The sequence below is a fragment of the Notamacropus eugenii genome, chromosome 2, assembly GCF_028372415.1.
Source record: "Notamacropus eugenii isolate mMacEug1 chromosome 2, mMacEug1.pri_v2, whole genome shotgun sequence".
In the NCBI taxonomy this organism is placed as follows: domain Eukaryota; kingdom Metazoa; phylum Chordata; class Mammalia; order Diprotodontia; family Macropodidae; genus Notamacropus; species Notamacropus eugenii.
The window spans coordinates 31208057-31352235 of record NC_092873.1 but is presented as its reverse complement, the minus strand read 5'-3'; the positions used below and the strand labels follow the sequence as shown (position 1 = coordinate 31352235).

The following is a 144179-nucleotide window of genomic DNA, read 5'->3' as shown; positions in this document are numbered from 1 at the left end:
CAATATGTGGTTCCAAGGTATTTTTTGTCTTTGTGGGGATCTAGCTCTTACCCTGGGTAAACTTGTAGACTCTGAAGTTGCATAAATCTCCACCTTCTTGTAATTGGATGGCTTTCTATGGGTCTGTTATCATGTGTGGTCCTGTCACACCAGGATTCCTTAACACAACTCCATCATGGGCTGAAGACCTCAACAATGATCTCTGTTGTTCCCCACAAGTTGCCCTTTAGGTGGGATCCCTACCCATATGTCCTCTTCCAATTCATGGTATGTGTCTGCAAGAGAATATGCCCTGGTTTTATAAGGCGCAGCGGTTTGGTTCTATCAGAGGTTTTCTCAGCTGAAGCCACAATTACACAGTATACTTTCTTTTAGTCTTCTTTTTTTTTTTTGAAATGCCATTGACAGCTCTATATCTGTCACACAGCTGAAATCTCAGTTCCCCTAAATCGGCACATCTATCAACCTTTGGCAAAATCAGATCCTAATCCTTCCAGGTCACTAGGAAGAAAGACAAAAGTCAATCTTGCTCCAAGTAAATGATAGGTGGTTTGAGTCCTGATCTCTGGATCCCCGGCAGAGCAGTTCTGCAGAGATGCCTCTGTGTTTCATAACTTAAGAGTTATTTGTTTAGGGTACTGACTCCATGGTGAGCCCCCAGGCAGGATAGTAACTGTGAATGTGCTATCTAAGGGCAGAAGTGAGCTTAAGTCAAGACTCTTTTCACCAGCCAGTGCCTGCACAGCCTCCCCTGGGGATGACGTAGCCCAGTTCACTCCAGACTCCACCTCCTGTCTTTACAGCACAGGGTGACCCATCTGAAAATCAAAGCACTAAGCACTCAGGAGTCACCAATGGCACCGCTGTCTCTTTGGTCTGTAAGGAGAAAACTGGTGACTAACTTCAAGGGAACTCAGAGGATACTGAAAGAGGGCAGGGTGGGGATAAAGGTGTAGAGAGAGAAGTTGCAGGGAGGAAGGGCAGAGGAAGGAGGAGCAAAGGGAAATGGAATCCTGTGTTTGGTAGTGCAGGACTGCAATGTTCAGGTTGTGGGACTTCCCTGAAGACATGAGTATTTCAAGGGAAAGTTATTAAATTAAATCACATGGAAAGACAAATCATAACACTCCCCCCAATAAAACCAGGGCATATACTCTTATATATAGACACAGCATGAATGCGCATAGGAGGGATGTGTAAGGATCCCACCTAAAGGGCAAACTTGTAGGGAAAGTATGGTCTGCGTTCCATGTGGAGGGGCAGCTCACACTTGTGATGTTCCAGAATAACTGATTTCTTGTCATTCGGCATGTTTTCTGCTTGGTATGGGAATACATTGGATACACTGTTGGATACATGGCTGCACAGGTTCTGCATTGGTCTTGTAATGGCTAATATGTTCTCACTTGGGTTTTGATCTGATGGCTATATACATATACATGTGTACATACGTACATATGTGTATGTGTATATACATATGGACATATACACACACACCACACATACACATACATACAGATATGTGTATGTACATATATACAATATCATACAATTTTCCCTCCAACTATCCTAATACTGAGAAAACTCTCAAGGGTTACAAATAACTTTCCATGTAGGAATATAAACACTTCAACTTTCATAAGTCCCTTATAATTTCTCTTTCCTCTCTACCTTTTCATTCTTTAGATTTTGGTACTTGAAAATCAAGTTTTCTATTCCGCCCTGGTCTTTTCATAAAGAAGGCTTGAAAGGCTTCTGTTCTACTGAATGTACATTTTCCCCCCAGGAATTACTTGGTTTGACGTCTAGAGTTCCTCTGACCTCTGGAATATACTATTCCAGTACTGTGGAAATAAAATCAGGACAAGACAAATCTGGCAGCTTGGACATTATAGCATGTCTGCTAGATCTTGTGTTATCCTGCTTGTATTTCCACAATACTCCAATTGTTTCTTTATGACTGCTTGCAACATTTTTTCCTTGACCTGGGAATGCTGGAAATTGACTACAATATTCCTAGAAGTTTTTCTTATGAAATCTCTTTAAGAAGGTGATGTGAAGATTTTTTTCAATGTCTGTTTTACCCTGCGATTCTAGAATATCAGGGCAGTCTCCCTTGATAATTTCTTGAAAGATGATGCCTAGTTTGTTCTTTTTTTTTCTGATCATGGCTTTTAGGTAGTCCAAAAAATTTTAAATTGTCTCTCTTGGAACTATTTTACAGGTTCTTTGTTATTCCAGTGAGATATTTAACATTGTTTTCTATTTTTTCATTCTTTTAGTTTTGTTTTATAGTTTCTTGATGTTTCATAAAGTCGTTAGCTTCGATCTGCTCCATTCTAATTTTTAAGCAATTATTTTCATCAGAGAGCTTTTGGACCTCCTTTCCCATTTTCTCAATTCTGATTTTTAAGGCAGTCCTGTCTTCATTTGCTTTTTGGATCTCTTTTGCCATTTGGGTATTTTAAGGTGTAATTTTCTTCATTATTTTTTGGTGGTGGGTATAGCAAGCTGTTGACCCATTTTATATGATTTTCTTCCATCATTCTCATTTCTCTTCCCAATTTTTCCTCTTCTTCTGTTACTTGATTTTCAAAATCCTGTTTCACGACTTCCAGGGCCTGTGACCAATTCATATTTTTCTTACAACCTTTGGATGTAGGAGTTTTGACTTTGTTGTCTTCTTCTTCTTGTATGTTTCGATCTTCCTTGTGACCAAAGTAAGATTCTATGCTTTTTGGTTTTATTACTACTTTACTAAATTAATAAGATTGACGTTATTGCTTGCTTTATGGGTATATTTCTTTTACATGCATATCCCCTTTATTATTACTACTGCTGCTACTACTACTACTACTACCACTACTACTACAACTACTATTACTATTACTACTACTGCTACTACATATAGCATATATGTAGAGAATTAATATTTGCACACACTTTATACATATAAAAACTTTTGATCCTTTGAAAATCTATGGAAGGTGGGAGGCATTGTTATGGTTTTTCAGATGAGGAAACTGAGACTATGGAAATTTAAGTGACTCGATCATGGTCACATCACTAATCATTTCCAGGAGCAGAATTTGTACTCAGTTCATACTGACTCCCAATCTAGTACCTTATCCATGGCATCACCACATAGCACCTTTTATAAGTTTACTTTCCTTAGAGATTTACTCCTTTCACAACTCTTCCCTCCATGTTCTCTATTTCCTTTATAGTTGATTCACTTTACTTTTTAACCACGTAAAAACTAGACAGTCATATCCAATTATTTCTTTGAGTTCTCTAAGCAGCATATAGGCAGACGCATCCAATTGTAACATTCCTTCTATCTTTATCGGTGTGTTTCACTTTCATTTTCTTATTTTATATATCTTCTGCATTTCTTTGAAATTTCTTCCTCCTTTTGAGATGGTTTTCGGGATTCTTCTCCATCTGGAATTCTGATTAGATGGAGTCTACCGCTTGTTCCATCAGCTCAAGTTCATATTCAATTGTTCCTAAACTTTTCCTAAATTTTTCCTCCCGATATTTAGTCTCTGAAATTCTTCACGCATCCAAAATCTTCTCTGTCTTCTTTTCATTCAATTTATCTGATTCATTTTCTATTCCCTTCTATCCTATTCCCTTGGAAGCTGGGTTCCTGGGGGTGTTACGGTCACCATATTACAGACTATAGGGTGGAAAAGTTGTTTGACATCACCACTTGCTGTACATAGAGTAACTCTTTGAGTCATGCCCTCTAAAGAATGCTGCTGATCCTGAATCAAGAACTGTCAAGGTGATGCTTATTCAATTAACAGACCTCTCTTGTGATTTGGGATATTTTCTTCTCTCAGAAGGATGTCATTGTATTTTCTTGCCATGTTCTGATTGTAGTAAAGGGTTGCATAATTCCCTAGCATTTTCATTAGTAGCAATTATTGTAGGTGATGAAATGCGTACCTAGCGAAACATTTAATAAAGTTTAACTAATACTCTTTTTATTTACTCCTATGTCCCATCTTGCATTTGACATTCTCCTCAAAATGTCTACAGCATGACTTGCTCAACCATATCTTCCTCTTGGTGCCTGCACACCTGCTACACAAACCAGCTGTTCGGCCCAAGCACTGGGCCTTGTTACGGAGCCCAGGATCTCCAGAGCACAGGGATGCAAATGTTTAAACGAAATGAACAATATTATATGAGCAATTTGCATGTTGACACACAGCACAGCACCTGGTATAATCAGAAAAAATATGAGTGTGGAAAAAGTATTCAGAACGTTTTGATTATGGGCGAGAGCTTTCCACACACGACTATCAATGAAAAAATAAAATCCCAGAGACAAAAGCACACCAGGAAGTGACCCCTTAGCAGCTCACAAGCTTTTAAGCTTGCTTGAGGGTTCACATCTCCTGAAACTTATTCTAATGAATACCCAAGTCCTTTGAATTTCTTCCTCTAAAGATTAAGCCATATTTATTATTTAATAATATGTGTAAAGGATTTTGAAAATTTCCAAGTTACATAAAAATGTAAATTCATTCAACCCAAGTGGGGTAAGGGAGGGACAGTATGTGAGTTACTTTTTATAATTAATTCTGTAAAATTACACTGTAAAGGTGAAAATGGTTAATTTATTTAAAATAGAAAAACAGGGTGTAACAAAATAACACTGAAGCAGGTTTCAATGCCCATGAGCCAACCAAGTTAGGGCACCAGAACTTCCCTCACATCCCCCTCACAATCTACCCTATCCCTTTTCACTTTCCCCCTACACTCATTATCAACCCAGCCTCCTATAGCTCCACCCCTCCCACTCCCCCACCCCAGGGACTGAAAGTTGTTTTTGAGTCTAGTTGAGATCTAGGCCCCAGCTCTAGGGGAGGTCATGGTGGGATCAATAACTCACCCATCTGATGACCACCAAGGGTGTCTCATGTTGATGTCTGGCGCACCTCAGATACACTGAGAGGGTAGAGGCGACTGTCACTACCACTCCCAACTGGGATGACTAAGGTCTTCCTGGACTAAAGGAAGGCTGTCCCAAGCCAGGTTGGGAAACCTCCAGAAACCAAATCAATCCTGCTTCTTGAGTGGTAAACTCCCAACAGGAGGGGAGGGGGACCCTCAAAGGCCACAAAACCCCTCCCCTTGCTAGGAGCTGCCTGGTCATACCTTCTTCTTTCCTTGCAGATGGTGTGGTTGTCCTCCTCCTCCTCTTCCTTCTCATCCTCTCTTCCTGCTTTTACTCCTCGTAGTCCTCCCCCTCATCTGTGTCTCATCACCATATTCCTTTTCCTCTGCTCCCTTTTCTCCAACACTTTTGCATCCTTGCCTCCTCTCTCTCCAGTTCCTACTATCTCCTTCCTTTTCATTATCTTTTGCCTTCTTTTCCTTATCTTTTTCTTCTTTCTTGACCTTTTTGTGCCTCTTCCTCTCTTCTTTTCTGTTTTCTCCTCCTCATCAGTATTTCTTGATAGCACGGATCCTCGCAGAGGTGAACAAGAACTTAGTAAGTGTTTCATCCATCTCTCTATTGAGATGTTTCTATGCCCCATCAATGAAACTCAAGTGCCCCCACCTAGCCACATGGATAAAAAATGCTTCTCTGAATAGGCCTGTGCTGCTGAATGAATCATAATGGCTATGAACAAAGTTTGGAGTAAGTGATATATACCCCCAATCCCCAGTGTAAGAGATTAGCTTCTAACCAACAGCCTCTGGTCACTTGTGAACCTCTTCACAAAATGTCATAACACAATTGGACGAAGGGAGGCAGAGTAATCCATACTGGAACACTCAGGGCTCTATATTAAGAAACTCACCTGCAGAGGACATTGGGCAGCAGGACCCCTATTTATATACTCTGAGGTTAATTAGCAAACAACTTATTCTTTTTTCTCTACTTTCTTCCAAGGCTATGAAACCTAGAGATAGGACTCAGGATAAGCCAGGTGATTCAGCCTGATGAAAGGCACACAACACGGACCCATTCTTCCTTCACCTGCCTAGTCCACAATTGGCTGCATCTGAGATCAGTTTTGATTTAGTAGGGATGGCCTTCGGGTACCAGTCTCTGTTGACAGCAGCAAAGGACTGGACAGCAGGGTGACTCAATGTTCACTCACCATTTTCCTATCAAAGACCACCGAAAGATTCCTGTAAACTCTAAAGGAAACTAGGACTTATCAAACCAGTCATTGAGTGGGAATTTCATCCTTTCTAAAGGAACCAGTGCAGGGTTTCTTTGGACTGGTGGCTTCCCCAGTACACCAGCGATTGCTCTCAAAAATGGTAATTAAGAATTCTTCACGAACAGGAAGCAAGGACAAAGTCTTTCCTAATAATATTAACAAGACAAGTAAGAAAAGAGGATTTTCTTTATGAAAATTCATTTTTTTTTGTACAGAAAATAAGAAGTTGCCATTAATAAAGGACTTAAAGGATTGTAGAGGTTATCTCATTTGATGTTCATAAGAGCCCCGGGAGGTAGGTGCAATTATTGTCCCAGTTTTGCATACAAGGAAACTGAAGAAAAGTGATTTGTGCATGGTAAACCAGCTAGCAAATGTCTGTGATAGGATCTGAACTCAGGTCTTCCTGACTTCAGATTCAGCATCCTTGCTGCCTGGGCCACCTAGCCACCACATCTTCATTTCCAAAAGAGCAGCTCTGGATTTTCACAATATCCTCAAATGTTACTAATTCTCTTTTCACCCTTTTTCTTCCCCTTTTCCCTGCCTCTGACTTAGCCTTATGACATCAAAAAATTTAACAGGTCTATGTCGCTTTCACAGTCCTACCTACTCCCCTAAGGGACAATCAGAAACCAGAGAAATTCAACTAAGCTCCAAGTGTTAATGTATTCACCCCATCCCCAGGAATGCTTGCATATGAACAGTGTCTTCCAGAAACAAAATCCACTTACCTTAGGTAATAAATTGTAGTTTTCAGCTCTACACAAAGAAAACACTTTCTAATAAGGAGGGCTGTCGAAAATGCCATGGGATTCCTCAGGTCTTCATGGGTGATCTTCACCATAGTGGTGATCTTCAAACCTTTGAGATTACTATTGATTGGGGTATTGTTTTTTTTTTTTTTCTCATAAGTACCAGGTCACTTTATTGGGATGTATATGGTGGTAGTTTTTTGATACAGATTATGGTCAGATAACCAAAATATGCGTGCCCTGAAATACAGGAGTAGTCATGCCCGCAGTTTCCAGGTGTTGGGGAGCCAGATGTGACTTAGCTCTCATTGTCACTGTCTCCAAGGGTGTGCTTGTCAAAAAGATATTCCGTCCTGACGGAATGGGGAGAGGGGCTGTGGGGGGAGGGCATTTTGTGCACGTTGGTTAAGTGATCACTCAGTTGTTTGATGGACTTTACCTTTTGGTCCAGGTAGTGGGTTTTGAGGAAAACATATACATGGGGGACATTCTTGTCATTTGTCATCTTGTGCAATTCCAGTAACGACTGACTGACTTTTTTTCCAAGTACACAGCACACTCCATTGCATTCAGTCCACTCTCCCAGTCTTCTTGGTCGGGTTACTTGATGTCCTGCAGGAAGATGCAGCCACTGTGCTGGTTCCGAAGTTTTATCAGCTTCTCAGCGTGCTCCTTCTCCTAGTGGGACTGGTGGAGGAAGTAAATGGCAAAATTCTTCAACGCTGCATAATATGGGTCAAAGTAGTAAGACATGGACAGGTAGACACAGGAGGCATAGAGCTCCAGCTTGATCTGGCAGTTGATGGTGGCGTCTGAGTCCTGGTGGTGGGTCTGCCACACATGAGAGGAGGATGATGTGGTCATGGGGGCAGTGAAGGCTGTGCAGCCACTGGGGCTGAGGCTGGTTTGGCGGTGGAGGGAAATGAGGCCGGGGGACTAGGTAGCTGAGCAGGAGACTGGTGCGGGAACGAGAGGACAGATGAAGTGGGGGTTATTGGAGGTGAAAGGTGGACAGGTGGCTAAGGGCGGCTGTGGCCTGGAATCAAGGGGCAGGTTCAGTTCAAATACTGATGAAGTAGGAAACCACAGAGATTCCTCTTCATTGTGCTTCTGACCATTTGGGGAAGTTCTTGAAAACTCTCTTTGTTGATGAGTTGTATGAATTCATTGGGAGAAACTTTGGGTTTTCCTTCCAATATTGATTCTGTGACTCTTGAAAAATAATAGATTGAAATCGTTTAGCTGGCAGACAGGAGCATGGATTTTGAGTGCAATGATCTTTCAGTATCTCTTAAAAGTCACAGGATACTGGTAGCCATATATTTTGTCATAAGTCAGTGTTGTTTTCAACGCTTTGGAAAAGCCTTATTTTGTTCTTTCTATGATTAAATGTCTGTCGTAGGAAAAGCTTCCTACTTAGGAAAATAAATCAAATTTCACTTGTTAGGCTGTTAGCACAATAGCTAACCCTGCACAACGTCATTGTTGGAGTCAATATGAAAGGAAAAATTGCATGAATAGGTATATTTAGTTGCAAAGAACCTCTGCAGAATCTCTTTCCATTTGGAGCAAGAGAACGCACTTGGAAGAGGGAGTCTTTTTTTACAAGACTTTCTTGGAAGTGGGAATTTTAACAAAGATGGTCTTGGAAGAACAGGGGTTTACTTTTTGTTTTTTGTTTTTTTGTGTGCCTATTTTGGGAATCCTAAAGTCCTCAACTGAAAGCAAATATTTTAACTGAACATTTGGGGTAGGGGAAGGGAGAAAGTAGAGAAAGGGGGAGAGAAAGACTTCGGAGATTCTACAGTAAAAAGGTAGCTGATGTTGAATTTGCTTATAAAAGTGAACCTGGCAAGACTAACAAATAGGAGCATCTGCGACTTTTTCACTGAGGAATCTCGTCTCATCAGCCTTCTTAGTGTTCCAGGGCACACTGACAATGCTGACTGCCTGGAGGGGCGTGGAGAGCCTGGTGGCAGCCTTGCTGCCCCCAGCATCAAGAGAGGATGCAGGAATTATATTCAGGGAGGTTGTTTTGACTTTAATTTTTAGTCTCCCTCTGTTCCCTCCCATTCACCAAAAGGTGTGAGTAGCATATAGCAATGTACTCTGTGTAAATGCCATCAAGCGTTTCCACTTCTTGGGCAGCTGTGGAAGACTTGGGCTTGTGATAGCAGTAGCCCAATTCACCAATGGTTGGAGACAGGCCCCAGCTGATGATACTCTCATCTGCAGCCAGGATAATACTACTCTTCCCACAAGCTAAGTTGGTAATTCTCCAGCGACAGAGGTCCTGAGCAGCTTTGAGATACATGGTGAACTCCAGAGAAGTGTTGGCAGCACCCCAGAAAAACAAGCCACCAACTTCACTGACTTTGAAGTAGCAGGGGTAGCCAGTGAAGATTTGCCTGGCTTCCCGGCCCAGGAAATTGAACAGCTTCACCACACAGGGACATCCTTGTGCTCTGTATGGCCCAGCAAGCCATTCCCTCCAATCGCCCAAGAGATAACACGTTTCTAAGAGTCTAGAACCAGAGTGTGATTAGTGCCACAGGCAACATCTCAGACAACGACATTGGGGACTGGCAAAATCTGTCCATCTTTTGTCTTTTCAATGCAGATGGCAACTAGCAGGGGACCAACTCACAGTCACATACTATCCTCTGAGGCCGGGCAATGAATTTCCTGTCAGAAATGTGTCCCAGCTGACCATATTCAGGGCACCCAAAGGAGTAGAGTTTTCCTTTGCAGTCCATTATCATGCTGAATTCATCGCCACAAGTCATTTTCCTCTTTGGCTGGCTGTTGTTCATTAACTGTGCAGGGCTCAGAATGGCATTGCTGTCGTCCAAGGCCAAGTTGCCCCATCTTGTTCTCTCCAATAGTAAACACACAGCCAGTTTCTGTCAAAGTCAGAGTGTGGTTCCTCCCACAGCCAGCGGACACCATCACTTCCTTGCTACGGACTTCCATGAGTTTAGGGGCTTCCGCTTTCTTGGTATCACCGTGTCCCAGCTGCACCTGCTCATTGCAACCCCTGCTCCACAGCTTTTCTTCTGTGGTTAGGAAGAGACCGTGAGCAGCACAAGGGTCATAGACCACCATGCACACCTAGACCCTGGACAGATAGCAATTTCTATGGTGCCCCAACAATTTCTGCCCCAAATTGCTGTAAACAGCATTCTGTTTAGTCACTTCAGACCAATGAGGTGCCAGTTGGTTCCTCCCAAAATCAAAAGATGCCCTCTGTACTTGAAATCTTCAGATTTGGGGGTGATAATGGGGAGAGATAAAGAGGCTAGGTCATCTGCCCTCTCACCTCCAGCGCCACACACACGATCCTCTCCTCGGTGTAATTCATCTCCAAGATGACCAAGAAGGAGTTTTACAAGGATGCTGGGGATTCTTGAAGGAGGAGGTTAAAGCAGGGGAAAACAATGGCATGGCCTTTGGCATCCCAGCAGAGGCCTCTTGGATTTTAGGACTTTATGGCCTATGAGAATCCTCCTCCTCTCTTGGTGAGGCCAGGAGAATAACACCGAGGCAGCACGACTGACTCACTTCCCAGAGGTCCCCAATTCCTGATGCACCTGGCTTGAGAAGTGCTTGTACCACTTTCCTTCTGTCCAAGAACACCCCGCCATCCTAGTTGGGAGTATTGGTGACAGAAGCCCCAATCCCTCCGTGTATCTGAGGTGATCAAGAAAAGTGAGCTAGACAGCAAGGTGAGCCACTTTTAGTGGTCAGCAGAGGAGCAAGTTATTAACCTTCCATGTTCCCCTGAAGCTGAGGCCTGGGACAGGGCTAGACTCATAACCTTCAGTACGTAAAGACTGAGAGAAGGTTTGATGTTTTCCCTTGGGACATGGGCATTGAAAGGGTTTGGTGTTAATGTGTTTTCCTCAATTTACCCTATTATCCAGCTCTTTCAATTCCAAGATAATTTTTCATCTATACATACATATATATATATATATATATGTATGTATAGATGTATGTATATATATACTTATATATATATGCATATACATATCTATATCTAACCTATATCTGTATCTATATGTATCTCTATATTATATCAGTGTATCTATATTCATATACCTATCTATATGTGTGTCTACATCCCTGTTTAATCTGCTTATGTTTCTATTTCCATATCTACCTATTCTGTGTCTATACCTATACCTATCTGCATGTACATTTATACTCATGTCCATATCTATATCCCTCTCTAATATGTTTTCATTTCTATGTCCATCCAATCTGTGTCTGCAGCTATATCTATCTCCATCTATCTACCTACCTACCTATCTATCTATCTATATACATTCATGTCCAGATCTATATTTGAACTGTATCTGTATGTATCTTCCCATCTATATCAGTGTATCTGTATTCATATCTATATCGATATCTGTGTCTAATCTGTATATGGTCCTATTTCTACATATATATCCAATCTGTATCTGTACCTATACTTATATTAATCTATACCTATATTTATGTCCATATCGATAGCTCATCTGTATCTATGTCCATATTGGTATATATGGTACACATATCTGTATGTGTATCTACATCCATGTCCTTATATTCCTATCCCTATGCATATGTAATGGGTATCTGAAATCTATATCTATATTTATGTTCATATCTGTATCTAATCTGTATCTATATCTGTATCTACCTATATCCACACATAAACATATAGACATACACAAATATGCACGTCTGCTGCATATATGTGTTCATGCATATTTTCTCTGCATGGAATTCAATTTTCAACCTCAATTCAAGGATAAGACCAGAGATGCTGAAGTAATGACAAACGTTTCCGTAGATAATGTGTTATTCTTCAATTAGGTATTTGATCAAAATGTTCCCTTCCTCTCACCCTGTAGGTTCACCTAGCCTTTTTAAAAGCAGTAGTGAAAAGATTATGTTATGTCCTATTTCTTTTCTCTCATTCACATAAATTTTCAATGGCTAAACTCAGCTCACTCTGTCGGTGTGTGTGTGGGGGCCTTCTAGCAGGAGAGATAATCAGCAATGATCTCCTGTATTTCCTAAGAAAAGTCCTAAAATCATATGGGGGGGGGAGAGTGCTTTCATTTAAAAATCTGAGTTCTCTTTTCAGTAAGAAATAAGAAGGGATATTTATTAAAACATATAATTTTATCATCCAAAGTTGTATAAAGCAATCTTTGTGCTCATGTGTATGCATCTTACTTAAAGAGATTTCCTCATTAATGCCTTTTTTTCATTTCCCATATTTATTTATGAATAAAAGAGTGAAATACTTCTCCACACCCATTTCCTTCCAAAGGAAGGGAAATCAACAACCAAAATCACTGTGCTTCTATACTTTGCTTTGTAAAAGATAGCTTTCCTTCTTTTCTGTTCAAACTACCATTCTATGAAATGAGGGCAACTAGGTGGCAGCTGGTCTGGAGTCAAGACTGTCTAAGTACAAACCTGTCCTCGGGTCCTTTACTTCTGTGTCCTGGGCAAGACACAGTAAAATGAAAATAAAACTACCAATCTCCTACAGTTGTGAGGATCAAAGGAAATATTAGCAAAGAGATTAACACAGTGTCTAGCACATAGTGGTGCTTAATCCAAAGGGTGGGGAAATAAAATTGGTGATTTCTCATACACAGAAACACAAACATATTTAGTAGAAGTAATTAGAGGTAGATGTGTATTCCTCCTTCATTGCCAAAGAAGACCATGCCATCAGAGAAATAATGGCATGACTTGCACTTGACTTTGTTTTGAGTGAGAGAGCCCTGTGTATGTCACCAGCCTCACTTCTCTTCTAGACCCATCTGAATCCAGTGACCAGATATTCATCAGGATGACTGGAGATGACCCAGGATGAGGCAATTACGGTTAAGTAACTTGCCCAAGGTAACACAGCTATTGAGTATCAAGTGTCTGAAGTGAGATTTCAGCTCAGGTCCTCCTGATGCCTGCACTGGTACTCTATCCCCTGCACCATCTAGCAGCCCCAATTAGAGGTAGATAAATTTATTGTCAAGTACGGAATCAATGAATTTCGTGTGTGTGTGTGTGTGTGTGTGTGTGTGTGTGTGTGTGTGTGTTTGTACGCATACATAGGTATAAATGCCTTATTATTTCTATTATTTTAGTCAGAAAAATCTCATATTAGAATAAGTTATATGCATATGAATACAGAAAAATAAAGATATGTTACTCATTACTTAAGTGCTTAGTATTTGAGTTCTCAAAGTTATGAGGCTGTATTGTGTTTGAGTCTGGATTTCCTTCATGGCAGTTAATTAGGGAACTCTCAGAGAGAAAACTTCTACCATTCAGTGGATCAGCAATTGTCTTCCAATTTATGATCATAGAATATTGCCCAGAGGATTCATAGGTGTAGTTACATGACTAGTGTGTTTTACTGGCAGAATATGAACGTAGACTTTCTTGCTCCAGAGATCAATCCGTGATACTGCTTCCCCTGGAACTTACTGAAGGAATGCGAAATTGTAACATGAATATTATTCATGAATTGACCATTAATTATAAAATTAAATTCCACCATTCCTACCTAACATTAATATTTTTCCAAAGCCTTTTATTTTGTCTTTGTCTGATCTGGTGATGCTGGACAAATAATTTTTCCTTTATTATCTTAACTTTAAAATGGGGGTGATAATAGCAGCTACTTCCCACAGTTGTGAGAATCAAATGAAGCAACTGTAAATTGTTCCTGAAGTGCTTAGCATTGTGTCTGGCACATAGTTTATTGCTACATAAATGTGAGTTATTGTTATCATCATCAGTGTTGCCATTATTTCTACATAGAGAAAAAGAACCAAGGCCCACCATTAGACTGTTGCAAGCTTCAGGGATTTTCCTGTGTGTCATTAGCACTTACACCACTAGGGATCAGTAGCGGGTCTAATGCCAGACACCCCCTCAGACCTAGAGCCACATTCCCTGAACTGAAAACACTTTGAGAACCCCGTTCCTATCTGTGGGAGACCAAGGGTTAATCCTCACTTTTCAACCCACTAAAGTTTGCTTGAAATGTGTCCAATTTGTGTATGGTTTGTTTTGTCATTTCTTTGCAGTCCCCTCTGACTTACCCAAAGAGGCATCTAACTCGCATTTGCTGCTAGTAAGTTCGGAAGACTACCAGAATGTCAACTGAATTATTTTTCAATTTTAAGTAAACCAGTGCTTTTCACCACTACCTTGTGATGACATTCACTGATAACAAAATGGCAACTATTTGGAGCAACAGATTTATCTACTATGCAGTCACTCATCCTTGACTACCAATTCCTGAAGCAGCCTTTTTACATCTAACACAGTCAGAAGCACCTTCTCCATCATGCACTAAAGCACGATGAACTAAGCAGATATTACTGAGTATTCTCAAAAAAAAAAAAAACCAAAAAACAAACAACCCTCACACTGTCCATCTCACTCTTGAAATGATTCCAATAACACAATTTTGAGATGCTCCATTTTCAGGAATTATACAAGATCAAAAACTAGTCACCTGAGCATTTACCAAAACCTCCCATGTTTCTCCACCTCAGTTCTCTGCCAGTGTGGTTTTACTTCAACGACATATCCTAACAGACTCAAAGGTTCCTTGGGTAAAGAAGGTTGACCCTGAACCTCACCAACACTTCCCTTAATGAACTACTCAAAACATCTTGTTGACAGGTGCATTGTCATGAGCACTTATTGTCAAGGGAGAATCAGAGAATTTCAGAGTTGAAAGGAAACAAAGTGACTACTTAATTCAAACTACATACTTGAAAAAGGATGATCACTGCAACTTAACTGTCAACCTCTGCTTCAAGGCCTCCAATAAGAACGTGCATTAGTCACAATGACAGCCACTCCACTTTTGGATAGCTCTAAGTGATGGAGAATTTTTCTTCAGAACAAATTCAAATTTAGGCTTAATGTGTACACTGCTCGCAGGTCTGCTCTTGGGAGTCAAACAATAAATCAAATTTCTCTTCTATATTTTAGGCCTTTCAAGTACTTAAAGAGAGTTATTCTGTTATTTCTTGGTATTCTCTTGCCAGGGTAAACAATTCAGCCAATTGTTCAACCGGTCTCAAGGAGGCATATGCTCCAAGCTATTTATTATGGAAATTGCCCATGTTGGATACTGTCCTGCCCATCCATGTCCATCTGAAAATGTGGGGTTCAGAAAGGAACGCTAAACTATATTTGGTCCTTGAACAGGGGACCATCACATCCTTATCACAGAAGCTGTACGTCTCTTTACAAGTTCAGTAAAACCCTCAGATCTTTTTCCAGGCAAACTGCTAATTATGTAGTACCTCCGAACTTTATTTCTCAAACATAAGGGTAAGCCTGCACATATTGAAATTAATTCTGTAAGATTTATCACAATATTCAAAACCAATCAAGATCTTTTCCAGTTCTTTTTTTTCCTTTTTAAAAACAAATAAGGACATTACGTTTTCTTCTCAAGGCCTTTTCTTACAACTATCACCGTCAGTGGTTCAGCAATCTCACCTACCAATTCTATCAGTTCCGAGGGATGCAATTTTCTTAGGCTACATGATTTGAATTCATCAAGGATCTCTTTGATCTCTTTAATTTGCCAATGAAATAAATTTCTAAGCCTTGATGAATATATAGTATATATTTTCTAATTTCTCTAAATTTTCCACTTAGCCATTTTCATTCTGTCCTTCTTCAAAGGTTTCTCAAGAAGAGAAAAAGGTAAGGTAGTAAGAATTGGGCAGCTCTGTCTTTTTTCAGCCTTTGGTTACTTTTATCCCATTTTCCCTGGGTAATGGGCAACAAAACTTAGTTTACGTTCATCTAAGACTTTCTCTTCTGAGTCCTCACCTTGCTCTGACCATTTCTCTGCACCTGATGAGGGGTTCTCTTGTTTTCAGGGCTCTCTTGGTCCATTCTCCATCCCTGCTTTGATTCTGTTCACAAAGAATTCTGCTATATCCTCAATAGACAATATGTTTTTCCAGGGCTTTGTGGGGATGTGCCTGTGATCCTGGGCAATATTATAAACTCTCAAGCTGCACATATTTCCAACATCTTGGTCTTGGATGGCTTCCTATAGGTCTGTTATCATGTGTGGTTCTGTCAGTCCAGTATTTCTTAACGCAAATCCATCATGGGCTGAAGACCTCAACAATGATTTGTTGTTTTCCACAAGTTTGCCGTTTAGGTGCGATCCCTTCCCATATCTCCTCTTCCCATTCATGCTGTGTCTCTATGAGAGAGTATGCTCTGGTTTTATGGGACACTGTTGTTTCTTTCTATCAGAGCTTTTCTGAGAGGAAGCGACAATTACAGAATAGGCTTTTTCTTTCTTTTTTTATTTTTTGGAACATCATTTACAAAACTTTATCAGTCACACAGCTGATATCCCACTTCTAAATCCACACATTTGTCAACTTTTGGCAAAATCAAATCCTAGTCCTTGCAGGTCACTAGCAAGAAAGATAAAAGTGAATTTTGCACCAAGTAAATGATAACTGGTTTGAGTCCTGATCTCCAGGTCCCAGGCAGAACATCTCTGGGGAGATCATCTTTATTACATAACTGAAGGGTTATTTTCTTAGCACACTGACTCCCTGATGAGCCCCCCAGGCAGGATAGTACATGTGAATGTGCTATCTAAAGACAGAGGTGAGTTTAAGTCCCTCATGTGACTCTATTCACCAGCCAGTGCCTGTAGAGCCTCCACTGGTGGGGATCTAGCCCAGGTCACTCCAGATTCCATTCTGTCTCATTACTACAGAGGGTCACCTATCTGAAAAGCAAGGCGGCCACACACGAGAGAGCCAGCAGCGGCACCACCATGCATTCGGGACTCTGAGGAGAAAAAGGGAAGACCAGCTTCAAGGGGACTCAGAGAAGACTCAAAGAGGGTGCGGTGGGGATAAGGGGGCAGAGAGACAGGCCTGGGAGGAAGGGCTCGAGAGGGAGAAGTAAAGGGAAAGAGACCCCTGCATATTTGCTGGTGAAGGTCTGTAATGTACAGGTCGTGTGCCTTCCCTGAGGACACAGCTATTTCAAGGGAAAGAAATTAAATCACATGGTAAGAAAAGTCCTAATAGACCCCCACCCCAAAAACCAAGGCATATTTTCTCATATATATACACAGCATGATTGGGAAGAGGAGGGATATATAAGGATCCGACCTGAAGTGCAATCTGCCAGGGAAAGTGTGGGGCTGTGGAGTGGCAGCTCACAATTACGATGTTCTGGAATAACGGATGTCTTCTCATTGGGCCTGTTTTCTGCTTGATATGGGGTCTGTTCGATATATTGTTGCACAGGGTCTCCATTGGTCTTATGGTGGGTGCCAGTCCCATGCTCTCAGATGGGTATTGATCTGATGGCTATATGGATGTACATATGTACATATATACACATATGTATGTATACACATATACACACATGTCACACAGATATACACACATAAATACATATGTATTTATATATACATATGTAATATTCCCTCCAATTATCCTAATACTAAGAAAACTCTCAAGGGTTACAAAATATCTTTCCATGTAGGCATGTAAACATTTCAACTTTAGTAAGTCCCCTGTGATTTCTCTTCCCTATTTACCTTTTCATGATTCTCTTCATTCTTGTATATGGAAGTCAAATTTTCTATTCAGCGCATTTAGGGATTCTAACCTTAAAATGTCTTTTCATCAAGAAGGCTTGAAAGACCTCTATTTCTTTGAATATACATTTTCCCCCTCTGAAATATTATACTCAGTTTTCCTTAGCAGGTGATTCTTGGTGTGAATCCCAGAGCTCCTTTGATCTCTGGATTACCTATTCTAGTATTGTTGGAAATACAATCAGGATAACACAAGATCTAGCCACTTGAACATACAACATCTCTGCTTGACCGTGTGTTATTCTGATTGCATTTCCACAATATTTCAATTGTTTCTTTCTGGCTACTTGCAAGATTTTTCCTTGATCTGGCAACTCTGGAATTTGACTGTAAAATTCCTAAGAATTTCCTTTTGGGATTTCTTTCACAAGGTGGTTGGTAGATTCTTTAAATATCAATTTTACCCCGTGGTTCTAGAATATCAGGGCAGTTGCCCTTGAAAATTTCTTGAAAGATGATGTCTTTGCTATTTTGTTTTTGATAATGGTTTTCAGGTAGTCCACCAAACTTTAATTTGTCTCTTCTAGGTCAATTTCATAGGTTGTTTGTTTTTCCAGTGAGACATTACACATTGTTTTCTATTTTTTTTTTTTGGTTCTTTTTCTTTTGTTTTATGATTTCTTGATTTTTCCTAAAGGTATTAGCTTCTATCTGCTCCATTCTAATTTTTAAGGAATTATTTTCATCAGGAACTTTTGGACTCCTTTTCCATTTGGTCAGTTATTGTTTTTCAGGCAGTCTTCTCTTCATTTGCATTTTGAACCCCTTTTGCCATTTGGGTGTTTTAAGGTGTTATTTTCTTTAATATTCTTTTGGGGCAGGGTCTCCTTTAGCAAGCTGCTGTCTCATTTTACATGATTTTCTTGCATCATTCTCGTTTCTCTTCTCGATTTTTCCTCTACTTCTCTTACTTGATTTTCAAAAGTCTTTTTGAGTTCTTCCAGGGTTTGTGAGAAATTCATATTTTTCTTGCAGGCTTTGGATGTAGGAGTTTTGACTTTGTGCTTTTCTTCTATTCATATGTTTTGATCTTCCTTGTTTGAAAAGCAAGATTCCATGCTTTGTAATTTTATTACTACTTTACTCTCTTTATAAGGTTTACTTTTTTCTTACTTACAGATATATTGCTTTTACATACTTATTCATTTTATTACTAGTAGTAGTGGTGGTAGTAGTAGTAGTAATCTTCCTACTTCTAATGCTACTATTACTACTACTACTACTACTACTACTACTACTACTACTACTATTACTACTACTACTCCTACTACTACTCCTACTACTCCTACTCCTACTTTTCCTCCTGCTCCTACTCCTCCTCCTTCTCCAACTCCTCCTCTTCCTATTACTACTGCTACTACTACTTCTACTGCAGCTAGCATTTATAGAAAGCATTTAGATTTGTACTTTATACAGGTTAAATCATTTGATCCTTTCAACATTTCTGGAAGGTGGGATATATTATTCGGGTTTTACAGATGAGGAAACTGGGATTAAGAAAGGTTAAGTAACTGGATCATGGACACATTGCTAATCATTATCTGGGGCAGAATTTGTACTCAGCTCATAATGATTCCAAATCTAGTACCCTCTCCATGGCATCACCTCATTCCATCTTTTATAAGTTTACTTTCCTTACAGATTTACTCCTTTAACAAATGTTCCCTCCATGTTCTCTATTTCTTTTTTTTTATTTTTTTATTAAATTTATTTATTTAACTTTTAACATTCATTTTCACAAAATTTTGGGTTACAAATTTTCTCCCCTTTTATCCCCCCCCCCAAACAACAAGCATTCTAAATACCCTTATGACCAATCTGCTCTCTCTTTTATCATCCCTCCTGGCCCTTGTCTCCGTCTTCTCTTTTGTCCTGTAGGGCAAGATAGCTTTCTATACCCCTTTACCTGTATTTCTTATTTCCTAGTGGCAAGAACAATTCTCGACAGTTGATCCTAACACTTTGAGTTCCAACTTCTTTACCTCCCTCCCTCTCCACCCCTTCCCTTTGGAGGGCAAGCAATTCAATATAGGACAAATCTCTGTAGTTTTGCAAATGACTTCCATAATACTTGTGTTGTATAAGACTAACTATATTTCCCTCTATCCTATCCTGTCCCCCATTACTTCTCTTCTCTTTTGATCCCATACCTCCCCATGAGTGTTGACCTCATATTGCACCCTCCTCCCCATGCCCTCCCTTCTATCATCCCCCCCACCCTGCTTATCCCCTTATCCCCCACTTTCCTGTATTGTAAGATAGGTTTTCATATCAAAATGAGTGTGCATTTTATTCTTTCCTTTAGTGGAATGTGATGAGAGTAGACTTCGTGTTGTCCTCTCACCTCCCCTCTTTATCCCTCCACTAATGAGTCTTTTGCTTGCCTCTTTTATGAGAGATAATTTGCCCCATTCAATTTCTCCCTTTCTCTTCCCAATATATTTCTCTCTCACTGCTTGATTTCATTTTTTTTTATGATATGATCCCATCCTCTTCAATTCAATCTGTGCACTCTGTCTCTATGTGTGTGTGCGTGTGTGCATGTGTGTGTGTGTAATCCCACCCACTACCCAGATACTGAAATGTTTCAAGAGTTACAAATATTGTCTTTCCATGTAGGAATGTAAACAGGTCAGCTTTAGTAAGTCCCTTATGACTTCTCTTTGCTGTTCACCTTTTCATGGTTCTCTTCATTCTTGTGTTTGAAAGTCAAATTTTCTTTTCAGTTCTGGTCTTTTCATCAAGAAAATTTGAAAATCCTCTATTTCATTGAAAGACCAATTTTTCCCCTGAAGTATTATACTCACTTTTTCTGGGTAGATGATTCTTGGTTTTAGTCCTAGGTCCTTTTGACTTCTGGAATATCCTATTCCATGCTCTTCGATTCCTTATTGTAGAGGCTGCTAGATCTTGTGTTATCCTGATTGTATTTCCACAATACTTGAATTGTGTCTTTCTAGCTGCTTGCAATATTTTCTCCTTGACCTGGGAACTCTGGAATTTGGCCACAAGGTTCCTAGGAGTTTCTCTTTTTGGATCTCTTTCAGGCGGTGTTCTGTGGATTCCTTGAATATTTATTTTGCCCTCTGGTTCTAGAATCTCAGGGCAGTTTTCCTTGATAATTTCATGAAAGATGATGTCTAGGCTCTTGTTTTGATCATGGCTTTCAGGTAGTCCCATAATTTTTAAATTGTCTCTCCTGGATCTATTTTCCAGGTCTGTTGTTTTTCCAATGAGATATTTCACATTATCTTCCATTTTTCCATTCTTCTCTCTTTGTTCTGTGATATCTTGCTTTCTCATAAAGTCATTAGCCTCGATCTGTGCCATTTTAATTTTGAAAGAACTAATTTCTTCAGTGAGCTTTTGAATTTCCTTTTCCATTTGACTAATTCTGCTTTTGAAAGCATTCTTCTCCTCATTGGCTTTTTGAACCTCTTTTGCCAATTGAGTTAGGCTAGTTTTCAAGGTGTTAATTTCTTCAACATTTTTTTGGGTCTCCTTTAGCAGGGAGCTGATCTGCTTTTCATGCTTTTCTTTCATCTCTCTCATTTCTCTTCCCAGCTTTTCCTCCACCTCTCTAACTTGATTTTCAAAATTCTTTTTGAGCTCTTCCATGGCCTGAGCCCATTGGGTGGGCTGGGACAGAGAAACCTTGATTTCTGTGTCTTTGCCTGATGGTAAGCATTGTTCTTCCTCATCAGAAAGGAAGGGAGGAAATGTCTGTTCTCCAAGACAGTAACCTTCTATTGTCTTATTTCTTTTCCCTTTTCTGGGCATTTTCCCAGCCAGTGACTTGACCTCTGAATACTATCCTCACACCTACCTCGACTCCGGATCCTCCCAGCCAGCGTTTGGGGTCTGAGATTCAAATGCTGCTTCCAGGCTTAGGGCTTTTTGCGGGGGCAGGGCTGCTATTCTGTGTGAGATTAAGTTCAGGTGGTCAGGTATGGGCAGGGTCGCCTCTCAGGCTCAGTTCCCTCAGGGGGTTTATGCACAGACCTACCACAATGGATTCAGGCTCCCGCCCGCTTGGGGAGCCCAGGTCTGCAGCCACCTCTCAGCTTCTACGTCCCGGGGGGGCCTGAATTATGGGGGCACCCCACTCCCCTCTCGACCCGCCAAAGAGACTCTCTCACCGACCCCCGTCACCTGTGGGTGGAGGTACTTGTGCGGCTGCTGGTGATCCCGTCCCTGAAGCCTGGTCGTATCTGTTTCTCTCGGTGCTGTGGCCGCAGCCGCAGCAGGTCTGGACTGGGCTCCGTGTCTGCAGCGCCACGGACCTTTTGCGGGAGGTTTGCAGGTCCCTCTGTGGGTGGAGGGACTCACGTGGCTGCTGGAGATCCCGTCCCTGAAGCCCGCTCGGATCTTTTCCTCTCGGTGCCGCGGCCGCGGCAGGGCTGCACTCAGCTCCCAGTCCCGGCGCCCAGTTCGCAGCGCGAAGGACTCCCCTGGAGAGGTTTGCAGGTCTCTCCGGAACAGAAATCTCCCTTGCTCCAATGTTCCGTGGCCTCTGGGTACACAATTCGCCGTGAGTTACTTCCTTTTAGCCATTCGATGTGTTGTGGGTTCAGAGCTATGTGTATGTGTGTCTTTCTACTCCGCCATCTTGGCTCTGCCCCCCTTGGTGCAAAGATCTTTACGCATTTGGGGAGGCAGGTGCCTGCTTCCTCATTTTAAGAAGAATTTTACCCTGGCCTTTTGCTTCTGTTTGTTTAAAGACCAGCTATTTCTTGCTGCTCTTAATGAATAAACACTTGTTTGGATTTTTAGTCATGTGCTTTCCACTGGCCCTATTGTCCCAAATTCATGAATACCCACACATTTCCCAAGAAGGAGCCAAGGAAAGGTTTCTAATTGATTTCCTCTTCTGTCATAATGGATTCTACTTTCTGAGAGCTGAGGGGGGATTAATTTGCCTCGCCATCAGGGAAATGATTCATGCTGGTTAGCACCAACCCTCTTTTGGGCTTGCCTCTGGTAGCTTGTACAGAATCACAGAGCTATTAAATGTCTAAGGCAGAATTTCAACTGGCTTTAAGTCTAGTGTTTTACAGATTTTTTTATTTAAGGAGAATACTAAAGCCTTTAGCAACATCACTGAGCTAGTGAGTGAAGTAGGGCATCTGCTTGTGAGCACTTCTGTTGTACTCCTTCTGGAGATGACTGCTACAGTGACGCAGGCCCTACGACAGTAACATAGCTAGCACTTGGCACTACACCTAGCATAGGAATGAATGCTCATTTGATGATTTATGTGGTTTTTGGTTGGTTGGTTGGTTTTTGTTTTGTGAGGCAATCAGGGTGAAGTGACTTCTACAGGATCACACAACTAGTAAGTGTCAAGTGTCTGAGGCTGGATTTGAACCCAGGTCCTCCTGCCTTCAGAGCTGGTGCTTTATCTACTGTGCCCCCTAGCAACCCCAACATGGTATCACTGACAAAATTGAGCAAGGTGGCACTTAAACCGTCAAGCCAAAGGGTCCCAGACAGGCAGAAAATGTCTAACAACCAGCCATATAGGGAAAAAATGTACCAGCATTTTTGCCATTACTTTCCAGATGACTGACAAACAACAAGCCCTGATTTATAGTATTTGCTGATTTCTAAGGTGTAAATACTTAACACTGAAAATTTAACAACCAGCTCTCATGAGCCAGTTTGAGCTAGCCCCAGCACACCCCTGATCCCAAGTAGGGGAAAAATAGAAGAGAAAGGGTCACAAGAACAGCACTGTTTTTGCTTTAGATCCTGTCTATGTCATCCCAGGTGGGAAGAAACTGAGATGGACTGGATGAGAGTCTATATTACTATGCTCTATGCCCTGTCCAAACATGAAAAATAATAACCTTCCAAAAACTCCACTCTGGTCCCTCCTCATGGCACGAGGGGGACCCTGGGTTCTCTATGGCCATGAACACAGAGTGCAGGATTTGGCAAATTCTGTCATACTAAAAACTGGATTTCAGAAGGGTCACAATGACGTAGTATAGACAGCTTCATTAAGTAGACCAGTAGGACCCTTGGTAATGGAAACACATGAAGAAAAATTATGTATAAACCTGTTCCTAGTCTTATGGGGGTCCCTTCTGGTTCTGCATTGATCATAGCACTTAAAAAAACTAAAGTCCCTAAAGGGTGCTAGAATCACACAAATTTTAGACCTTCTATTACCTTTACCTTAGTTCTCAATAAAAGTGAGATCCTTGCCTAGTGACCAATATGCTAGAGGAACTGAATCATAGAAGTCTTGGCATATTTGCTAAAAATGATACTAGAAGACAAAAGAGAATTGTAGCAACAGTTGATGTAGTTAGTTGATTTCCTTGAACTAGGCCTGGAGTCAGGAGGACCCAAGTTCAAATCCAACCTCAGACCCTTACTAAGTATATGATCCTGGGAAAGTCACATCACTTCTGTTTGCCTCAGTTTCCTCAACTAGGGGTAAGAACAGCACCTGCTGCCTAATGAGAAACAAGTGACATAATAAGTATAGAATGATTAGTACAGTGCTTGGCACATAGCAGATGTTAAATAAAGGCTTATTCCCTCCCTAGTCCCCTTCCTGCTCATCAAAAACATTATTTCGTGGATCACTTCTTCGTGCATTACTTAGGAGGAATATTTGCAAAGAGACAACCATGAGCATAATTATAGCTTTTTGTCATATGTTGCAAATAATTTGGGGGTAAAGAAGCTCTAACAAGAGCTCAGGAAGACCCAACATTAAATCAATATGCCCTCTAATAGGAATCAGTTAGGTGATATGGTGGATAGAGTGCTGGACCTCGAGTCAGAAAAACTTAGTTCAAATCCAGACTTACTGGAGGTATGACACTAAACAACTCACTTAACTCATGTGTGTAGCCATGCATGCCTGTCTACCTCAATGACATCCACTTCCCAGGGTTGTTCTAAAGATAAAATTTGGTATTTGTAAAGCACTTTACTAGACTTCAAGTGCTATATAAATTCTTGCTATTGTTATTATTCGATCTCTCTCTGTTCTATGCCACGAGGTAAGTGCAAAAAAAAAAAAAGTGGAAAACATGGAGGAAAGAAGAAAAGCTAAAACCTTGAAGACTATGCAGAAACTTCATGCCCATTTACCATGAATATTTTGAGAAGTGTGAAGAGACTTTGGACATAGTGAGCTTCACATAACATTTAAAAGAATGAAATGTATTGTATTGTAATAGAAAGGAAATACTGGCTACTGATATGATAATAATTTTGAATGCAGGGAAAAAGAAGATTTTACAGGAAGTGTACTGAAACTCAGTTAAGCCAGATCATGGTAAGAGTATGTAAAGATTAAAAACTAGGAGAAGAGCAGACAAAAATAAATGGGAAAGACATATTAAGATTTTTATTATTAACTCTTTTCTCTGTCAATGGCAGAGGAATCACTATTTGGGGACTTTAATATCAAAATCTCCAAAGTATAACACGGGGAAGTAGAGTTCAGAGTGGACCAGGACTCTACACGGTGGAGATATATGCCAGAGTTAACACAGTTGGGAGAGAATCAGGGGATTTGAACGATGTCTGAAACATGGAATGACGCCAAATGCTTGGAAAAATCAAGAATTTTAAAATAATATCCCCCCTTGTCCCTCCACCCCACAAATTTCCAAAAGGCAACTGAGAGAATAGCAATGCTTTCCTACTGAACATACGTTCCCATGTCAACAAATATTGTATGTGAATAATATGGACACACATTCAAGGATACAGTTCCAGAGACCTGGAATGGCCTGAACAGAAGTGTGTTTTCATAGAAGGACATAGAGTAGTCTGGTTTGAGTGGAGCAAAACAGGCTTAGATGAGGAGAAGAGAATGAGATAAAGCAAGAAAAGTAAGATGGTACCAGATAATTTAGGCCTTGAATGCCAGGGAGAAGACTTTGAATTTGACAGGATATACCAACATATTGAAGATTTTTGATCAGTGAAGTTAAATGGCCAGATCCATACATAAGATTATTAGTCTGGACTACACTAGAGGATATTATTGAAGATGGTATAAGAAGGAAAAAGTAGACATTGGCAAATTATCCTACAGTAGAACCGCACAGAAGTCTGTCCCATAGTTGCCTGAAAAATGCAGAAACTATAAAATCCCACTGTACTCATTATTTAAACTATGAATTATTTGATTCAAGAGGAAACTGCCCCTTTTGTTGGCTCTTCTCCAATAAGATGTCTCCTGTCACTGCTCTAAAACTCAGAGAGTCTTGTAACCACGTGGATGACTTTCTAAGAAAACTGCTTTTCACATTGAAAGAGGCTTAAAACAGAACAATGAGTGATCAGCAAAAGTCTTTGCTGCTGTCAGAAAGGATGCCCAGCTCTGAGTCCCAATGGAGGAGGGATTTCCTATAAATGCTGAGTCTTTCCAGATTTTCCTGTTTATAGATGAAATTGTACTAGTAGGTTAAAGCTCCAGAGTTTTATACTCACTCAGTAGAATTGAGAAGAATGGAGGAAAAACCAAGGGGAGAAAGAATGTGCCTTGGGTTGAGATCTGTAATTAGTTAGATCACTAAATCTTATATTTAGAGGTAAAAAGTGACCCAAGAGGCCTTCAAGTCTGACCTCATTTTCTACAGGAGGATACTGAACCTCAGAGAGGTGAAGGGAATTAGTCATGGTCACACTGCAGATAAGGGTCTGAGGTAGAATTGGTACCAAGATTTTCCTAACTCCAAGTACAGTTTCATATACAAATATGTATATTTATGTGCACATGGTGGTATATCATAAAGCTAAGTGGCATAGTGGATTGAGCACTGGACCTGGAGCCAGGAAGACCTGAGTTTAAATCCAGCCTTAGATACTCGTAAACTGTATGAGCCTGCACAAATCATACATGTGTCTGTGTGTATGTATGCATATTCAATGCATACTCAAAATCAATATAAACACATTACATGTATTATGTGTAGACATTGTATATGTGTGTATATATGTGTGTGTATACATATATGTGTATATATACATGTATATATATATATAAGTATATACACACGAATATGAGTATGTTTACACACAATCTTTTTTTCAGTATTTTTCCAGTGATGATATATTGCTCTGAATCCCATGGTCTCCAAAAGAATTACATTTGAGGGTTAGCCGCAGAGCAATGGAGACCTACCTGATAGTCAGAAACAGGGTGTACTAGGCAATATGAGGAATTATGCCTAGGGGAGTAGATCACCAAAGAGTTACATGATTTGGAAAGAAGATGGGCGTAGACTGAGAGACAAGCAATGGACAATCCACACGCTCCACCTACATAACAATGTAGGAAGAAACACGGAGAGATTCCCAGCAGGTTGAGTAGAGCTCTTTTTCAGTGGAATTTATGGGAGGTCTTTCGAGAAGAGTAACATAGAATGAGAGGGCTGGGTTTGCCAGTATAACTTATATCCTATTAATTGAGCTGAATTACCCACGTTGATGAAATCATAAATCATAGAACTATCCAAGGAAGAGCAATTACCCCCCACATACATATGTGTGTGTGCATACACACATGTATACGCACATATATATATGTGCATATTATTTTTCTGTGTTATTTCAAAGTAGTTTATGTGTGTGCAGGCAAGCAAGTACTTACTAAGCACCTGATATGTTCCAGGCACTGTGCTAGGTGTGGAGAAACAAAGACAAAAATGAAATCCTACCTTCCCTCCAGAAATTTAAATCTCTAGGGGAAAGATGGCACCATATGTATATCTGTAACTATTATGTACAGAATAAATGTAATGTCATTTGGAAGACAGCACTAGCAGCTAGAAAAATCAGAAGATGCCTCATGTAGAAGGTGGCATTTAAGCCAAATTTGGAGGGAAAGAAAGATTCTACAAAGTGTGAGGTCAGGAGGCAGTGTGTCCCAGGCCTGGGGAACAGTGGAGGTTAGCATTTGAAAAGTACAAAGATGGTTGATGAAATGACTTGTGTGATCAATAAGCAAAAATACCTGTTTGAGGAGTAATCATATTCTCTTCTGAAGTTCAGATTTAATGTTGTTATCTCTGTTTTATACACGAGGAAAGGAGAACTTAGTGAGGTGCTGTGATTTGTCAAAGGGAATACAGTGAATAAGGGTTAGAACTCACACCCAGTGCATCTGACTCCAAGCAGGCTGCTCTTCCTGCTGGCGTCATTCTAAACCATCTCATCATTCTAATCACAATGCTCATTGAAGGAAGGCCATTACCAATACAAATGAGTAACCTACAAATAAGGACAAGAAGGAAAACAATAAAACCTTAGAGGGCAGAGAAGAGACACTGACCCTTTGAGAAAGAAGTTCTAAGGAATTCTCATGGATGAGAACTTTAGAGTTGTCTGCCCAGCATTTGTGACATCAGAAGAAAAGATCTTGGTCTTTTGGATAGACCCAGCTTATGTCTCTGCATTTATACAGAGACCACTGACTAATCTCTCTATTGACAGTTTCTATATGAGCTATCATCTATGTGTTTGTAGGTCCCTTGCAGCCTGTCTCCATTATGAAAGGAATAACAAGGGCCTTGTGTGGTCTTAAATCTGAGGACTCTGACTTTCAGGCTTTGGAAGTGATCCCTAAGGAGATGAGAGGAAAAGGTGAGTAGGAATACCAGCAGTGTCCTTGGATCCAGTTAGAGAGAGTGCCTCCTGCCCATATAGATATAAGAGAGCCATTGAATCCTTGGAAGGAGGGTTTTGATTTTGAGCTCCAAAATGGCAGTATTGTAATATGGAATACATGGTGTGTATGTTTGTCTTAACTACATGTGTGTATATAATGCATGTGTATATATGTGTGTGCAATTACATGTGTGTATATAATACCTGTGAATAGGTATGTCAATGCATGTGTCTATATAATACATGTATATATGTGTGTCTACATGTGTGTACGTTGTACATGTGCATATGTGTATAACTACATATCTGTATATAATACATGAGTATATGTATGTGTGTGCATGCACGTGTGTGTTTGAAAGAGACAGACAAACAGAGAGAGAGTATCTTGGTAGGGCCTCACCCTGATCTCTAAGGCAAACCCAAGAAATAAGATAAAAAGAGTTTATTACCCAAAAACCCAACAGTATCGGGGGCAGTTTTTGGTGTATATATGACGTGTTTATAATGCTCCCTGTTGGCCTTCCCTCCCTGTTCAAAAAGAGTCCTCTATTGAATTACAAGTTCCTTGATGACAGGGATTGTGTTTTTCTCATTTGTAATCCCACATTTAGCACAGAGCCTGGCATACAGGAGATACATATTTAATGTTTATTGAAATGAGCTAAAGTGAAAAAGGCATGCATAAAGATATAAATATATACACACTGAAATAAATACATACATGTGTATTAACATATACATATATGTGTGTAACGTCAGTTACTTGGGATGAGTAAGCCTCAGCGACTCCATTTGAAAGCCATAGACTTTGAGTATGTAGCAGTTAATGTTCATAAGATGTCCTATGCATGTCTACTAATCTCATCTCCTCATAATTACATGTACCAATCAAAAAGATTTTTCCTTAATATACAAGTTGCTTATTGCTGTCTACAAAAAGCAGTACCAGTTTCCATAGAGCTTGGCGCACCCAATGCTGTTGTAACATCAGCATGTTAATAGCCACCTTTAGTTCCTTAAGGGGTAAGTTATGGGTAATTTCAGACACCCTGGGTCAACATGGAAGACATTTTTGTAGGGACAAGACTTATCTAGAACCATTCACCCATTGCACCCACATGTAAGGCCAGCTCTGCATGAGATACCATCATTCTATTCGGACCCTGTGCATGAAGATTTGCAGTCTTGGTCTGGAGATCTCTGCTGGGATGGAATAAATTGCCGTGGTATAAATTGTTCCCCAGGTTCCACTGATTTGACTCTGCATCAGCTCATAGGTGTCTGATCAGGGTTCTCTGAAAATATCCCTTTTGTCATTTCTAGATGTAAAATAATATTTCACTGCAGTCATTTACCATAATTTATTGAGCCATTCCTCATTTGATGATGGCCTCCTTTGTTTCTAGTTCTTTGATTCAGTGAAAAGAGTTGATACAACTATTATGTATATAAGGGTCCATTTGCTTTTCCTTTGCTCTCTTTTGGGATATGTACCTAGCAAGAGTATCCTTAAGAGTATGTATACTTCAGCGAATCTACAACTGTTTTTCAACCTAATCACCTTTTGCCTTTTAATGTATTTTTAAAATAGTTTTTAATTGATATCTTCTGCGTCAGACTGTAAGTTCCTTCAGAACAGGGATCATGTTTGGGACTTTCTATGTATATTCAGGCGTTAGTACAGTTTCTGGTACATAACCAGTGTGCTTCATATATGCTTATTGATTTGACTGATTTTTACATTAGTTAGATTTTCCATACATCCCTCCAGCATTCCATAATAGTTTGAGGAAAGAGAGCTATTTCCTATTTCCCTAAAAACTGGAAATCATTCCAGGGCTTGAAAGTAAGGATAGTCTGCCTTTGGTTAAGATGGGAGGAGGGGAGAAACATATCCTGTTAGAAACCCGTCTGAGAGCCTTCTGTGATCCCTCTCAATAACAATTTTGGGGATACTATGTTTAGACAAGACACTATCCTTAGTCTCATGCTAGATGAAGGGAAAATTTATGACTATTGTACCTACAATAAGAACTTCTATAGAAATCTTTCCAGAAGCCTGTTAACATCATGTAACTTTTCTTTCAAGGCTGCTCTTGTTGTCCATTTTAAATTTAGTCTTGATATAAGTGCTGATGGAGACACAGACTACCCAGTATGATTGAATCCCGGCTTAAATAGATAGACAGCCCTAGATGTAGGAATTGTCACCCCATCAAATAGTTTTACAGGTGGAGGAGGGAAGGTAGTAAGGTGAGCAGTTCGGATCAGGGGATTTACAAAGATAGGTAAAGGGACAGACCTAGGAAATTTCTTTGGTGATATTCACATTCACACTTATGGTAGGTGTATTGAACAGACAGTCAGCTGTCAGTATGTGCGAGGTGATGGTCATGCAAAGGTGAAAAAATAGACAGTTCTCAATTACACAGACTTTCTTAAAGCAGAGGGATAAGACACATTCTTAATGACCTTAGTGCAACATCGAATGTGATAAGTGAGCTGGAGACATCAGAGTTGTTCATAGGTAATTCCTTCATCACCCCCAGAAATTTTCATGAACTGTAAGGAATGATAAGGATAGTATCTTGTATTTATTAAAGGTTGTGAATGTCTCCTCGAAATACTTTGATGTGAATTATGTAATTTCATCCCCGTCAATGACAAAAGAGATATTTTTAGAGAAACCTGACCAGATCTAATGCAGAGTGAAGTGAGCAGAACCTAGAGAACTATTTATACCATTGCAACAACAGGATAAATAAAAAATAACTCCGAAATACTTAAGATTTGTGAATAGATAAGGCCAATGTTATCTACATCAGACTGTAAATTCCTCAAAGATTATACAGAGTAAAAGCAGTATTATCAACTCTGAAAGATGTAGCTACTCTGATCAATACAATAACCCAAGGAAATTCCAGAGGACTTATGATAAAAATCCTATTCACCTCTAAAGAGAGATCTGGTGAAGTCTGAGTGCAGATTTAAGGGATTTTTAAAATTTCCTTTACATTTCTTCTTTTTATCTTTTTTTGAAACATGGCTAATATGGAAATGTGCTTTACATGATTTAATATGTGTAATTGATATTGTATTGCTTGCTTTCTCAATGGGTGAGCTAGGAAAAGGAGGGAAAGAATTTGGAACACACTTTACAAAAAAGAATGTAAAAAATAAAGAAAAAATTAGTAAAAACACATATTCTCCTGTAAGACAGAGGTTGTCTTTTTGCTCTTTTGTATCCGCAGTACTTAGCACAATGCCTGAGACAAAGTAGGCATTTAACAAATGATTGTTGACAGAGGATTGCTTGATTTATAGGAGAAGCAGAATAGTATAATGGATGGAACACAGGACTTGGAGTTAAGAAGCCTGGGGTTAAAGTCTCATCTGAGAAATTTACTAGCAGTGTTGAACCTGAGAAATTTAATCCCTCTGGGCATCAACTTCTTCATCTGTAAAGCGAGCATGTTCCACTAGTCTCCATCTGACAGATAAGAAGGCTGATGGACAAAGAAGTAATGTTATTTTCCCAAGGTCACACAATATCAGGAAAAAGGCTAGAACCCAGGTTTTTGGACTAAAAATCTTATTGCCTTCCAAAGTATTCCTATAGTGTTCTTTTATGGACTGCCATGAACTTCACTCTGTTAAAACTCAGATCCTGTGATGTCCTGAAAGATGAATATTTGATTTTCTTTTTCTTTCTTTTGTAAATTGGATTGTGACAGATTCACCTTTGTGCAACTGGAAGACAGGGGAGAAGTCAAGCAGGAGATGCCCCAGATTGGAGAAATGCTCTTTGGTCTGACTGCTCAGTGCCCAGAGGAACCTGAATCTTATGACTGTTACTATGGTCACGGAGGAAGGGGAAACCCAATTGATCCTGTGAATAGGTATGGGGGATAATAGCTGTGTGATATGGATGTCGTGTAAGCACACAGTAGTGGCACAAGGTCAACTGGCATAGGTTCATTACAATGAAGCCCTGACTCATGAAGATAGTGAGGATCACGAATACTTGTAGAATAGAGCTCCATAGCTTTGTGTGTGTATGTGTGTGTGTCTGTGTGTGTGTGTGTGCATGCGAGAGAGAGAAAGAGAGAGAGAGTGAGTGAGAGAGAGAGAGAGAGAGAGAGAGAGAGAGAGAGAGAGAGAGAGAGAGAGAGAGAGAGAGAGAGAGATGGGCTCTGTGGAAGTCTGGTGACACCTATGCACCCCTTCTCAGAATAGTGTTTTTGAATACATGAAATAAATTACAAAGTGCTATAAGGAAAGCCAATTATATTGAATTATGTATATATATATATATATATATATATCCTATCCAAGTCCACAGGCCCCTGAAATCTATTCATAGCCGTCTTGGGGATTTCTATATTCTTTGTTAAAATCCTCTGCTATGAGTGATCCTAAGCTTGTCTTATCACCAAAGCCCATCGTGAAGTACTAGGATACCCACTAGACTTATTTACAAATGTGGGCAAAGGAATATTCATGTTCTAAACGATCTCTGTTTATATAGAACTAGATAGTTGCAAAGTATGTGAAGAAAATAATGTGAGAAGTGATCAAATCCCGCATGTCCAAGTCCTTCTGTCCCTTCCCCAAATTATGTCTGCCCCTCCTCTGTCCTGCTTCTTTGTTTTCAAGATTATCTTCCATTTAGACTACATATGAATTGTACGTACATAATAATTTACTGCTTATCTCTCCCATTTTAATGTGAGCACCTGGAGAGCAATGACTATGTTTTTGCCTTTCCTTTTATCGCAAGTGCTTCTATGTTGCCTCCTTGTCGATGTCAGACTACTCCTGTTCTCTGCTGGATAAAAAAGGAGAAACAAAGAGAACAAAACAACCTTATTTTGAACTTATTGGGACGACAAAGTTGTTGTTCAGTCATTTTCAGTCATGTCTGATGCTTCTTGATCATATTTAGGGTTTTCTTGACAAAGATACAGAAACAGATAGTCATTTCCTTTTCTAGATCATTTTAAGATGAAGAAACTGAAGCAAGCAGGGTTAAGTATCTTCAGGGTTAACTGAACAAATTGGCTGAAAATCACACAGCTGGTGAAAGTCTGAGGCCGTATTTGAAATCAGGTACTCCTGACTTCAGAGCTGCTACTCTCTGCACACAGTCATAAACGCTTAGAGCTGGAAGCATCTTTAATTAAATGGAGTTCATTTCACATTGATTGTCTGCTAAGTACCAGGCCCTGCACTAACCTGGGTCTTGGAGCTTGTCTAGTCCAGAAGTTTTTTAAGCCAACCTCTTCCTTTTATAGATGAAAAAATCATGGTTCAGAGACATGAACGTGACTGTCTATTTAGTGAGATTTTAAGGGTCTAGAAAGGGCCACCAATTCATCTAGGAGGTCACTTTCACATTTGATTCTTGAATTAGGTGCCCAAATGTCTCCAACTGCATCAGAACTAGGGTTATCATCTTTTATCATGCTCATTTTGTTCAGCTGTGTTCGGTACAATAACAGTCACAAATCTTATGCCTACATGGCTTGCATAGCTCAAGGTTCTCTCCTGGGTTTTCTGCCTTTTCATTGTATATTGCCACACTGGGAACATCATCAGCCTCCATGGGTTTTAATCATCACCTCTACGCAGAAATCTCTCTCTTGCTTGGAGTCCTACATCACCAGCTGCCTACTTGGGGCATTTCAAATGTGTCATTCCACGGCCATCCGAAACTGGAAGTCTTCACTATCTGGCGCCAATCTACCTTCCCATTAATACACTTTTCTCCCTTTGACATGCTCTAAATCTAGCCACACTCATCTACTGACTGCTTCCCACACTTGCCATTCCACCTACCTAGCACGTACTAGTTTCCATGATTAGAATGTTGCCCCTCCTCACCCCCAACTTTGAGTTTCCATGACTTCTTTCATGTCTCATATCCAATGCATGCTTCTGCAAGACACCTTCCTGGGCACTCCAGCTGTTAGTGCTTTCTCCATTGAGATTAAGTGTTTTTTGTTCCATATGTAACTTGTGTGCACCTGTTTTCTGAACTTGCTCTCATTAGAATTTAAGTTTTTTGGTAGAAGGAGCTGTTTTTTTACCTTACTTTGCACCCCTGTAACATAACATAGTGCTTGGCTATACGAATTGTCAGAAATGTCAGTTTGAGTACAAAGGGACACATTATCCTACTTGAACTCTGCTCAACTAACCGAACAATCATGTTGTTGGTTATATCACATTCTGTTTTAAAGTATTCAACAATTGTGGGGACACCAATAAATTTTCATTCAATATCTGCATCAGCTTATTACACAAGTTGCACACTCCTGACACAGTGAGCAGTACAGAAGAAAATGATGACAGTTTTTGTGTTTTGGTTTGGTTTGGCTTTTTTTTGGTGACCATTCTAACTTTGTTTCTGCAAAGAATTCCTTGGATGTTTCCCCTACCCCAGGGATTCATAGAATATAGTTTTAGGGATGCTATTTTGATATGCTTGGTTTACAAGAGAGCACTGTTAATACATTGCTTTTTTCCGTGAAGGAGGAGCGGTAGGAGTTTATTTTTAAAGAGAAAACAAAGTTGAGTCTGAGCACTTGATACCTTTGAAAAAGAAACCTTTTGCTTTGTTGCAGGTGTTGCTTTTCACATCATTGGTGATTGGAACAAGGGAAGAAATTTCACCGTGAGTTATAGAGGAGTCCAAAATTCAAAGTGACATGTGAGAATCACAAAATACAATGTAAGTGATCCCACAGAGGCTGTTGCTCAGGTCAAGCTAGCAGGGAATCATTGAGTACAAGTTACATGTTCACATGGCCCTTCCCTCCAAATGGTTGAATAATCTGGTTAGAGATAGTAAATAAACAAAAGAAAAAATAAACACACAAAAATGTGCAAATACATTTGTGTTTCTATGTGTACATATGTATGTATAAATGTATGTATAAATACAGATGAAATAAAAATCAAGTATTTTATAAAGTAATTATGAAATAAGAGAAACATAAGAAAAATTAATATGGGAAAAGTAAATACAAGAGCCCTAACAAAACTCTAAATAATTCAAATGTGAACTATACTGAATTTTTAAAAGTTTTACCGATGCCTTTGTTTTTTACACAATTTTTCCCCACCACCCTAATCCTCCGTACAAATAACGAAATTAATTCATTTCCATGGACAAAAGTGGTCCAATAATATACGTATATTCTGCCTCCATAGTCCCTTAGATTTTTTGTCAGATGTGTTTCATTATGTACTTTCCAAGGACTGATGACTGTGACTGATCTGAGCCTGACTACCTTATCTAGGTTATGGTAATCATTGCATATGTTATTCCCCCCCAATCTATTTATTTGGCTCTGAATTTTGATCTTCAAATGGAGGCTGGATGCTCACCAACATCTTATGCTGATGGTGTTTATGCTTCACTTAGAAACAAGAGAAGATGACTCTAAACTTCCCTAATTCCATGCAATTGTTATTTTCTATGGCATTAGCTCCTACTGGGAGCACCATTTCTCAGTATATCAACCAAAGAACATTCACTGAACATCTATTTTGTCTTTTAGGCACTCTGAGGCCTATCAACAAGTATACAATGGAAGGAGGTGATATTAGATGAAGCCAATTGAAGGGAGTAGGAATGTCTAAAGTGGAGCAGAGGAGGCTTCAGTGGAGCATGAGAGCTCAAATACATGAAGGATTGTAATATTGAAGGGTTATACTTCTATACTATATATTGCTTCACCTAAGAAGATAGAGCTAAAAACAATTTTAAAAATTGCAAAGAGGCAAATTGAGTAGAAATATGAGGGAAAATTTACTAGAACGTTAAGTGGAATAAGTCACCTTCTTGGGATATAATAAATTCCCTGTCAATGGAAGCATTTGTGTCAAAATTGGATGACCACTTACTGAGGAATCTATAGAGGCAATAGGATAGACTGTTCAGGGATAGAAGGGTGCAGGCTACCTCTGTAATGCCTTCCAACTGTAAGAGTCTATTCTTCCAAGAAGGCACAGCCATTGTGCCTAAGTCATTGGTTATCTAGCAGAAGAGATAATCAACCAATAAACATTCGTTCAGTACCTGTCATGCACTTTACACAGTGCTCAACTCTGAGCATAAAAAAAAAAATAGAATGAGTCCTTTCATGAAGGGGCATACATACACAAAGAAGAAGAATTAACAATACAAGGCATCATATAATAAGGGTCGAATGAGTGGAAAAAACAGGGTTTCCCGCAGAGTAGGCACTTACTGAAGCCTTGTAGAATTGTATTCACGTGATCAAAGAAAGGAGAGATCACCTGAGATCATCCGGAAAATCTTCATGGAAGAAGTAAAACTGGAGTTGAACCTGGTCTAAAAAAATTGTCTTAGTTTCAATTAAATGTCAAGGCTAAAAGCCAGGTAGGAAAAGGTGAAAAGTAAGGATCAGACTTAAAAAGTTTCGTAGGGGAAAATCTTCGTGCACGAGATTGGCTCTGAGTTGACTTTTGAAAAATGGACAGGATTTACAAATGGAAAGATTTTGCGGCACTGCAATAGCATGATTTGCAAATGAAGAAGATGCAGAGTCAAGAAAGTACAAGGGGACGATCAGTGAAGAAACATGGCTAAATTAAGGGCTATATGTAAGAGAGAAAAAAGCTTGAAATGGTTGATTTATAAATACTGAAAATGAGGATCAGGTCAAAGAACTGGGAGAACAAGGGCAGGTTGGGCTGCCAGGTGAAATAATAAAAGTATGATTAATAATAATAGTTTTCATTCTTGTACCTCTTTAAAGAGAGGACAATCAGATAGAGAGAAATAAATGATACATACATACATAAATACATACATACATACATACATACATACATAAATGATAGATAGGTGGATCGATGAGAGAGAGATAGCATTTACCAATCACTCAATATGTGCCAGGTACTGTGCCAAGTTGTAGTGATACAAATACAATAAAAGAGAAGGCCTCTGCCTTCAAGGGGCTTACATTGCAATGTGTGAAGACAACACATAAACGCAGTGCTGGAAAGTGGAGGAGGGGGATGTACATCCTGGAGTAGGGGAGAGACTTTATAATTACAAAGTGCCTTCGCACTTCCTTTTCTAATCTGAGCCTAGTAATAACTCTGTGAATCTGTTATGTGATATATATATATATATATGTATATACATGCCTTCAGACATGACTATGTTCTAATAGAGAAATTGTCGTTCCTATCAGACATTAAAATTCAATAAATTCAATTAATTAACAATTTATTCAGTGCCTGTTGTGTAAAGATTACTATACCTGATTCTAGGGCAGATATAAATTATGAAAGACCAATATGCTGAGTAAGGGAGGTGATCATACTGTCTTCCCCCACACCACTCATAATACAGCTAGTGTACTGTGTCTAGTTCCCTGCATCACATAGCACAAAGAGCTCAGTTGAGTTGGGGTATGTCGAGAGAAATGTGACTAGAATGGTAAAGGAACTGAAATCCCTACTAGATGACTGGCTAAAGGAATTGGAGATGTTTAGACTGCAGTAAAGAAGACCAGATTAGAGGAAGATACAGGGATCTTCAAATCTATCAAGGGCAATCATTCAGAATAGAAATCAAAGGTTTGTTTTACTTGACTCTAGAAGGCAAAACTAGGACTAATGAGTACAATTTATAAGGAAGAATATGTTGGAAAAACATAGGTTTCCTCAATATGAGGGTCATGCTTAAATGGGCTGGGAATGTTCAAGCAGAGGCTATCTGGTCACCATAGCTGCTACAGGCGCTAGCTTTGATTTCGGTAGAGGCTAGACAGGACTATCTCCAAAGTCCCTCCCAACTCCTCAGGTACTATATAATCTAGCAGAGGATTCCATTTCAACACATTATGTAATACGAAATTGTACTTGAAGAGGCATTCTACTTAACAAATTTCTCTGTATGAGGTAACGAAGTAGAAAGAGTGCTCAACTTAAAATTTGAGAAGATCTGAGTCTGAATCCTGACACTGTCAGTTTATTTGTAAGAACAGGCAAGTCATGTCACTCTCTGAGTCTCAATTTCCTTATCTTTAACATGGGGGTGATAATATCAAACTACCTGTGTCTCAAGGCTGTTATAAGGAAAGCCTTGGTAAAATGTAAAGTTTCACTATACACCCATGAATTATTCTTGGTGACAAGGACGTAACATTTTGAATTGTTCATTGTTTTGCTTTTGCTTCTTTAGGTAGAGGACAGAGTCTATGTGAGAAGCTTCTGTGCTCCTGTGATCAGACTGCTGCCAAATGTATGGCTGCTGCAACATTCAATGAAAGTCACAGGCACTGGCGTATATACAGGTGCCAGGAGAATGGAGCACTGTGTGAAGACAGTAACTCTCAATGGCCTTTGCCTCCCACTGGTTTAGTGACCAGGAGCTAAACTTTGATGAAAACAGCAGTGAAGAGTTGTTGCTTCTCTCACACGGGGTTTCAGAAGAAAGAAAAGATTTCTGGGAAACTCATTTGACAATGCTGGTTCCACACCAGGCCACAGACAAGTATTTGAGTTTCCTTCTTCAGTGAAAAACACCAAAAGTAGGTCATCTACATCTATATTATTTCAAATTTAAGCTTTTTGAAGCCTTGGATGCCTCACCTGCTGAATCATCATAATAATGACTCTGCTACATTTTCCTCCCACAGGCATGATGGAAAGATTGATCGAGAAAATAAAGAAAGTGCTGTGAAAGTTACAAGTCCTACACACATACACGTGAAACATTATTATTGCCAGACTTCTTAGAATGCAAGACCAGAGGGCTCTGGATGTACCATTTTGTCTGATTTGTACTGCATGTATTGTATCATGGGAATTAAAGAAAAATTCAAATTAATTGTGTTTTTAGAACTTCACTTTAGATGACGATGCACAAGTGCTCCTGGGGGCATATATGGGAGAGTGAGTGAGAGGATCACTACCAGAACACTTAGCCTTTGAATGCTATTCCTGGCAAAGTTGAACCAATGATAAACCTGAAGTTAGCAGTTTAGGTAAGGGAAGTTTTACTTAAGTTATACCACTTACTTTCAGGCAACTAGGTAGCACAGTGGAGAGAGTGCTGGATCTGAAGTCAGGAAATCATCTTTCTGAGTTCAAATCTGGCCTTAGATACTTATTGTGTGACCCTGGGTAAGCCACTTAACCCTGTTTGCCTCAGTTTCCTTCCTCATGTGTAAAATGAACTGGAGAAGGAAATGGCACATCATTCCCACATCTTTGCCAAGAAAACTCTAAACAGGGTCATGATGAGGCAGACACAGCTGAAAAACAATTGAACAACAAAACCCTCCACTTATATAGAAGTACACACGTGACTGAGTAACTAGTCATTTCTCAGTCCTAGAGGTAGAAATGTAATGTGGTGCACTGAGAAGAACTGAGCTGGGAGGCAGAAGACATAACTCATGGTGCAGTCACTGAGCAAATTACTATCCCTCCCTGTTCCTCCATTGAGGGAACTGGACCCTTTATTAGCTCTAACAATATACGAGTACAATTCTACTCAATTTGAGTAAGATTCACCACCAGCATCAAGAGCTTTCTTTTATGGGGTTGTCTATGAGGATCACAGTTTAGTCAGTGCAAAAAAAGATACTTCTTTAACAATAAAATACGTTCTCAACACTATGAAAAGAAATTTCAGTATATATGATTAGGCTTTTTTTGAGAGGATGAAGGCTTTCAGAGGTTTTGTGTAATTATGAACTATATGCTTCTATTTTACAACTTAAAGCCTACAAACTTTAGCTGGGAAAATTTTAAAGCTCTTATACGCTTACACCTTGGATTGGGAAAAACATATACAATCTGAAAATACAATGATTAGAATTAGAAGGAACTTCAGAGTTCATGTGGTCGGTGCCACCCTTATTTTATTCACGAGTTTTTATATATTTGGTGTTCATCCAAAATCTGCTCCAACATTCTTCATGATGGAGACCTTGTTACTTCTTAAGGCAATCTTTTTGGACCCTTTGTTGGGAAAGTCTTATCTTGAGCAAAACCTGCACCTTCACCTTCCGCGATCCCATTAATTTTGCATTCTGAGCCAAGGCATGCCATGAAGTGTAACATTAAATAACTTCCAGCACAAGGCACTCTAAGGAAACCATTTTTCTTCCATTCTCAACACTATCACTTTACTCTGCTGTCATTTGGAAACCACCAAAATACCTCGCCCACCTCCAGAAGTGCAGGACTCAAATTCTATCTAGAATTCCATTTCTTTAGATAAATGCTTTGTCAGTCTATGAAGTTAAAAAAACTTCTCATCCCTATTCCCAGCTACCAGATAAAGATTTTTAAATATTAGTCCTTTATATGTAATGGAAACATAACCTTTCTAGAGAAGAGGTGTTGAAAACTATGGAAAGAATGTGTCTACAACATGAGCTTTTTGAGGCATCTGAAAGTGATCAGAGGAGGACCAAAGCTGGAAAGAACAGTGGAGGCTTGAGGGGCTGAATATCTATGAACTGATAATTTATGAAATTATGAAATGGGGGCAGGCATATCCAGTGTTTCGGATAGCTGCCAGAAAACACCATAAGTTGACAGTGAGAAAAGAGGTGGCAATAACACTTTAATTAAACCGAGGATGGGTCAAAAAATCCTGTAAAAGCAGAGACAAATGATGAAGAGTGATACAGAGACAGATCTCATGGAAACGTATGGAGTGGAAGGATGGCAAGGGGTGTGGAGTAAGGCATAGGGAAGGGGAGAGGCAGAGAATGTCACTCATGTAACTATGGGCTAGAGTTGGCCAGCAGAGGCCTGATTCAGATGGAACAGTACTGGAGGTGAGGAAGAAGCAAGAGTTTATTTTTTGTGGAAACAGACCAACTATCTATGACAGTTTGGAGATAGTTCATGGACATATCCACATCATCTCAAAGTCATCAGCACCTCTTGGATATTCTGCTGATGTGAAACTGCAGAGTCTGGATTTTGTCTGGAATTCACATTTCCCAGCATCAAAATCTTGACATCACAACCTAGATGGTTTCCTCTGATCTAGCACATGTTACCGAGATATAAATTTTCGTTAATGTATGATATAATTTGCAAATCATGCTCCTTTGACCTTTAAGACAGTTTGTACATAACTTTCAGGCTCCTCTTTGCAACCTCATTTCCTGGTATTGTCCCTTTATAGCGGTTACCTATAAATTTACTTACTATATTGATTAGAAGGAGAGGACCAGAATAAGGTACAATTTTCACACAATCCACTTCATTTGTTGCCTAATTTTACCAAAACTGTGTCCTGCTTAAACACATTTCCAGCTGGAGCTAAGTCATTAGGAATTCAATATTCCCTAGGTTGAGGTGGCTCAATATCAGTCCTTTAAACAAGTACTTTTTTGCAAGGTATACTTAGGTATTTTGGAACAAACAGCTTGGTTACTTTGTGAAAGCTCCAATGCAATTGTAATTCTCTCTCTTCCATTCTATTTCCAGGCTTCCCAGTCTTTCTCTGAGACCCAGCTAAAATCCCATGTTCTGCAAGAAGCCTTTCTCATTACTGCTACATGTAAGTGACTTCCTTCATTCCTTATCTAATATTTCACTTGATTATATTTTGTTTGCTCATAGTTCTTTGCCTGTTGCTTGGTTATCTGAAAGTTAAAAGGTCATAGAAGGCCACTTACCTTCAGATGAGTACGACATAATTTAGAAAGTGATGGTTTGGGTGGGAAAAGAAGAAAAAGGAGGAAGGAGGGTAAGGGGAACAAAAGGGAGAGGGAAGGCTCCTGCTCCAGGGGTGGGGGAAATCATAGCTTAAAAACTAGAAATTGATCTGTAGAGAAATATTTCAATTTGCCACTTTTAGAGATGAGGAAACTGGGGCCCAGAGAAGAAACTGTCTGAAGTTAGCAAATGTTTCTTCTACCCCCAAGTCTGGTGCCGTTTCATTGGTTAGAGATTTTAGAAAAGTTAATTGAACAAGCACATTTTATATATGCTAAGTTCTCGTGATTCAAAGAAAGGCAAAAAATAGATCTTATTCTCAAGGACTTCGAATTCTAATTGGGGAAGCAACATGTTCAGAAAGAACCCAGTTTTTATGTAGTCAAACCTATGCCTAAAAGAGTCCCCACTGCGATATAGTCTATGGGAGGTCAGGTGGCCTTTGGAAAATCACTACTTTACACAAGGCAGACCATTTCAAATTTGAAGAGTTCTAACAATTATTTTTTTTCGGACTGCAAGTCCAAATTTGTCGCTGAGACTTCTACCCACTTATTTTGCTTCCACCCTCTGGAGCCATATGGAACAATGTAAATCCTTTCCCATGTGACACAGTTTTAAATGTTTAAAGACATTGTGTTCCAGTTTTGTCTTCTACAAGTTAAATATCTCCAGTTCAACTGACCTTCTTTCATATGGTGGAATCACTACCATTTACAATCCAGTTTGCACTTCTTTAGGTGCTGTCTAACTTATTTATGGCCTTTCAAAAAAGGAGAACTCAGAATGGAACCCAATGCTCCAGATGTCATCTGACATGGGCAGAGTGCATTGGGACATCTCATTACTAAAAGCTACAATTCCCTTAACGCAGCTCAATCACATTGCCTTTTTTGATTGCCGCATCAGTGTTGACTCAGTTCGACCTTAAATTCTGTTAAAACATTTTCCCCCAAAATAATTATTACCCATGCCTACTTAACTTGTACCTGTAGAGTTGTTTATTGATGGAAAGTACAAATGGTTACAATTTTATTAAATTTGTATCCAATTTTATTTTTAAAAATCCAATCCCTATATTCTATTGTGTTAAGATCTATTTTGGATGAATATTTTTTCTTACATTTTGCTAGTTATATCACACAGTTCGAATAATCTAATAATTAGTCATATCCGTCTATGTCTTTGGGTCATTGACAAAAGTATTAAACAAACTGAGCAAAGATGCATGGGACATGGTAATAGAGAATTCTTTCCTGGTTGGCATCAGCTCATTAATCAATACTCTTTGAGGGATGTCATTAATGTTCCAAAGTCATCTAATGTCACTTCTAAACTTATCTCTGCCATCTGATTATACTATACTCTCGATCTTCTCCATCAGAACAACATGAGATAGTTTATCAAACTCTTCACCAAAATCTAGTGTGAGAGGGTATGGGTTCTTTTTGGTTGACCCATGGAGATAATGAGAGCTTATGTGGGTCTGTCTAGATTTGACTTTCAGGGAGGCAAAAGCAGATATTTCTAGAATCTCTTCCTTCCATCCTTCTCCAAGGAGTCTTTGATTCTTGTCAGGAAGGAAAGCAGGAGATTGGAGGTAGTAACTAGTCACTCTGCTCTTCTTAGAAACGGTTAAGATTTATAGTTTCTTCCTTAAATACTGAAAGTCTAGGGGAAATAATTTTTAGGCTTAAGCTACTCTTTTAAAAAAATTTATTTTGAGTTCAAAGTTTTCTCCTTCTCTTCATTCCCCTCCCCCCATTAACTGAGAAGGTAATATGATACCCATTAAAATCATGTAAAATATCTTCACATGACTTATGTTGCAAAACAGCAAGAGAAATGAAGTGAGAAGATATATGCTTCAATCTTCATTCAGAATTAATCAGTTCTCATTCTAGAGGTGAGTACCATTTCTCATCATGGGACTTTTGGAATTACCTTGGATCACTATATTAATTAGAGTAGCCAAGTCTTTCATCGTTGATTAATGTTACAACAATGCTATTACTGTGTACAGTACTGTGTAGTTCTTCTCACTTCATTTTCATCAGCTCCCAGATTTTTCTAAAACCATCGAGCTCATCATTTCTAACAGCACAATAGTATTCCATCACAGTCATATACTACAACTTGTTCAGTCATTCCCCAACTTATGAGCAGCTTCTCAATGTTCAATTTTTCACCACCTTTAGAGCAGCTACAAATGTTTTTGTATATATGAATCATTTTCCTTTTCCTTTGATCTCTTGGGGTTATAGAACTAGTACTTCTACTTCTGGGTCAAAGAATTTGATAGCTCTTTGGTCTTAATTCCAAATTGCTCTCCAAAAAGGTTGGAACATTTCATAACTCCACCAATAGTGCCATAGTGTAACTACTCTTCTACATCCCCTCTAACGTCTATTATTTTTGCTTTCTCTCATATTAGCCGGTCTGGAAAGCATCTCAGACTTGTTCTGACTTGCGTTTCTCAGATTCTTAGTGATTTAGAGCATTTTTATGACTCTTGATAGTTTTGATTTATTCTTCTGAAAACTTGTCTGTACCAACTGGATAATGGTTCCTATTTCTATAGATTGGGATCAGTTCCCCATATATTTGGGAAATGAAACTTTTATCTGAAGCAACTTGATGTCCAATATTTTCCCGTTTCCTGCTTTAACTCTAATTTGGACTAAATTAGTTTTATTTGTTTAAAATTTTATTACATGCAATCAAAATTAGCCATTTTACTTCCCTTGCTATCTATCGATTTTTTGGTCATAAAATTTTCCTTATCTGCCAGGTAACTTTGTCCCACGTTCCCCTAATTTGCGTATGATATCACCTTTGTCTTTCAACTTTTTCTCAGTACACGGTGTGAGAAATTGGTTTATGACTGGTTTCTGCCAAATTGCTTTCCAGTTTTCTCAGAACTGCTTTTTGGTCAAATAATGACTTTTTGTCCCCAAGGTTTGAATTTTTAAGTTTATCAAATTCTAGATGGCAGTGGTCATTTACCTCCCTCTATTGTGCACTTAATCTTTAACACTGTTTTACTATTGTCTTACCCAATGCTAGATTGTTTTGATGACTGTCACTTTGTAATATAGTTAAATCTACCTTCTGCCTGTATTTTCTATTGATTTCCTTGATATTCTTCACCTTTTGTTGTTCTACACAAATTTTGTTACTATTTCATCCAACACTATAAAATAACAGGGTAATTTGATTGGTATGGCACTGAAGAAATAAATGTCAGTAGAATTGTCTTTTGAGTTATATTGGTTTAGCCTGCCCACAAGCAATGAATAGTTCCCAGGTTATTTAGATCTTTTTATGTGAAAAGTGTTCTAAAATTGTATTCATATAGTTTTGTAAGTGTGTCTCTTCAAGTAGACTCCAAGTATTTTATACTGTCTGTAGTTATTTTAAATGGAATTTCTCCTTCCTCTTAATACTGCGTTTTGTTGGTAAAGTTTGGAAACGGTGATGATTTATTTGGGGTTTATTATATTTCCTGAAAATTTTCTGGAAATTTTAATTGTTTCAATTTGTTTTTTTTTGCTTGATTGTCTAGTTCTTCATTATCCACAAAGAATGACAGTTTTGTTTCCCCACTGTCCATTTTTATTCCTGCAATTTCTTTTTCTTTTATTATTATAGCTACAATTTCCAATGTAATAATGAATAGTGGTGGTGATAATGGACATCTTTGCTTCACACTTGATCTTCTTGGAAAGCCTTCTAACTTATGTCCATAACAAATGTATGCTCTTGGTTTTAGAGTGATACTACTTACCATTTTAAGAAAGGCTCCATTTATTCCTATTCTTTCTGATGTCTTTAATAGGAATGGATGTATTTTGTTAAAACCTTTTTCTGTATTCATTAGTATAACCATATGATTTTGGTTGTTTTTGTTACTTAGATGTCAACTACACTTATAGTTCTAGTGATGTAAAACCAGTTCTGCATTCCTGGTATAAATTCCACCTGATCACAGTGTTATGATCTTTGTGATATATTGCTGTAGTTTCCTTGGCGTTTTTTTTTCTTTGAATTAGGAGTTCTGGAATTTGACAGTAATATTCCTAGGAGTTTCTATCTTCATATTTCTTTCAGGAGATGATTCCTGAATTTATTTTTGATTTTCTATTTTGCCTTTTGATTCTAGGAAATCAGGATAGATTTTCCTTAAAATTTCTTGAAATGTGTCTAGGTTCTTTTTTATGGCTTTTAAAATTTCCTCCCATTGATCTACTTTTCAATTCACTTGTTTTTCCAATGAAATACTCATTTTTTCATACATTTTCATTCATTTGTCTTTATTCTGTTCCCTGATGTCTCATGGAGCCATTATCTTCTATTTGCCCAATTCTATTTTTTTTGAGGCAATTACGGTTAAGTGAATAACCTAGGGGCACAGAATTAGCAAGCGTCTCAGGCTGAATTGGAATTCAGGTCCTCCAGTCTTGAAGGCAAGAAAGTATTCTATCCACTGTACCATCTAGCTGCTCCTTAATTCTAATCTTTAATTAATCATTTTCTTCACTGAGGTTCTAAGGTTCTTTTTCCATTTGGACAATTCTACTTCTTAAAAGGTTTTTTCATCAGCCTAGTTTTGTATCTCTTTTACAATTTGCTCAATTAAGTTTTGTAAGGTATTTCACCCTCCCTCAACCCGTTATTTTCTGCTCATCTTTTACCAAAATGTTTCTCTTTTCATAATTGTCTTGCATCGCTCTCCCATTCTTACTTGGTTTTTAACATAATTTTTCTTTTGCTCTTTCTTTATCTCACTCAGAAATAATTTTTGAGCTTGTGTCTAGTCTGCATTTTTTCTTTACGGCTTTGCTTCCAAATCTTTTTCTGCCAATGGCTTCTGAGTTTGTTATTGATTTGCCATTGCCAAAGCAGCTTTTTATGGTCAGGGTCTTTATTTGTTCTTTGCTCATTTTTCCAGCTTTTTTTTTATTGACTTTGAACGCTTTATATTAAAGTTGGGAAGTAGGAGAGCTGTCCCTAGCTCGTTTTTTCTCAATCTGCTGTTTTCACAAATAATTCTTTGTGACAATTTAGGGTTTCCAAGGTGTTGGAATGCAGAAAGACGCAGTCAATGCTACAACCTTCAAACCAAAGATCTGACAACACCACTGCACTCCTGCATGCCACCCCCACCAATGTCAAAGACCTTTTTTCATACCTCTTAAGTAAGCTGTCCTGTTCTGAAAAAAATATCTTACCCTGAGCTTTTGTTAGCTATACTACTCCAAAATTTAATTTGAGGGATTATTTTGAAGTTTTTGGTGTGGAATGTTAGGAGAGTTCAGCAGGAATGCTTATCTTGGTTGCACCCTCCCAGCTTCACTTTGGATAACTATTCCTTAATGGGAAAGAGGGTCCCAAGCACTGTGTGTGTGTGTGCGTGTCTCTCTCTCTCTCTCTCTCTCTCTCTCTCTCTCTCTCTCTCTCCCTATCTCTCTCTCTCTCTCTCTCTCTCTCTCTCTCTCTCTCTCTCTCTCTCTCTCTCTCTCTCTTTCTCACACACACACACAATGTGTAGATGTGTGCATTCACTAGTGCATGTATAGGACGATACATTTAGTTATATCTACACATACACACAGGCATATATGTATGCACATATGAACGTACATGTGTGCATACACACATATACATATCTCCAAGTTTGACCCCATTCTGACGAAATGTGTATTTCACAATGGACAAATATAGCATAGCAGATAAATCCATTTGTCCAGGTTAACAAATTGGAAATTAGAGAAAAAATATGTAGAATATATGACAATCAATATACACAGTAGATGAGTCCTCCCATTGGGATTAAAAGAATTCAGCTCAACCAAGTGAGAGAGTCTCAGATATCTCCTATTCTGCACTCTTGTGATTCCAGTCTTCATAATTTTTCGAAGATCCCTGATAGTGATCAAGCAATCATTTTTTCCTCCAGTATCTGAGGATGTGTGTGAATCAATACTTGGACTGATTAAAGACAACAAAGTGACCTTATTATCTTAGACCTCACGTTCCTAGTAGCCATTTTTGCTCTGTTTTTTTTTTTTCTAATCCAAGTCATGTTCCTTGGCAGAGAAAACAGAAGCAAAATAAACATTGGAGAAACACTTCAGCCCATAGACCTCTTGCCAGTAATTGTCTCATCCATCTGGAAGAGCTGTCTTTATACCTACCTCCACTCATCCTCTTTCCTCTCACATGGCTTTAGAAACAAAAATTCTCATTTTCCTGCATTTAGCTTTCGTGGGCTAACTTGCTTCTGATTAAGGTAAAAGAGGATTCTTCAGATCAGCACTTTAACTTTGAGCTCATGTGAGACTAAATCAGTCTTAGAAATTCAAAGCTAGTAATTTATAAATTACCAATTAATTTAATAAAAATGACTGTATAAAGAAACAGAACTATGGAACTATAACCATCACTATATAACTATATATAAATATGTATATTCATATATGTCTGCATACATGTATATAGATATATAGATATGTATATGTCAATATATATAGATAGGTAGATAGATATGTGTATATATATCTATATATAGAGATGTATATATGTGTGTGTATGTGTAGATACACACACACATACACACATATATACAACTGTATATATGTATGCAGTTATATGCAGGAGATCTTCCCTGTGTGAACATGATTGGTACCTGGAAAATGCCACTTCAAGCAAATCAATGGACAATATAGACCGGTATGTTTCATTGAAACAGTGGGAAAAATTTTGTTTCTGACCCTTTATTATACATTTTATTATTCTAGGACACTGGCTCTGGAGTCACATCATTTCACTCCAAATCACACCTCTGTCATTTGCTACTTAGGTGACTTTCAGCGTTAATTAACCTCCTTCGCCCTTCATTTCCTCATCATAAAATGAGGACTCAATAACTAAAAGCTGGAGGACACTAAACGATTTTTAAGGTCTCTTTCAATTCTACACTTACAATCCTGAAAAATGAATCTAAAATCTACGAACAGAAATTTATTTTATTTTATGTTTAACACAACGTTGGTGATGACTGCAACCCAGAGGTAATTCTTAGAATGAACAGAGATTAAATGTTACCAGAGAAAAAAGGGTTTCATCAATGTCCCCAAGATCTTCTTATATTCGTATCATTCGCTTCTGAAATATCTACTGACAATTAGGAAGAAAAGGACCAGACAAAGACAAAATAGGATGGTCTTGGAAATATGTCAGTCTTAAGTATGAATGGTGGCATCTAATTGTATAAGTGGTCAATCCCTGAATATATATTCATGTTACAATTTTGGTTTGCCTCATCAACTTCCAGGGGAGGCAGCGTTAACGGATCTCTGTAGCATGAAATTTTGTGTTCAGATTGTGCCAGTAAAACGCACTAGACTATTACCATCACCTTTCAATTATTTGGGCAATATTCTGTGATCATAAATAGCAAGATAATTTCTCATCTGCGGACTGGTTAAAGTTTTCTCACTGGGAGTCCCCTAAGCAGCTCCCATGAAACAAATCCAGACTCAAACAAAATGTAACCTCATAACTTGGAGGACTCAAATAATAAATACCCAAATGATGACTAACATGTATTTGTATGTATATGAATACATAGCTTTTTCTGACTAAAATAAAATAAATAATAAAGTATTTAAATAGATGTATGCATACATACACAAATATGGAATTCATTGCTTCATTACTTGGCCATGAATTTATCTATTTATAATTACTTCTAATAAATAGGTTTGTGGGGGTGTGTGTATAAAAAATGATCAATTTTATTTCCCCACATTTTGAATTAAGCACCACTGTGTGCTAGAAAGTGCACTGAATTCCAAAAGGCGTCCCTTGTTTCAATGGAGAGTGGCAGAGCCCATTAAAGGCTCTGCCCGAACCCCAGTAAGCGTTCCTTGTGCACGAGTTGAACCTCAGCTATAGGGCAAGGAGAGGGGAAAGCTCAGCAAGCTTAAGGGAAAAGAAAGCTCACCTTGACTTGGAGAGGACTTGAGATGTCAGATTATCCTCTGGAGGAGTCGCCAAAAATATGATGAGGGTCAAGAAAGGTTCAGGAAGCGCTAGAGATCCCTGTCAACCTAGTCTGGAAAGGATTCACTGGACTGAAACAATCTTAAGTCAAGTAGGCAAAACAGTTTATTATTATTACACTTTTTAGCGGGCAAGAATACTTAGGGAACCTGCCATTTAAAGGAATTATAGATAAAGTTTATACAGATTATTGTATAGTAAGATGGGTGCCAAATACGCTAACTAGGTATTCTGTGGTGTGATTAGGGAGTAGTCAGTTCTTAAAAGAACATGTACTTTAGGTATGTACTGTGTAGGTATTTTACTCAATATTTATCGGGAAATAGCCCAAGGGGGAGCTACATGGAGGTGTGGTTTTAAGTCTGAAACGTCACTAAGTCAAACGATAGTCAGGATTGATCATAAAAAATCATACTTCTGTCACCAATGTCTTCTTAGACAAGATTTATGTAAAGGAGCTCACATAAATCTAAGTTGAAGATGCATATCACTGGTCAGCGAGGAATTAATGTCGCCATGAACCAGTGCACAGCTAGTTTAGTCAGCACGCAGCTGGCTCTAAGTGATAAATTCTATAGGTGCAGCTGGCTACTATGGTAGGAAGGGAAATAACGGTTCCTGCTGGGGCAGGCTGTCCTTGAACTGGAGGGAGACTGACTGAGAGAGTGTTTTGAGGTTAGAGAGAAATGTGATTTTTAAGAGAAATGTGATTTTTAAGAGAAATGTGATTTTAGAATTGGGGTCCAAGCACATGCACCCAAGCACCCCATCATAGTCATCCACCAGTTGTGAGTCCTCACTGCGTTATTCCTGCTCTCTCAGGGGAATTTGTGGTTAGCTCCTCAACCACAGCATGAAGTCTCTGGAATATTTAGGGTCTGGTTCTTCCTGCAGGCAGGACTGATGTGGGTAGAAACAGTGCCCTGAGAGGTAAAGTAATATTGATTGACTTTGTGAAGCCCTTGGTGCCCTAAACATCTCCCCTTACCACAACCTCCCCTTATCCTGGACCGTATGATTCCCCGTTCTCACCCCTCATCCTGGGGAAACAAAAAATTCCTGTTCCTACCCCTCATCCTGGGGAATGGGATTTCCTTACCATGTGTCCATCATAGTCCTCACCCTGTGTCTTTATCTTGCAAGACCCTAGATCTCCTACACCCACAAGGAAACCCTAAAGTCATCCTACATAAAACTGGTCCTTTTTCTAAAGCAAGGCCTTTGTTTAGCTCCTTACTAAATCTCAGCTTCTGCATCAATAAACCTCCCAATGGCTACAGAGAAGATCTAAGTGAATTCATTCACATTCTGAAGCAGTTCTCCCATCTCTCTTTCTTCAACAGGACCTGAGAGAATTCCAACACATGTTGGAATGATTACATGTAGAGGGCATGGCAGACTTTTTGATGATCTGTTTTCCTGGACAAACATTAGTCACTACAATTCAAACTGCTTCCTTTTTTCCTCTGTTCTCTAAGATGGTGTCTTCTTTTTCTTGACACCATTGCAGTCATAGTCTGTGGATTCTCCTGGTTCTGTTTACTTTGTATGAATGAGGAACAAAGAATGAATGGGAAAGCTTTTATTAGACGTTTATGAAATGAACTGGGAATACATTTAGAAAAGTAAGTCTGTCCTGAAGGAGTTTATATTTGAAGACAAAAAATAGAGGACATTCCAATTGTGAGTCAGATGGAAAGAGCTTCATTGACCTCAGGTTGCAGCATACAAAAGACCACAGGTGAGTATTTCTTAGCAATAAAAAGTTCAGAGGTTTCACTCTGGTGCTGGAGTTGCAGTTTCGCTTTTAAGCAAGGCTCCCTGACTGAGGCCAAAGTATTTGAGGCTGAACAGTGAGGAGCCAATTTCCAGGAAGGAAGGAGGGAAAAGATGGGGAGCTATGAGAAGGCTTTGGAGGATGCCTTTAGGAGGGGTTGGAAGGAAGATCAGTCATGCTGGTCACTCATGGCAGGTAGGTCCATGGTCTCTGCCTCTCATTATATATATATATATAATACACACACACACACACACACACACACACACACACACACACACACACACACATCCCTCCACTGTTTAGATTGATCTGGTCCTAGTAGGTGCCATGGCTGCATTGACATTGAGGCTGAAAACCAAAATTGTTCCACCTTCATGGTAGCAGTCTTGTCCTTTGTGGAAATGGTAGCATGTGGAAAGTCTGATCTGACAACCAAGCTCTTGATCATGGATAGATCTTTCCTGTCATCACAGGATTCCCATGTGAAGACAGGAATAGCCATTTACTACCTTCAGCAGGGGGAAGCAGCTAGATGATTAAGTGAATAGAGTGCTGGGTTTTGAGTCAGGAAGACCTGAGTTCAAATGGCCTCAAACATTTACTGTGTGCCCTTGAGCAAGTCACTGAACCCAATTTGTCTAAGAGCCAACTAGGTGGCTCATGGTGTAGAGTACTGGGCCTTTAGGAGTCAGGAAGCTCTTAGGTCACATGGCCTCAGACATTTACGACCTGTGTGGCATTCTGCTCCCACAGTTCCTCATCTCCACAGAGTGGGAAGGCAAGCTTCATTTCCTAAATCTCTTGGACTAATCTCGAAGCTTAGTCATCAGAATTACAATGCTACTGTCTTTGGGCGTTTCATTTCCACTGTGATTTTCCTTTTTTGTGCTGTCCTCCTGATTATGTTCACTTAATTCAATTAGTCCACATACTTTTTCCCATCTTTCTCTGAATACCTGTCATGCACTATTCCCCTTTTGTTTTCTTTTCCATTTTTTTTCAGACCTGGGATTTTACTAGCAATTCTAGGTGTGTTAACTCCTTCCACTTGCGTAGATTCAATAACTCATCCGCAATCTTAGGGGCTTCTAGGAGAGCTGCCTCAGAACCCTGAAAGGTTAAATGACAATCCAATGGTTATACAGTTTGAATATGGCAGGGTAGAACCTGAACTCTCATTTTCCTGAACTCAAGGTTAGCCTTCTATCTACTGTGGCCTCCTGTGTCTCATCATTTTTTTCTGTGCAAATAATCTAGCACTTTCATGTAGGTATGTATTAGGTACATTTTGAAGAATTTATTTTATTGCTTTTTTCAGAAAGATATCTACCTTTTCTCGTCCAATTGCCCTACTCCTCATTGAGAAAGAAACCAAATCAAAACTCCTATTATGTGCTTGTCAAGTCAAGCAAAATAAATTTCTGCATTGGCCATGTTAAAAAAAAAATAGTCTCATTCTGTACTCTAGCCTTACTTATAATCAGCTGAACCTGACATATCTTTTCCCAAACAACTGCTGTAACTCCCTCAGCCCCCACTCTAATAAAAGCATCAATAGGGCAATTGCAGTTCTGCACAGGCTGGGCTCGAACCCAGGGCTGCCTGGTTAAGGCCAGCTCCACCCTCCCTGTGCCAGGCTCCCTGTCCCAGAGGAATCATTGCCCTGTCCTCCTGAAGGGAGAATCAGAGGAGAGAGGAACCTAGACTGCGTTTGTCCCAGGGCGTCCATCAGGCATCAGAGCACCAACATGGTGCTGGCTTTCAGTCTGGGCTTCACAGAATTATTCATGGCTGGCAGACACTTGGGAAGTTATCAAGACCGAAGTCTGCGTTGTACAGAAGAAGGAACTGGGGCTCAGAGAGGAAGTGCTTTGCCCACCTTCACAAATGGAAACAACAGAGCGGGTCCAGGATTCGACGTTCGAACCCAGTTCCTCCCAATCCACATGCCCCACCCTCCCCTTAGGTTTCACCTGGCCCCCATCGCCTTCCCCCGTCTTCTATGCATCCTGTCACAGCTCCAGGCTCCAAAGAACCTCCAGCACAGGAAGCAGCCAGCCCAGGGCTCAGCCACCCTCGCGATCTTGAGCTGTGGACCCCTCCCGCGGAGACCTAACTGACCTGGCACGTGTGCACTCGCCCAGGCTTAGCTTTACCGTTGGGCCCATGCGCGTGACTCCTGCATCTGGAGAACGCGTGCTCATTTCGGTCCCCCTCGAGGCGTTGCTAGGGCTACAGCCGTCTCTAGGATCGATTCCTTGCTGTTGCTGGCTTAGGAGTCACTTCACTTGGAGCGGTTGACGTTCTTTTTGGAGAATAGGCGAGGGCCCAGAGGAGGCCAATACATCAAGGGAGAACTCCTCGTGACTTCCCCCACCCTCTCTGTGACCCCCTGCCAACATGAAGAACATTTCTAACATCTTTAGGAGGAGCGTTGTGTCCCCATCTTCCTCCTCCTCCTCCTCCCCCCGCGCAGGGACAGCGGGGTCCCACCCTTCGGCCCGGATTCTTACATCATCAGAGTCAAGGACCTCGATAAGATACACAAAGCTGCCGAGCTTGGGGATGTGAAGAAGGTGCAGGAACTGCTGCTCCACGAAAAGGCCGGAGTCGACGATCTGGATAAAAAGGGCAGGTGAGAGGGCGGTGGGGGAGAGTGAAGGGAAGGCCCCCAGGAACAGCCTCAGACACCCCCCCCTCCACGGGGGCGCCTGTGCCTCGGCTACCCCTTGGCCAAGCTCTTCCCCTCAGCATCTGGGACAGAGCAGGGTCAGGCTCTGCCTGCTGGAGAGTGGATCCCAATCGTGACCACTGGCGTCCCCTCCCCCTCCTGCCTACCCATTTTGAATGAAGGGAAACTCCTTCACTTTTTCCTTTAGCCAGCCTCCAGCTGACTTCCGCCTCCTCAGTGGTGAGGTGGGAGCAAATGCTACCCTGTTCTAGTGAAATGTTGTTTTCAGCCTTTCAGTTGTGCCTGACTCTCTGGGAAGACTTTGGGAGATTTCCCTGGCACAGATACTGGAGTGGTTTTCCATTTCCTTCTCCTGGTCCTTTTACAGATGAGCAAATTGAGGCAAATAAGGTTAAGTGACTTGCCCGGGGCCACACAACGAATATTTGCCTAAGGCTAGATTTGAAGCCAGGAATATGAGTCTCCCTGATCCAAAGCCAGCACTCCTATCCCCTGGGCCACCTAGCTGCCCCATCTGGAGAAATATGGTCACTGTATGTGGAATGTAAAAGCAACAAGGCAGAAAAGAAATTTCTGCTTTTATTAATCGCGTTCTATGTGTCAGTCACCCAGCTAATCACAACCGATAGAAAGAAATCTGGAGGCTGTCTCTGCTTGCTAGGAGGTCAGTCGAATGGAGATGGTAATCTACAAGGGAGGCTAGGAAGGAGAGGATCAGATACTTAGGAGGAGATCCGGGGAAAACTAGTGTTACAAAACGAAGACTGTAGGGAATATCAAGCAGATAAGTGTTCTAGTTTGACAAGGCTTCAAAGAGATCAAGTCGGATGAGAAATGAGAAAAGACCATTAGATTTGGCAGTTAAGGCAGCATTGGTATCTTTGGAGATTTTACAAGCCAGACTAATGTTAAAAGAAAGAGTCCAGAAAGGAAGTGGAGACACGTGTTTTCAGGAATCCTCTTAGAGCACAAATTAGGCAAAAATGCCAAGAGAAATGTGAGATGAGAGTGAGGACAGGTTGACGAAGTAAAGATGTTTTTGGGAATGGGGAAGGAGGGAAGTAGCCATTAGGCAGGGAAAGATTGAAGAAAGCAAGAATAGGAATGAGAGAGGGGCGATACGCTGGAGGAGATAAGATAGAATGCGATGAGTTGGACCTATAGAAGCATTTTCTTTTTTTTTTTTTTCCTCTTTCCTTGACTTGTCTAATAGCTTTTTTTTTTAATTTAACTTTTAACATTTATTTTCACAAAATTTTGGGTTACAAATTTTCTCGCCTTTTATCCCCTCCCCCCCAAACCCAGGCATTCTAATTGCCCCTGTGACCTATGTGCTCTCTCCTCTATCCTCCCTCCCTGCCCTTGTCTCCGTCTTCTCTTTTGTCCTGTAGGGCCAGATAGCTTTCTTGACCCCTTAACCTGTATTTCTTGTTACCCAGTGGTAAGAACATTACATTTGGTCCTAACACTTTGAGTTCCAACTTCTTTAGCTCCCTCCCTCTCCACCCCTTCCCCTTGGAAGACAGGTAATTCAATATAGGCCAAATCTGTTTAGTTTTGTGCCAGGCCTAGAGGCCTGTGGGCTACCCGAGTCTTACCTTACCTCTATCGGAGGTCTTCGGTTGGCCAAACCGGATGCTCGTATGAGAGAAAGGACGTTCCAGAGTCGAACAAGGGTTGAGCTTTATTTCAGGGTCTAGTTACAAGTGCAGGGGAATTCTTCCTTAGGAGGGAGCGAAGAATCTCCCAAGGAGGCAAAGATCTTATAATAAGAGATTGGAAGTAGAAGTGTAAGTGGGGAGAGAGGGGGAGGGGAGAGAGGAAAAGCGGAGCCTTGTTGTCCTCACACGTGGCCCCTCCGCCCAAGAGAACTTTCTGGCTTTCCTGATCCTACTTAAGCTCTCCAGCCGCATAGTTTGCATCTGAATATCGTGCTGTTAGGTGTGCCCAGGTCCGGGACAATCTCGAAGGTGGGGAGAGCTCTCTCCCATCACGTTTTTCACGGGAAGAGGCGGAAATACACGAGATAGCTCGGTTCACCTCGATTCCCAGTCGTTTCCTGGGGGGGCCTCGTGAGAACTCTAAGATTTAGAAGTTCCCACCTTTACCCGCCCGAGGCTGTCCACATGGAATTGAGCTTCCATCTCCAGCAGTTTTGCAAATGATTTCCATACTAGTTGTGTTGTATAGGACTAACTATATTTCCCTCCATCCTATCTTGTCCCCCATTACTTCTATTTTCTTATGGTCCTTTCCCTCCCCATGAGTGTCGACCTCGTATTGCATTCTCCTCCCCCTGCCCTCCCCTCCATCTTCCCCCCCACCCTGCTTGTACCCCTGTCCCCCACACTCCTGTATTATGAGATAGGTTTTCCTATCAAAATAAGTGTGCATTATATTCTTTCCTTTAGTGGAATGTGATGAGAGTAGACCTCATGTTTTTCTCTTGCCTCCCCTCTTTATCCCACCACTAATAAGTCTTTTGCTTGCCTTTTTTATGAGAGATAAATTGCCCCATATAACTTCTCCCTTTCTCCTCCCAATATTTCTCTCTCACTGCTTGATTTAATATTTTTTTAAAGATATGATCCCATCCTCTTCAATTCATTCTGTGCACTCTTTCTCTATGTATGTGTGCGTGTGTGCATGTGTGTGTGTGTACTCCCACCCAGTGCCCAGTTACTGAAATGTTTCAAGAGTTACAAATATTGTCTTTCCATGTAGGAATGTAAACAGTTCAACTTTAGTAAGTCCCTTATGACTTCTCTTTGCTGTTCACCTTTTCATGGTTCTCTTCATTCTTGTGTTACAAAGTCAAACTTTCTTTCCAGCTCTGGTCTTTTCATCAGGAAAATTTGAAAATCCTCTATTTCATTGAAAGACCATTTTTTCTCCTGAAGCATTATACTCAGTGTTGCTGGGTAGGTGATTCTTGGTTTTAGTCCTAGTTCCTTTGACTTCTGGAATATCCTATTCCATTCCCTTCGATCCCTTAATGTAGAGGGTGCTAGATCTTGTGTTATCCTGATTGTATTTCCACAATACTTGAATTGTTTCTTTCTAGCTGCTTGCAATATTTTCTCTTTCACCTGGGAATTCTGGAATTTGGCCACAATGCTCCTAGGAGTTTCTCTTTTTGGGTCTCTTTCATGCGGTGTTCTGCGGATTCCTTGAATATTTATTTTGCCCTCTGGTTCTAGAATCTCAGGGCAGTTTTCCTTGATAATTTCATGGAAGATGATGTCTAGGCTCTTCTTTTGATCATGGTTTTCAGGTAGTCCCAGAATTTTTACATTGTCTCTCCTGATTCTATTTTCCAGGTCAGTTGTTTTTCCGACAAGATATTTCACATTATCTTCCATTTTTCGAATCTGCACGCTATGTTCTGAGATATCGGTCTTTCTCATAAAGTCTTTAGCGTCCATCTGTACCATTCCAGTTTTGAAAGATCTATTTTCTTCAGTGAGCTTTTGAATCTCCTTTTCCATTTGGTTAATTCTGCTTTTGAAAGCATTCTTCTCCTCATTGGCCCCTTGCACCTCCCTTGCCAACTGAGTTAGGCTAGTTCTCAAGGTGCCAATTTCTTCAAGATTTTTTTGGTTCTCCTTTAGCAGGGAGCTGATCTGCTTTTCATGCTTCTCCCTCATCCCTCTCATTTCTCTTCCCAGTCTTTCCCCCACCTCTCTAACTTGATTTTCAAAATTCCTCTTGAGCTCTTCCATGGCCTGAGCCCATTGGGTGGGCTGGGACACAGAATCCTCGATTTCTGTGTCTTTGCCTGATGGCAAGCTTTGTTCCTCCCCATCAGAAAGGAAGGGAGGAAGTGTCTTTTCTCCGAATAAGTACCCTTCAATAATTTTATTTCTTTTCCCTTTTCTGGGCATTCTCCCCAACCAGTGACCTGACCTCTGAATGTTCTCCTCACACCCACCTCGCCTCCTGGTCCTCCCAGCCAGCGTTTGGGGACTGAGATTCAAATGCTGCTTCCCGCCTTAGGGTTTTTGCGGGGGCAGGGCTGCTATTCAGTGTGAGAATTAAGTTCAGGTGGTCAGGGGCAGGGCCGCCTCTCTGGCTCAGTTCCCTCAGGGGGTTTATGCACAGACCTTCCACTATGGATCCAGGCTCCCGCCCGTTTGGGGAGCTCCTGTCTGTAGCCGCCTCTCAGCTTCTATCTCCTGGGGGGGCCCGGCCATGGGGGCACCCCACTCCCCTCTCGACCCGCCAAAGAGACTCTCTCACCTATCCCCGTCAGTCACCTGTTGGTGGGGGTCTTGTGCCGCCGCTGGAGATCCCGTCCCGTAGCCTGCTCGGATCTTTTCCTCACGGTGTCTCGGCCACGACAGGGCTGCCCTCTGCTCCCAGTCCCGGCGCCCAGTCCACGGCGCGAAGGACCCCCCGCGAGAGGTTTGCAGGTCTCTCCGGAACAGAAATCTCCCTTGCTCCAATATTCCGTGGTCTCTGGGTGCAGAATTCGCCCTGGGTTGGTCCCCTCTAGCCGTTCTGTGGTTTGTGGGTTCGGAGCTATGTGTATGTGCGTCTTTCTACTTCGCTATCTTGGCTCCGCCCCCTGAAGAAGCATTTTCATGTGGGATGAATGAAGGAGGAGATACTGACAGAAGGCATTTGGATGATGTTAGATGAGAAGAAGTGGGGACAGGGTGGTCTCAAGTAATAGCCTCAATTGTTTTCAGCCAAATATGAGACAAGATTTTTAGCTGAGGAGGTGCAGAGTGAAATATGGGAGCTTTGAGGAGGGATGAAAAGGTTTGGAAGAGCAGCTGTGGTAAGTGTAAGGTGACCGGTTTTTCAGGTGTAGTTTATAGAATCAGCTTCCTTACTCTCTCAGCATACCTAATATAGCTATCCAATTAAATGTGTATGTTTGAGTTTCTCATGGGGTATGGACTGGATATATGGTGTCATGCTATAGGGAACTCCCTTTGCACTGCAGGCCAGTATCTTTCAGCAAATTAGAATCTTAGATAGTTACTTAGATCCCTGAGAGGTTAAGTGACTGGCCTAGGTCACACTGCCAGTGGGAGTCAGAGGTAGTTCTTGCCAGCTCCAAGGCTTGCTTTCTCTCCCCTGTGCTGTACTGCCTTTCTGGAGTGTAATTGACGATGCAAGCAAGGGGATCTTTAAACATGAGTCACAGAAATTATCCATGGGAAAATTAAGTTCCAAGTGTATTTATAAAAGACATATATGTTTTATTTTGTCTGTGAAACATTGGAAGTCTGTGGAATCCAGGATGGGCATTTGATGGTTCCCAGCGCATTATTCATTTGCCCCAATCTACGTTTGTACATTTTCATAATTGTTGAAAATATACACAAATTATTAGATGTGTTCTTAGAAACAACGAAATGCTGTCCTGTTGTTACCATACCCCTATGTTGAATGTAATTTCCAACATTAGTCATTCATTATCTTTCAAAATTAGAAGTGATAACTATATATTGAGTTTCAATTAATATTTTTGCTTATCCTAAAAGCCAAGAAATGCCAGTATTGGCATGATCCTTGTGAACCGCTGCCTTCACAATTACAGGCCCAAAGTAGGAATGGCTGAGAGAGAACAGCCTCATAGGTTAAAGCAGCTGAGGTACTGGCTCATTGAAATGGCTGAAGTCAAAGGCTTTCATGATTGTCTGGCTATCCTCATTGACCTTGTTCTGATACATAAGCTGTGATTTGCAGACTAATATAATAACTTTTGCCCTTCCCATAAATATATATTGTTTTATTGAGATGGTTATTAAAAAGCATTTCAGCAGAGTAATGATAACGGAAATGAGTGTAGTAACCTATTTGTTTAATATACAAATGTAGTCTAAAACTGAAGAAATACAAAAACATACAACCAGTCACTGTACAGTTTGAAAAATGCTAGTCCCTTTTCAAGGTTGAAATACTTTTCACTGTGTTCAGTCGTGCTGAAAGAAGTGAACCCTAGCCCGTTGATCCTGCATGGTATGGCAACTAGATAATTATTGCCTAGTTGGAAGATTAACTGTAATTACCATGGATAGAGACATTCCCAGAATGATGAATGTTGTAATTGCTAACAGCAACTACAGGTGAAGTGAGGTTGAAAGTTGTCACAGACTTTTGTCGCCCCTGTCTTTGTGGTTATATTCTTCCCTAAAATACACAGCAACCAAGGTGCCCTCCCCACATAGTGCCACTCAGGTAGTATGATGGCTGACCCACTTATCTTTCACTTTCTTCATCTTTCCCCTAACAATAAACATTTGAGGCTGTTTTGCTTCCTTCCGTTCTCATTTCTTTTACCACTCATAACTAAGTTTGTTATTTCTCAGATGTATATCAACACATTTTTAAATTCCTTTCCCTCTCTTATCAGTGCCCTCCTAGGAATATCTCTATCTACCCAGGCTCTTTTACCCTGCTTCCCTTTTCCCTTTGTGCCTTTTATGAGTAAAATGAAATCCTACCCTAATCATACCTGATAGGGATGGGATACAACTGGATTAAGAAGAATTAGTGCAGATGGCAGAGTAGAAAGACACACGTATGGTAGCTCTGAACCCACAGCCCATAAAATATCTGTAAAAAAGAACTCCCAACAAATTCTGGAGCAGCAGAAGCCATAGAACAATGAAGCGGAGGAGATTTCTGTTTCAGAAAGCCCTGAAAAACCTAGGAAAGGTCTGTCGCGCCCTGGACCCGGCGCCCAGCTCAGCCCTATCTTGGCCTCGACGCACCGAGAGGAGCAGATCCAGGCAGGCTTTGGGGAGGGAGTCTCCAGCAGCCTTGCAGATCCCTCCAGCCACAGGCGCCAGGGTGAATGAGGGAGTCTTTTTGGCTTGCCAGGAGGGGAGTAGGGAGTCTCCATAGCTCGGGCCCCCTTGGGAGGCAGCAGCGGGAGCAGAAACGAACAGGGGCTCCCCAAGCAGGCAGGAGCCTGGATCCATTGTTGAAGGTATCTGCATAAACCCCCTGAGGGAACTAAGCCCTGTGTGGCAGCCCTGCCCCCACCTGAGCACCTGAACTTAATCTCACACTGAATAGCAGCCCCGCCCCCTCCCAAAGCCCTGAGGCTGGGAAGCAGCATTTGAATCTCAGACCCCAAGCGCTGGCTGGGTGGATCTGGAGGTGAAGTGGGTGTGAAGAGGACATTCAGAAGTCAAGTCACTGGCTGGGAAAATGCCCAGAAAAGGGGAAAAAAATAAGACTATACAAGGTTACTTTCTTGGTGAACAGGTCTTTCCTCCCTTCCTTTCTGATAAGGGAGAAAAATGCTTACCATCAGAGAAAGACACAGAAGTCAAGGATTCTGTATCCCAGCCCACCCAATGGGCTCAGGCCATGGAAGACCTCAAAAAGGATTTTGAAAATCAAGTTAGAGAGGTGAAGGAAAATCTGGGAAGTGAAATGAGAGAGATGCAAGTAAAGTATGAAAAGCAGGAGGGGCGGAGCCAAGATGGCGGAGTAGAAAGACGCACATACACATAGCTCCGAACCCACAACCCATAGAATGGCTACAGGGAAGTAACTCACGGCGAATTCCGCACCCAGAGGCCACGGAACATTGGAGCGAGGGAGATTTCTGTTCCAGAGAGACCTGCAAACCTCTCGCGGGGGGGTCCTTCGCGCTGCGGACTGGGCGCCGGGACTGGGAGCTGAGTGCAGCCCTGCCGCGGCCGCGGCACCAAGAGGAAAAGATCCGAGCAGGCTTCACAGACAGGATCTCCAGCGGCCACGCGGGTCCCTCCACCCACAGAGGGATCTGCAAACCTCTCGCAAAAGGTTCGTCGCGCTGTAGACACAAAGCCCAGCCCAGACCTGCTGCGGCCACGGCTGCGGCACCGAGAGAAACAGATCCGAGCAGGCTTCAGGGACGGGATCTCCAGCGGCCGCACAAGTCCCTCCACCCACAGGTGACAGGGGTGGGTGAGAGAGTCTCTTTGGCGGGTCGAGAGGGGAGTGGGGTGCCCCCATAATACAGGCCCCCCCCCGGGAGGTAGAAGCTGAGAGGCGGCTGCAGACAGGGGCTCCCCAAGCGGGCGGGAGCCTGAATCCATTGCGGAAGGTCTGTGCATAAACCCCCTGAGGGAACTGAGCCTGAGAGGTGGCCCTGCCCCGATCTCAGCACCAGATCATAATCTCATACTGAATAGGAGCCCTGCCCCTGCCAAAAGCCCTGAGGCTGGAAGCAGCATTTGAATCTCAGACCACAAACACGGGCTGGGAGGATCAGGAGGTGAGGTGGGTGTGAGGAAAATATTCAGAGGTCAAGTCACTGGCTGGGAAAATGCCCAGAAAAGGGAAAAGAAATAAGACTATAGAAGGTTACTTTCTTGGCGAACAGGCATTTCCTCCTTTCCTTTCTGATGAGGAAGAACAATGCTTACCATCAGGCAAAGACACAGAAATCAAGGCTTCTGTGTCCCAGCCCACCCAATGGGCTCAGGCCATGGAAGAGCTCAAAAAGAATTTTGAAAATCAAGTTAGAGAGGTGGAGGAAAAGCTGGGAAGAGAAATGAGAGACATGAAGTCAAAGCATGAACAGCAGATCAGATCCCTGCTAAGGGAGACCCAAAAAAATGTTGAAGAAATTAACACCTTGAAAACTAGCCTAACTCAATTGGCAAAAGAGGTTCAAAAAGCCAATGAGGAGAAGAATGCTTTCAAAAGCAGAATTAGCCAAATGGAAAAGGAGATTCAAAAGCTCGCTGAAGAAAATAGTTCTTTCAAAATTAGAATGGCACAGATGGAGGCTAATGACTTTATGCAAAACCAAGAAATCGCAGAACAAAGAGAGAAGAATGGAAAAATGGAAGATAATGTGAAATATCTCATTGGAAAAACAACAGACCTGGAAAATAGATCCAGGAGAGACAATTTAAAAATTATGGGACTACCTGAAAGCCATGATCAAAAGAAGAGCCTAGACATCATCTTTCATGAAATTATCAAGGAAAACTGCCCTGAGATTCTAGAACCAGAGGGCAAAATAAATATTCAAGGAATCCACAGAACACCGCCTGAAAGAGATCCAAAAAGAGAAACTCCTAGGAACATTGTGGCCAAATTCCAGAGTTCCCAGGTCAAGGAGAAAATACTGCAGGCAGCTAGAAAGAAACAATTCAAGTATTGTGAAAATACAATCAGGATAACACAAGATCTAGCAGCCTCTACATTAAGGGATCGAAGGGCATGGAACAGTATATTCCAGAAGTCAAAGGAACTAGGACTAAAACCAAGAATCACCTACCCAGCAAAACTGACTATAATACTTCAGGGGAAAAAATGGTCTTTCAATGAAATAGAGGATTTTCAAGTATTCTTGATGAAAAGACCAGAGCTGAAAAGAAAATTTGACTTTCAAACACAAGAATGAAGAGAACCATGAAAAGGTGAACAGCAAAGTGAAGTCATAAGGGACTTACTAAAGCTGAACTGTTTACATTCCTACATGGAAAGACAATATTTGTAACTCTTGAAACATTTCAGTATCTGGGTACTGGGTGGGATTACACATGCACACACGCTCACATACATAGAGACAGAGTGCACAGAGTGAATTGAATAGGATGGGATCATATCTTTAAAACAAAATGAAATCAAGCAGTGAGAGAGAAATATATTGGGAGGAGAAAGGGAGAAATTGAATGGGGCAGGTTATCTCTCATGAAAGAGGCAATCAAAAGACTCATTAGTGGAGGGATAAAGAGGGGAGGTGAGAGAAAAACATGAAGTCTACTCTCATCACATTCCACTAAAGAAAAGAATAAAGTGCACACTCATTTTCGTAGGAAAACCTATCTCACAATACAGGAAAGTGGGGGATAAGGGGACAAGCAGGGAGGGGGGGATGATAGAAGGGAGGGCATGAGGAGGAGAGTGCAATTCGAGGTCGACACTCATGGGGAGGGATAGGATCAAAAGAGAATAGAAGTAATGGGGGACAGGATAGGATGGAGGGAAATATAGTTAGTCCTATACAACACAACTATTATGGAAGTCATTTGCAAAACTGCACAGATATGGCCTATATTGAATTGCTTGCCTTCCAAAGGGAAGGGGTGGGGAGGGAGGGAGGAAGAGAAGTTGGAACTCAAAGTGTTAGGATCAACTGTCGAGTAATGTTCTTGCCGCTAGGAAATAAGAAAAACAGGTAAAGGGGTATAGAAAGCTATCTGCCCCTACAGGACAAAAGAGAAGATGGAGACAAGGGCAGAGAGGGATGATAGAAGAGAGAGCAGATTGGTCATAGGGGCAATTAGAATGCTTGGTGTTTGGGGGGGGAGGGGATAAAAGGGGAGAAAATTTGTAAGCCAAAATTTTGTGAAAATGAATGTTAAAAGTTAAATAAATAAATTTAATAATAAAAAAAAAAGTATGAAAAGCAGGTCAACACCTTGCTAAAGGAGACACAAAAAAATGCTAAAGAAAATAACACCTTCAAAAATAGGCTAACTCAGTTGGCAAAAGAGGTTCAAAAAGCCAACGAGGAGAATAATGCTTTCAAAACCAGAATTAGCCAAATGGAAAAGGAGGTTCAAAAGCTCACTGAAGAAAATAGTTCTTTCAAAAGTAAAATGGGACACATGGAGGGTAATGAGTTTAGGAGAAACCAAGAAATCACAAAACAAAACCAAAAGAATGAGAAAATGGAAGATAATGTGAAATATGTCATTGGAAAAACAACTGACCTGAAAAATAGATGCAGGAGAGACAATTTAAAAATTATGGGTCCACCTGAAAGCCATGATCAAAAAAAGAACCTAAACATCATCATCTTTTCAATTTTGAAAGAATCCACAGATCCCCTCCTGAAAGAGGTCCATAAAGAGAAACTAATAGGAACACTGTGGCCAAATTCTATAGTTCCCTGGTCAAGGAGAAAATATTGCAAGCACCTAGAAAGAAACAATTCAAGTATTGTGGAAATACGATCAGGTTGACACAAGATCTAGCAGCTTCTATGTTAAGGGATAGAAGGGCTTGGAATATCATATTCCAGAAGTCAAAGGAACTAAGACTAAAACCAAGAATCACCTACCCAGCAAAACTGAGTATAATACTTCAGGAAAAAAAAATGGTCTTTCAATGCAATAGAGGACTTTAAAGCATTCTTGATGAAAAGACCAGAGCTGAAAAGAAAATTTGACTTTCGAACACAAGAATGAAGAAAAGCATGAAAAGGTAAACAGCAAAGAGAAGTCAGAAGGGACTTACTAAAGTTGAACTGTTTACATTCTTACATGGAAAGACAATATTTGTAACTCTTGAAGCTTTTCAGTATCTGGGTAGTGGGTGGGATTACAGACACACACACGCACATGAGCACACACACAAACAGAATGCACAGAGTGAAACGAAGAGGATGGGATCGTATCTTAAAAAAATGAAATTAAGCGTTGAGAGAGAAATATATTGGGAGGAGAAAGGGAGAAATGCAATGGGGCAAATTATCTCTCATAAAAGAGGCAGGCAAAAGACTTTTTAGTGGAGGGGAAAAGAGGGGAGGTGAGAGAAAGACATGAAGTTTACTCTCATCACATTTGACTCAAGGAAGAAATAAAATGCACACTCATTTTGGTATGAAAACCTATCTTACAATACCTAAAGTGGGGGAGAAGGGGATAAGCAGGGTGGGGGGGATGATGGAAGGGAGGGCAATGGGAGGAGGGAGCAATTTGAAGTTAACACTCTTGGGGAGGGACAGGATCAAAAGAGAGAATAGAAGCAATGCGGAGCAGGATAGGATGGAGGGAAATAGAGGTAGTCTTTCACAACACGACTATTATGGAAGTCATTTGCAAAATTACACACATATGGCCTATATTGAATTGCTTGCCTTCCAAAGGGAATGGGTAGGGAGGGAGGGTTGAAGAGAAGTTGGAACTCAAAGTTTTAGGAATAACTGTTGAGTACTGTTTATGCTACTGGGAAATAAGAAATACAAGTAATGGGGTATAGAAAATTATCTTGCCCTACAGGACAAAAGAGAAGATGGGGATAAGGGACGGGAGGGATGTTAGAAGAGAGGGCAGATTGGTGATAGTGGCAACTAGAATGCCCAGCGTTTTGGGGTGGGGGAAGGAGAGAAATGGGGAGAAAATTTGGAACCCACAATTTTGTGGAAATGAATGTTAAAAGTTAAATAAATTAATTAATTCAAAAAAGAATGATATAAGCACTGATATGCTTGTCAGGTTTGGTAAAAGCACTTGACATCAATGACCTTGTTTGCCTAAAGCCAAAACAATAGCAAAAATAAGGTTGAGAACTACCCTTCACATCTTCAACTCTCTTTGCCAAGTCTTCAAAGAAATTCCTTTTTCTGTTAGGATAGGAATTACACTCCTGGTTGCAGTCATAGGACAGAAAAGGGCTAAACTATAGAAAGTATGATAGTTCTCCCACTTATGTGAATACAGTGTGGTGAAAGGGCTCACTTTTGTAAAGGGAAGGCAGGTCATTCCATTTCATTTCATTCTTTAACCTGGAAGGAAGACCTACATAGGTAAATTCATTCATACACATGCATATATATATACATATATATGTATATATATGTATATATATGTACGTATGCACACAAAAATACACACTTGTATATGTATATACGGATATGCTACAAAAAATACTCCAGAGCAAAGCAAATTACTTCAAAATTGCTAATAGCAAATCAAGCCAAAAAGCAAAAGAAATCCATTTTTTCCCTTATTAGATAAGATTAAGTACCTTGTAAAAATAAATCTAACTAAAGTTTGGTAAACTTTTTAATGAAAATGTAAAGTTTAAAGAAGCCAATGTAAAGTTGTGAAGGGTAAATTTGGCATAATTCATTGAATTCCTCCAACTACACTAAATTCTTGTATGGAATGACTAGATTAAAACACATGATCATCTATACTATACATAACATTTTAAAATTTTTTATACAAAATTGCTACCCAGTTTAATATTTCTCAGAACTGGCACCCATTGCATATGTGAAAAATCATAGATAATGGGAACTGCTATTAGACTGTACGAAGCTATTCATCTTCCACAAATAAAAGCCAGTGATTACACAAACTGCAATTTTGGACACAGAGCAAGAATTGTTATTAAAGGGTAAAAAATAAATACTGAGATAAATAAAAAATTAGTAGGGAAACAAAAACAATTTTTAAAAAACAGAGTTAGTATCACATAAAAATAATTAATGCTTAAAGCATAATGATACTTTTAAAAATAGGATTCCTGTTCTAAATTTTATAGGAAAATAGTGCCTGATCTTTGGAATTTCCATGGATCTCTTCTAACACTAGGAGGAAAAGATGTATCTCCAGTCACTGGTCCAAGTTATCTGGCTGGCTCCTCAGAATGCAAAGTCTCCCTGTGTTCATTGGTAGGAGGTAGAGTTTGGCTTGTCTGGGCTCTTGTCGTGTTGGGTGAGGGGATAGTTGTAGAATGGTTGGCTCCCTGTCTTACATCATGGAGGGCAACAATGAATGTTGTCTCTGGCCTTGTAAAAGTTGGAGGTCTCAAGGAATGTGTTTGATATTTGAGAGTTGTGTGGGGTTTGAGTATATTCTCCACAAAGGTAACAGACAATGTTATGGGCCCAGATATCCCTTTTGTGGGTGCCAAGGACAAACATGTATTGGGATGATCCTTATACCAGGATGGTGCTGGGCAGCTGAGCCAGATTCTCTTCACATCTGAGAGTCTGACCTCTCTGGGGTAGTGACCTCAGGTTGTCCTGGAGTTGGTGCAGGGTTTTCTCCTGAAAGTTGAAGGAGAGAAGGACATGGAGGCAGGAGGACTGGTGCCCATCCCTGAAGCTGAGGCAGTTGTACAGAGGACATCTGGTGGAATTGCTATAGATATTGATCCCATACTGGAGTTCTCCCTGGTAGTTGTTGGTGCTCTAGATGGGATGACTGGGAGAAGAGAGGAAAGTCTCCCAGTCAGGCTGGTTTGTAAAGGAGTACTTGAGTCAGAGGTAGCTGTTGTTTCATCTGAAGTCAAGGCGAGCAACAGGCTCCTGGTTGCCACGTTCACTCCTGCAGATGTCTTAGGTACAGCAGTGGCTCTTCTTGAAAAATAGGTTGACTGTGTGTGAGAGAGGGTGTCTTGATTTCTGGCCAATTGTCCCAGTGGGAATCTGGTCGCTGGTGTCCTGAATTGAAGATAGTAGAGGATATATTCTATATGTGATTCATAGACTGAAATGCAACATGATAATCAAGTCTATTAAATGTCCAATGTAAGGCACAGGTTTTACAAGTATTAAATCTAGAGCTCTGACTTTGACATTTTAACTTCTCTTAAATGTACTCACTCCCTGCAACAATGAAATAATCAGCCTACTTTGGCCAAGAGTAGACTTCAAGTGACTGAGTCTGTATCTCTTAACAATAAGAAAACAGCAAAAGGTACTAATAAAGCAATTTATAAAACAACTAAATTATGATTACCCCAACCTTATTTTTTCATTAAAAAAATTAGCAATACTAACAACTGGTAAAAAAAATTAAAATAATGATAAAAGCATGGCACATCCTTATCATCAGAGGACAAAATGCCCCATGGTATAGACATCAAGCCTTCATGAAACATATAAGGCCTAGCAAGAATATCAGGAAGATGAAAAACTGCAAAATCTCTTCTTAGACATTCAAAATTCCTAATTTGTGTGACACTTCAAAAAGCAAGTTGGAATGATCGTGGATTGTCATTTGATTATGCCTAGTTTTACTGAGATGTGTTCTACTGGAGGACAATGGAAAAAATAGCTTCATGGGTTAAATGAGTCATTTGGAGTTTTTCAAATAATTATTTAACAAAATAAAATTAAACACATTACGTATTCTATTTGACACAAATCATGTTGTTAATGACAAACTATTTCCAAAAATAAAAGCTAAAATGTCAACATTTTCAACTTACAGTTGAGAGATTCAGTCTCTTTTCAACCAAACCATTATTTGGCCATTTCCTCACCAAATTCCTGTTACTATATAAGTTTGTGTGTATATGTACATGTGAATATACACATATATGTATGTATTCATCTATTCATATACACACACATGTATTCAGATAGGGAAATCCAGCTACTTCTCTATAACTCTGTTGACGGTCTCCAAAAGAATCTGCAACAGAAAAATTCGTCATCATCAAGCCCACCTGATGATGAACCTCAGACTAAAAAGGACATGTCTTAACAAAAAAAATTTTTGAATGATTCTATTCTCCTTTCCACAACTGCTTTGGAAAATATGTATCTGTATATGTGTATGGGAAAGCTGCCTCCTCAAAAACCTTATCTCAGAACAGGAGGTAAGGAAACTTATTTCTCTAATTGCAAGCTCAGTTCACATCTTTGGGATAACCCCATAGAGCCTAGCAATGACCTTGGTAAAGTAACTGCTAGAGAACTAGAGAATTCTCTGACCCACTGGTATTTAAATTTCCATGGGTTCAGCTTTTCAGTGATAAGCTTATTCCCAAAAGCAAATTTTTTTTTTTCTGGACCAAAGTAGACTCTAGTCATCAAAATCTGGAATGTCATTGTAAGAGTAGCCCGTGTAGCATTTGGGAACATAGTAGGCAATGCACAAAAGGTAGAATCCTGGCATGAATACCAGAATTTCAATTACCAGAACAGAAATGACTCATTCTGCCCCACCTTTGCTGATATATCCAGCTAATAGCAGAGCGCCTATGACATTGTGAAAGGTGCCAATCATAAATAGTACTATGGCAACAGCAATAACCTTGTAAGGGATTTTGGGAGGGCTCTTCTTAAAGTTTTCGAATTTCCCTGATTAAGTGATGAAGTTTTCATTATTTTATATTTATCATATTATTTGTATAAGTAATACCTTTATTGAAATCAAATGAGAACTTTCATTGACATACGTTTCAAAAAAAAAAAAAAAAGAAATGCTTTGTAGTGAAGTCCCAGTAAAGCTTTGTTGTTTTACGTAAGATGAATCATTTTCAAATCTCTCCATATTTGTTTTGGTTTACTAAACTATGTTTAAGCTAATATTTATAGATGCTCTGATCTTTTCTGTGTTCTCTTTTGTGAATTTACTATTACAAATTTGAGAATTTTCTTTTCTCGAGACTAAATACAAATAGGATCATTTTCTATATAAGGATACTTTGTTTTGGTACTTTCCCCACATGCTATATATATTGCAACATTTACCTCCTCTCTATCTATACTATACTGTTTCATTTGTCTCTGAAAAGGAAACTATACTGTTTTAATGGTGATCGGGAGAGCTCTCCCATTTCATCTCTTCCCACTTCTGTGAGGTCGTAAGAATTAAAGAACTGCATGCACTTAGCTTTTAAGGGCATCATGTCTATTAAGATCGCATCTTCCTACAGACAGGAAGAGGATACCTTTCTACAGTAAGGGGGGAAGATTAACAAGGGCTTGAAGGAAGCCAGAAAAATACAGAGGGAAAGGACTCCAGGGATGGAAGACAGTCAGTAAAAATATATTGAGTTGTGAGATGGTGAGTCAATGCAAGGAAGAGCAAGAAGGCCAGTGTCACTGGCAGAATGCAGGAGTAAAGTACAATTAGATTGACAAATAAAAGGAGGGACAGGCTCTGAATGTGAACTAGCACTTTCTATTTGATTCTTGAGGGAACAGGAAGCCATTATATTTCATTGAATGGTAAAATGACATGGTCAGACAAGAGCTTTAGGAAAATCATTTTGGTGGCTGAGTAGAGGATGGACAAGAGTGTCTTATGACAAGAAAATCCACAAGAAGGGTACTGCAATAGTCCAGGAATGAGGTGATGTGGGCTTGCACCAGGAGGATGATAGGGTCATATGAGTAAAGGAGCATATAGGAGAGGTGTTAAGAGAGCAAGACCTATATTCCTTGACAAAAGATTGGATATGGGTTTGGGCGTGAAAGTAAGTAGTTCCGGGCTGTGAGCCTGGGTGATTGGAAGATGGGGAGTGCATGAAACTGGGAAATTGAGACGAAATGAATTTTGGGGGGGAAAGGAAATGAGTAGAGTTTTGGATGTGTTGCGATTCAGATACGGACAAGACAACCAGTTCAAGATTTCTAACAGGCAGTTGTCCAAAACGAGTAATGAGTTTGCAGATCACTAGAGAGGCTAAAGGTAGATGAGTATATCTGAGAATCACCGTTCTCAGGACGGATTTCCAGGAGCTTACAAAATCTCCTAGAAAAAGAAAAAACAAGGGCCCAACTCAGAGCCCTAATATACAATACCCAAAATTCGCATTGATGACTTGGGTGAGAATGTAGCAAAAAAGACTGAGACAGGATTCAGCCAAAGAACCAGGAGAGTATTGTCATAAAAATCTAAAGGGAAGAGAATATCAATGAAAGTAGGAGAATGGAAGGAAAGGCTGCAATGAGATGAAGAAGAATGAGGATTGAGAAAAGGTCATTTCTTTTTGCAATGACGAGTTTTATAGTAACATTAGCGAGGACAATTTCATTTTGCTTATGAAACTTAGCAACCAGACTGTAGAGATAAAAAGGGAGTGGGAGAAATGGAAATGGAAACACCTTTTGTAAATAGCTATCTCAATGAACTTGAAGAGAAAAAGGGAAGAACTAAGGAAGAATATTATCAGGGAAAGAATGAAAAACTGAAGGTGCTTTTTTTTGTGGGAATTCATGTTTTGCAGATAGGTTAGTAGGGAACTAGATGACAGTGCAAATTGACATGGTAGTTTGGCCTCTCGCAGCACATCAGTGTGGAAGACCATCAGACCATCCCAGGGATGTTTCTTCTGGCTGAGAGCACAGCTAACTCCATGTCAAGTCCTTTGTGAGGGTCTAGGCCAGAGTCAGCTGCCTACATAACTCCATCACACACTCCAACTACTTCCAGGGTCAGGCTTCAAGGAGAAACAGAATCATCCTTGGTTTTGACTTCACCAGCACCTGCTGACTCCATCACCCGCATTGATGGGGCTCTGCCTGGAATGAAAACAAAGGTCCTCTAGTCCTTGACCTCTGCTGAAGCTACAGATCTGACCAGGATTGTTAGATATTATGTCTACTTTGCCCCTTTGTCTCCAGTCATTTTCTCTGAGGGATACTTACAAGTCCAAGGCCATAAGCTTGAATATTCCTGGAACTGAAAGCCCAAGTGTCATCCTCAGCAGCAAGGTCACAGATGTGGGCTTTCTTTATTTTGAGACCACTAGAGCCAAGGGCTTCTGGGTACAGTGGGAGAAAGTAACAAAGGTGCTTCACTGATCACTCCTTTACCTGGATCTCCTATGTCCTCAGCTTCCCTTTTGGGAGAAGAACCAAGGAGGTTAGGTACCACTCTTTGCTCCCTTCCACCGGTGATTGCGGCTAACCATCTGCAGTCCCAATTGGACACTCAGAGAGGACCTGAGTTCTCCCTTTGGCCACAATGGAGCAAAGTCCATACTGTCACAGTCAAGATGACTGGAGATATCTCTGTGGCTCCAGAGTGACAGCACAGGAGCTCAAGTGAACTCAACCCTGCTTCTTACCACCAGCAGCAGTTGCATGGTTTTTCCTGGACAAAGCACAATTTCTCCCTCACCTACTAAAGGTGACGCCAGTGATCTCACCATCACTGAGACAGATGCCACCCCTGCATGGCCATGGACACTCTCTTCTTCAACTTCCCTAAATTCAACTGAAACGATTCCCTTTACAGTGAACATTAGCTCACCTGCCCCAAGACCTGATACCATAAGTCTCACCTTTATCACCAAAATCCCAGATATTGACCCTCTCAGACTGTGGCCACTCTCAGCACTGATCTCCCAAGTAGAGTGTCAGAGAAAAGCACAACTGAACCATCGACCACCACTTCTACTGAAGATCAACTCTTCTCAAACACTAATCCTGGAGGTTCATTGGTGAACACGACTGGCTCAATTTTGTTGGGACTGGTGCTCATATTGTTCCACATGCAGGCAGAAGGGAGCTCAGAGGTTCCGCTGACTACAGAGAGCATGATTCCATGCAGGATGATAATAAGTATCACGTCAACTCCTCCAGGGCTCAACACAGCAGCTGAATTGAGCTCAGCCATACCTCCTCCAACAATTGCCCAAGAGACTCCAATAAGTCCTGAGGTCATTCTGACTGCCAGGGATATAAGCCCTTCCTCTACTTGGCAATGGGTAGGAGGGGGGACTGCAGGGTCTCCTGTCCATATGAGATGAGGTTCAAGTGTGTCTGCTGTGTCCCAGACCATCCTCTCTGAAATTCAAAGTTCATTTATCATCACCAAAGCCCCTTAGGAGATTCACACATAATGTCCATTGTCTTGTACTGCAGTCGAGGTCACTAACACAGTTACTCTATCAGATTCCACTCTGATCTCAGGGCTGGAGGAAGGCCAGGATTCCAATGGTGCCATCTCATGGACAGAACCCAGCAGGACCTATCTCACCTTGGATTGCCCTTCAGAAAACCCCATAACACATGGCACTAGTCCTGTGGACACACGCTGACTAAGCATTATCCACTGGGCCAAGTGAGCACTTGCTTGAAAGAGGCACCAGTGCTGCTACTTTTCTTTTCAAAATGCTTGCTGAAGTCACTGTTCTAGCACCACAGAAAACTACCCAGGAGCTTGAAAGTCAAATGCATTTCTGCCCTAGATGGTCACACTGCCCTTGCAGTGGACACTGGCCTTATTGGGAACCTTATCTCTGCATTGTCAAAGGTCACAGCTGATATCAGCAAAGATAGGGAAACTGTGAAATTGAGCTCCTCTGGCAGTAAGCCTTCAAGGAATTTGCATCTAATGGGGGAGACAAGGCATAGAAAGGAGTGGTAGCCAGTGAGATGCAACTGAGTTATACATCATGAAGGAGTGTTACCTGGGGAACAAGTGGAGTACATGGACACATGACATTAGAGAAGAATGAGAGACAGGATTGGGTAACATTTTCAGATCTGGAGAGGATCCGGGGGATGAAAGTGTACCCGTGTACAAGAGAGAGTGAAATGAAGCATGACCTTGAATTTGATAAAAAAAAAAAAAATAGATGAGTAGGGTGACACACCAATGGGGATCGCGGAAGTCCAGGGCAGACGTTCTAGGGACTAAGCTTGAATCCTGCAAGACTAGTCTTTAGTGTGGGCATCAGGACAGTAATGACGTTCGAGGAGAAATGGCCAGAGCTTAGCTTCAGGGCCAGAGCAGAGCTGATGAGAGTACTCTACAGGAAGAAGTGCCTGTGATGTGCATTGGAGAGGAAAGCGAGGTTCAGGTGATTGGGTGTTATCCCAAGGAATGAAAGAATTCCACTGAGAGGAAATGTATATCCCTATGAGAATAACACCAAACCTGTCCACATACTAACCAACTCCTCTGCTTGTAGTATTCTCCAGGAGCACAGTTCATGGATTAGTGAGTCTAATGTGACAAGCAAATGAAAACAGTCTACCAGCATCCTCATGCCTAGCTCCATAGTGAGAGATTCTGTTTCTGAGACTGTAAGAAAGACAGTTAGCATAGAAATCCCTCCAGGCTCAGCTCCCATTTGGGGTACACTTCTCATTGCGGCCATGATCACAAATGGGCTCAGATCTGAGACACCCAGAGGATCAGTAGATTTTGTCATAGAAATATCAGCTTCACCTGAGAAATCCTCTTGTTTGTCCCGTAAACCTCCCACGTTCCTTGAATCCAGCAGAGCCCACAGTCAGCCAAGGATCTAGTGAGCCTTGGAAGGCCATACTATTATGGGATACTCGGGCAGGAGCAGAGGCAAATTCAGCTGCCTTGTCTTTCACTGCTCCCAGCACCATGCCAACAGATGGTGGAGGGGACACAAGCCCTTTCTTGGTGTCTACAGAAGGGCCAACAGAACGTCAGACAGTGTCCAGCCCCTTCCTAGAAGACACAAACATTCTGCAAGCACTCACAGGGAGGACATGCACTTTCTAAGCACGTGAGTAAGCCACTGCCCTGACACAATCTCCACTTCTTCTCTGCTCAGCCTAACTGAAGGACTCAGCTACCCAGGACTTTGCCTTCAACCTCTTTGGGAAGCCTGAGGAATTAGGCTAGGAATGTAGCTAAATGCCCCAACTCAGCGTCCATATGCTCCTTGATCATCCTTCTTTATATGAGAAGACATAGGTTCCAATAGAAACTGACATATGAAGAACCATTTAAACCATGTGCACAATCATTTAACAATGTGAATGTCAAGAACTACTATACAAATTGAGCTGAATGCTGTGAAATACTAATGACCTTCTTGTTCATTTAGAATAGATATTGAAATTTATTTCCCTCCCTTCATTGGAATGTTGAAGTGTATGAAATAATTATTAGTATGAAATATTAGTATTAAATTTAGTATGAAATAATGCATTTAATGTAAAAACTTTTTGATGTATTGGCTAGTTGTGCTATACGTTTTTGAATCTTTTATATTAAAGGAAGTCTCTAGGAGGGAGATGGATATATTTCAAGATAAATATTACCTAAAAAACAAAATGCAAACATCACTTTATCACTAATTAATGTAAAGTTAAAACAATTTAAAGGAGATGTTATATATCAATATATGAAATAATTTTAGAGAAAGACGTGAATATTTACGAAAATGTAATTTGTCCGGACCAACAGGAGAGAAAATAAAATACTTAGTCCCATCTTAATAAAGAAATTGAAAAAGCTTTTAATGAGGTCCCTAAGAGAAACTCCCAGAATCACCTGGATTCACAAGTGAATTCTATCAAACATTAATCTACCTAACTCGAAAGATGCTACCAAGGGTTGGTACTCTCCCAACTTGCCCAGTCATGGATCAAGCCCTTTAAAACAGAATTCCCCTCACTCTCTTTGGCAGTCCTACTGCACCTTCTTCCACACAACCAGGGCTTTTATTGAAACTCTACCTGTTGTGGTCGTCCTTTGTTTTTGAAAGACTTGGACTCCAAGGCCTCTGAAGGACAACAGAGAAATGATAACATGACTTGCACTAGACACTGTTTTGAATGAGGGAGGGCTGTGCAAAGTCACCAGCCTCACCTTTTCCTCCTAAGTCTTCTGGATCCTGTGACCAGACATTAATGATGATGACTGGAGATTGGCCAGGATGCAATGGGAGATTTTGGTCTTTTCTGCTAAGTCCTATTCAGGGACTCTCTCAGAGAGTGGTTATGCACATTTAATGAATAGGTCCCCTTAAGAAATAATCTAGGAATGGCCCCTTTAATGAGCAAAAGAAAAAAAAATGAGTAAATCTCACTGGAAGGAATCAGCAAAAGTGACTACTGATAATCACTCTTCTGTCAGAAAAGTTCAGAAAAATATTAAGTGGAGTTTGGGCAGGGACTTATTGGTGTGCCATGTATGAGGGCACTTGGTTTAAAGTTTGGAGAGAGAGAGAGACAGAGACAGACAGACAGAGACAGAGAGAAGGAAGGAAGGAAGGAAGGAAGGAAGGAAGGAAGGAAGGAAGGAAGGAAGGAAGGAAGGAAGGAAGGAAGGAAGGCAGGAAGGAAGGAAGGGAGAGAAAAAAAGAAAGTAAGACAGACAGAAAGAGAGACAGAAAGAAAGAAAAAAGAAAGAGAAATGAAGAAAGAAAGGAAAGAAAGAAGGAAGAAAAAGAAAAAAGAAAGAATAAGAAAGAAAGAAGAGAGAAAGAAATATGCTCTGTTAACATCACGTTAACTAGTGACCCACTGGCCATCCAAATTTACCTTCCTTTGGAGAGGAGACGGAAGGAGTCAACAAAAGCTAGAAGATGAGCTGAGGTACCCAGCTAGTTGAACCCCCATTAAGACATCTAGATCTACTCACAGGTCTGTGTTTGTCCTTAGTTTTAGAAGACCATGTCGTCAGAGAAATGATGACATGACTTGCAGCTGACTTTGTTTTGAGTGAGGGAAGGCTGTACAGCCTCACCAACCTCACTTTCTCCTGCTGAACTTTCTGGGTCCAGTGACCAAATATGCATCAGGATGCCCAGCATGCAATGGGTGAGGCACTGGGAATACAGAAAGAGGCCAAAGACATTGCCAGCTCTGAAAGGAGCTCACATTCTAACACAGGAGACTCCATGCAAATAACGCTATACAAAGCAAGCTATGTACAGGATACATAAGGAATGAAAAGAGAAGAAGAGCCCTGGTTGAGAGATCTGGCCAGCGAACCATGTCTGAGTCCCCATTTCCAAAGGTGAGCTTCTCCTCCTCCAGCACCTTTGTCTAATGATAGTGGTGTTCCTGATGAGGATACTGCTGTTGCAGAACCCCTTGGTTCCCCTGATGGGTTCAATAAGTTGGACTCAAGTGGGGTGTATAGAGATCATCATCATGCCTTAGGAGGGTTAGGACATGGGAAAATCTGATCAGATCTGACCTGTCTTAGATGGTCCTAGAGAATTCAACTGGGGGCTCAGTTGACTGAGGGATCCCTGGGGTGGGAAAGGAGGCTCCTGTGTGACCAGGCCCCTGGGGTTAGTAGTTATGGTGGACTGGGAACACTGGGGTGGGTTCAGTGGAATCCATTGAACTGGGTTGGGCAGAACTGTCTGTAACCCATTCATGGGGTAGGATTGATTAGGTCAGTAATTGTGTCCCATCTCACCAGGACTGAGGGGATGGGGCTTGAGGGCTTGTAGGCACTGGCATTCCAGTGCCTAGGTTGAGCCTGTGTCTTGGGGAACTTGGAACGTTCGCTGCTTACCTGTTCCTCACTGGGAGCCCTCACTTGTCTTCACGATCCATCGACGAGGCAGAATGGAGGCTCTTGAAGGACGCTGGTGACCCTGAAGCTGCCAAGGGGGCCGGAGACTGAGTGGAAGTGTAAGCTTCAGTGGGAGGCAGTGTGCTTCCGGGTGACGATGTGGTGGGAGAAGGGAAATTTGGGGGCGTTACGGTGGGAGGCGAGGTGGGGGGGGGGCTAATTTGTGGGACAAGGGGTCAGGAAAGTGGCCAGCACTGGTCTGGGAGCTGCTGGGTGCTTTGTCTGTCGTTCTGCTGGTCTGCTGTCTCGTTCACTTCCGGGAACAGTGGACTAGGGCATTGTGCCATGGCATTGGTGGACACAGTAGCTACCTCGCCTAGCCCAGTGCCCTCCATCCTTGGCACTCAGGGGACACAGATAAGGTGAGACCATGGAGGCCCCAGTGATCTGCCTTCCTTCTGCCCCAGCCTAGCATCCTTAGTACAATAGCGTGCCTACAGCTGAGTGCTCAGAATCACAAGAACACTCCTGCTTTTCTTGTCTCCTTGCCTCAGGGGTCACGTCAGAGGCCCTTGCCTTCATCCCTGAGATCCACTTCAGCCCAGGGCTGCCAGCTACTCTTCAGATGGCCCAGAAGCAGCGAGGCAGCCTCCCATGTGGGAGGGTCTGTCGCCCCCTTTCAGCCTGGCAGGGCCCCCTGAGCTCTCTGAGCCACCATTTCCTAATACGTCAGTGAAAAATATGTTCAAAAACTTTCACAGCATCTAAGTGCCAGGAATATGGGGAGGAAAGCAGGAGGTGAGCTCCAGAAAGTGCTGTGGAAATCTTAAGGCAGGATGTAAATGCTGTTAGAAACTTTTCATTGTAAAAGCAACAATAGCCAGGTTGAAATCCTGCACTGGGCTCTTCCTTGCTATATGACCTTGGGCAAGTCATTGTGTTGAGGTTTGGGGGTGCTTGGAACTTGAAAGAGCAACCCCTGTTCTTCCCGGAGAAATTGAACCAAACCTTCTTTGCCAGTCAAAGACAAAGATGATTATAGGTCTCCCATTTGCAGTAGACTTCTTGGGAATCTGTGTCTTTGTGACTTACACGTGGGGCAGTTAGAACCTGAGCCCTGCGGATAAGGCCCAGATGCAATCCGAGCACTATCTGTGTGATTAAGGAAATTTATGGTTCAGATTCGCACCTACAATAAGACCCATTTGAGAAGAAGAAGCTGGATAATTTATTGATTTACAGAAAAGGCAAATGCATGAACAGTTTAGAGCTATAGCAGAAATAATTAATATAGCCTAATACCAATATAATTATAGCAATATTAACATAGATATAAGAGGAAATAGAAAAACATCACCAATTCAGGAAAGTACCGACACCTGAATTTTCTCACCTGGGGAGACCCGGGATACAGCTTTCAGGGTCTGAATTGGGAGCAAGTAGTCCCAGGCAGAGCGTCCTCTCCGTGGGTGAGATTCCAAGAACTTACACTAAGCAAGGAGAGTTTATAGGGACCTAGACAAAGACGGCTTTTTGCCAATGGCTCCGCACACTGTTCCAAGCTGGTCGGGAACATGGCCATGGGAATACAGATGTTTGTCCATCAGGGAGATATCATACAGGGGTCACAAGATATAAGTTAATTAGTCATATACTGGAAGGATTAGCCAAATCTTCCAAGTATTATCTATGTGTTCCAGGAGTGGCTAGTTCCCAAAACATTAATACATGGCTGACTCACATATGTTATATTCCTTGAGAGGTCACCAAAAGGACAGAGTGAACTTACTTTATTCAAGGGATATGAAATATTCCTTCACTATCATGGACACAAGTTGGATCTTATGTTCAGAAAGACTGTGATAGGGATCTAGGCATGGTCAAGTAGTTTCAGGTGAGTGGAGGAGGGGTTTAAGGGAGGTCTTGAAGGGAGTGACCAGTAATTTCGGTGAGTAGCGTCAAGACAGCAGAAACCAAGAGAAAAGCATGTTGATAGCATGAAGAATGGGAAGTAGCTGAAGGTTCCCTGGAAATAAGACAATGGAGGGAGAGGCTAGGTAAGGGTAGCTGAAATTTGGTCCCAGGGATAATGAAAGACTTCTGACTTCAGCCAAACACCTGTTTCTGAGGCAGGAACATGAGAAATAACTTATTCCCACTCTGGAGGGGTGAAGATAGCACCCTCCAGAAACAAAAGTAAGCCTTAAAAACCTTTACCTGACTATAAAGATCCTCCCCTATCTCCCCATTGACTGGGTAGTGCAGGATGTACAATTTCGAGTACCATGTTCCCCCTTCTGCCACAAGTTATGTATGACCATGAAAATGGACATTTACCTTTCCTAGAGGAGGAGAAGTCAATATTTGTAAGCTTCATACTCATGAGAATTCCAAGCTATACTTCATGTTTATTCTACTTAGCTGCCTTCCAACGTCAAAACAAGTTCCAAACCAGTTGGACCCATGCTTTGCCTGTAATCTTCTCTATGAAACATAACTCCTTCCTTATGTCTCCCATTCTACTGGTGGCTCTTCTGAACTTAGGGAAACAAATATCATCGTGATATATCTCAAATTTCCCTCTTCCTCTGCTAGAAAATAATCTAGTACTAATTGTTGTTGATAGTATCTTCTACAATCACTTTATTTTCCTGCATTTCTTTGCAAGTCAAAACACTCTCTGGCCTGGATCACTTTGGTTTCATTCCGTATAGTACATAAGGTCTGTGGAAAGAAAAATTGTACTCATTCCTCCCAATCCATCCTCTTTTATTTATTCAAATCTTGTTTCCACATCTATCTCCATTCTGATGAATGCTCCCTCACTCTACTATACACATTCTTCCTTTCATCCATCTCCTCTTTAAGTAAGTATAGATTATTTTGAACAAATATACAAATGAGGAAAGGGAAGAGGTTGATCAACCCATACACAAATCAAAGGGAGCAGTCGCTTTGGTAAGGACAGATACAGAGACCCAACAGAAAAAGATAAACAATAAATTGCACATTTAGAAGTCTCATCTCATACAGCAGTCTAGGGGGTGGGGGAGACATCATCAGATCTGCATGTTCATCCAAGTCATCTTCAACTGAGGAACTTCTTGGCTGTCTTTATGTAGAAATCCTCTATCTTCGGTCAATTCTGCTACAAACTTCATCTTGACACAATTGTAATTTTCATTCACCATTTATACCCTCATTTTTCTTAAAGAAGTGTACGCTATTTCTCCTGTTTGGTGACCCCAATACAGCTAAATGAACATTTCTGAAGGATGCTTTTCTTGTTCTTCCATCAAAAATTTTTTTTCTTCAAAATCAGTTTCCTCTTTTGTGGCACTGCAGTGCCAAATGTCAAAGTACCAAATCTTGTATGATTTTCAAAATCTCTCCACCAGATAAGGGTTTCCCTGAGAACTTTCCAAATATAACAAATTATGAACTTTCTCTTCCCCAGCACTCAGGCTTTATAGATAGACTGTGTCCATCTCCCCATCACCACCTAGTCCAGCGTTTTCTGTAACACCAAAAGATCTCTTCACCTTTTTATAACCAAGGTTCCAGGAGCCTGTATCACATTTATCCCTCCTTGAACACGATATGCTTCTGATTCCTGCCTCCACCTCTCTCTCTCCTTCTTCTCCTATCCCTTTCCCCTCCTATTTTCCAATAGTGTGAAATGGATTTCTATACCTAACTGAGTTATTCCTTGTTATGCTATTCCTTGCCTGAGCCAGTTCAGAGGAGAATAAGGTTCAAGGTGAAGGTTTAAAATAAAGGTTTTGCCACCTCCCCAATCTTCCTTTTGACTGTAAAACCTCGTTCTTGAATCTCTGTTGTGAGGCAATTTACTTCATTGTGCCTTTCCCTTTCCCTTTCTCCCAGTGCATTCCTTTACCTAACTACTTAATTTTAATTCCTTTAGACGTCATTGGTTGATTTGTGGGACCTTTTCTCCCTGAACCAAAGAGCCCTTTGTCAATAGCAGTATTCTGCCAATGTTGATAGATGGCTGCAGTGCAGAGAGCACAACAGACTCCATAGCCTGAAAACATATAGGGCAATAGTGTAGAAAAGTGGAAAGCAGCTGCCCTACAGATCAGCACCAAAGAAGTATGACTGGAAGCTGGCTTGTTCACGTAGTGCAGGTGTCATGCGCACAATCCTTTGGGTCCACCTGTGTCCTCATGGTGTCAGGAGAAAGAGAAGAAATCCCTTTACATGTGGGTGTCAGCTTCTGGTAGGCCTGTGTGTGGACAGAACATTTATTACGCCAAGTCCAGGACTCTATACATTGCAACCAAGCTGCCCCAGGAATACCTAAGTTCACATCCTACCTCAGACACTTCCTGGTTGTGTGCCCTTGAGGAAGTCACTTCATTGCTATATTCCCCAGAAAATTCTGTAATACACATTCCCAGTGAGCTGGACCTAGCTCACATACATGCAATTCTCTACACTAACAAGACCACAGATCTAGTGTGAGATAACCAAACAATTTTGTATGAGATGTGTACTCATATGACATGATAGTAAGCACTCAAGCATTTCTCTGTTTTTGGTTTGTGTATTAAACTTGGTTTTCCTGAAAATTAGGTTAAAAGAGGCAAAGTGCCTTGGTAGCATTTAATTTCCATTGTTCCTTCCCTTCAGGCTGGCCAAAGCTAGCGAACATGCATGTATGAGGACCAGGAATGTGAATTCTGATTTTGTGCTCTAAAGAATGAGAAGGCTTTAACACATGCTAAAATAATCCTGATGCAGGACTCCAATTTGTGATTTCCATAAATGTTAAACCATAATATGCAAAAGAATTTTCTTAATTGAGTGGGTGGTAAATACAGTAAGACAAGAGAGTTGACAAGCAATTAATTGGAATATGACCTAGGATATCTATGTTTTCTTTACCATGAACATGACATAACATATGTCCAAGGAATATGTATTTAAGATAGTGCCTTTTGGTGAGGAGCCTTGTCCTTGGTAGTCATTAATAGAAGAATGCCCTGGTCTTCTTCATCTTGCCTTATTGACACAGTAAGAGGCATTGTGGGAGTTTACTCAGAGAGCAGAGAAGAGATATCTGTGAGGCCAAGTGGCTACCCCTAGTTGATTAGTTCAGGCTCTGCCCCTTATTGAGGTTCACATGATATTAAATGATTATCAATCAAATGGCAGCCCAAAAAAGGGCAAGTGAACACTAGAGTTTTTGTGTTGGATGAAGGTGGCTTATGGAGTTGATTTCCCACAGGGAAAGGTGACTATGCCTCAGCGAGAGCTGTAGTTGGATGCCCAGTAGCAGAAGCCCCTGGAACTCATGAAACAGCTCATCCTGGTCCAGGAAACTGCATATCCGGGAGCAGACCCTCAGCGAGCTGCAGACTGACCATGAGGAGCTGCAGGCCAGGCTGGAAAAGTGCCAGGAGAAATTCAACAATCTGGAAGATGAGGTGCTTCTCTCTGTTTTTTCGTGGGGGAGAAGTTAAGGGATGCTTCAGGGATGGAGTGTGGGGAATGGCAGGAAAGATGGGCTGGTGACTGTGGGGACTGCAGTAATATATTGGTCAGTAATTGGGTTTTGTGAAGCTGGTTTCATGGGACCTTGTGCACTCATCTCATGCTTTAGCACTGCTGACTATTGTCCGGTATTGTGTTGAGCAGAACTCTACTGATACAACGTCTGTACATCTGTAACGTGTTCTATTGGTGTGGTCTATTTCCTTGAACACTATTCTGAGTGATAAATGTCCATGAAAATATTTTACTCCCTAAAGTCCCAAACCAGCTCAGGTCACAGTGAGCCTTTGAATTGTGATTTTTCCCAGCTCCAAGAACCAAGAGGCTTCAGAAAGCAAATACAGCGCCTGTAGAATGTATTTCAGAAGTTGTCTCTGGAGTTACATCAAGGGCAAGATAAGGTGAACATTTTGGGAGAGGCCAATGCAGCCCTTCAGGAAACCACAATATCTTGGTAATGGAATCAATCAAGAGGGTAGCAGATTTAGCACAGCTGAACGTGCAGGTATGTGAAGCCTTATGCTAGTGGGTTGCTTCTCCTGGATCTTCAAATCAATACACATCTTTCTTTAGGAAGAGTTAGAAAGGGAAGACTTTGACAGTGAGGCATAAGTAAAATGACTATTTCTTCCCATCTCTCCTTGTGCAAACAGAATTTCCACAGTGAAAATGTCAACATTTTTCCTGGTAATTTTACTCAAAAAGGTTTTCTTAAGGTACAGCTTTATTGTCTAGGAGTACATCAACAAAAGGACTGACTCATGGGTTTGTTTCTATATTTCTTTTTTGGGGGGGGGGGTTACTTAGAACGGAAGAGGTTGCTATTGTCTCAACCATTGCTGAGGGTCATTCCTTAGCTCCTTGGTTTGAAAGTTTCTTCTGGGAACAATAGTACCGCACTTTTTTAAAAAAAAAACGCTTATTTATTTATTTTTAGTTGTCAACATTCATTTCCACAATATTTTGAGTTCGAAATTTTCTCCCCATCTCTCAGCTCCTCCCACCCCATAATGCTTTGCATTCTTATTACCCCTTCCCTCAATATGCCCTCACTTCTATTATACCCCCTCCCTTCCCTTACCCTCATCTTCTGTCTTTTCTGGTAGGGCAAGATAGATTTCTATCTCCCATTAACTGTATTTCTTATTTCCCAGTTATATGCAAAACCAGTTCTCAACATTCGTTCCTAAAACTTTGAATCCCAACTACTTTCTCTTCCTCCCTCCCCACCCATCCACACTGAGGAGGAAAACAATTCAATATAGGCTATATGTGTAGCTTTGCAAAAGACTTCCACAATAGTCGTGCTGTGTAAGACTAACTGTATTTCCTTCCATCTATCCTGCCCCCGTTTATTCTATTCTCTCTTCTGACCTTGTCCTTATCCAAAAGTGTTTTCTTCTAATTATTCCCTCCTCCCATTTGCCCTACTTTTTATCATCCCCCCACATACCCCCGTCCTCTCATTTACCCTCCTTTCTATCATCGCCCCACACCCCACTTCTCGCCTACTTTCCTGTAGTGGAAGATAGATTTTCATACCAAATTGAGTGAGCATATTATTCCTTCCTTAAGCTTAATGTAAAGAGAGTAAGCTTCCCTTTTCCCTCTCTCTTCCTCCCTTTTCTCATCCATTGAAAAAACTTTTTTTGCATCTTTGATGAGATAATTTTCCCCATTTTATTTCTCTCTTTATCCTCCCAATATATTCCTCTCTCAGCTGTTTTATTTTTTAGATATCATCCCTTCTTATGCAAGTCATCCTGTAATCTCTCACTCCATATATCTATCTATCTAAATATGTATATATGTCTCAGTGTGTGTGCGTGTGTGTTTGTCTCTGTATGTCTTCGTGTGTATGTCTGGTACAATCCGTTCAACTACACAAATACTGGCAAAAGTCTCAAGAGTTACAAATATTATTTTTGCATGTAGAAATGTAAACAGCTGAATTTTAGAAACTGCCTTGTGATATCTCTTTCCTATTTACCTTAGCTTCTTTCTCTTGATTCTTGTGCTTGAAAGTCAAATTTCCTCTTCATCTCTGATGTTTTCATCAAAAATGCTTGAAAATCCTCTATTTCGTTGAATAACCACTTTTTTCCACTGAAGTATTATCCTCAGTTTTGTTCATTAGGTGATCTTTGGTTTTAATCCTAGTTCCCTTGAATTCTGAAATATCATATTCCAAGGCCTTTGGTCCCTTAATGTTGAAGCTGTAATATCTTCTGTTATCTTGATTGTATTTCCAAAATATTCAAATTGTTTCTTTCTAGTTGCTTGCAATAGTCTCTCCTTGACTTGGGAACTCTGAAATTTGGCTACAGTATTCCTAGAAGTTTCTCTTTTCAGATCTCTTCCAGGAGGTGATTGGTGGTTTCTTTCAATTTTTATTTCACCCTTTGGTTCCAGAATATCAGGGTAGTTTTCCTTGATAATTCCATGAAAGATGATGTCTAGGCTCCTTTTTTGTTCATAGCTTTCAGGTATTCCCACAAATTTTAAATTATCTCTCCTGGATCTATTGTCCAGGTCAGTTGTTTTTCCAGTGAGATATTTCACAGTTATCTACAATTTTTTCATTCTTTTCTTTTGTTTTGTACTTTCTTGGTTTCCCATAAAATCATTCCTTTTAATGTTTGCTCCATTCTAATTATTATACAACTATTTTCTTCAGTGAGCTTTTGAACCTCCTTTTCCATTAGGCTAATTCTGCTTTTTAAAGCACTCCACATTCCTTTCTCCTTGGTGAAGGAGCTCTCTCACTGACCTTTGAAACTGTCATTGGTGTTTGTGGATTGAGCTATCTGGGAAATACTGCTGCTGGTGGTTCCCTGAAGGCTATTCTGGATCCTGTCCCTGCCTCGCCATGCTGTCCATGCAGGGCTGTGTGCCAGTCTGAACCTGGTACGATAGACCTTTCCTGGTGGCTTTCCAGACTGTCTTGGGCTGCAACTCTGTTGTTTTTTAGTTTCTTCAGCTTTAGAATTTGTTTACTCATTTTTACAGGTATTTTATGGGGTATTTGGGGGAGCTTCCACAGGTCCTTCTTTCTCCTCAGCCATTTTGACTTCACACCCATCTTCCATACTGCACTTCTCAGGGACTTGGCCAGGGAATCCACTACAGACCACTCCTGCTTGAGAAAGCTAAAAAGTAGTACTAAAGTCTCTCCATCCACCAGGCTATGTCATCCATTTTTACCTAGTTTCTCTGGGAAAGCATCTTAGTCTCTGCACAGAAACTCAGAATGCTGTGGCTTGCTTTTAAGTGGCACATTGAAATGTCCAGGGTCTAGGTAGCCAGTGCCTAGGAGAGCATACAGTCCCCACCCTAAGGTCTCCTGCCATGGCAGTGCTGTCATCCAACAGAGTTCTTGTTTTTACACTGATTGTGATTTCCCAGACACTTGACAGGACAATGTGCCGCACCACTTCCTTCCTGTGGTCTAGGTCCACTGCAGGTTTGCCGAAAAAAAGAAGAGGAAGACCTGAAAATCAGCCTGTTTATTCAGGGCTTGCAGAGGACACTGAAGACTGAGAAAGCCAATGTTCAAAGCCTCAAGGAGCAGGTATGTGGGTGCTCAGATGGATGTGGGTGAATGTGACTGCTTCTGCTGCCTCTGAATCTCAGACCAGCCCTCACCAGAGGCCATGTAGGCTTGACCATTGCCAGATCTAGAAATACATATTACAGAGATGGTAGTGCCAAAGCCTTTCTAAGCCTTTCAAGGAGTACTGTTGAAAGGTCCTTCAGTCTACACCAGAAGTAAAAAGCTCTACTTATTTGCCTGTTCATTGCACAAAAAATGAAATTTAATAGGCTTCTTAGCCTGACTCTTACCTTCCCCTGCCACAGGCAACAGCACCCAATGTCAAAGCCATATACAACCTCTATCATTTCAAAGCTACCACCTCGGGAGTGAGTGAATTTAAGAAGGAGCTGCAGGCCAAGGAGCAGCTGGCTATGAAGCTCCAAGCAGACACACACAGGCTGCTGTGAGGATTGCCCCACTGAGAATTATCTGGAGTCTGACACCAGAGTTCAAATCTGTCTTTAGGAACTTAGAGCACTAAGCCTTAAACCTCTGTCTGCCTCGGCTTTCTCAACTCTTAAGATGGGGATGTTGATAGCACTTACTCCAATGGGATTGTTGTGGTTATCATATGAGATGATCATTGTAAAGTGCCCTGCACAGTTCCTGGTACATGGTAGGCACTGAACAAATGTAGCCATTCATGGTATTATTATTAACACATCTCTGTATCTCCTGAGGTCCAGATGCCAGAGACACAGGCACAATGTCTTTTCATGTCTGGGTCATTACCAATGCAGACTTTCCAGGTTTGACCATGCTTGCCCTTGGACTTGATCTCTATCCAGCACTGGGAGGATGGGTATGATCAGGAGGAGAAGCTCAGTTTCAGTTTGGCTCCCTTTATGGGACAACTCCAAAAAGCAAATTTTAGCTGATTTAAGGGATAGACAGTGTTCATGCCAGCATAAAAATGCCGTGGTGGCAATACTTGAAGGTAACTAGAAAGGGCGTAGTAAATCACCCTTAAAACAGATCTGGTGTCTGTGAGCAGAGCAGACAGGACCAAGTGAAGATCATCAGGCAGGCTCATCAAAAACATGTAGTCATCAGACATCTGTGCTTACCTGTTTCTTGGAATCTGTGTGCTCATAAATCCCCAGTGCTCTGACATTATTGTATGTCTTCTATACATGACTTACACAATGATGCAGAATATACTGATAGGTGCTGTCGTTTCTAGACTGGATATAGACTTTTATAGCCAAAAGAAGTTGTAGATCAGCAGAGAAATAATATTTTTGCTTGGTATTCTTGTGTCCATCCCTAGGATGCAGGAGGGAAAACACCGACAGGAAGTGTCCCAGTTGAAGCTGGAGTTGGCAGAAACACAGGCTGAGCTGCAGCAAGACAAGATGAACAAGGTAATGCCCCCTGACCTGAGCTCCATTATGGGACAGAAGACCCTCTCCAGAACAGGCCTTGTGGTTAGGCTGCATAGCCTTGACCAGCAGAATCATGTTCCCTCTGTAGCTGACAGTTTGTAGTTAGTTAATCACCCTAGAGGAAGAGGCTTTGTGATGGAAAGATCTTTAGGGCCCCAACAGGTGGCAGCTTCTGGACTTTATCCTGCTCAGGAGAAGTGGTGTGAGTGTAACCCAACCCAGAAAGCTGCTCCTGAATATCTTTGGTCAGAGGCCGAAGGTCCCAGTCTCCATTTGCTTTGGGCTTTAGCACACCCAAGGCTTACTCTGTATGGGCTCTTCCTGCTATATCTTTAGAGGACTTTCATAAATATGAGAAGTGCTGTACTTCATCCCTCTGAAATAAATGTACCAGTAACATAAAGGTGAAACCTGATGATCCACTGGATAAAAAAGAGTTGCTTATGATGCGAAAGGTCCTTCATGGAAAACTCTACTACTTCATATGTAAGAAGGGTTATATTGTTGATCATGAGCTTGAAAAATCAATATAATTCCCAGGAGTTCCCACACGTCAAGTGCTTTACAAACATGAAAATCCAATGTAATTCTTAGCTACGACTTGGGGGGCATCAAACACGGGCATTTCACTTGCTGATTTTGGAGTCCCTCCTGTCAGTAACTGGGAAACATTATGCACATTTAGAAAGCTTGGGTTTCCACAGGTGTGCCATTATTTTCCCTGTCTCTCTCTGTCTGTCTGTCTCTAAAAGTTAGGCACTACTAACATGAATAACACCTTTGTTTTTCAGAGTAAGGAACTGAAGGGAGAGAACAATGACTCCTGTGACTCCTCCCTGTCCCTGCCTCCCTTCGAGAGGGGCTGCTCAATTCTGAATCCGCTGTCAACAAAGATAAACTCTAAAGCCTGCACATCTCTCTCCAGCAACTGACGTAGGACCTATTTGTTTATCATTCATTATAAAAAAGGAAATATGTTTGGAACATGCTTTCATGTCACTTATGCTAAATGCCCAACAAGTGGGTCTGCCAGGCTAAAAACCTCTTCATTCCCTTGTGTCCATGCCATGTTGCTACCTCTCACAAGATGAAAAAAGTTTCTGACTTGAATAGAATCACCTATGGACTCCCTCTGACAACTCACACCTGAACAAAATTCCTCTTGACCAAATCCCCAACACAGGGTGAGCCTCTAGCCCAGGGCTTCCCAACCTGTATCCCATGGGCCCTGTGCTGCCCACCAGAGCATTTCAGGCTTGGTCACTGGAAAATGTAGAGGAAAACATCCTTTGTATGAAAAGGAAGTCCTGGGGCCCACTGCTTCTAGCCCCAGGGCCCGAGGGCCACAGTTTGCACAGGCGTGCTCCAACTCCTACCAGGAGGCCTCCCCTTGTGTGGCAGCCCTGGCCAGAGTGGGATATCTCTAAGTGATTTTGGTTTTTCCACTCATCCGTGCTTTATTGATACATACTGTATGTGCACCCAGGATTGAAAACAGGAGATACAACTTAGGAGAGTCTTACAAACGAATCTAGTATACACACACATTTAATAGATAAAGACAGGTATATTTATGTTTTAGAGGGATTCAAAGGAAGGGAGAATGAATTGGACCATTCTCAGAGGAGTTTGGGGTTCTCCTCTGCAGAGACTGCAGACAATGGCTTCCAAGGCAAGGGGAATAGCATGAAGGAAAGCAAGACTAAACAGAACTAAGACACCAGAGAAGACCAGCTGACCTCTACTACCACGAGAGAGGCTTCTTTAATCAGTAGACAGACATAGAGACAACTGGGTCACCCTCTTCCTCACCTGTTAACCTTCTCACTGAGACTGCTTTCTTCCTCTACAGTTCAGGACTATTTGAATCTATGTGAAATGCCAGATGGAGTCAAGAAGAGTTGGACAAGACAGAACGTCACAACCCTACATCGTTGATCAATATTCCTTGTTTTGACCAGTTTGGAGGATGCCTTTAATTTCTTTTAATTGGCATATCTTTGATTGTGAGGGAGGATGAACAGAAGAAAAGGCTCACTTTTAAATTTTAACTTAAATTTTTAAATTTAAACTTCTTAGAAGATTTTATCTCATTGTGGAAATAGAGGAAGATTAAACAGGGTTTGGTACTAGGGCTCCAGCTGTATGATCTACCTGAGAGCCAAGAGGCAGCCCCTCCTACTGCACTTTTGTTTTCTTGACTAAGCAGAATCCATTTTATACTGAAATAGTTGTTCAACAAGAAGATGCCTGAGTTAACAAAGGTACCTGACTGCCTTTGGCAACTTCAGGGCACCAGGCACAGTTGAGCTCTTAAGGTACTGGGAAAAACAAGGCAGATGTCACTGGTGAGGCGACAAACTAGGATTTGGGGAAAATCATGGAGCACGGGAGAGGACCAAAGGAGGGCAAGTGTCCCGATCTTCTACAAAGGAAAGAGAACGAAGTCTGCACATGGAGAATAAGGAGGGTCACCTCTGTTGCTGAGAAATTATAGATCATGCTATTCAGAGGGTGGCTAGAAAATGGCTAGAAAAGCAGGAAGTGTCAGCGGCTGGTGTTAGCTTTCCCAAAGTCACACCCAGTTCATTTCATCTCCCTTCTTCTCAGAGTCATTAGACTGCTCAGGAAGGGGAATGCTGGAGTTATCCTTTATCTAGATTGTAGCCAGTCATTTGGGCAAGTTTCCCATGCAGTCCTTTCCAAAGCGAGTGAAGAAAATGGCTAGAAGGTAATACGTTCAGATGGATTTACAAGAAGATGAAAGACCAGACTCAAGTCGTAGTCATACCTCAGTGACTTAGGCATAGATGGCATGCTTTTCCAAAACAGTTAACGGCTATAACAGTCAGGATGCCAAAAGATCTCACATGGTAAAATTATTAGGTCAAATCTAGTAAGATGAAATTATTTTTGGTCTCTTTAATTAAGAATTTGACAAACATCAACCAAAATGACTACATCTATCAAAGTTAGAAAAAAGAGAGAAAAGAGAATTGTGTATGAAACCATGAATCCCTTTTATACTTAGTTTGGGTAATTTTAAAGTGTATTTATTTTATGTGGCTTACATATGTCTGTGTCCCCTTTCTGAACTTGATTCTCTTCTTTGCTGGATGTTTTTAAATGTGTTTTGTACCTCATTTTTGTTTTATTTTTGGCATCAGTATCTTCTTGTTACACTTGCCCCCCAAGTATTTAATCCTTCCTTCTAATCCTCCCTGAAGCAAACGTAATCCGCCCCCATTCTCACAGACTAAGATAATAGGAGGGAGGGGGAATCACACATCTGTTATCGCTAAAAATAGTATGATTCTGCAATTATAATCTGTACCAAGAGGATGGAGGCCTGCTTCATTACTAGTCTTCTGAGTCACTGATTCATCATTGCATTGGCCAGAGTCTTAAGTCTTTTGGAGGAATTTCTCTTTACAACATTGCTGTCAGTGTATGTAATAGTGCTTCAATCTGTCAGCTCATATGTCATCCTAGATCGCACTTTATCCCTTTTATAACTCTATACTGTGAAGCAATGTTCTCTTCCATTGATATGCCATGTTTTCAGTCATTCTGTAATGGATGAACATGCCCTCAGTCTTCAGTTCTTTGCTGTAGCAACAAATGCTACCATAAACATTTTGCATGTATTAATCCTTTCCTTCTTCTTTGGTCTCTTTGGAGTATAAAATTATTAACTAGAATAAAGTAATTAAGGATCAAAAAATCTACTTCACTAATAAATTACAGGGACAGGTATTATTAGGCAGTGATTGTCCTGAAAGAATCTGGCCTTTTAGGGCACTCCAAGCTCCAGGTGAGTCAGTAGTGTAATATGGCGGACAAGAGAGCTAGAGTGATCTTTGCTGAAATAAGAAATGAACATACCCAGACCTAGGAAGGCAATCATCTCTCTGTACCTTATCCCAGTAAATGCATATCCAAAAGGCAGTATGAAGCTCATTGGTAAAGTAGAAAGTGTCGTCATAATGATTGGTGGTCTTCAGGCCCTGCCAGCTTATTTAGGGAGGAGCAGGCCATGAGTAGCTGGATAAAGAGGATATCTGCAGGAATTGTGGCAGTGTTCAAGTATTTGATAGGCAGTCACATGCAAGAGAGCAGAGTCCCATGCAGCAGAATGCCAAACAGTAGAATTAGCAGTGTCACCAAAATTCCAGCTGACACAAAGGGGAATGGGCTTTCTCAAGACGTTGTCAGTTCTCTATCCCAGCAGATCCTTAGGGAGAAGCTAGCTGAGAGGCCCTAAGTTTATTCACTTTAGGGGTGTTTTTGTCAAAGTTTGAGGTGGCAAGTGTGGATGCCTAGGTCTTCACAAGTCATCATTTCTGATGTATGTGTTGTCTATTGTCTCCGGATAGAACCTTTGATCCCTTAGTGGATGCATGTTTCCTTTGAATATTTGTGAGATTTTGAAACATCACAAGTTGATGGATTACGCTTAATGAAGCTACTTAGACTCTGCTGATTTTGTTTCTCGTGGTGATTGGTGAAGGGATAAGGGTGTTGTGGGTTTCTTATGTCTAATCCTATCATATGTTCCTCTTTTCAACAGATAAAAAGTTTTGAAGTATAATTTCATTTTCATCTAACTTTGGGTTTTCTTAAATGGTTAACTGTACGATCTTGTTCCAGTTGATGTTAAGATACAGTAGAAGGTTGAGAACCCAAATCTATATTCAGCCACATCCAGTTGTTAACAAGGGCTTTCTTCTTGCTTTGGAAGCTAATATTTTAAATGTTGTTGTAGAAAATGATTATAGCTCTTTCTGCTGTTCCTGTGTTTTGTTTTACGTAGTATTTATTCCTTTGACCTGTTTCCTTTTGTTAAAAAGCAACAAATAGATAGTCTTCAACACCAAATGGAAGAACACAAGACCAAAATACATGAATCGATGCCTTCATGGACTCATGGATGGAATGTTACTTAATGGACCTCTCCATTACCTGCCCATCTGCTGCTTCTAGGGAACTTGAAAATTCCAGCTTTGACTGAAAGGAACAGAACCACCCTTTCAACACCCAGTCAGTAATGAAACAATGACCTTGGATCTGAATAAGCTTTCTTTTCCTCCAGAGAAGAAAACATTTCTTTCGGACCTTTTACTTTATTTTTCAAGTACATACATCGTATATAGTTGGTTGTCTATAAATAGTAAAATTACAACGATTTCATTGTTGCAAAATCCCCTTTTACAATTTCAAAATTACTTGGAATGTCTTTCTTGTTCTTCTGACTCATTGCCATGTTGAAGTCTGCTGCTAGAAAATCTGGTATACGGAGTATTTAGGGAAGCTGACGTACTGGTAAGGCTTTTAGTAAAATGATTATTTTCTTTAGTATACCTTTCCAACAAAAAAATGCCTGTATGATAGGGTTTTATTTTGTTTCCATCACCTTTCTTTCTCAGCTGTTTGCAAAAGCACATTACTTCTCTTTCAGTGGGACCAGCCTTTCTCTCTCTGGCTGAAACACCAAACTTCCTAAATGGTAGTTGGGTCCCCTGTCCCAGCAGGTCCTGAAGGACTTTAGGTCCCACACAAGGAGAGGAAAAAGATGGGGTAGATCTCTGGTCATAGTTCCAAATTGCTTTCCAGAATGGTTAGATCACCTTAGAGTTCCACCAACAACGAATTAGTCTTCCAAATTACTCGCATCTAATCCAACATTGATCATTTTCCTGTTTTGTCATGTTAGGGAATCTTATAGGCATAGCTTGTGTTTATTTGCCTCATTTTGCGCAAAAGTGATTTAGAGCATTTTCCTTATGAATATACGTAGCTTTAATTTCTGTCTCTGAAAATTCACTCTTCATATCTTTGACCAGTATTCAGTTGGGGAATGAATTGTATTCTTGTTAATTTGGCTAAGTTCTCTATTTATTTTAAAAATGAGTTCCTGACCACAGACACTAGTTTTCAAAATTATTTCCAGTTTTCTATTTCCCTCCTAATCTTGGATGACTTACCTTTGTACAAAATCCTTGCAATTTAATGGAAACAAAATTATCCATCTTGCATTTCATAATGTTCTCTATCTCTTGTTTGGTCATAAAATCGTGCATTCTCCATAATCTGAGAGATAAACTATTTCTTACACCCCTAATTTGTTTATGCAATCAATCAGCCTTTATACCTAAATTGGAAAACCATTTGTACTTTATGTTGGTATATGGTGTCACATGTCCAAATTTTCCTTGTTATTTTCCAGTTTTTCTAGCAGCTTCTGTCAAACAGTGAGTTCTTATCACAGAAAATGGCATCTTTGGGTTTATCAAACAGGTGATTACTGTACTCATTGACTACTGTGTCTTGTGAAGTTAACCTACTCCACTGATCTGCTGTTTTATTTCATAGACAGGACCAAGTCGTTTTGATGATTGCTGCTTTGTAATGCGATTTAATATCTGTTGTAGTACGTCAGCTTGACTCATATTTCTTTTCCTTACATAGCTTGATATTCTGGATCTTTTATATTTCCAGATGAATTTTGATATTGTTGTCTAGGTCTTCAAAGTAATATCTGGTTGTTGATTGGGATGGCACTGAAAAAGTACATTAATTTAGGTTGAATTATCATTTTTAGTGCATTAGCTCAGGCTACCCTGGAGTAACTGATGTTTTCCCAGTGGTTTAGATCTCAGTATATTTGTGAGAAAAGTGTTCTCTGATTGTGTTCCCACAGCTCCTAGGTTTATTTTGGCAGGTAGGCTCCCAAATATTTCATAATGTATACAGTACCTTCAATTGGAATTCTCTTTCCATCTCATGCCATTGGGCTGTAACGTGCAATACAAATAATTTTGATTACATTAAATTGAAAAACTTTTGCATAGGCAAACCAAAAGCAACCAAAAGTAGGAGGGAAGCAGAAAAATGGGAAAAACATTTTTGTAACTGTTGTCTCCTATCCAAATTTCTAAAATTATGATTTCTAAAATATATGGAGAGCTGAGTCAAATGTCCAAGAATACAAGTCATTTCCCAGTTGACAATTGGTCAAAAGATATAACCAGGCAGATTTCAGAGGAAGAAAATAAAACTATCTGTATTTATAAGAAAAAGTGCTCTAAATCACTATTGTTTAGAGATACACAAATGAAAACAACTCTGGGGTACCACATCACTTGCGTCAGATTGACTACCTTGACAAAAAAGAAGATGATAAATATTGGAGAAGATTTGAAGAGCCGGAACACTAATTCAATGCTGGCAGAGCTGTGAGGTGATCCAACCATTCTGGAGAGCAATTTGGATCTATGACCAAAGGGCTACAAAAATGATCTTACTCTATGACCCAGCAGTATCTTTTCTAGGACTCTATCTTAAAGAGAACAAAAAATAGGGACAGGTCCCACACGTACCAAATTATTTATAGCAGCTCTCTTTGTGTTGACTCAGAACTGGAGATGGAGGGGACACACATCAGATTGGGAATGGATGAACAAGTTGTGGTGTATGAACATAATGGAATTCTATTGTGCTATAAGATATGATGAAGTGAGGTTTTCTGAGATGTCTCATGTCCGACACTGGTCCCCTTCAGACACAGCAAGAAGGACCCTTCCTGTTAATCTCCCCAGTCTCCCCAGCTAAAAGACTGGTGTATCCCTTCTACTCGTTCCACTTCTCCTCGATATATCCTGGGCCAATATTCTCTGGAGTTTTCAAGATCAACAAGGCATGGTGACAGCACTTACAATGTACTCTGCCATCTTGGATCCTGGAAGTTCAGGAAGGCAACTTTCAAATGTTCAGTCTGTGTGCTGATAGGCCCAGAAGTAGCTGCTGCTGCTGTAAAGGCAGCAGCCTCCTCAAATCCTTCAAACATTTACTTTCCAAGGCTTCACAGTCACCATTGCCCTCACCTTCTCCACAGCATGCAATGGCTTCTCATTGCCTGAGAGCTCATCTGTAAAGAGTGGTTAGTGTTGTGAGAGATGATCTCTGAAGATTTCTCAGGAGTGAAGCAGGCCTCCTCACAGAGTCAATTTTTTCTTGTCCTGTTGACTTGTAAAGAAATATCTCAATATATTATGTACTTTCCCAGACTTCCCCCACCCCACCATGTTATAGGCACATAGCTAGGAGAAATAACACCTCTCCCCCCCCCACCTCCCTCCTGTCCTTGTCTCCAGGCAAGTTTGTGCAACTGTCTTTGTTCTCTGTCGCTAGCGTAGATTGCTGTGAATTGTACCCTCAGGGCTTGCACCCATGAGCCCTGAGGAAGGGGGTTAGTGAGGAGAGGATTGTTGTTAGAAGCTATAATCTGCTGAGCTGAACACACCTCAGCTCTCTTAGGTTCCAGCACTCTGAGGGAACCCTTTCTTGAGAAAGTCAATAAACGAACTATTCTCTTTGCTAATATCTCTGACTCTCTCATTCATTGCCAAGCGTCTCTGTACCCTACACAGTACGTTGTCTTCCCCATTGGCCTGGAAAGTTTTGGAGCACAGGCTCTTTCTTTCCCTTCTTTGTATCCACATCACTCACCCCAGTGCCTGCCCTGACTCTGTTAGTAAATAGACATTTATTAAAATCCTCCCATGTGCTAGTCCCCTGCTAAGCTCTGGGGATGTGAAAACAAATGACAGACCCTGATTACAATGTAATGGAGACAAGAAGCAAAGAAACATGTACTAACAATCTCTATACAGGGTAAGTAGAACATAATCAACAGAGGGAAGAGACTGAGAAAGGCTTCCAGTAAAAGATGACATGTTGGCTGGGACATAAAAGGAAGTCAGGGAGGTTCGTAAGGTAGAGTGGTGGGGGGGAGGGAGGGCAGAGGTCCAAGTATGGGGGGCAGCCAGAAAAAATGCCTGGAATTGGGTAGTTGAGGGTCTGCGTGATGAAACATCCAGGAGACCAGCATCACTAGATACAAGAGTATGAGTTGAGAGGTAAGGTGTGTGAATACCAGCAAGTTAGGAGGGTCCTAGGTTATGCGGGGCTTAAGGTCATACAGCATTTTGTATTGGATCCTGGAAGTGAAAAGGAGCCATTGGAGATTATTAAGTGGGCAAGTGGGAAGCAGTTTATGTGAAAATATAGGACCATTTTTTAGGAAAAACACTGGAATGGCTGAGTGGAGGTTAGATTGGAGTGGAGAGAGACGTGAGCAGACTTCAGAGACAGCACATATTCCTGCAAAGTATTGCAATAATCCATGTGAGATGATTAGCCCTTCACCAAGTACCACAGGAGAAAAGACTTGTAGAAGAGATGTTGCAACAGTGAGATTGTCAGGCTATGGTAACACTTTGACTATAGGGATTGAGAGATTGTGAAGCATCCAGGATTAGTGGACTAGACTGTGGTCTTATTTGTTACAGGGGTACAGAAAGGAGTAGTGGAAAATGGTTTAAGGATAAAGACAATGAGTTCAGTTGTGGACATGGTGAGTTTCATGTGTCTACTTGATATTCAGGTTGAGATATCTGAAACGCAGAGACACAAGATCAGTAGAAAGATTGGGGCAGGAAAGTTAGAGTTGGGAACCATCAGCATACAGATGATAATTGAATTTATGGGAGTTGATCAGATCACTCAGTGAAAGTGTATAGGGAAGAGGGCCCAGGATAGAACCTTGAGAGTCACCTATGTTTGGAGGAGGAAGCAACCCAGGAACCTGAGATGGAGCAATCAGAGAGGTTAGAAAAGAACCTTGAAAACTTGTAGAAGAGAGGGTATCAAGGAGGAGAGAATGGTCCTGGGGTTCAGAGGCTTCAGAGTGGTCAAGAATAATGAGGACAGAGAAAAGGCTGCTGAATTTGGCAACGAAGAGATCCCTGATAACTTTGGAGAAAGTAGTTTTTGTGTCGTAGTGAGGTCATAGCAGGATGGTGAAGGCTTAAAAAGAGAGAATGGTGGAAGGGTCTTTTGTAGTGGCCTTTCCATGGAGTTTAGCCACAGAGGACAGAAAAGAGAGAAGATGAGAGTTAGAAGGGATGGTAGGATCAAGTGAGGGGTTTTCTTGGAAGGGGGAGATGAGGATATATTTGTAAGCAGCAGAGAAAGAGCAGGAGTGAAAGACTGAAAATAGGAGCTGGAGACAGATGGTAGAGTGGGATAAACTGTTGGTGGAGATGAGATGGAAAGAATTCCCCCTTTTCAGGTGTTAGACTTGGTGAGAAGACAGGAAAGAGGGGCAGAAGACACGTGAATGAGGAGCTCATGGGGAAAGCTCTCAATATTTTCTGTACAGTATGAGGTGAAGTTCTCAGCAGAGAGAGTATAAGGGGAGGGAGAACCATAGGACGTTTGAGGAGGGATGAGTAGGTTTGTAAGATTCACTGTGGAGAGAAGAAGAGTGAGCTGATGAGGGAGGTATAGAAGGTTTGCCTAGAGCAGTGAGGGCCCGGTTGACGTGGTGTTACCAATTTGTCGTGGACCTAGTCAGAACGATTGTGTGACTTTCTCCAACTTCATCTTGTAGCATATGTGTAGTATGCATAGTGGGAAAGGGGGGGACTGATCGAAGGCTGAGTTTTGAAAGGGAATAAGGGAGGAAATGATGAAGGGGCTAGGGATACAGGAGTGGGCTACAGTGTGGAAATGAATTGGTTTAATAAGGAGTCAGGATGAAAAAAAGAGGTGAGAGTGAACAGTAGAGGGAGACAATTGAGGAGTAAAGGAATCAGAGCTCATTGGGGTAGGAGAGGAGGAGGTTTGGAATCAGAGTTGAAGAGAAAGGAGCAAAGTCTGATGCTTAGGTGGGACAGGGCCAGCATAACAGGTGAGGCTGGAGGGAAGCAGAGGGATGACTTGGCTAGAACTAAGTTAAGTAAAGAAGGTGGCAGAATTTAGGTGGCGAAGAGTGATGTTTACATGGCAAGGAGGGAAGTCAGAGAGCATCTTAACTGAATAGAAGAGGGGCACCGAGGTGAGCTTAGGAGAGGGACCATAGGTACGGGGACCAGTAAGAGAATGATATGAGGGGCCTGCGCCAGAGGTTAGGGTTCCTAGGTAAGAGCTCTAGTGAGGCTTGGGTAGTGGGCAGAATGGGGCTGGATTTAGGCCAGCTAGATATTGCATGCTGTACCCCAGAGTAGTATTAGTCATGGTCCCCAGTGAGCCCCTTTGGTGGATTAACTTACACATATCAGGGAAAATGTGTTTATGTTAGGCATTGAAGGAGAAAGTGAAGTGGTAGGGGTGGTCTCCCTAAGATGGAATTGCATTATTGAGGAGAAATGGGGATGAATAGCCTGCTGTCTTTGCTTCCCTGCAGCCTTCACATGTGCCAATCAACTACTCAATCACAGAATTCCCTAGAAAAAGAACCCAGGCAGGAGGCTCATCTCCTCAAACTTGTGACTTTTCAGGGCTGAACACCATCTTTGAGATCACCCTCTTTGTCAAATGCTCCAACAGAGTCAGTTGCCATGGAGGTACTTCCTTCACTTCAGTCCACCAGCCAACATGTTCCCACTGAGACAACTGGCCAGTAAATCAAGACACCCTCACACACAATCAACCTCTTCTTCAACGAGAACCCCTGCTGTACCCAAGACATCTGCAGGAGGGAACATGGCAACCAGGAGTCTGTTGTTCACCTTGACTTCAGATGAAACAACAACTACCTCTGAGTCAAGCACTCCATTACAGACCAGTGTCCCTGGGAGAATTCCTTCTCTTCTCCCAATCATCCTGTCTAAAGCACGTACAATTACCATGGAGAAAACCAGTATGGGATCAATATTTATGACAATTCGACCAGATATCCTCTGCACAACTGCCTCAGCTTTAGGGATGGGCACCAGTCCTCCTGCCTCCATGTCCTTCTCTCTTTCAACTTTCCATGGCAAAGAACCAGGAGAAAACCCAGCACTGAATCCAGTACAAGCTGAGGTCACTACCCCACCGAAGTCAGACTCCTAGACTTGAAGAGAGTCTGGCTCAGCTGCCCAGCACCATCGTGCTATAAGGATCATCCCAACACATGTTCTTCCTTGGCACCTACCAAGGGATATCTGGGCCTATAACACTGTCTGTTTTCTTTCTGGAATGTACACTCAAACACCACACAACTCTCAAATATCAAACACATTCAGAGGGATCCCCAACTTTTACCAGGCCAGAGACAACATCCACTGTTGGCTCCCATGATGTAAGACAAGGAGCCAACCTTTCTCAAACTATCCCCTCTCCTCTCACGACAAGAGCCCTGACAACACAAACTCTACCTCCTACCTCTGAACAGAGGGAGACCTTGCATTCTGAGAGGGCAGCCAGATCAGTTGGACCAGTGACTGGAGAAACATCTTTTCCTCCTAGTGTTAGAAGAGATCCTAGATTTTTCATCACTCTTGCAAACAGACAGCTGGCTAGTTATATGGCTTCCATAAGCACCCCTTCATTTGAGATGAGTCGGGGATGGAGAGCAATGGTGCCAGGGCATCTTTTCCTGCTGAGACCTCAGCTGACCTCAAGGCAAGTCATGCTGGAGTGTCTAGCACCAGGCCAGATGGCAATTCCACTCTACAGTACACCCTCCTTTCCTGGGGTTCAGGCTTGGAGCAAAAACAGTCTTGTGTCCTGTATCAACAGTGGCAAGTCATGCTACTTTTAGCAGCAGTAGCTCTGTGACTCATATAGGAGAAAGAACTGACAGCACCTCATCTTCTGCTACATCTGAAGTCATATCTCTTGCCATGACTGGAATGGCAAACATCTTTACTTGGCCAACAATTCACCATTCTGCTTGCACTTATGGACTCATATTACTAGGACTTGAAGGGAATTTAGTTGTCTAGTACAAATATTTTAAAGTAGAGAAAACTCTAAAGTAGATGTGAACCTTTGACCAAAGCCTCACAAGGATAAGCGTTAGCAGTGTAGATTGAATCATATTCCTTTGACATACTTCCTGAAATGTGGTACCCAGATTTTCCTGTCTAATTGCTTTCTCCAGTGAAGCCTGTAGGGTAATAGCAACTTTGGAGAATTGTGGGTAAGGGCTTGGGCAAGTATCAATCAGTCAGTTAATCTGAGCTTAATTTTCATTTGTTATCTTTTTGCAAGAGAGTTGGGGTTAAGTGTCTTTGCCAGGGTCACATGGCCAGTGTCAAATATCTGAGGCTGGATTTCACTCAGGTCGTCCTGATTTCAGAACCAGTGCTCTATCCCACTGAACAATCTAGCTGCCCCCGGGTCTAACTGTCTATCCTAATTCATTCCTCTGCCACAGATATCAATAAAATTGCAAGTAAGGATCAGTACCTTCTCCTCTTATCTCTGTTCTGCAAGTCGTCCTGGGATCTGCATGAGTCAAAAATGAATCTTGTCATGGGATTGGTTCACTTACATGGGCCTCACAGACAAACGTGGCCACACTAAGGTTAGCATAGCAGTGTATAGCAGTCTCTGATGGAATCCTTACACCATAGGTAAGGCTTATCCAGGAACTGAAGCTGAACTAATGAATGCAGGGGAAAGTGAGGCAGTGGTTTGGGAGATGTCTTGAATATAGAAGGCGCCATGTTAAGAGGCAATAAAAATCTGTCTAAATGAGACCAAAATTTGTCCTTCAACACTTAGGCACACTTCAACCAACTGCCAACTCCAACTAACTTACATGAGCACAGAATTCTCCAACTCAAGAATAGTGACATTGGATAATGTCAGTGGATCCGACTTAGGAAGAGACTAAACAGGGTCCACCAGCATCCCCAAGATTGTCTCTATTGAGAGAGATACCATTTCTGTCACAGCAACAGAGATGATCATCATAGAGACAACTCCAGGTACAAGAGCCATTGAAGCTCCACCTTCTCACTGTGGCCACCATCACAATTGGTTTCAGGCCTACAAAACAGAGAATAATCATGTACTCTTTCACAGAAGCCTCAATATCACATGAAACATTGGCTGGAGATGCCTTGGGCTTGCTGAAAGCCCAATACTTTCCTTGCCTCCAATAGAGGCCATAGTCAGCTCAATCTCCAGCAGTCCTTTTAAAGATAAGTAGAGCCAGGACAATGTTTTCTGCATTCCCTTTGGACATGCTTCTATCAGAAATATCCCCTAGGAAGAGTCCCACTACCACCCAGGCTCCATGGCCCACTGGATTTGATTCTACCCATGTCTCTGTCTGAATAACAGGAATTGAAATCAGGCCCATTTTTTTCTCTACCTTCAAATCCTACATCCATCAGTGCCATGGGAGTTGGGCCAAACCCAGATATGTCTATGATGTGAATCACCCCAGAAAAGTAGGATGCCTGCCCTAGACAGTAACACAGTCATGGTCAGTGCCCTGTCCTCCATTGCTCCCAGAATCATGCCAACATCTCCTGGAAGAGACACACGAACTTTCTTGGTGTCTATAGAAAAGTCAATGGAGTGTAAAAGAGTGGGCAACAATTTCCTATAGACCACATGATACTCTAAGACAAGCAGCCCACAGGTCAAGGAGTAACTTGAATGGCTTTATATGATCTCCAACTCTTGTCTGCCCAGCCTCAGTGAAGAGACCAGTTACTCCAGGACTTTCTTTTCACTCTCTGAAAGAAGTGTGATGAGCTCAGAGAATCCCACTTGTATCACTTGCGACTGAACCTACATAGCCCACAGCTTTTGAGAAGTATACTGTTTCTGTTACACCAGTGGCTACATGCAGTGCTGATTCTGCCTTCTCCACCAGGACCCTAGCGTGAGAGCTACTCCAACAGGCCACACAGCTCTCTCAGAGCCCAGTGAAATTGCATCAGGGATGTCTCTCCTGATGAGCTGAGAGCTGGCCTCTTGACAAGTCCTGTGGGAGGATGAGGTAAATACCTGATAAATCGGAGATTATCAATAAAAGAAGGACACTAGAATTAATAGTGATCCCTTAAGAATCAAGGTTATCATGTCTATTAAGATCACACCTTCCTATAGACAGGAAAGGAATACCTTTCTACAGGAAGGGGGGAATCTTAACAGGGGCTTGAAGGAAGTTAGTAAAATGAGGAGGGAAAGGACTCCAGGGATGGAAGACAGTCGGCGAAAATGTGCTAAGTTGGGAGATGGTGAGGCAATGCAAGGAAGAGCAAGAAGGCCAGTGTCACTACAAGAGGATTGGCAAATAAAAGGGGGGGCAGCCTGTGAATGACTCTGAATGCCAACCAGCACTTTCTATTTGATTCTTGAGGGTAACAGAAAGCCATTGTATTTCATTCAATGGTAAAATGGCATGGGGAGACCTGGGCTTTAGGAAAATCATTTTGGCGGCTGAGTGGAGGATGGACAAGAGTGTCTTATGACAAGAAAACCCACCAGAAGGCTAATGCAATAGTCCAGGAATGAGGTAATGTGGGCTTGCACCAGGATGATGATAGGGTCACAGGAGTGAAGGAGCATATAGCAGAGGTGTCAGGAGAGCAAAATCTGTATTCCTTTTCACCAGATTAGACATGGGATTGGGAGTGAAAGAGAGTAATCTTGAACTGTGAGCCTGGGTGATTAGGAAGATGGTGATAGCCTGAAATTGAGAAACTGAGATAAAATGAAGGTTTACAGGGAGGGGCAATGAGTAGAATTTTGGATGTGTTGCATTTCAGATGTGTACAAGACACCAAGTTCAAGATTTCTAACAGGCACTTGTCCAACAGGACAGATTTCACACCCCCTGAAGGAGGCACTCCCTCTGTTGCACCAATGAATGACTTCAGAACTAGGTGACAGTGGACATTGACATGGCAGTTTGGCCTCTAGTAGCACATCAGTGTGGGAGACCATCAGATCATGTAGCACTGCAGCATCACAGGCTGGCACACTCATCCCAGGGATGTTTCTTCTGGCTGAGAGTACAGCTCACTACATCTCAACTCCTTTGTGAGGGTCTAGGGCAGAGTTAGCTGGCTACAGTACTCCTTGCCACTCTCCAAGTACGTCCGGGGTCAGGCTTGAAGGAGAATCAGACTCATCCTTGGTATTCACTTCACCAGCACCTGCTATCTCCATCACCAGCATTGCTGGGGCTCTGCCTGAAATAAAAACAGAGGTTCCCTGGTTCTTGACCTCTACTGAAGCCACATATGTCAACAGGATTGGTAGATATTATGTCTACTTTGCCCCAGACCTTCTCTCCTTTGTCTACAGTCACCATCTCTGAGGATACTTACAAGTCTAAGGCTATGAGCTTAAATATTCCTGGAACTGAAAGCCCAAGTGTCATCCTCAGCAGCAGGGTCACAGATATGGTGTCTTTTTATCTCGAGTCCCCTCCCAACCAAGAGCTTCTGGGTACAGTGGGAGAAAGTAGCACAGGTGCTTCACTGATCACTCCTTTACCTGTATCTCCTATGTCCTCAGCTGCTTTTATGGGAGAAGTACCAAGGGGGTTAGGTACCACTCGTGGCTTACTTCCACTGGTGATTGCAACAAAAAATCTCCAGTCTCCATTGAAGAAGAAGGCTGGGGATATCGCTATGACTCTTACAGGGCACAGCACAGAATCTCAAGTGAACTCAGCACTGCTTCTTACTACCAGCACCACTTGCATGGTTTTCCCTGGACAAAGCACAGTTTCCCCCTCATCTACTGAAGCTGAAGCCAGTTATCTCACCACGGTGAACATCAGCTCAACTGTCCCAAGGCCGGATATCACCTTTATCACCAAAATCCCAGATATTGGCCCTCTCTGTCCTGTGGTCACTCTCAGCCCCGAGATTCCAAGTAGAGTGTCAGACAAAAGCACAACTGAACCATAGACTACCACTTCTACTGAAGATCAACTGTTCTCAAACACTAATCCTGGAGGTTCATTGATCACCATGGCAGGCTCAACTTTTGTGGTGACTGATGCTCATATTGTTTCACAAGCAGACAGAAGGGAGCTCAGAGGTTCCTCTGACTACAGAGAGCATGATTACATGCAGGACAATAACAAGTATCAACTCAATTCCTCCAGGGCTCAACACAGCAGCTGAATTGAGCTCAGCCATACCTCCTCCTACAATTGCAGAGGAGACTCCAAAAAGTACTGAGGCCATTCTGACTGCCAGAGATATATACCCTTCTTCCACTTGGCAGTGGGTAGGAGGGGGAACTACAGTGACTCCTGTCCATATGAGATGAGGTTCAAGTGTGTCTGCTGTGACCCAGACCATCCTCTTTGAAATTCAAAGTTCATTTAAAATCACCAAAGCCCCATGGGAGATTGACACAAAGCATCCATTGTCTTGTACTGCAATCAAGGTCACTAACACAGTTACTCTATCAGATTTCACTCTGATCTCAGGGCTGGAGGAGGACCAGGATTCCAAAGGTGCCATCTCACGGACACAACCCAGCAGGACCCATCCCACCTTGTTTTGCCCTTCAGAAAACCCCATAACACATGGCACTAGTCCTGTGGACACCCTCTGACCAAGCACTATCCACTGGGCCAAGGGAGCAATTGCTTGAAAGAGGCACCAGTGCTGCTAGTTTTCTTTTCAAAATGCTTGCTGAAGTCACTGTTCCAGCACCACAGAAAACTACCCACGGGCTTGAAAGTCAAAAGCATTTCTACCCTGGATGGTCAAACTGCCCTAGCAGTCCGCACTGGCCTTGTTGGGAACTTGATCTCTGCATTGTCAAAGGTCACAGCTTATATCAGCAAAGATAGGGAAACAGTGTGAAATGGAGCTCCTCAGGCAGCCAGCCTTCAAGGAATTTGCATCTAATGGGGGAGACAAGGCCTAGAAAGGAGTGGTAACCAGTGAGAGGCAACTGAGTGCCTCATCATGAAGGAATGGTACCTGGGGAACAAGTGGAGTACATGGACACATGACATTAGAGAAGTATGAGAGAGAGGATTGGGTCAAATTTCCAGACCTGGAGAGGATCTGGGGGATGAAAGTGTACCCGTGTACGGTAAAGGAGAGAGTGAGATGAAGCATGAGCTTGGATTCGATGAAAAAATATATGAGGAGAGTGATGCACCTATGGGGACCATGGTAGGCCAGGGCTGAATTTCTGGAGACTAAGCTTGAATCTTTCAAGACCAGTCTTTTGTGTGGGCATCAAGGAAGTAAGGAGGCTTGAAAAGAAATGGCTAGAGCATAGGTTCAAGGCCTGAGCAGGGCTGATGAGAGTGCTCTACGGGAGGAAGTGCCCATGATGTGCATGGGGGAGGAAAGTGTAGCTCAGGAGATTGGGTATTATCCCACTGAGAGAAAATGGATATCCCTGTGACAATAACACCAAACCTGCCCGCATAAACTAACCAACTCCTCTGCTTGTAGCATTCTCTTCCAGGAGCACATTTCATGGGCTTAGGGAGTCTGATGTTACCAGAAAATCAGCAGAGTCTACCAGCATCCCCATGATGAGCTCCACAGTCAGAGATTCTATTTCAAATCTCTGTAGGCTCAGCTACCGTTCTGTGTACACTTCTCATTGTGGCCATGATCACAAATGGGCTCAGATCTGAGACACCCAGTGGACCAGCGGATTTTCCCCAAAAAACTTCAGTTTCACCTAAGAGATCCTCCAGAGTGATCCTGATTTCTCCCATAAACCTCCCATGCTTCTTGACTCCAGTAGAGTCCACAGTCAGCCAAGGATCTAGAGAGCTTTGAAAGGCCACACTAGTGGCATGGGATACTCAGGCAGCAGCAGAGGCAGGTTCAGCTGCCTTGTCCTTCACTGCTCCCAGCACCATCCCAACAGATGGTGGAGGGGACACAAGCCCTTTCTTGGTGTCTACAGAAGGGCCAAAAGAAAGTCAGACAGTGTCCAGCACACTCCCAGAGAACACAGACACTTCTGCAAGCACTCACAGAGAACACATGCACTTCCAACTACATGAGTAAGCTACTACCCTGATAGAAGTTCCACTTCTTCTCTGCTCAGCCTAACTGAAGGACACAGTTACCCAGGACTTTGCCTTGAACCTCTTTGAGAAGCCTGAGGAATTAGGCTAGGAATGTGGCTAAATGCCCCACCTTATCGTTCATAAACTCTCTGATCATCCTCCTTTACATGGGAAGACACAAGATTAAATAGAAATTGACATATGAAGAACCACTTCAACAAGGTCCACAATCATTGAACTGTATGAATGTCAAGAACTGCTATAGAAATTTAACTGAATGCTCTGAAAGTCTAATGAACTCTTTATCCATTTAGAAGAGATATCAAAATTTATTTCCCTCCTTCCCTTGAAATATTAAGGGTCTATCAGTATGGAATATTGATTTAATGTAAAAACTTTTTGATGTATTGGCTAGTTGTGCTACACATTCTAAAATCTTTTATTTTAAAGGAAGTCTCTTCGTGGGAGATGGATATATTTGAAGATAAATATGTAAAAAACAAAATGTAAAGATATCTTTATAACTAATTAATGTAAAATTGAAGCAATTTAAAGGAGATATTATGCTTAATAACGTGCCAATGTATGAAACCATTTTAGAGAAAGACATGAATATATATATAAATGTAAATAGATCAGATCAACAGGAGAGAAAATGAAATACTTAGTCCCATCTTCATAAAAAAATTGAATAAGCTTTAAATGAGGTCCTTAAGTGCAACTCCCAGGATCACTTGCATTGACAAGTGAATACTACCAAACATTAATCTATTTAGCTCTAAAGATGCTCCCAAGAGTTGGTACTCTCCCACCTTGGCCAGCCATGGATCAAGCTATCTAAAACAGAATCCCCCTAAGTCTCTTTGGCAGTCTTACTGCACCTTCTTCCACACAACTGAGGCTCCTATTGAAACTCTACCTGTTGTATTCTTCCTTTGTTTGGGAAGGACTTGGACTCCAAGGCCTCTGAAGGACATCAGAGAAATGATAACGTGATTTGCACTAGACATTGTTTTGAGTGAGGGAGGGCTGTGCAAGGTCACCAGCCTCGTATTTTCCTCCTAAGCCTTCTGGATCCAGTGACAAGATATTAATCATGATAACTGGAGATGGGCCGGGATGCAGTGGGAGATGTTGTTTTTTTCTGCTAAGTCCTATTCTGGAATTCTCTTAGAGAGTGATTATGCATGTTTAATGAATAGAACTCTTTAAGAAATAATCAGGGAATGGCCATTGTAATGATCAAAAGAAAAAAATAAGAGTAAATACGACTGGAGGGAAAGAGCAACAGTGACTACTGATAATCATTTAAACCAAGAAGGTTCAGAAAAATATTAAGTGGAGTTTGGTCAGGGACATATTGGTGTGCCATGTATGAGTGTACTTGCTTTAAGGTTTGGGGAGAGAGAGAGAGAAAGACAGAGAGACAGAGACGGAAGGAAGGAAAGAAAGAAGAAAAGAAGGAAGAATTTAAGGAAGGAGGGAAGGAAGCAAGAAAAGAAGGAAAGTGAAAGAAAGACAGAAAGTAAGACAGACAGACAGACAGACAGACAGAAAGGAAGGAAGGAAGGAATAAAAAAGAGAGAAATGAAGAAAGAGGAAAAGAAAGAATGGAAGGAAGGAAGGAAGAAAGATAGAAAGACAGAACAAAAGAAAGAAAGAGAAAGAAAGAAAGAAATATAGCCAATTAACCCCACGTTTATTGGTGGCCCTCTGGCCATTCAAATTTACCTTCCTTTGGAGAGGAGAAGGTAGGGGTCTACAAAATCGAAAAGATGAACTGAGGTACCCAGCTAGCTGCATCCCTATTCAAGCATCTACGTCTACTCATAGGTCTGTGTTTGTCCTTAGTTTTTGAAGAAGACCATGTCATCAGAGTAAAGTTGACATGACTTGCAGTTCACTATGTTTTGAGCGAGGTTAGGGCGTACCGCCTCACCAACCTCCCTTTCTCCTGCTGAGCCTTCTGGGTCCAGTGACCAAATGTTCATCAGGATGACTGGAGATGACCCAGCATGTAATGGGTGATGCACTGGGAAAACAAAAAAAGACCAAAGACATTGCCTGCCATGAATGTAGCTCACATTCTACCAGAGGAGACTACATGCAAATAACGATATGCAAAGCAAACTATATAGAGGATAAATAAGGAATGAAAAGAGAAGCACCCTGATTAAGAGAGGTCTGACCAGGGAATCATCCCTGAGTCCCCATTTCCAAATGTGAGCTTCTTCCAACCTCCTCTAGCACCTTTGTCTAGTGATGGTTGTGTTCCTGATGAGGATACTGCTGCTGCAGAACCCTGCTTGGGTACCCCTGAGGGGGTCAACAAGTTGGACTCAAGGGAGGTGTACAGAGATTGTCATCATGCCTTAGGAGGGTTAGGACATGGGAAAATCTGACCAGATCTGACCTGTCTTCGGTGGTCCTAGAGAATTCAACTGGGGGCTCAGTTGACTGAGGGAACCCTGGGGGTGAGGAAGGAAGCTCCTGTGTGGCCAGGTCCCTGGGGTTGGTAGTTGTGGTTGACTGGGGACACTGGGGCTGGTTCAGTGAAGTCCATTGGACTGGGTGGGGCAGAACTGTCTCCAATCCATTCAAGGGGTAGGAGTGATTAGATCAGTTAAGATGCCCCATCCTTAGAACTGAGGGGGTGGGGCTCAAGGGCATATAGGCTCTGGCATTCCAGTGCCTAGGTTGAGCCTGTGTCTTGGGGAACTTGGAACGTTCGTTGGTTGCCTGGTTCCCGTTTGTGCACGGTTCACTGGGAGCCCTCAGTTGTCTTCAGGATCCACAGAGGAGGTGGATTGGAGGTCCTTCAAGTACCCTGGTGACCCTGAAGCTGCCAAGGGGGCCGGAGACTGAGTGGGAGCACAAGCCTTAGTGGGAGGCAGTGTGCTTCCAGGGTGTTATGTGGTGGGGGATGGGAAATTTGGGGGCGTTACAGTGGGAGGAGGGGTGGTGGGGGGCCAATTGGTGGGACAAGGGGCCAGGAGAGTGGCCAACACTAGTCTGGGAGCTGCTGTGCGCTTTGGCTGTCGTGCTGCTGGTCGGCTGTGCCGTGCACATCTGGAAACAGTGTAGCGGGGCGTTCTGCCATGGCATCGCTGGACACAGCAGCTACCTTGCCTGGCCCAGTGCCCTCCATCCCTGGCACTCAGGGAACACAGATCGGGTGAGACCATGGAGGTCCCAGGGACCTACCTTCCCCCTTCCCCAGTGTAGCGCCCTTAGTACAGCAGATTGCCAGTGGCTCAACACTCAGAATCACAAGGACTTTCCTGCCTTTCTTGTCTCCTTGCCTCGGGGGTCACTTGAGAGGCCCTCACCCTGGTCCCTGGGCCTGCTTCAGCCCAGGCCTGCCTGGTTCTCTTCAGCTGTCCCAGAAGCGGCGAGGCAACCTCCCGGGTGGGAGGACCCATCTCCCCCTTCCAACCTGGTACGGGCCCCTGAGATCTCTCAGCCACCATTTCCTAGTATGTCAAAGAAAAATCTGTTCAAAAACAGTCATAGCTTCTAAGTGCTAGGAATATGTGGAGGAAAGAAGGAGATTAGCTCCAGAAAATGCTGTGTAAACCTTAAAGCAGCATGTAAGTGCTGTTAGAAACTTTTCATTATAGAAGCAATAATAGCCAGGTTGAAATCCTGCACTGGACTCTTCGTTGCTATGTGACCTTGGGCAAGTCATTGTGTTGAGGTTTGGGGGTGGTCGGAACCTGAAATAGCAAACCCCTGCCCTTCCCAGATAAACTGAACCAAGCCTTCTTTGACAGCCAGAGAAAAAGTTGATTATAGGTCTTCCATTTGGGGTAGACTGGTTAAGGACATGTACATTTGTGACTTACACATGGACCAGTTAGAAACTGAACCCTGGTGATAAGGTCCAGATGGAATCTGAGCACTATCATGGAGGCAAGTTGGGTCTTATATTCAGAAAGACTGTGGTAGGGATCTAGGCATGCTCCAGTAGTCTGGGGTGAGTGGAGAATGGATTTATGGAGGGTCTTGAAGGGCGTGACCAATAAGTTGGCATCAGGACAGCAGAAACCAATAAAAAAGCATTTTGCTAGCATGAAGAATGGGCAGTAGTTGAAGGTTCCCTGGAGGTAAGACAATGGAGGGCTAGGCTTGTAAGGGTAGCTGACATTTGGGCCCAGGGATAACGGGCCCAGCCCATTGATGACCTCAGCCAAACACCAGCTTCTGAGGCAAGACCATGAGAAATAACTTATTCACACTCTGGAGGGGTGAATAGAACAGCCTCCAGAAACAAAAGTAAGCCTTAAAAACCTTTACCTGACTACAAAGTCTGTCCCCTAGGACCTCATTGACTAGGTAATACAGGGTGTATAGTTTCCAATACCATGTTCTCCCTTCCCATACCTGTAGGTATGGGATGACCGTGAAAATGAACCTTTAGCTTTCCTAGAAGAGAAATCAACATTTGTTAGCTTCTTATTCATGAGAATTCCAAGCTACACTTCACATTTATTCTACTTAGCTGCCTTCTAACCTCAAAACAAGTTCCAGACCAGTTGGACCTTTGCTTTGTGTGTTACCTTCTCTGTGAAACATAACTCCTTCCTTATGTCTCCCATTCTACTGATGGCTATTCTGAACTTAGGGAAATGATTTCTCCATGATATTGCTCAAATTTCCCTCTTCCTCTGCTAGAAAATAATCTAGCACTAATTCACTTTGATAGTGTCTCCTACAGTTAGTTTATTTTCCTGTATTTCTTGCAAGTCAAAACTCTCTGGCCTGTATGGATCCCTTTTGGTTTCATTTCATATATTACGTAATTTCTGTGGAGAGAAAAATTGTACTCATTCCTCCCAATTCATCCTCTTTTATGTATTCAAATCTTTTTTCCACATCTGTCTCCATTCTGATGAATGCTATCTCACTCTCTTTTCCATACACAACCTTCCTTCCATCCATCTCCCTTTTAAGCAAGAATAGATTGTTCTCAACAAATATAGAAAGAGGGAAAGAGAAGATGATGATCAACGCATTAATAAGTCAAAGGGGCAGTCCCTTTGGTAAGGACAGATATAGAGACCCAAAAGAAAAAGATAAAATATAATTGCACATTTAGAAGTCTCATCTCACACAGCAGTCTAGGGGTTGGGGGAGACACAGTCTGAGGCAGATTTCTGATCTGCATGCTCATCTAAGTCATCTTCAAAAAAGGAACTTCTTGCCGTCTTTATGTAGAAATCTTCTATCTTTTGTCAATTCTGCTACAAACTTGATCTTGACACAATTTAAAATTACCATGCAGCCTTCATACCCTTATTTTTCTTATGGAAGTGTATGCTATTTCTCCTGTTTGGTGACCCAAATACAGAAAAATGAATCTTTCTAAAGGATGCTTTTCTTGTTCTTCCACCAAAACAAAATTTTCTTAAGACTCAATTTCCTCATTCATGGTACTCCAATGCCAAATGTCAAAGTACCAAATCTTGTATGATTTTCAAAATCTCTCCACCAAATAAGGATTTCCCCGAGAACTTTCCAAACCTAACAAATTATGAAATTTCTCTTCCCCCAAAATCAGGCTTTTTAGATAGACTGTGTCCATCCCCCCGTCACCACCTAGTCCAGTGTTTTCTGTAACGACTAAAAGGCCCCTTCATCTTTTTATAACCAAGCTTGGAGGAGTGTGTGTAACATTTATCCCTCCTTGAACATGAACTGCTTCTGATTCCTGCCTCCACCTCTCTCTCTTCAATGAGAAGCACCCCCTTCTCCTAGCCCTTCCCCGTTCAATTTTCCAACAGTGTGAGATGGATTTCTATACATAACTGAGTTATTCCTTCTGGTGCCATTCCTTGCTTGAGTCAGTACAGAGGAGAATAAGGTTCACGGTGAAGGTTCAAGATTAAGGTTTCCCACCTCCTCCATCTTCCCCTCAACTGTTATAGTTCATTCTTTATTCTTTGTTGTGAGATAATTTACCTCATTGTACCTTTCCCTTTCCCTTTCTCCCAGTGTATTCCTTTTTCTAACCCTTTAATTCTTATTCCTTTAGAAATCATTGGTTGGTTTTGGGGACCTTTTCTCCTCCATCCAAAGAACCCTTTGTGAATACCAGTATTCTTCCAGTGTTGATGTATGGCTACAATACAGAGAGCACAGTAGAGTCCACAGCCTGAAAACATAGAGAGCAATAGGGTAGGAAAGTGGGAAGCAGCTTTCCCACAGATCAGCCACAAAGAAGTGTGACTGGCAACTGCTATGGCCATGTAGTGAAGCTCGCATGGGCACAATCCAATGGGTCCACCTGTGTCCTCATGGTGTCAGGAGAAAGAGAATAAAACCCTTTTCATGTTGGAGTCAGACTCTGGCAGACCTGTGTGTGGATAGATATGAAATCATTTCTTCATCACTCGAAGTCCAGGGTTCTATATTTTGTTCAACCAAGCTGCCCCAGGAACACCTAAGTTCCAATCTTACCTCAGACACTTCCTGGTTGTGTGAACTTGAGGAAGTCACTTCACTGCTGTATTCCGCAGAAAATTCTGTAATACACATTTCCAGTGAGCTCGACCTAGCTCATATACATGCAATTCTCTACACTGACAAGACCAGATTTAGTGTGAGAAAACCAGAAAATTAGGCATGAGATGTGTACTCCTAAGACATGATAGTCAGCACTCAAATATTTGTCTGTTTTTGGTTTGTGTTTTAAACATTGTTTGCCTGAAAGTTGGGTTAAAAGAGGCAAACAGGCTAGGTGGCATTTAATTCACATTGTTTCTTCCCTTCAGGCTGGCCAAAGATAGAGAACATGCATATCTAAGGAGCAGGAATGTAAATTCGGATTGTGTGCTCAAAAGAATGAGAAGGCTTTAACACATGCTAGAACAATCCTGATGCAGGACTCAGATTTATGATTTCCATAAATGTTTAACCATAATATGCAAAAGAATTTTCTTAACTGAATGAGTGGTAAATACAGTAAGACAAGAGAGGAGACAAACAATTAATTGAAATATGACCCAGGATATCTGTTTTCTTTACCATGAAAATGACATAACATAGCATATGTCCATGAAATATATATTTACGATAGTGCCTTCTCTTGAGGAGCTTTGTCCTTGGTAGTCATTAATAGCAGAATGCTCTGGTCTACTTCATCTTGCCTTGTTGACACAGTAAAGGGAATTCTGGGAGTAGAGAAGTAGAGAGTAGAGAAGAGATATCTGTGAGACCAAGGGGCTACCTCTAGTCAATTAGTTCAGGCTCTGCCCTTTCTCGAGGTTTACATGATATTAAATGATTAGCAATCAAACAGCAGCCCAAGAAAGGACAAGTGAACACTGGAATTGTTGTGTTGGATGGAGGTGACTTATGGAGTTGATTTCTCACAGGGAAAGGTGACTATGCCTCAGCGAGACTCGCTATTGGATGCCTTGCAGCAGAAGAACCTGGATCTCATGAGACAGATCACCCTGGTCCAGGACACTCTGCACATCCGGGAGCAGTCCTTCAGCGAGCTGCAGACCCAACATGAGGAGCTGCAGGGCAGGCTGGAAGAGTACCAGGAGAAAGTGATGGACCTGGAAGATGAGGTGGTTGTCTCTGCTGCTTCTTGGGGGAGATGTTAAGGGATGCTACAGAAACGGAGTGTGAGAAATGGCAGGAAAGATGGGCTGGTGACTGTGGGGACTGCAATAATGTACAGGCTAGTGATTGGGTTTTGTGATGGTTGAAGCTGGTTTCTTGGGATGTCGTGTTGAGTACAACTCTATGGATACAACTTCTGTACATCTGTCACATATTTTATTGGTGTGGTCTATTTCCTGGAACATTACTCTGCCTGATAAGTATTCATCAAAATATTTTACTCACTAAAGTGTCCAACTAGCTCAGATCACAGGGAGCCTGTACCGTAATTTCTCCCCAGCTCCAAGAGCCAAGAGGCTTCAAAAGGCAAATACAGCGCCTGAAGGATATCAATAAGAATTTGACTCTGCAATTACATCAGGAGCAGGAAAAGGTTAACATTTTGGAACAGGCCAATGAAGCCTTCAGGAGAAAAACAATGTCTTGGAAATGACTTCAATGAAGAGAGAAGCCGATTTAGTAGAGTTGAACCTGAAGGTATTTGGAGCTTTATGCTAGTGGGTTGGTTCACCTGGATCTTCAAATCAAAACACATTTTTCTTTAAGAATAGTTTGGAGGGAAACAATTTGACTGTGAGGCATGAGTAGAATTACTATTTCTTCCTATCTATCCTTGTGGAGATAGAATTTCCACAGTGAAAACGAGAACGTTTTTCCTTGTTTCATAAGGTTATAGTATATATGGTAATTTTACTCAACAAGGTTTTATTAAGGCACAACTTTAACCTCCGGGACTAAATCAACAAGATGAGTGACTCATGAATTTGTTTCCTTCTTTGTTTCTTCTTCTTGTTCTTCTTTTTATTTTACTTAGAAAGGTGCTATTGTCTTGGCCATTGCTAAAGGTCTTTTCTTAGCTCCGTAGTTTGGAAATTTCTTCTGGGAAAAATTGCACTACACATATATTTTTTTTAAGTTTTTTTTATTAATTTTAGTTGTCAACATTCATTTCCACAATGTTTTGAGTTCCAAATTTTCTCCTCATCTCTCCCCTCCCCCATCCCATAATACTTGGTATTCTGATTGCCCTTTCCCTCAATATGCCCTCCCTTCTATCGCACCCCTCCCTTCACTTATCCCCATCTTCTCTCTTTTCTGGTAGGGCAAGATAGATTTCTATATAACATTAACTATATTTCTTATTTCCCAGTTATATGCCAAACAGTTCTCAACATTCCTTCCTAAAGCTTTGAGTTCCATCTTCTCTCCCTTCCTCCCTCCCCACCCATCCACACTGAGAAGGAAAGCAATTCAATATAGGCTATATGTGTATAGTTTTGCAAAAGACTTCCATAATAGTCATGCTGTGTAAGACTAACTATATTTCCCTCCATCCACCCTGCCCCCTATTTATTCTATTCTCTCTTTTGACCTTGTCTCTCCCCAAAAGAGTTTACTTCTAGTTACTCCCTCCTTCCATCTGCCCTTCCTTTTATCATCCCCCCACATATCCCCGCGCTCATTTGTCCCCCATTCTATCATCGCCCCACACCCCACTTATCACCTTCTCCTCTACTTTCCTGTAGTGTAAGATAGATTTTCATACCAAATTGAGGGAGCATGTTATTCCCTCCTGAAGCTTAATATAAAGAGAGTAAGCTTCACTTTTTCCCTCTCAACTTCCTCCCTTTTCTTCTCAATTGAAAAAATATATTTTTACCTCTTTTATGTGAGATAATTTCCCCCATATCATTTCTCCCTTTCTCCTCCCAATATATTCCTATCTCACCTCTTAATTTTATTTCTATAGATATCATCCCTTCTTATTCAATTCACCCTGTCTCTCTCTCTCTCTCTCTCTCTCTCTCTCTCTCTCTCTCTCTCTCTCTCTTTCTCTCTCTCTCTCACTCTCTCTCTCTCTCTCTCCAGACAAGTGTGAGTATGTGTGGCACAATCTGTACAACTACACAAATACTGAGAAAAGGCTCAAGAGTTACAAATATTATCTTTCCATGTAAGAATGTAATGATTTGAACTTTAGAATGTGCCTTGTGATTTCTGTTTTCTGTTTACCTTTGCATGTTTGTCTTGATTCCTGTGTTTAAAATTCAGATTTTCTATTCATTTCTGGTCTTTTCATCTAAAAGGCTTGAAAATCCTCTATTTCATTGAATACCCATTTTTTTCCACTGAAATATTATCCTCAGTTTTGCCCTTTAGGTGATTCTTGGTTTTAATCCTAATTCTCTTGAATTCTGGAATATTATATTCCAAGCCCTTTGATCCCTTAATGTAGAAGGTGTTAGATCTTCTGTTATGCTGACTGTATTTCCACCATACTCGAATTGTTTCTTTCTAGGTGCTTGCAACACTTTCTCCTCGACCTAGGAACTCTGAAATTTGGCTGAAGTATTCCTAGCAGTTTCTCTTTTCGGATCTCTTTCAGGAAGTGATTGGTGGTTTCTCTCAATTTTTTATTTTACCCTCTGGTTCTAGAATATCAAGGCAGTTTTCCTCGATAATTTCATGAAAAATGCTGTCTAGGCTCTTCTTTTGTTCATGCATTTCCGGTAGTCCATACGTTTTAAATTGTCTCTTCTGGATCTGTTTTCCAGGTCAGTTGTTTTTCCAGTGAGATATTTCAAATTATCTACTATTTTTTCATTCTTTTGGATTTGTTTTGTAATTTCTTGGTTTCCCATACACTCATTCACTTCCATCTGCTCCATTCTAATGATTATGCAACTATTTTCTTCAGTGAGCTTCTGAACCTCCTTTTCCATTAGGCTAATTCTGCTTTGTAAAGCATTCCACATTCCTTTCTCCTTGGCAAAGGAGCTTTTTCATGACCTTTGAAACTGTCTTTGTCATTTGTGGATTGAGCAATTTGGAAAATGCTGCAGCTGGTGGCTCCCTGAAACCTCTTCCATATCTCGTCCCTGCCCCATCATGCCGTCCACCCTGGGCTGTGTGCTACTCTGCATCTTCTGTGATAACACTTTCCTGGTGGCTTTCCCGGCTGTCTTGGGCTGCAATTCTCTGTCCTTTTATGGTTTCTGCTGCTCCAGAATTTGTTTAGTCATACTTGCAAGTATTTTATGGGCTATGTGGGGCGCTTCCACAGCTTCTTCTTTCTACTCTGTCATTTTGACTCTGCCCCCTATCACTCAGGCTGCCTTTATCAGGGACTTGGCCAGGGAGCCCACTAGAGACCATGCTTGCTTGAGAAGGCTAAGAAACACCACTAAATACTCCACATTCTGCAATCTCTGTAGTCCATTTTTACCTAGTTTCTCTGGAAAAGTATTTTAGTCTCTTCACAGAAACTCAAAACTCTGTGGCTTGCTTTTAAGTGGCACGTTGGAATGTGCATGGTCCTGCTTGGAGCTAGTGCCTAGAAGAGCATACAGCCCCCACTCTAAGGTCTGCTCTTGTGGCAATGCTGTCACCCAACACTAGTTCTACTTTTTACACTAACTGTGGTTTCCCAGACACTTGACAGGACAATGTGCCACCCCTCTGCCTTCCTGTTGTCTAGGTCAAGGTGGTTCTCCAGAAAAAAGTAGAGGAAGACCAGCAAATCAACCAGCGGATTCAGGCATTCATGAGGGCGTTAAAGACTGAGAAGGCCAATGTTCACAGCCTCAAGGAGCAGGTATGTGGTTGCTCAGGTGGATGTGGGTGGATGTGGCTACTCCTGCTGCCTCTGAATCTCAGAACAGCTCTCACCAGGGGCTATGTGGTTTTGGTCGTTGCCAGATGTGGAAAGACATATCACAGAGATGGTAGTGTCAAAGGCTTTCTCAGCATCTTTCAAGGAGTACTATTGAAAGGCCTTTTTGTCTACACCAGAAGTAAAAAGGTCTGCTTATTTGCCTGTTCATTTCACAGAAAATGCAACTTAATAGGCTTCTTGGCCTGACTCTTGCTTCCCCTTGCCACAGGTGGCAGCAAGTAATATCAAAGCCGTTCACAACAAGCTGCATTACAAAGCTGCCACCTTGGAACTCATTGAACTGAAGAAAGAACTGCAGGCCAAGGAGCAGCTGGCTAAGAATCTCCAGGCAGACACACATAGGCTGCTGTAAGTATTGCCCCACTGGGACTTGTCTGGGCTCCGACTCCAGAATTCAAATCTGGCTTCAGGCACTTAGTGCTCTAAACCTTCACCCTCTGTCTGTCTCAGCTGTCTCGACTCTTAAGATGGGGATGTTGATAGCATCTGTTCCAACAAGGTTGTTGTGACGATCATATGAGATGATCATTGTAAAGTCTTCTGCACAGTTCCTGGCCCATAGTAGGTGTTGAAGAAATGTAGCCATTCGTGGTATTATTATTATTACATTCCAGTATCTCCTGAGGTCCAGAAGCCAGAGACACAGGCACAATGTCTTTTCATGTCTGGGTCATTGCCAATGCAGTCTGGGTCATTACCAATGCAGTCTTTCCTGGTTAGACCATGTTTTCCCTTGGACTTGATCTCTAATCAGCACCGGGAGCATGGGTAGGAACAGGAGGGGCTCAGGTTCAGTTTGGCTCCCTTTCTAGGTCAACTTCGAAAAGAAGCTTTTAGCTGATGTAAGGGATAGGCAGTGTTTATGCCAGCATAAAAATGCCTTGGTGGCACACTTGAGGGTAACTAGAAAGGGTACAGTAAATCACCCTTGAAACACATATGGTGTCTGTGACTAGTGCAGACAGCACAAGGTGAGGATCATCAGGCAGATTTATCAGAAACATGTAGTTATCAAACATCTGTGCTTAAGTGTTTTTTTGGAGTCTGTGTGCTCATAAATCCCTAGTGCTCTGGAACATCACTGTACGTCTTGTATACATGACATTAAGAAAGATGCAAAATACAATACCAGGTGCCATCACTTCTAGACTGGACATAGATTGCTTTATAGCCAAAACCAGTTGCAGATCAGCATAGAAATGCCATTTTTACTTGATATTCTTCTGTCCATCCTTAGGACACAGGAGGAAAAACACCACCGGGAAGTGTCCCAGTTGAAGCTGGAGTTGGCAGAAGCTCAGGCTGAGCTGCAGCAAGGCAAGATGAGCAAGGTAATGCCCCCTGACCTGAGCTCCCTCATGGGGCAGAATACCCTCCCCAGGACAGGTCACGTGGTCATGCTGCAGAGCCTTAGCCAGCAGAATCATGTTCCCTCTGTAGCTGCCAGTTTGTAGTTAGTTAATGTCCCAAGAGGAAGAGGTGTTGTGATGGAAAGATCTTTAGGCCCCCAACAAGTGGCAGGTTCTGGAATTTATCCTGCTCAGGAGATCTGGAATGAAACCCAATCCAGAAAACTGCTCCTGAATGTTTCTGTTCAGAGGCCAGAGGTCCCAGGCATCCTTTGCTTTGGGCCATGGCACGCCCAAGGCTCACTCTGTATAGGGTCTTCCTGCTATGTCTTTAGAGGACTTCCATACGTTTGAGGATGATTGCTGTAATTCATCCATCTGAAATAAATGTCCCAGTAAAATAAAGGTGAAGCCTGATGACCCATTGTACAAGTAACAGTTGCTTATGATGCCAGAAGTGCTTCATGGAAAATCCTCATCTACTGGTTCATATCTAAGGGAGATGATATTGATGATCATGAGTTTGGCAAATTCATATAATCTCCATCAGTTCCCACATGTCAAGTGCTTTACAAACATGAAAATGCAATCCAAATATTAGCTACAACTTGGGGGCCATCAAAACACCAACATTGTACTTGCTGAGTTTGGGGGCCCTCCTGTCAATAACTGGGTAACATTGTGCACATTTAGAAAGCTTGGGTTTGCACACATGTACCATTATTTTATCTCTCTCCCTCCTTCACCCCTGCAGTTTTTCTCTGTGTCTCTAAACGGTAGGCACTAATAACACAAATAACACCTTTGTTTTTCAGAGGAAGGAACTGAAGGGAGAGATCAAATCCTTCCCTGTGACTCCCATTCAACTTCCATCCTGCCCTGTCCCTGCTTCCCTTCTAGAGGAGCTGCTCAATACCCAGCCCACTGTGAGCAAGGAGAAGCTCCACAGCCTGCACATCTCTCTCCACCAACTCAGGTAGGACCTTTTGTTTATCATTTATTATGGTATGTTTGGAACATCCTTTCATGTTACTTATGCCAAATGCACAACAAGTGGATCTGCCAACCTAAAAATCTCTTCCTGCCCTGTGACTGTGCCATGTTGCTTCCTCTCACAAGATAACAAAAGGTTCAGATTTGAACAGGATCACCTATGGACTCCGTCTGCCAACTCACACCTGAAGAAAATTCCCCTTGAACAGATCCCCAACATAGCGTGAGCCTCTAACCCAGGCCTTCCCCACCTGTGGTTCATGGGCCCTGTGCTACCTACCAGAGTATTTCAGGTTTGGCCACTGACAAATTTAGAGGAAAATGTGGAGAGGAAGTCCTTGGACTCATTGCATCCAGCTCCAGAGCCCGAGGGCCACAGGTTGCACAGACCTGCTCCAAACTCTACCAGGAGACCTCCCCTTGTGGGCAGCCCTGGCCAGAGTGGGATATCTCTAAGTGATTTTGTTTTTTCCACTCATCTATCCTTTATTGATACATACTGTGTGTGCACCTAGGATTGAGTATAGGAGATAGAACTTAGCAGAGTCTTACAAACAACTCTAGTATATAGACACACATAATACAGAAAGACAGGCACATTTAAGTTTTAGATTGATTCAAAGGAAGGGAGACTGAATTGGACCATTCTCAGAGGCGTTTTGGATTCTACTCTGCAGAGACTGCAGACAAGGGCTTCCAAGGCAAGGGGAACGGCATGAAAGAAGGCAACACTAAGCAGACTTAAGACTCTAGAGAAGACCAGCTGGCCTCTGATGCCAGGGGAGAGGCTATGTTAATCAGTAGCTAGACATAGAGACAGCTAGTTCACCCTCTCCCTCACCTGCTTGCCTTCTCTCTGAGACTGCTTTCTTCCTCTGTAGTGCAGGACCATTTTAAGCCATGTGAAATGCCTGATGGGGTCAAGAAGAGTAGGACACTACAGAACGTCACAACCCCACATCATCTGGTCAATATTCCTTGTTTTGACCAGTTTAGAGGATACCTTTACATTCTTTTCATTGGAATATCTTTGATTGTGAGGGAGGATGAACAGAAGAAAAGGCTCTCACTTTTAAATTTTAACTTAAATTCTTAAATTTAAATTTTAACTTAAATTTAAACTTCTTAAAAGATTTTATCTCAATGTGGAAATAGAGGATGAAGAAACAAGGATCGGGACTAGGGCTCCAGCTGTATAATCTACCTGAGAGCAGAGAGGCAGTCCCTCCTACTGCACTTTTGTTTTCTTTACTAAGGAGAATCCATTTTATACTGAAATAGCTGCTCAAAAGGAAGATGCGTCAGTTAAGAGAGGTACCTGATTGTCCTTGGCGACTTCAGGGCACGAGGCACAGTTGAGCTCTCAAGATGGGAAAAATAAGGCAGATGTCACTGGTGAGGCCACAAACTAGGATTTGGGGAAAATCATGGAGCACAGGAGAGGACCAAAGGAGGGCGAGTGTCCTGATCTTCTCAAAAGGGAAGAGAGCGAAGTCTGCACATGGAGAATAAGGAGGGTGACCTCTGTTGCTGAGAAATTATAGAGCATGTTATTTAGGGAGTGGCTAGAAAACTGCTAGAAAAGCAGGAAGTGTCAGCGCCTGGTGTTAGCTTTCCCAAAGTCACACACAGTGCATTTCATCTCCCTTCTTCTCAGGGTCATTAGACTGCTCAGGAAGGGGAATGCTGGAGCTATCCTTTCTCTAGATTGTAGCCAATCATTTGACCAAGTTTCCCATGCGGTCCTTTCCAAAATGAGTGAAGAAAGTGGCTAGAAAGTAATACGTTCAGATGGATTTACAAGGAGATGAAAGACAAGACTGAAGTCGTAGTCATACCTCAGTGACTTAGGCATAGATGGCATGTTTTTCCAAGACAGTTAACACTTCTAACAGTCAGATGCCAAAAGATCTCACATGGTAAAGTTATTAGGTCAAATCTAGTAAGATGAAATTATTTTTGGTCTCTTTAACTAAGAATTTGACAAACATCAACCAATATGACTATTTCTATCAACGATAGAATAAAGAGGAAAAAGAGAATTGTGTATGAAACATGAATCTCTATTATATGTAGTTTGGGTAATTTCAAAGTATGTATTTATTTTGTGTGGCTTACATATGTCTATGTCCCTTTTCTGAACTTGATTCTCTTCTTTGCTGGATGTTCTTAAATTTAAATTTAAATTAAATGTTTTGTAGCTCATTTTTTTTAATTTTTGGAATCAGTATCTTCTTGTTACACTTGCCCCCCAAATATTCATATCCTTCCTTCTAATCCACCCTGAAGAAAACGTAATCCGCCCCCATTCTAACAGACTAAGGTAATAGAAGAGAGGGGGGAATCACACATCTGTTATCACTAAAGACAGTATGATTCTGCAATTATAGTCTGTACCAAGAGGATGGAGGCCTGCTTCATTACTAGTCTTCTGGACTCATTGATTCATCATTGCATTGACCAGAGTCTCAAGTCTTTTGGAGGAATTTCTCTTTACCACATTGCTGTCAGTGTATGTAATTGTGCTTTAATCTGTCAGCTCATATGCCTTCCTAGATTTCACTTCCTTTTATAACTCCGTACTGTGCAGCAACACTCTCTTCCTTTCATATACCATGTTTTCAGTCATTCTCTAATGGATGAACACACCCTCAGTCTTCAGTTCTTTGCTGTAGCAACAAATGCTACCACAAATATTTTGCACGTATCTATTCTTCCCTTCTTCTTTGGTCTCTTTGGAGTATAAAATTATTTGCTAGAATAAAATAATTAAGGATCAAAAAATCTACTTCACTAACAAAGTAGGGGCAGGCATAATTAGGCAGAGATTTTCCTGAAAGAATCTGGCCTTTTAGTGCACTCCAAACTCCAGTTGAGTCAGTAGTGTAATATGGCAGACAAGAGAGCTAGAGCGATCTTTCCTGAAATAAGAAATGAACATACCCAGACCTAGGAAGGCAATCATCTCTCTGTACCTTGCCTCAGTAAGTACACATCCAAAAGGCAGTGTGAAGCTCATTGGTAAAGTAGAAAGTGTAGTCATAATGATTGGTGGTCTTCAGGCCCTGCCAGCTTATCTAGGGAGGACGAGGGCATGATTAGCTAGGGAAAGAGGATATCTGCAGGAATTGTGGCAGTTTTCAAGTATTTGAAAGGCAGTCACATGGAAGAAAGCTGAGTCCCATGTGTCAGAATGCCAAACAGTGGAATTAGCAAATCACCAGAATTCCAGGTGACACAAAGGGGAATAGGTTTTCTCAAGAGGTGATCAGTTCTCTATCCCAGCAAGTCTTTTTGGAGAAGATATCTAACAGGCCCTAAGGATATTTGCTTTTGGGGGTTCTTTGTCGAAGTTTGGGTTGGCATGTGTGGATGCCTACGTCCTCAGAACTCATAATTTCTGGGGGGGTTTCAAGAGATGATTTTTGATGTATGTGTTCTTGATTGTCTGTGGATAGATCACCTTTGATCCATTAGGGGATGAGTGATTCCTTTGAATATTTCTACGATTGCAAGACATCCTAATTTGACAGATTACGTTTAATGGAGCTATTTAGTCTCTGCTGATTTTGATTCTCTTGGTTATTGGTGAAGAGATAAGGGTGTTTTGCTCTTTTTTTATCTAATTCTATCATATGTTCCTCTTCTCAACAGATAAAAATTCTTGAAGTATGATTTCATTTTCATCGAACTTTGGGTTTCCTTAAGGGCTTAACTGTACGATCTTGCTGCAATTGATGTTAATATATAGTATAAGGTTGAGAACCCAAGTTTATATTCAGCCACATCCAGTTGTTAACGAGGACTTTCTGTTTGCTTTGGAAACTAATATTTCAAATAATTGCGATAGAAAATTATTATAGCTCTTTCTGTTGTTCCCGGGGTTCATTTTACACAGTATTTATTCCTTCGACCTGTTTCCTTTTCTTAAAAGGCAACAAATGGATAGTCTTCAACACCACATGGAAGATCAAACGATCAAAATACATGAATCGATGCCTTCATGGACTCATCGATGGACTGTCACTTAATGGACCTCTCCATTACCTTCCCATCTGCTGCTTCTAGGAAACTCGTAAATTTCATCTTTGCCTGAACCACCCTGTCAACACCCAGCCAGCAGTGAAGCAACGACCCTATATCTGAATAAGCTTTATTTTCCTCCAGAGAAGAGAACATTTCTTTGGGACATTTTACTTTATTGTTCAAATACATACATTGTATATAGTTGGTTGTGTAAAAACAGTAAAATTATAACGATTTAATTGTTGCAAAATCCCATTTTGCAATTTCAGAATTCTTGGATTGTCTTTCTTTTTCTTTTGGCTCATTGTCATGTTTAAGGTTGCTGCTAGAATATCTGGTATAAAGAGATTTAGGGAAGTTGACATGTACTGGTAAGGTTTTTAGAAAAATGATTGGTTTTTTTTAGTATACCTTTCCAACACAAAAGTGCCTACATGACAGGGTTTTATTTTGTTTCCATCACCTTTCTTTCTCAACTATTTGCAAAGGAACATTGCTTCTCTTTCAGTGGGACAAACCTTCCTCTCTCTAGCTGACGCACCAAAGTTCCTAAGTAGCAGTTGGGGTACCTGTCACCAGAAGGTCCATGAAGGACCTTTTGTCCCACACAAGCAGAGAAAAAAGATGGTAAGTGGGAGGATGAGGGAGTGCATAAGAGGGAGGGAGGGAAAGGAAAGGGGGATATGGACAAAGATTGGCAATAGTTAGTGGAGGGCACTATAGTTTGGCTAGCTCTTGGCTTGTATTCCTGGATCCATCTTACCTTGGCAGAGTGGTCAAAGACAGGATAACAACAAGGATCTCTCTTCTCTCCATCAGTTGTGAAAACCTGAGGTTTATACCTGAAACTGACAGCAGGTGAGAGTCGCCCCAGCCAAATGAAACCAGTGAAACCATGGAGAAAAGTACAATCCCAGGAGACTGGACTTTATGAGCATGGTAGGCAGTTTTACCAAAAAAAAAAAAAAAGGGAAAACTTCCATTTCTGTCACTTTCCTGCTCAGGAATCATTGTTTCTGATGCACAGGAATGGAAAAAATTAAGACACCACATCAGTTTAGACTTCTGCTTGCTCTGTCTTTGCATGGTGCTCTGGAAACATAGAATACATTCATTCATTTACAACTAAGCATCCCTGGATAGGCCACACTTCAGCTCCTCCCACTACTCCACCAAAACTAAATATCATCAGATGGCTACGTCAGAAGGCTAGCAGTTTGCGAAATTTGGATTTGGTTGAGTTTTATTTTTTAAAAAACCGTAGAAACACAGTTGCAGTAAAGAGTTGGAGATTTCTGTGTTTGTAATCTTTAGGGATGAGAGGGAGTAATCCCTGAATGGGGACTTCAGATGACTATTCTGCATAATAACTGGCCTGCAAATGATGTAATGCAGGGGTCCTGATCATTCCAGACATGTTCATGTGTACTCTGTATGTGACAGAAGCATAATTGCTCTCATGGAGTAAACAGTACTGTATTTTTAAGCCATTCATGGTGTTCTCTTTTTTATTTTTAATTTTCAAAGTTCACTTCTATACGTTTTAAATTTTCTCCCCCTCCCTTCCCAAGGCTGCATGCAATCTGATATAGGCTTTACACATACATTCCTATGCAAAACATGTTCATATCAGTCAGATTGCATGTCAGAATTATAACGAATGGCAGAAATCATGAGAAAGAAAACAAAACAAAACAAAATAAAAAAGAAAATGGTCTTCTTTGCTCTCCATTATGACTCTTTAGTTGTTTTCTCTGAATGTGGATAGCATTTACCATCATAAGTCCTTTGAAATATTTAACCTCCTTGCGTTGCTGATAAGGGCTAAGCCTATGAAAATCAGTCATCATACACTGAGGCTGTTTCTGTGAACAATGATCTCCTGTTTCTATTCACTTCAATCAGCATCAGTTCATTGAAATCTTTGAAGGATTTTTAAAATTCTGCCTGTTTGTCATTTCTTATATCTAAATAGCATTTGATTATATTTATATGCCACAAGTTGTTCAGCAACAACCCAACTGATGGCCATCCCATGAATTTCCAGTTCTTGGACATCAGAAAAAGAGGTGTGAAAAATGTTTTTATATGTGTGGTTCTTTTCCCATTTTATAATTTCTTTGGCATACAGCCCTAGGAGTATTATTGCTGGGTCAATGGTTATGCACATTTTTGTAGATCTTTGGTCAAAGTTCCAAATTGCTTTCCAGCATGGTAAGATCAGCTCATACTTCCACCAACAACGAATCAGTCTTCCAAATTCCTCACATCTATTCCAATACTGATCATTTTCCTCTTTTCATGTTAGCCAATCTCATAGGCATGATGGAATACCTCACAGTTGTTTTTATTTGCCTCATTTTATACAAAAGAGATTTAGAGCATTTTTCTTAGGAATATAGATAGCTTTAATTTCTTCCTCTGAAAATTGCCTATTCATATCTTTGACCAGTTATCAACTGGGGAATGAGTTGGATTCTCCTTAATTTGACTCAGCTCTGTATTTATCTTAGAAATGAGTCCTTTATTACAGACACTACTTGTCAAAATTATTTCCAGGTTTCTACTTCCTCCTCATCATTGATGACTTAGGTTTGCACATAAACTTTGCAAGTTAATGGAAACGAAATCATGCATCTTTCATTTTGTAATGTTCTCTATCTCTTGTCTGGTCATAAAGTCCTGCATTCTCCATAAATCTGACAGATAAACTACTTCTTGTTCCCCTCATTTGTTTATACTCTCAATCAGTCTTTATACATAAATCAGATAACCACTTGGACTTTTTTTTTTTTGGTATATGGTGTCACACATTGTCCTATGTCCAAATTTTCCTTGTTATTTTCCAGTTTTTCTAGCAGCTTTTGTGAAACAGTGAGTTCTTATCACAGAAGATGTCGTCTTTGGGTTTATCAAACAGTTGATGACTGTACCCATTGACTACTGTGTCTTGTGAAGCTAACCTACTCCACTGATTTACTGTTTTATTTCATAGAACAGGACCAAGTCATTTTGATGATTGTTGCTTTATAATACAATGTAAGGTCTGGTATGGTACACCAGCTTGGGAATATTTCTTTTCGTTTCATAGCTTGATGTTCTGGACCTTTTAAATTTCCAGATGAATTTTGATATTTTTTTCTATCTCTTCAAAACAATACTGGTTGTTGATGGCACTGAGCAAGCAAATTAATTTAGGCTGAATTATCATTTTGATTGCATTAGCTCAGGCTATCCTCGAGCATCTGATGTTTTTCCATTGATGTAGATCTCATTATACTTGTGGGAAATGGGTTCTCTGATTGTGTTCCCATAGCCCTTAGGTTTATTTTGGCAGGTAAGCACCCAAATATTGTATAATTTCAATGGAAGTTCTATTTCCATCTATTGGTCCTGAGTTTTAAAAGGCAAAATGGAAAATTTTGATTACATTAAATTGAAAAGCTTTTACACATACAAACCAAAAGTAAGAGGGAAGCAGAAAAATGGGAAAGAATTTTTGTAACTACTGTCTGTGATAAAGGCCTGATTTCTAAAATATATAGAGAACGGAATCAAATATCCAAGAGTACAAGTCATTCTCCAATTGACAAATGGTCAAACAGACAGTTTTCAGAGGAAGAAATGAAAGCTGTCTGTATTCATAACAAAAAGTGTTCTAAATCCCTATTGCTTAGAGATATTCAAATGGAAACAACTCTGAGGTATCCAGATTGGTACCATGACACAACAGGAAGTTGATAAATTTTGAAGAAGATATGGAGAGTTGGAACACTAATTCATTGTGGGTGGAGCTGTGAGCTGATCCAAGCATTCTGGAGGGCAATTTGGTACTATCACCAAAGGGCTTCAAAAATGATCTTATTCTATGACCCAGCAATATCTTTTCTAGGACTCTATCCTAAAGAGACCATACAAATAGGAAAAGGTCCCACATATAAAACATTATTTATAGCGTCTCTCTTTGTGGTGGCCCAGAACCGGAAATCGAGGGGACACCCATCAAATGAGGAATGGCTGAACAAGTTGCAGTATATGAACATAATGGAATTCTATTGTGCTATAAGATATGATGAAGTGAAGTTTCCGGGATTGTCTCATGTCCTACACTGGTCCCCTTCAGACACAGCAAGAAGGGTCCTTCCTGTCAATCTCTAAAAGACCGTTGTATCACTTCTGCTGGTTCCACTTCTCCTGGGTATATCCTGGGAAAATATTCTGTGGATTTTTCAAGATCAACAAAGCATGGTGACAGTATTTACAATGTACTCTACCCTCCTGGATTCTGGAAGTTCAAGTAGGGAACTTTCAAATATTCAGTCTGTGAGCTGACAGGCCCAGAAGTAGCTGTTGCTGCTGCATCTGCTGCTGCTTACTCAGGCCCTGTGCTTCTCTCTCTCCCAACTCTGCCAGACTCCCAATGGCCTTTTTACAAACCTCAGTCTCCTTGAGGTCTTTGCAGCTTCTGCCACCAGTAATCATTCTCTCTTCCTTGATACCCTCTTCTCTAGATTTTTGAGGTTCTCCTCCCACCTCTCTGACTTCTCCTACTCCCCTTCCTTTGTTGGATACTATTCTAAACATAGGTCTCCCTCAGGGTTCTGTCCTGGGCCCTTCTCTTCTCCCTCCACACCACGTCATTTGGTGATCTCATCAGCTCCCATAGATTTAACGATTTTCTCTATGCTGATTCCCAAATGGCCCTTTGCTGTCCCAATATTTCTGCCAATCTCCAGTCTTTTATCTCTAAGGGCCTTTCAGACATCTCAGACTGGATGTCCACTAAACATATGGAACTAAAAATGCAGAGAGATGAACTCATTATCTTTCCCCCTAGACCCTTCCCATCACATACCTCCCCCAAGAGTGCAGAGAGCAATTCCACCCTCCAAATCCCTCAGGATCATGACCTAGGAGTCAGCCTGGATTCCTCACTATGTCTCACCCCCTTGGCAACAAGCTATTGGCAAGGCCTGTCAATTACACCCTCACATCATCTCTCCCATGTCTGCACTTCTCTCCTGTGACACTGACACCCCCTGTTACAGACTTTCACACCCAGGACTATAAAAATAACCTTCTGCGGGGGGGGGGGGAGGGGAGAAGGGGAGAGGAGGACATTCCTATCTGCCTCAATCCATGCTCTGTTCAGCCACGAAAGTGATTTTCTAAAGCTTAAGTCTGATCATATCACCCCTGTCAATACTCAATAAAGCCCAGGAGTTTCCTATTGCTGCCAGAATCCAATACAAAATGCCTCATTAGGCATTCAAAGCCCTTCATAACCTGGATCCCTTCACCTTTTCCAGGTTTCTCCCACCTTACTCCCCAGCAAGTATTCTTCCAACGGGTGACACTGACTTTGTGCCACTTTGACAAAGAAGACCCTCCATCTGTCGTCTCTGAGCACTCACTCTGGCTGAACCCCATGCCTGAAAAGCTCTTGCTCCTCTACCCTGACAAGTGACCTCCCTGGCTAAAATCTCACCCTCCACAGGAATCTTTCCACAGCCACTAGACTGTAGTACCTCCCCTCTCTCAACTGTCTTGTATATATCTTGCTTTGCAAATATTATTTTATATTTTCTTCTTCACTATAATAATTCACTTAATAAAGATTTCTTAAGTGTGTCTACATGCTGGTGACTGTGCAGTCAATCTCGCAGTAAAAGAGATCTTTCATTCTTTTCTGTTAAAACTACTTTTCTATTAACTGGGGGCAACTATGTGGCAGGTGGTCTGGAGTCAAGACTATGTAAGTTCAAACCGGCACTTTTCTGCTGTGTGCTGATCAAGACAGAGTAAAATGAAAGTAATAATACCAATCTCCTACAATTGTTGTGAGGATCAAAGGAAATATTAGTTAAGAGATTAGCACAGTGTCTAGCACATAGTGGTGCTTAACTCAAAGTGTGGGGAAATAAAATTGATGATTTTTCAGACACATACACACACACAAACATCTGTATTAGAAATAATTAGAAGTAGATAAATTCGTTGCCAAGTACTGAACCAATGAATTCCATATGTGTGTATGTATGCATACATATATTTAAATACTTTCTTATTTTTTTGTTCTAGTCAGAAAAACCTTGTATTAGAATAAGGTATACATATATATATATGCATATATATATATACATATATATATATATATATGAATACATACAAATATATGTCACTCATTATTTGGGTATTTATTATTTGGGTCCTCAAAGTTATGAGGTTGCATTTTGTTTGAATCTGGATTTGTTTCATGGTAGCTGATTAGGGGACTCCCAGTGAGAAAACTTTTACCAGTCCACAGATCAGCAGTTATCTTGCAATTTGTGGTCATAGAATATTGCGGAGAGAATTGAAAGGTGAAGGTAACAATCTAGTGCATTTTACTGGCAGACTCTGAGCACAAATTTTCTTGCTACAGAGATCTGTTATACTGCCTCCTCTGGAAGTTACTGGGGCAAACCAAAATTGTAACATGAATATATTTTCACGAATTGACCACTTATACAATTAGATGCCACCATTCATACTTAAGACTGATGTATTTCCAAGACCATCCTATTTTGTCTTTGTCTGGTCCTTTTCTTCCTGATTGTCAGTAGATAGTTCAGAAAAGAATGATATGAATATAAGAGGATCTTGGGCAAATTGATGAAACCCTTATTTTTTGGTAACATTTGATCTTTGCTCATTCTAAGAATTACTTCAGGGTTGCAGTCATCACCAGTATTGTGTTAAACATAAAACAAAATAAATTTCTTTTCATAGTATTTAGATTCAGTTTTTAGTATTGTAAGTGTAGAATTGGAAGAGACCTTAAAAAATCACTTAGTGTCCTCTGAATTTTAGTTATTTAGTCCTCATTTTAAGATGAGGAAATGGAGGGTAAAAGTTAATTAATGCTGAAAGTCACCTAAGTAGCAAATGTCGGAGGTCTGATTTGGAGTGAAATGATGTGACTCCAGAGCCAGTGTCCTAATATAATAAAATGTATAGTATAGGGTCCCAAACGAAAATTTTCCCACTATTTCAATGAAACATACTGGTCTATATTGTCCGTTGATTTGCTTGAAGTGGCCTTTTCCAGGTACCAATCATGTTCACCCAGGGATGACTGCCTGCATATAACTACCCTAACCCTAAATATATATGTATATACAGATATATAGATATAGATATAGATAGATAGATAGATATAGATATAGATAGATATGCATATACACATATATTTGTATATAGTTATATAGTGATTGTTATAGTTACATAGATCTATTTCTTTATACAGTCATTTTTATTAAATTAATTGGTAGTTTATAAATTACCAACTTTGAATTTCTAAGATTGATTTAGTCTCAGATGAGTTCAAAGTTAAAGTGCTGATCTGAAGAATCCTCATTTACCCTAATCAGAAGCAAGTTAGGCAAGGAAACCTAAGAGCAGGACAATGAGAATTTTTGTTTTGAAAACTATATGAGAGGAAAGAGGATCAGTGGAGGTAGGTATAAAGACAGGTCTTCCAGATGGATGAGACAATGACTGGCAAGAGGTCTGTGTCTGAAGTGTTTCTGTAATGTTTATTTTGTTTCTGTTTTCTCTGGCGAGGAATATGACTTGGATTAGAAAAAGCAGAACAAAAATTGCTACTAGGAATATGAAGTCTAAGATAATAAGATCACTATTTTATCTTCAATCAATCCAAATATTGATTCACATACATCCTCAGATACTAGAGGAAATTGATTGCTTGATCACTCTCAGGGATCATTGAAAAATTATGAAGACTGGAATCACAAGAGTGCAGAGTAGAAAACATTCCCAATTTTTTGAAGGGAAAAGCAAGGAGTCTTCCATTTCATGTATTCCAACACAAACCAGTTACATTGATTGCAGTGAGTAGAAAACGTACAAAACATTATTTAAAGAGATAGCTGTGAACCCCTAAAATGGAAGAGATGATCACAAAGACAAAGCATAGCTTCATCAACATTTTTCAGGCTTCTACTCTATGCCACAATACTAGGCACAATCCTAGCTTTTGGAGATACAGAGTATGCTTCCTACCTTCAAAACTCTACTCCAGGAGTTTATATGAGGGGAGACACTAAGTACACATATGAGTATATAAAAATTTTTCAAAAGAAATAGAAGGTAGGTGGAATGGTGCTAGCAGTTGGAATTGTAAAATGCTTTGTTTTGAAAATATTTGCCTTGCATCTTTAAGGAAGAGGAATTTTCTGAAGTAAAAGTTAAGAGAGAGTGGAATAGCAGCTAAAATAAAGGTTGGAGATGCAATTCTGTGTGGGGATTTAGCTAGACTATCATGTGATGGAAGAAAGCTGCAGTGAAGCAAATAGTCAGGCTGTAAAGGACTTTAAAGTCAAAGAGATGAGTTTGTATTTTATCCTAGAAGCAATAGGGAGTCACTGGAATTGATTGAGTAATGGGATAGACTGTGATGGAGCATTCAACAACCTTTTGTTAAGTGCCTATTATGTACTCAATATAGTAGTTAGTATATGAAATACTAGGCATCCAAAGGCAAAACAAAACAAAGTACTCCCTGCTCTCAAGGAGATCACAATCTAATGGAGGACACATGAACAAAATACACAGAGTGCAGGACAAATTGGAGATAATTGATGGAAAGTACTCACATTGAGAAAGATGGAAAGTACTCACATTAAAAGAGATCTGGAAAATTTTCTTATACAGGGTGGGATTTTAGCAGAGACCTTAGGGGGTCCAGGAGACAGAGGAGAAGGGAATAATTCTAGGAATGGGAGCCCGCCAGTGAAAATGTCTGGAGAGCAGAGCAACGAGTACAGACCAGCGCTGAGCAGCAGGGTCAGGACCCAGAACAGGATTAAGGTGCCACTGGAAGCAGCTCCCACATTGCTCAACCCACTAATACCACAGACAGCTTCAAAGGTCAGTGGGAAAGCTCCTTCACCCAGAAGAGGGGAGTGCCATCTGGACCTTCAGCAGCAGGCATGGCAGCTGCCACTTTCTGAGCCCTTCACCCAGAGCCCTTGGGGAATTAAAGGGTTGATCTAATCTCAGCCCTGAGTGGCTGCCCTGGGAGACCTCTGCCTAAAGCCCATGAGGGATTTGAGCCTCTGATTTGATTCTTAGACCTGAGCTCCACCCAGGGGTGAGGAGGAGCAGTGGTGTGGAGCTAGTGAAGGATACGGAGAGGGATTTCAATTGCATATGCTGGGCAGAAAAGTTTTTGGTTGCTCCCAGACCAGAAAACAGCTCAGGAAAGAAGTAAATACCTCCTCCTTGTTTGTATACCACCTTGGAGGATGTGAGAAAATACAAGTCACCAGAATAGACCCTCCTCTCAACAAAGGAATCAAAAGTCAAGTAACTGCCTGGGAAAATGCCCAAAAAGGAGAAAAAATAAGACTTTAGAAGGTTATTTTCTTGGTGAACAGGTATTTTGTTCCATCCTTCCAGATGAGTAAGAACAAAGCGTAATCTCAGAGGAAGTCAAGACTTCTTCATCCAAAACTATCAACATAAATATGCCATGGGCTCAGGCCATGGAAGAATTCAAAAAGGATTCTGAAAATCAAGCAAGAGAGTTGGAGGAAAATTTGGGAAGATAAGTGAGAGCAATGGAAGGAAATCATGAAAAGGAAGTCAACAGCTTACTAAAGGAGACCTAAAGAAGTACTGAAGGAAATAACCCTTTTAAAAATTGACTAACCCAAATGGCAAAGAGGTCCAAAAAGGCAATGAGGAGAAGAATGCTTTAGAGAACAGAATTAGTCAAATGGAAAAGGAGGTTCAAAAGCTCACTGAAGAAAATAGTTCTTTAAAAATGAGAATGGAACAGATGGAAGCTAATGACTTTATGAGAAACCAAGAAATTACAAAGCAAAACCAAAGGAAAGAAAACAATAGAAGATAATGTGAACTATCTCATTGTAAAAACAATTGACCTGGAACGTAAATCCAGGAGAGACAATTTAGAAATAATAGGACTACAAGAAAACCATGATCAAAGAAAGAGCCTAGACATCATCTTTCATGAAATTATCAAGGAAAACTGCCCTGATATTCTAGAACCAGGACGGGGGCAATAAATATTTAAAGAATCCACAGATCACCTCCTGAAAGGATCTGAAAAGAGAAACTCCTAGCAATATTGTAGACAAATTACTGAGTTCCCAGGTCAAAGAGAAAATATTGAAAGCAGTTTGAATATGGTGAAAATCAAATCAGGATAAAACAGGACCTGACAGCTTCTAAATTAAGGCATCCAAGGGCTTGGAATATGATATTTCAGAAGTCAAAGAAACCGGGATTAAAACCAAGAATCACCTACCCAGCAAAACTGTGTACAATACTTCAGGGAAATAAAATGGTCATTGAATGATATAGAGGACTTTCAAGCGTTCTTGATGAAAAGACCAGAACTGAGTAGAAAATGTGACTTTCAAACACAGGAATCATGAGAAGCATGGAACGGTAAACAGGAAAGAGTGAACATAAAGGACTTTGTAAAGTGGAACTGTTTACATTCCTACATGAAAAGGTAATATTTGTAACTCCTGTGACTTTGGGTAGTGGGTACTTGGAGGGATGGCACACACACAACACACACAGACGCAAACATACACGCATATGTGCGTGTGTGTGTGTGTGTGGACAGAAAACACAGGGGGAGTTAAATAAGAAGGAATGATAGTTAAAAAAATTAAATAAATTTGGGGTGTGAGTGAGGAATATATTGGGAGGAGAAAGGGAGAAATGGAATGAGGTCAATTTATTACGCATCAATGAGGCAGGAAAAATCTTCAGTGGAGGAAAAAAGGGAAGCCTACTCTCTTCACATTTGGCTTGAGGAAATGACATGCTCACTCAGTTTGATATGAAAGTATATCTTGCACTACAGAGGGCAGGGGAGAAGAGGATAAATGGGGTGAGGGGGATGATAGAAGGGAGGAGAAATGGGAGCAGGGAGAATTAGAAGTAAATACTTTTGGGGAGGGACAAGGTCAAAAGAGAGAATACAATACTTTGGGGGGCAGGATAGGATGGGGAGAAATATAGCTCGTCTCCAACAACATGACTATTAGGGAAGTCTTTTGCAAAACTACACTTATACAGCCTATATTGAATTGCCTGCCTTCTCGGTGGGGATGGTTGGGAAGGGAGGAAGGGAGAGAAATTGGAATTCAAAGTATTAAGAACCAATGCTGAGAACTGTTTTTGCATACAACTGGGAAATAAGAAATACAAGTAACTGAGTATAGAAACTTATCATGCCCTACAAGAAAACAGAGAAAAAGGGGATAAGGGAAGGAATGGGTGTGATAGAATGGAGAACTTATTGAGGGAAGGGATAATCAGAATGCAAGATTTTATTGGGTGCGTGTAGGGGAGAGATGGGGAGAAAGTTTGAAAGTTAAATTTTTTTGGAAATGAATTTTGAAAACTAAAAATAAATGAACAATAAAAAAGAAAAAAAATGTTGGAGTTTCGAGATGTACTATGTAAGCAACAGCAAAGAGACTGATGTCACTGGATCATGGAACATAAGGTGGGAAGTAAGGTGTAAAGACTGGAAAGGGAGTATGAAGGAAGGTTATGAAGATATTTGCATGTCAAAAAATTTATATTTGTTCAGGAGGTGATGAGTCAGAAGATTTTGACCAAGGGTTGACATGGTCAGACTTGTACTTTAGGAAAACCATTTGACAGTTGAGTGGGAAGAGACTAGAAAAAAGGAGACCTATGAGGAGGTCATTGAAGTAGTGTAGACTAAGCGATGAAGGCTTAATATGGTGACTAGGTAACTAGAGACAAGTGTTCAAATATGAGATATGTTGCACAGATGAAAAGGGTAACATTTGGCACTTGATTTGTTATGTGAGATGAACAGAGTTGGGGGGGGGGCATAATTATAGTTTTATGAGCCTGTAAGAGTGGAACAACAAGCGTGAATTAATGGTGATGCTTATAATAGGGAAGTTGGATAAGTGGGATTTGGAGGAAAGATGATAATTCTGTCTTGGCCATGTTGGTTTTGAAATGCCTTTAAGACATCCTGTTTGAAATGTCTACTAGGCAATTGGTGATGTCAGAGTAAAACTCATGAGAGCAAGGGAGGAAGGGAAGGGGAGAGAGAGAGAGAGGACAGACTGGGTCTGAGTATATAGATTTGGGATTAATATTAAAAGAAATGATAATTAAGTCAGCTCCTATTGCAGTTGAATGTTTACCACAAGAGAAAATGTAGGGAAAGAATTCCCAGGACAGCATCTTATGAAAGACCCACAGTTAGAAGGCATGATATCGATAATTAAAAAGAGACCTAAAAGGATTGGTCAAACAGGAAAACCAAAAGAAAGAGAATTGACGAGGAAAGGATGGTGAAGATTATAAAATGCAGCAGAGAGGTCAAAATGTATGAGGACTTAAAAATAAAAAGACTATCAAATTTGTCAATTAAGAGACCATTGGTCATTTTGGAGAGAGCAGTTTCATTTTGTAATAAATTCAGAAGCCAGATTGAAACACTTGAGGAATGAGAGGAAATTAATGTAATTAGCTTTAATTAATAACATTTTTGGCAGTTATTAAACTAGTACAACACAGAAACAATATTTTTCTTCTAACCTTTGGTGCAAAAGAGCTCATTGATTGGGTTGCTCAGTGTCAGAAGTTGGGCAGAGTTGGTGAAAGTGAGAGAGAAGAGAAATTCGTAATCTTTAAACTTCCAGTTTTGAGAGAGAATGTGACATTCTAAACATTTTTCAGGTTGATGAAGGGAGGAAAAAGACTGGGAAGAAGCTGATATTGTGAAGGAGTTGTCAATCTCTTTCATGTCCTTATCCCCAGTTTGACACATTAGAGACTTCAGGAATTTTTCTTTAGGTGAGATCTGAGACTCTCTCTCTTGGTTGAGGTGAGTTATTTTAATCCCAATGGGAGGAATCATCTATTCTCTATATGGCTTGCCATATATTCTACATATTTTTCCCTGATTTGCAATTTGTTAACTTGGATAAATGGATTTATTTGCTATGCTATATCTGTCCATTGTGAAAAATGCATTTGGTCAGAATGGGGTAAATCTTGGAGATATGTATATGTGTGTATGCACACATAGATGTACATGTGTGCATATACACATATGAACGTGTATGCATGTGGAGATATATCTAAGTGTATCTTCATATACATGCATTTGTGAATGCACACATCTGCACGTTGTGTGTGTGTGTGTGTGTGTGCGTGTGTGTGTGTGTGTGTGTGTAAGAGAGAGAGAGAGAGAGAGAGAGAGAGAGAGAGAGAGAGAGAGAGAGAGATGGGTTCTGTGGAAGTCTGGTGACACCTATGCACCCCTTCTCAGAATAATGGTTTTGAATACATGAAATAAATTACAAAGTGCTACAAGGAAAGCAAATTATATTGAATTATATATATATATATATATATATATAATTTCCTATCCAAGTCCACAGACCCCCTGAAATCTATTCATAGCTGTCTTGGGGATTTATATAATCTTTGTTAAAATCCTCTGCTATGAGTGATCCTAAGCTTCTCTTATCAGCAAAGCCCATCATGAAGTACTAGGATACCTGCTAGACTTATTTACAAATGTGGGCAAAGGAATATTCATGTTCTAAACGATCTCCGTTTATATAGAACTAGATAGTTGCAAAGTTTGTGAAGAAAATAATGTGAGAAGTGACCAAATCCATCATGTCCAAGTCCTTTTGTCCCTTCCCCAAATTATGTCTGCCCCTCCTCTGTCCTGCTTCTTTGTTTTCAAGATTATCTTCCATTTAGACTACATGTGACTTGTACGTACATAATAATTCACTGCTTATGTCTCCCATTTGAATGTGAGTACCTGGATAGTAATGACTATGTTTTTGCCTTTCCTTTTATCACAAGTCTTTACTGTTCCTGTGTTGCTTCCTTGTCGATGTCAGACTACTCCTGTTTCTACTGGATAAAAAAGGCCCAACAAAGAGAACAAAACAAGCTTATTTTGAACTTATTGAGAATACAAAGTTGTTGTTCAGTCATTTTCAGTCATGTCTGATGCTTCTTGATCATATTTAGGGTTTTCTTGACAAAGATACTGAAACAGTTGGTCATTTCCTTTCCTAGATCACTATAAGATGAAGAAACTGAAGCAAACAGGGTTAAGTATCTTCAGGGTTAACTGAACAAATTGGTTCAAAATCACACAGGTAATGAAAGTCATTCCACGGCCATCTGAAACTGAAAGTCTTCACTACCTGGCCTCAACCTACCTTCCCAACATTAATACAGTTTTCTCCCTTTGACATGCTCTAAATCCAGCCACACTCATCTACTGGCTGCTTCCCACATTTGGCATTCCACCTACCTTGGCATGTACTACTTTCCATGATTAGAATGCTCCCCCTCCTCACCTCCAGCTTTGAGTTTCCATGACTTCTTTCATGTCTCATATCCAATGCATGCTTCTGCAAGACACCTTTCCTGGGCACTCCAGCTGTTAGTGCTTTCTCCATTGAGATTAAGTGTTTTTTGTTCCATATGTAACCTGTGTGCACCTGTTTTCTGACATTGCTCTCATTAGAATTTAAGTTTCTTTATAGAAGGGGCTGTTTTTTACCTTACTTTGCACCCTTGTAACTTAGCATAGAGCTTGGCAATACTAATTGTCAGAAATGTTGCCGGTGTGAGTACAGATGGACACATTATCCTACTTGAACTCTCCTGAACTAACCGAACAATCATGTTGTTGGTTGCATCACATTCTGTTTAAAAGTATTCAACAATTGTGGGGACACCAATAAATTTTCAATCAATATCTGCATCAGCTTATTACACAAGTTGTGCACTCCTGGCCCAGAGAGCAGTACAGAAGAAAATGATGACAGTTTTTGTGCTTTGTTTTGTTTTGTTTTTTTTGGCGACGATTCTAACTTTGTTTCCACAAAGAATTCCTTGGCTGTTTCCCCTACCCCAGGGATTCATAGAATATAGTTTTAGGGATGCTATTTTGATATGCCTGGTTTCCAAGAGAGCACTGTTAATATACTGCTTTTTCCATAAAGAAGGAGCCATAGGAGTTTGTTTTTAAAGAGAAAACAAAGTTGTGTCTGGGCACTTGATACCTTTGAACAAGAAACCTTTTGCTTTGTTGCAGGTGTTGCTTTTCACATCATTGGTGATTGGAACGAGGGAAGAAATTTCACCGTGAGTTATAGAGGAGTCCAAAATTCAAAGTGACATGTGAGAATCACAAAATACAATGTAAGTGATACCACGGAGGCTGTTGCTCAGGTCAGGCTAGCAGGGAATCATTGAGTACAAGCTGCATGTTCTCATGGCCCTTCCCTCCAAATGGTTGAATAATCTGGTTAGAGACAGGAAATAAAGAAAAGAAAAAATAAATACACAAAAATGTGTAAATATATTTGTGTTCGTATGTATAAATGTATGTGTAAATACAGAGGAAAAAATATCAAGTATTTTATAAAGTAATTATGCAATAAGAGAAACTTAAGAAAAATTAATATGGGAAAAGTAAATACAAGAGCCCTAACAAAACTCTAAATAATTCAAATGTAACTATGCTGAATTTTTAAAAGTTTTTTACCGATGCCTTTGTTTTTTGCACAATTTTTCCCCACCCACCCCAATCCTCCATACAAATAACGAAATTAATTCATTTCCATGGACAAAACAGTGGTCCAATAATATACGTATATTCTGCCTCCATAGTCTCTTAGTTTTTTGTCAGATGTGTTTCATTATGTACTCTCCGAAGACTGATGACTGTGACTGATCTGAGCCTGACTACCTTATCTAGGTTATGGTAATCATTGCATATGTTATTCCCCCCCCATTCTATTTATTTGGCTCTGAATTTTGATCTTCAAATGGAGGCTGGATGCTCACCATCATCTTATGGTGATGATATTTATGCTTCACTTAGACACCAGAGAAGATGACTCTAAAATTCCCTAATTCCATGCAATTTTTATTTTCAATGGCATTAGCTCCTACTGGAAGCACCATTTCTCAGTGTATCAACCAAAGAATATTCACTGAACATCTATTTTGTCTTTTAGGCACTCTGAGGCCTATCAACAAGTATACAATGGAAGGAGGTGATATTAGATGAAGACAATTGAAGGGAGGGAGGAAAGACTAAAGTGGAGCAGAGGAGGCTTCAGTGGAGCTATTATCAATTACACGAAGGATTGTAATATTGAAGGGTAATACTTCTATGCTATATATTGCTTCACCTAAGAAGATAGAACTAAAAACAATTAAAAAATTGCAAAGAGGCAAATTGAGGAATAATATGAGGGAAAATTTACTAGTACTTTAGGTGGAATGAGTCAACTTCTTGCGATATAATAAAGTCCCTATCAATGGAAGCATTTAAGTCAAAATTGGATGACCACTTACTGAGGAATCTATAGAGGCAATAGGATAGACTGTTCAGGGATACAAGGGTGTAGGCTACCTCTGTGATGTCTTCCAACTGTAAGAGTCTATTCTTCCAAGAAGGCAGAGCCACTGTGCCTAAGTCATTGGTTATCTAGCAGAAGAGATAGTCAACCAATAAACATTCGTTCAGTACCTGTCATGCACTTTACACAGTGCTCAACTCTGAGCACAAAAAGGTAAAAATAGAATGAGTCCTTTCATCAAGGAGCATACATACACAAAGAAGAAGAATTAACAATACAAAGCATCATATAATAAGGGTCAAACGAGTGGCCAAAACAGGGTTTCCAGCAGAGTAGGCACTTACTGAAGCCTTGTAGAACTGTATTCACGTGATCAAAGAAAGGAGAGAGCAGCTGACATCATCTGGGAAGTCTTCATGGAAGAAGTAAAATTGGAGTTGAACCTGGTATTAAAAAAATTATCTTAGTTTCAATTAAATGACAAGGCTAGAAGCCAGGTAGCAAAAGGTGAAAAGTAAGGATCAGACTTAAAAAGTTTCGTAGGGGAAAATCTTCATGCATGAGATGGGATCTGAGTTGACTTTTGAAAAATGGACAGGATTTACAAATGGAAAGATTTTGAGGCACTGCAATAGCATGATTTGCAAGCGAAGAAGATGCAGAGTTGAGAAAGTACAAGGGGACGATCAGTGAATAAACATGGCTAAATTAAGGGCTATATGTAAGAGAGAAAATAGCCTGGAATGGGTGATTTAGAAATACTGAAAATCAGGATCAGGTCAAAGAACTGGGAGATCAAGGGCAGGTTAGGCTGCCAGGTGAAATAATAATAATATGATTAATAATAATAGTTTTCATTCTGGTAACTCTTTAAAGAGAGGACAATCAGATAGACAGAAATAAATGATACATACATACATGCATACATACATAAATGTATAGGTGGATCGATAAGAGAGAGAAAGCATTTACCAATCACTCAGTATGTGCCAGGTACTGTGCCAAGTTGTAGTGATACAAATACAATAAAAGAGAAGGCCTCTGCCTTCAAGAGGCTTACATTCTAATGTGTGAAGACAACACATAAACGCAGTGCTGGGAAGTGGAGGAGGGGGATGTACATCCTGGTGTAGGGGAGAGACTTTATAATTACAAGGTGCCTTCGCACTTGCTTTTCTCATCTGAGCCTAGTAACAACTCTGTGAATCTCGTGTGATATACATATACATACATACATACACACACACATACACACACACACACACACACACACACACATATATATGCCTTGAGAAATGACTATGTTCGAATAGAGCAATTGTCATTCCTATCAGACCTTGAAATTCAATAAATTCAATAAATTAACAATTTATTCAGTGCCTGTTGCGTAACGATTACTATACCTGATTCTAGGGCAGATATGAATTCTGAAATACAAATATGCTGAGTAAGGGAGGTGATCATTCTCTCTTCCTCCACACCAGTCATAATACAGCTGGTGTACTGTGTCTAGTTCTCTGCATCACATAACACAAAGAGCTCAGTTGAGTTGGGGTATGTCCAGTGAAATGTGACTAGGATGGTAAGGGAACTGAAATCCCTTCTATATGACTGGCTAAAGGAATTGGAGATGTTTAGACTGCACTAAAGAAGACCAGATTAGAGGAAGATACAGGGATCTTCAAATCTATCAAGGGCTATCATTCAGAAGAGAAATCAAAGGTTTGTTTTACTTGACTCTAGAAGGCAAAACTAGGACTAATGAGTACAATTTATAGGGAAGAATAGGTTGAAAAAACATAAAAATTTCCTAAATATGAGGGTCATGCTTAAATAGGTTGGGAATGTTCAAGCAGAGGCTATCTGGTCACCATAGTTGCTATAGGTGGTAGCTTTCCTTTAGGTAGACGCTAGACAAGACTATCTCCAAAGTCCCTCCAACTCCTCAGGTACTTTATAATCTAGCAGGGGATTCCATTTCACCACATTATATAATACGAAATTGTACTTGAAGAGGCATTGTAGTTAACAAATTTCTCTGTAAAAGGTAATGAGGTAGAAAGAGTGCTCAACTTCAAATTTGAGAAGATCTGAGTCTGAATCCAGATACTGTCAGTTTTTTTGTAAGAACAGGCAAGTCATGTCACTCTCTGAGTCTTAATTTCCTTATCTTTAAAATGGGGGTGATAATATCAAACTACCTGTGTCTCAAGGCTGTTACAAGGAAAGCCTTGGTAAAAGGTAAAGTTTCACTATACACCCATGAGTTATTCTTGGTGAGAAGGACATAATATTTTGAATTGTTCATTGTTTTGCTTTTACTTCTTTAGGTAGAGGACAGAGTCTGTGTGAGAAGCTTCTGTGCTCCTGTGATCAGACTGCTGCCAAATGTATGGCTGCTGCAACATTCAATGAAAGTCACAGGTACTGGAGTATATCCAGGTGCCAGGAGAATGGAGCAATGTGTGAAGACAATAACTCTGAATGGCCTTTGCCTCCCACTGGTTTAGTGACCAGGAGCTTAA

The 144179-nt window shown here is 41.0% G+C and overlaps 1 protein-coding gene, 1 long non-coding RNA gene and 1 pseudogene across 6 annotated transcripts; 2 read left to right on the top strand and 1 right to left on the bottom strand.

The window, feature by feature from the left end:
• Positions 1-8664: 8664 nt before the first annotated feature.
• LOC140522579 (protein RCC2 pseudogene) lies at positions 8665-10590 on the bottom strand (annotated as a pseudogene).
• Positions 10591-54184: 43594 nt separating this feature from the next.
• Positions 54185-125480, top strand: LOC140524859 (golgin subfamily A member 3-like). Of its 5 annotated transcripts, none has more exons than XM_072639719.1 (11): positions 54185-54490; positions 83486-83684; positions 84060-84152; positions 87204-87322; positions 88617-88710; positions 114910-115110; positions 118644-118760; positions 119050-119189; positions 120079-120172; positions 121006-121166; positions 125118-125480. In XM_072639719.1, exons 4-11 carry the CDS (start codon positions 87300-87302, stop codon positions 125212-125214), a joined length of 927 nt encoding a protein of 308 aa, XP_072495820.1. In that variant the 5' UTR covers positions 54185-54490; positions 83486-83684; positions 84060-84152; positions 87204-87299; the 3' UTR covers positions 125215-125480. The 5 variants fall into 5 exon arrangements, with proteins under 5 accessions (XP_072495820.1, XP_072495822.1, XP_072495819.1 ...); XM_072639718.1 differs by having other exon boundaries at positions 54186-54490; positions 84060-84256; XM_072639720.1 differs by lacking the exon at positions 54185-54490 and adding an exon at positions 78918-79032 and having other exon boundaries at positions 84060-84256.
• LOC140524866 (uncharacterized) lies at positions 89671-97113 on the top strand. The gene is made up of 2 exons (XR_011973861.1): positions 89671-89915; positions 93582-97113. It is a non-coding gene; the product is annotated as an uncharacterized lncRNA (long non-coding RNA).
• Positions 125481-144179: the final 18699 nt, after the last annotated feature.

What these genes read in the sequence shown, in the direction of transcription:
- LOC140524859 (XM_072639721.1), top strand. Translation starts at nt 87,300, where the DNA reads ATGTTCAAAGCCTCAAGGAGCAG. An exon ending in TTCACAGCCTCAAGGAGCAG is followed by an intron (nt 118,761 to 119,049) that starts GTATGTGGTTGC and finishes CCCTTGCCACAG; the next exon opens with GTGGCAGCAAGTAATATCAA. An exon ending in GCAGACACACATAGGCTGCT is followed by an intron (nt 119,190 to 120,078) that starts GTAAGTATTGCC and finishes GTCCATCCTTAG; the next exon opens with GACACAGGAGGAAAAACACC.